This window comes from Lepus europaeus, chromosome 19, assembly GCF_033115175.1.
Source record: "Lepus europaeus isolate LE1 chromosome 19, mLepTim1.pri, whole genome shotgun sequence".
Classification (NCBI taxonomy): Eukaryota; Metazoa; Chordata; class Mammalia; order Lagomorpha; family Leporidae; genus Lepus; species Lepus europaeus.
Genome location: NC_084845.1, coordinates 38,078,753 through 38,209,247, shown reverse-complemented (window position 1 = coordinate 38,209,247; position 130,495 = coordinate 38,078,753). Strand labels below are relative to the sequence as shown.

At 56.8% G+C, this 130,495-nt stretch overlaps 1 protein-coding gene across 1 annotated transcript; it reads right to left on the bottom strand.

Annotated features, from left to right (window-relative positions):
* Positions 1–27,107: 27,107 nt before the first annotated feature.
* NKD1 (NKD inhibitor of WNT signaling pathway 1) lies at positions 27,108–100,128 on the bottom strand. Its single transcript, XM_062176826.1, has 10 exons — positions 100,045–100,128; positions 99,873–99,905; positions 99,153–99,286; positions 49,941–50,007; positions 36,667–36,773; positions 33,631–33,726; positions 29,926–30,073; positions 29,516–29,600; positions 28,261–28,388; positions 27,108–27,697 (listed from the first exon to the last, which is right to left on the bottom strand). Exons 1-10 carry the CDS (start codon positions 100,067–100,069, stop codon positions 27,108–27,110), a joined length of 1,413 nt encoding a protein of 470 aa, XP_062032810.1. The 5' UTR covers positions 100,070–100,128.
* Positions 100,129–130,495: the final 30,367 nt, after the last annotated feature.

Genomic DNA, 130,495 nt, shown 5'->3' with positions numbered 1-130,495 from the left:
CGGAGCGCCAGATTCTATCCCAGTTGCCCCTCTTCCAGCCCAGCTCTCTGCTGTGGCCCGGGAAGGCAGTGGAGGATGGCCCAAGTGCTTGGGCCCTGCACCCCATGGGAGACCAGGAGAAGCACCTGGCTCCTGGCTTTGGATCAGCGCTGTGCGCCGGCCACAGCGGCCATTGGAGGGTGAACCAGTGGTAAAGGAAGATCTTCTCCCTGTCTCTCTTTCTCACTGTCCACTCTACCTGTCAGAAAAAAAAAAAAAAAAGTCTAGCTCAGCCACCCTGTGTGCAGATTCTGGCAGAATGAATGCCCATTCCCAGGGGGTGTGTGTGCCGCCTGCAGAAGGGTAGAAGGATACAATGTCACAGAATTCGAGGACACTGGCGACTTTAACAGGACAAATTGCAAGTGTTTCCCTGGCTGGATTTTCATTAAAAGACAATGCTCCTCCTCCTACGGCTTCCCTGGGTTATATGGACATAAGGCGTGAAAGGCAGTAAAGGACACACTCAGTGTAGAACTCTGGGTAGAAGGGAGAGTGAATCCTCAGAACCGCGGTGTGGAGGGTCAGTGTTCTGGAAACTTCTGAGGCTGGCATGGGGCCTCCACCCACCCTGGGCTCTGGGCTGGGGTGCTACATGGAAGAGGGGCTGGGTGGGGAGGCAGCCAGAACAGCAGGGTGATCAAGGCACTTTCAGTCAGGTGCACACTGACCTCCAACTTGAAGACACGTGGGTAGGAATCTTGCTGAAATGGGGGTTTGGATGCAGTAGGTCCCGGGTGGGCCTGAGAGTCTGCATTTCTAGCAAGTGCCAGGCGAAGCTGATGCTGCAGGTCCCCTTCACTCAGGGCTGCCTGTGTTTGTCCCAGGCCCCGGTCTCCCAGTCCCCACACCAAGTGCCCATCCTGGCTGTCAACACCCCAGCTAGCAGGCAGGCTCCACCCCGGGCTCCACACCTACGATCAGGGAAGCACCCCAGGTGGAGGGAGCATTCTGGGTGGGTCATAGCCTGAACCTGTGCATGACCTCTGGCGGGTGTCATCGCCCGCCTGGCCGTGCCTCCCTCAGAGGCTCCATCCTCCCAGTCAGCCCCAGAAGAGGCCCCCTCGCTGGCTCTCCGTCTCAGTCCTCATTTTCCCCCTGAACAGGTGTTGGGGATGCTAGCACTTGTGAGGACACAGCAGTGGCCCTGGCCTCACAGAGGTGGTGTCAGGATCCCAGAGACAGTGGACACAGAGCCGGCAGGATGTCCCTCAGCCTGGTGGGGAGGGAGGCCTCCCCAAGGGAGGTGGCCGCTCACAGAATCACAGGGGATGCCAGGAGCCCAGCGCCAGTGTGGGAGGAGAGGATTTTAGGCAGAGAGAAAGCTGGGGCACAGCCTGAGGCAGGACCCTCCTCTGTCCCTCAGGGCCCCCAGTCTGGGTCTACACCGATAGGGCACAGGCCCAGAATGCACCTGCCCACATGTGTCTCCCAGGCCATGCTTGCAGAGAGAATGGGTTCCAGGGACCCAGAGGGAAAAATGTGGTCACACACATCCATGCCAGGGGAAAGAGCTGGAGGCTGGTGTTTGGGGCATGAAGACCCCTACGGTTACAAGGATCAAAAACCCAAGTTAACCTGAGGAGGAAGGAATTTACTATCTAGAAAGCCCTGGGGTAGACCACATCCTGCCTCTGTTTCCAATCCAGTTTCCTGCGGATGCGCCTGGGAGGCAGCAGATAACGGACAAGTGCTTGGGTTCCTGCCACCCACATGGGAGACCCAGATGGAGTTCCTGGCTCCTGGCTTCCACCTAGGCCATCCCTGGCTGTTGTGTGGATATTTGGGGAGTCAACCAGCAGATGGAAGATCTCTTGTTGCTCCCGCCCCCCGTCACTCTGCCTTTCAAAAAAAAAAAAAAACAACTTTAATAAGTAAATTAAAAATCCCAGAGGCAGACTAGCTTCAGCTGGACTGGGTCCCAGGACTCACACTTTACCATCTGGGACCGCTCTCACTTTTTCTTTCTCTCTCTCAGTTCTGCTTTCCTCTGCTTTGCCTTCTCTCTCAAAAAAATCCTTCCTCGTGGTGATAAGATGGCTGCAGCATCACCAGGATCACAAAGCTCCTTATCGGCCACCCCAGAGGACTCCCCCACCTAGCGTTCTTATAGGCTCTCATGTGCAGGGTGTGTAGGAAATGGCCCCATGGCCTTTCCTGAGGAGCCAGGGAGGGCAGCCCCCAACCCCAGTGTTCACAACTCAGGGGACTTCAAAAGTTCATGGGAAATGGAATCAAAGGTAAGTTTACTTCGGCGACAAGAGATTTTGAAATCCACACATGGTTATTTTCATAATGTGCATTTCCATGAAATGATTGAAGACCCCAACATAATATTCTTTCATATTATTTTTAATGGTTTCATTGTATGCTAATGCATAATTGTTATTCAGAGATTTGTTTTCTTATACTTGAAAGGTAGAGCAGCAGAGACAGAGAGAGAGACACAGAGAAGAGAGAGACAGAGAGAGAGCTCTCCCATTCCCTGCTTCACTCCCCAAGTGCTCCTAACAGCCAGGGCTGGGCCAGGCCAAAGCCAGGAGCCAGGAGCTCCATCTGGGTCTCCCACATCTGAGTCTCCCACACAGGTGGCAAACACTCGAGCAAAGAGCCTTCTTCCACTGCCTGCCAGGATGCATTAGCAAGAAGCTAGATTGGAGCAACCAGGACTCCAACCCAGGCACCTCTGATATGGGGTGCAGATGTCCCAAGCAGTGGCTTAACCCACTGTGCCGCCACACCTGCCCTAATGCGTAATTATTTTAACCATCCCATAATGTTGCAAATCCTCATTTCAGGCAAAACCCTGAGGCATGTCGTTTTCGTATGTCTGCACTCATGGCTATTTCTAACAGTGGTACTTCTGCAACATAAACACTTAAAATGTTCATGTTTGATTGGCAAAAATTGCAAGTATTTACGAACTCTATTTTAGTGATGGCTTAGGCTGTCTCTCCCCCAGAAAGTCTGTCCTAACTCCCCTGAGCTGATCGTGACAGGTGCCCACGTCCCGGGCGCTTGCTCGCTCGGCTCTCCAGCATCTTCGGCTGCTCTAAGTCCAGGGCTCCGCGGATCGCCTTGCTTTCCCCGGGGCCCGCCGTTTAGACATTGGCCAGCAGGTGGCGCTGCCCGCCCGGCGGCTCGCACGCCTCAGCCGCGGGGAGAAGCCGGAAGGGAAGTGCGTGTCTGAGGAAGCCGCTGGAAGGGGCGCGAAGAAGGAAGAAGGCCTTGTCGCTCCTGTCCCTCCGGCCTCGCCTCCAGCCCCGCACCCCAGGAGGCCGCCGTCTGCCAGCCTGAGCCCCTTAAAACGGGGCCGCTGGGAGCCTCGCCGCCTGTCGCCCCGCGTGGCCCGGGACGCCCCCCACCCCACCACCCACTTTGGGGCTGCAGATGGGGGTGGTCCCCTCCCATTCGAGTGCTGCCCTGGGAGACACAAGACTTTTTTTTTTTTTTTTAATGTATTTATTTCTCTGAAAAGCAGAGTCACAGAGGGAGCCTCCGTCCACTGGTTCTCTCCCCGGATGGCGGCAACGGCCAGGGCTGGGCCAGGCCAAAGCCAGCAGCCAGGAGGCCACGTGGGTCTGCCACGCGAGGGGCAGGGACCCCACCTCCCTGGGGCCCAGCACACAGACGGTCCCTGGACGGGAGAGGGAGGCTGGGAGGATGCAGAGCCGAGAAGCGTCCTGTCTTCTTGCTGTGTCACCCAGTGGTCCCCGGGCGCCATCTCCCACCGCCTGGAGGCCGCGGAGCCTGAGGAGCCACGACCTAGAATTTCAGAGCGGGACCGATCCCAGGAACGGCCCGCAAATGCAATCAGCCCAGTGCCCATCGACAGCATCCGCCATGGCGGCCCCGGCGTGGTAACCACGCGCATGCCTGGAGGGCCCACGCCAGACACCAGCACGGCCGGCCTGCAGGGTTCTGTGCCACGAGGGCCGAGCGGGACTCCGGCGGCGGCTGCTGGGGAGAGGCGCAGCCTCGCGTGGGCGTGGGCGGACAGCGCACACGCAGTGGCTTCCTCTCAGGAGCTGGGTCCCGTGGCTCGGGAGGCAGCGATGGCCCACAGGCCGGACCGGCAGGGCCGGGGGTGCACGGTTCGAAGGCCTGAGCGCGTGGCGTGCGCGCCAGTCGGGGTGTCTCGGCCCCACACTCGCACAGGGTGGCGGGTCCAGCCACCCTCTGTCCGCCACTGTTGTCCCCTCAGGGCCTCCAGCGGGCTGGGTGAGGCGCAGCGGCGCTGGGGACGGCCACCAGCCAAACGCCAATGTCTTACTACTGGCATGCCCAGAAATAGTGTCCAATCAGATAGCTGGGGATCCCGCGGCCCCGGGGGGAGTTGAGGTATAAAACATCACCCCAACTCCCCGGAGAAGGAAAAGGAGTGGCCAGGATTTTCCCACAGAAGTCGAGCCAGTAGTTACCGCGTACAGGGCAATGAGGAGCCTCCCAGGGTTCGGGGGTGCTGGTTACCAGGGTGTTTGCCTACGAATGATCTGCTAGGCAGGCCGCTCCTGTGTTATGCGCATTTTCCTGTGTGTTGTATTTCACAGTAAAAATAACTTCACAGGCCGGCGCCGCAGCTCACTAGGCTAATCCTCTGCCTTGCGGCGCCGGCACACCGGGTTCTAGTCCTGGTTGGGGCGCCGGATTCTGTCCCGGTTGCCCCTCTTCCAGGCCAGCTCTCTGCTATGGCCCGGGAAGGCAGTGGAGGATGGCCCAAGTGCTTGGGCCCTGCACCCCATGGGAGACCAGGAGGAAGCACCTGGCTCCTGGCTTCAGATGGGTGCAGCGCGCTGGCCGTGGCGGCCATTTGGGAGGTGAACCAATGGAAGGAAGACCTTTGTCTCTCTCCCTAAATCTGCCTGTCAAAAAACAACAACTTCCCAAAAGGAGGAAGGGATGCAGCAAAATATGAATTCAGGACTTCCTGGGCTCCCAGTACTGCGACAGTCAGAGCTGGAATTTGAACCTGAGGCTTCTGTCCCCTGCTTGTGCTGCCCCCTAGTGTTGGTGTAGGGAGTGACCAGACACCCATCAGGCACACCGTGGCGTGGTGTGCGGACTCCAAATGCCTGGCGGGAGTCTGCCAGGGTGCAGAGGGACGCCGGCAGGGCCTCGTTCTGTCTCCAGGCCTTCTGCCACGGAACTGCAGCTCTTCTCAGCACAACGCAGGGTTAACGTCCCCTCCCCAGGCGGCTGAGCTGCCTTGCCCCCTTGCTTTGGTAGAGGCTGACGGGATGCCGTGCCACTCCAGTCCTGAGAGTGTCGTGAGAAGACCAGCCTGAGGGAGCCCTGCTGGGGACACGCGAGGAGGTGACACAGTGCCCGGAGCAGTGGAGACAGCCGGCAGCCAGCCAACTCCCAGACACGTGGACAAACTCCGTCCAGATCAGCCGGCTCCCAGCCACGTGACCGGTGAACTCAGATCAGAAGTGCATGTTGTTTGAAGCAACTGAGTCTGTAGGAAGTCGAGGGCACGCGACAGTTTGTGGGAAAATGGAAGTCAAAGCTGAGCTGGTTGTGGTGCAGACTGAAACCCGTGCTGTTTTTTCCTAGTGTGCATTTTCCACGCGCTCTCAGAACTGCTCTCCTGGCCGGCGGAGCCTCCGTCTGGGGACTTGTTGGAAGGATCTCTGAAAAGGGGCTGCCTGGGCTGGGGCGAGACGTCAGCCAGTCCCTCACCTCCCCTGGCTTCTCTTAGAGGCCCCAGGCATCACCACCAAGGCTGCAGGGGCCTGGTGCGTAGACAGCACTGAGGCCAGGCTGTGGCTTCAGCACCCTAAGGTTCCAGCCCACTTCACCGTGGCAGCCCTAGGAGCTGGGCGTATTACCATCCCATTTCACAGATGAGGAAAGTAAGGACAAGAGCTGAGTGTGCAGCCCAGGGCACCGTGTAGGAGGTGGAGCTGTGTGTACCCCTGTGCCAGCTCAGCCCGCTGCCCTGGGCGTGTCTTCTACAAGTCAGCATGCCAGTCCCCTGGGCTCTCCGGGGCGGGCCCTCCCCTGGCTCTGTTTGCCTCCTGCTCTCCCAGGGCCACCTAGAGCCTGGCAGGGTCACGTCCAGAAGAGGATGCCTGCTCTGGGTCCCGAGGAGCCAGGCTGCAGGAGACGGGGCAGGACAGATGCCCTGCCACCCCCGGTCATGGGCGAAGGCCTTGGAGCACCAGGGGCCCTCCTGGCGCAGAAGCTGGGAGCGTTCAGGCTGGAGGGGACCCCAGGGGCTGATGTGGTTCACGTTTCAGGCTTCTTGTCATTTAAGCCGCCCTGTGCTTTCTTCACATGACATTTGGTACAGAACACAGAAGCCAAACCAAAGCCAGGCTCATCAGGGGCACCCCGGGCACCGTAGTGCACCCTCTGGGAACACTGTTGTGGCCCTGTCTGGTAATTTTATTGATGGGAAAAGAGTCTCAGCAGGGCCGGCGCTGGGCACAGAGGGTTAAAGCCCTGGTCTGCAGAGCCAGCATCCTATATGGATGCCGGTTCAAGTCCTGGCTGCTCCATTTCCAATCCAGCTCTGCTATGGCCTTGGAAAGCAGTAGAAGATGGCCCAAGAGCTTGAGCCCCTGCACCCATGTGGGAGACTGGGAAGAAGCTCTGAGCTCCTGGCTTCAGATCAGCCCAGCTCCAGCTGTTGTGGCCATTTGGGGAGTGAACCAGTGGATAGAAGACCTCTCTCTCTCTCTCTCTCTCTCTCTCTCCTCTCTCTGCCTCTCTGTAACTTTGTCTTTCAAATAAATAAATACATCTTTAAAAAAAGAAAGAAAAGAAAAAATTATTAGAATCACAGACAAGGTACAGGCATTTCTGGCCTCTGTTTCTGTCTCTCTCTCTCTCTCTCTCTCTCTCTCTCTCTGCATTTCACATAAATTAATTACATTTTTTTACAGAATGGGGATGCCCACCTTGCACATCACAGCCCTGTTGTAATCCTGGCTGCTCTGTTTCTGACACAGCTCCCTGCTAATGCGCCTGGGAAGCAGCGATGTCAGCCCACATGCTTGAGTTCCCGCCACCCATGTGGGAGACGCAGAGGTAGCTTCCAGCTCCTGGCTTCAGCCTGGCCCAGCCCTGGACGTTGCAAGCGTTTGGGGGAGTGAACCAGCAGTTCGCCCTCTCGCACTTTCTCTGCCTTTCAAGTAAATGAATAAATCTTTAGCGAAAAGCAAGTAAATAAATATTGGATGGGACCCGCACTCCTTGGAGGAAGCAGACTGCCCTTCCCAAGCCCACCCCGTCACCTTTTTGGAGGCCAGGCCAGGGCCCCACGTGGGCTAAGATGATACACAGGGAGATGCTATCGTGGGGAACAGGGCTGAACCTGAGACCCCCAGCTCCTGCCCTGTCGTCCCTCTCCTGTCTCTGTCCCTAGGTCCCCAAGGACATTCAGAAACATGGCCAGTGGAAAGGCGGCAGCAGGAGGAGCTAGGGAGTAGGGGGTGGGGGGCAGTGCACCCTGACATGGGGGAGGGGCACTGGCTACAGGGAAATCTGCCCGGCACTCTCCCACTACAAACCTGCTCTCGGCAGCAGATGACAAACTCGCACCTTCATGGGCACACCTGACCCACCAGGTACACACCTGGGCCACCAGCGCCGGAGGAGCCCTAGGCTCCTGTGGTTCAGCCTGGTGTAGCTGGGAGCTACCGCCCACCCAGCGATCCCCGGCCCCCTCAAACCGCTAAGCCCCTTCTCTCCCTGTGGCTGTGAGGAGCAAGGCTCACCTGGGCAGCCTCCTGCTGCCAATCTGCCTCCCAACAAGCGGGCGCCGGCCTGCCTCGCTGCTCTCCGTCTGCAATGTCTCCCAACAACGTCCTGGCTGCTGCTTTTCACGATGTTTCTTTCTCATGTCTGTTTCTCCCTGTCTATGGGGGCGACACAAATGTCCCTTATCAAACGAAATCAGGTCAGGCACAGGGGGTCTCCGCAAGGACCAGGCAGGTGATGGCCGATGCCGTGGAAACTGCGAAGGAGCGTCCGAGCCAAAGCAGGAGGCTCCGATGCCGCTCCGGGCCCCCTGCGGTCAAGCGAGGCTGAGGCTCAGTGGGGGGGGGCTGGGTCTGGAGCCACACGCAGGGCTGTGGGGACACCGTTCTCTGGCTCCCAATCCAGTGCTCCCTCTTCCAGCTGACTACTTCCCAGGATGCAATTCGAGACAGAGCTAAAGCTGGGCTTCTGGAATTCCACCCCCAAGGGCCTTGGGGAGCTGTTCCCCACCTCAGGGTCCCTTGTCCCATTTAGAAACCGCAGGCTTCAAGGGAGGAGCCAGCCAGGTGCCTGGAACCCAGGTTTCTGCTCTGAAAACGTCCACGTTCTGCCCTCGCCCCGTCTCTGCGTCAGCAACCTCCAAGGCTGTGTTTTAGTCACTGTTCCTCCGCTAGCTGGGATCAAAGGAATTGCTTGTTCCCCTGATAGGTGACAAAAGACATCAGAGAAATGAACGAGAGCATGGTGGCCGCCCCCTTCCTTTCGCCTGGGAGGAAGGAGAATTACAGGGTTTTATAGGGGGTAGGGGCAGGGCTGGTGGGCACAGAGCTAAGGGTGGAGGCGGCAGCAGGGAGCAGGAGGGGCCCCCAGGCAGGCTGATGAGGTGGGGCCAGGAGTCGACGCCAGCTGGCTGCATGCCCCCTTCTGCCGGGCAGAGTTTCTGGATTTTGCCTTGGGAGAACCAGGCTGCCAGGAGGTGCTGTCTGCACTCCCAGCTCCGTGACGCACACCTGGCCCCCAGGGAGCTTGTGCACGCCTGGCCACCGTCACTGGTTCTCAGGTGGCCTTGGGACCCCATCAGAGCCAGGAGAAGCAGCCCTGAGGCTCTTTGCAATTGACTGCTGTGAGACAGAACCCTGCTCCTGCTCGCTTCAAGGTAGACAGGTGAGCCTGGCACTGTCAGGGAGCTGGCCCAAAAGGAGCAAAGGAAATGGAGCCCAAAGGTGGAGTGGGAAACGGGCAGACACTGCGTCCTGGGGTCTGAAGCGCCTGGATCAAGCTGCACCGAGACGCGGGAAATAAATGCTCTTGTTTTGTGCACCTTGCTGAGTGACATGGCCACTCCATGGTCATCATCTCTCTCCAGGCACCGCAGGCCCTCGGGTGCCCTCTCGCTCCCCACAAGTTTTCTCTGTCTCACCACATTTCTAGGCGTCGTTTAGCCCCCTCCAGGCCCACACAGAAGTACTGGAAGAGTCTCTGTTAGAGGGCACAAGTCCAGACGGGGAAACTGAGGCCCACTCAAGTACCTGGGAGCCGGCTCAGCAGTCCTTGGCGCCCCGTGGCTCCCGCAGCCTGTGTCACTCTCCTCCCACATGGCAGGCTCGGGGGCAGAGGCAGCAAAGACGAGGAAGATCCCAAGCCTCGACTCTTAGCTCTTTATTGAGACAACATGTAGCCCTCCACATTCCAGCTAGGAGAGAGAGAAGCAGCGCGGAAGGCATTGCTTGTGCTCCTGGATCCAGCCATGCCTGAAGGCCCTAGAGCTAGCTGTTGGAGCTGTCAAGAGCCAATGCCTCCACGTTCAGGATTAAGGCAAGTTGAGCAAGGATTCTGTTGCTGTGACCAGAGTCCTGATTATTCAAACCTCTGAGGGCCATGCCAGGAGATAAAAGGCCTCGGGCTGGCACTGTGGCATAGTAGGCACCAGCATCCCATATGGGTGTCAGTTTGTGTCCCAGTTGTTCCACTTCCAACCCAGCTATCTGCTATGGCTTGGGAAAGCAGTGGAAGATGGCCCAAGTCCTTGGGCCCCTGAACCCACATGGGAGACCCTGAAAAAGCTCCTGGCTCCTGGCTTCAGAACGGCCCAGCTCCGACCATTGCGGCCATTTGGGAAGTGAACCAGCAGATGGAAGACCTTTCTCCCTGTCTTCTCTCTAACTCCACCTCTCAAATAAATAAATAAACTAAAAAAAAAAAAAAAAAAAAAAAAAGGCTATACTTAAGTAAAAGAAAGCACACATATCCTTTTATCTCATTTATATAAAACACCCAGAATCAGCAGAGCCCTAGAGACAGGGAGCACAGTCGTGGTTGCCAAGGCCAGGGGGAGAAGGTAACGGGAATCTATTGAGCAGTGGCTGAAGGTTCCGTGTAGAACAATGAAAACGGTTCCGGAACAGGACAGCGGCCATGGCTGCACATTACAAGTGTGGCTAACATCGCTGAATTGTGCACTTCAAAGGAGTAAACAAGAGTGTAATGTCATGTAAATGATATTTAAAGTTTTTAAAACTTCAGAGAAAATCTTCCACATTAGAGCAAGGCACATGCTGTTGGACTCGCCACCAAAGCATGATCCATAAAGGGTAAATTCTATAAACTGGATGTCACAAAGATGCAAATCTTTTCCTCTGTAAAAGACCCTGTAGGAGGAGAAGACGGCAAGTTACGGAGCGGGAGGCCACCATTTCTGAGCCCAGCATCACCAAACCTTCCTGCCTGCCAGGCTGTTTGTTTGGCTTTCAACACTCCCTGGGGGAGCCTCAGTCTTCTCGTCAGCTCAATGGGGATAAGAAGAGCCCAACAGAGGTTGTCTGATGATAACGAGAAAAGCGACTCAGACTGGGGATGCTGCCCAGCAGCCGGGCAGGGGCTCCAAGAGGCACACTCCATCCCCTGACCCCAGACCTCTCTGGCGGTCCCTCCTCTTGCTCCCCCAGGACGGGGGGTGGGGAGGACGGGCCCTTCAGTGCCTCCCTGAACCTTTTAAGCTTTCTGTAAGGAGCAGGGGGCCTGAGAGTCCTGCCGAGGTCAGCCGAGCCTGGCTTGGAGCCAACTTGGTCCCCTGAAGACGTCTTGAGCCAGCCCCACCTGATCCCCCAGGTGTCTCCTATCCCAGGAGGGCCACGGCAGCTGCCCTGCCCCGGCGCCCTGCCGTTCTCCACTCCCAGATGCCGTGAAAAAGCTAAGCAGGGCCGGGCCGGGGCCGGGGCCGGGGAGGCCACCGCGGTCACCCTTGGAAACCTGATCCCGAGTGGCTGATGAGAAGCAGGAGGGGGTTTTAATCGGCCGGGGCCATATGCTGTTTAACTGGAGATGAAAGCAAGCCTGTTGTTGAAGGCAGAGCCGAGCAGCAGTGGCATCTGTCACTGTCCCCGCAGGCCCTCGCAGGGCTCCCGAGCCGCATCTGGGCCCTGTCCATCAGGCGACACTGTCCTTGTGTCTGAGATGGCACCCGAGCCCGCACTGAACTCCTGAACACACAACGAAGGCCTGTCCATGACAGTTTTCAAATCCGCGAAAGGAGGCGTCCTTCACTAGATGGCCTCGTCCATTCTACCAGGGAATTGTCTTCTCTCTGTTCCCAATCCCTGTATCTGAAAACACCCACTTGCAGGGGGTGGGGAGAGCAGGAAATGCCCCACGTGCAGGTCTTCCTGTCCCCCATCCATCACCCTCCCCCACTTCCTCCACGAGCCTGGGTGTCCCTAAGGGCCTCAGCATAGTCCCCAGGGTGGGTGGAGCAGGCGTGAGGTCTGGGGGATGGTGAAGGGAGTGGAGCTGGGCAGCTCCTGGACCAGATGGAGGTGGAGCTGAACCAGTGCATGCCGGGAGGAGCTGTGGAGAAGAAACTGTGGTCACACGCCTTGGGGCCCTGGACGGCCGAGTGTTGGCAGCTCTGGGGCTCACGCTCCATGCCCATACGAGCAGACGGCAGATGGCGTCCTTAAACCCACAGCAGAGATGGGCAAACTAAGACTCACAAAGGGGAAAAGATTTCTTCAAGAGCGCAGAGCAGCCAATTGGCGGCCAAACCAAGTGAGAGTCCCCCAGGACAGGGCCTCTGCGGGAGTGTGCCCCGTCCCTGGCAGCATTGTTGTTCAGGGGCCTGGAGGGGGCGCCCCTGCCCTACTACTTTTGGGTTTGGCTGTGTGACTTGCTTTGGCCAATGGGTTGGAAGTAAATGTGATGCCCAACAGAACCCCTGCTTCTTGGTTGGTCAGGAGATACTGAGAGGGAGAGGGAGAGAGGTTGGCACAAGCCTTTAAACCTGATTGGATGAAACGCCTTGGGCAAAGTACATAAGCTCCCCGCCTGACCGTCCGCATCTGTGCAATGGGTGTGACAGTCCGCATCTGTGCAATGGGTGTGACAGCAAGCCTGCCTCCTTGAGCACTGTGCTGGTTAAGTGGGCTGTGCTTTTGTTGCCTAAAGGCTTGCCTTGCCTCCCGTGGACTTTTGATACTGTGGCCTCTCAGTGGGCCCAGAGCACAGACGTGGCTGCTCCCTCGATCCAACTCCACGGGTTCACAGAGCAGTCTAGACCCTGTCGATCCCGGCTCTTACCCAGGGCAAGCACCTCTATGGGTCTCACCCCTCGGCTCCAACTTCGCTTCCACAGTGGTGCAGATAGGCGAGCAGTAGTGATGGGGACGTGTGCAGGAGGCCCAGGCCCTGGGTGAGGCGGGGCTTCCTGGAGGAAGAGCCAGCAGGTGCACTGCAGAGCCACAGACACCTGCAATTGCAGACTCGCCTTCCCGCCAATTCCCAGGGCCTTCTCCAGCCCTGCAGGGAGTGAGGGGGTGTCAGCACCCCTACAGGAACCCCCAGGACATAAGCCAGGATCAGTGGACACATACACCAGCCTCTCGTCCTGCCGGGGGACCTCCCCAGGAGTGCTCTGTCCTCACCCCAGAGGGCCACCGGCTTCAGAGTGACCCCAGCAGCTCGCCCTCCTGTCGGCTTGTCACCTTCCCTGCTCTCTCTCCCTATCCCCCAAGCAACCTGCTCCAAGTCCTGGTCTCAGGCTCTGCCTTGGGGAAGGCAGACTAAAACCAGGAGTGGCTGGGTGAGGTGGGAGTGGCACGTCCCGGATAGAAGCAAGGAGAGCCCTCCGTGGTTAGAGTGTCAGGGAGCACAGGGCAGGGAGGGAAGGGGCGAAGCTGTGAGTGGCTCACGGGACACAGGCAGGGGCTTCTTACAGAAGGCCTGGTCCCAAGGGCAGCGCCTGGAAGGGGTCTACTGTGTGGTCCGTGAAGCGATCTGGGCGTGCAGCGTGAGGACCCATGGGAAGCAGCAAAACCAGAGGCGGTGCTGGCCCCAGGCTGGGGGGCAGCTGACAGGGCTCACTGCTGGGGAAGCAGCAGTGGAATGGAGAGAGCTGAAACCCAAAGGTCTCGGTGACTGGCTTGGAGCTGAGGGAGAAGGAAGAGTGAGGGCTGACCCACGGGCTTCTGCTTGGGGCTCCTTGGTGGGACGTCTTGCCCTTTGCTGGGCTGGGGACACGCTTGGGGTATGCTGACGCATTCATTTAGGGGCAGCTTGGAGACAGCCACAAAGGCTGTGTGAGCGGATGAGATCCCAGGAGAAGGTCCCTGCAGAAGGCAAGGGGCCGGGTTGAACTCTGAGCAGTGCCATCGTGGAAAACATTTTTTAAAAAATGATTTATTTGAAAATCCGAGATACAGAAAAAGAGAGACACAGAGAGTGAGATCTTCCATCCACTGGTTCACTTCCCAAGTGGTCACAACAGCCAGGGCTGGGCCAGGCAAAAGCCAGGAGCCAGGAGCTCCATTTGGATTTTGCCAAGGACTCCGGCCATCCTCCACTGCTTTCCCAAGTGCATTAGCAGGGAGCGGGATAGGAAATGGAACAGTCAGGACTCGAACCATCACCCATATGGGATGCTGGTATCACAGGTGGCAGCCTAACCAGCTGTGCCACACGCCAGCCCGAAAAGACTCACGAAGCTGCAAAGACAGCACAGAGGTCCCGCACACACTCAGGCTCAAGGCCACCATTTTTAAAGAGTTAGGGAAAGTTAAGTTCTAAGAGTGGTTGAGAGAGGCTGGAGCAAGTCCAACAGGGTTCAGCGTTAGGGAAACAATTTCACTTATGATTCCATTTGGCTGCGAGTGAGAGCGACTCAAACAAGACAGAAGCTGGTTTCTTCCTCATAGAATAGTCCAAACGCAGGTGTCCAAGTCTGGAACAGTCCTCGGGGACTCGGGCTTCCTCAGCCCCTTCACCATCTGCAGGGAATTAGCTTTGTCTCGTGGTCCAGAATGGTGGCTAGAATTCCAGCCATCACATCCACTTTCCGTGCAGAAGAATGGAAGAAGAGAAGGAGAAGAAAAGAGATGATGGCGCACATCAACAAGGTTTTTAAGGGCTATTCCCAGGAGCTGTGGCATGATACCTACTCCTACTGACCAGAATTATTTAGTCACGAATTTAGTTGGCAAAGGAGTCTGGGAACTGTAGTCGTTATTGTTTCATTCAAACCAGAGGTCCTGGTAGCAAGGAAGAGAGGGCGAGTAGACAGAGGAGCAACTAGCAGGCTGGACACGGGGGAGCGTGTGGTGACGTCACAAAGGTCGAGGAAGGCGGGCGCTGCAGTGCTGGTGGACCGGGAGGCCAGAAAGTCAGTGCCAGGACGGGCGCTGTGGCGCAGCGAGTTAAAGCGCCCACACCCCACATCAGAGTGCCGGCTCAGGCACCGGAGTGCCGGTTCAAGTCCTGGGACTACTCCATGCGTTCCATACAGCCCCCAGCTAATGCGCCTGGCAGGCAGCGGATGATGGCCCAACTACTTGGGTTCCTGTGCCACGTGGGAGATCCAGACGGAACTCCTGGCTCCTGGCTTCAGCCCGGCCCAGCCCTGGCCCAGCCCTGGCTGTTGGGAGCACTTGGGGAGTGAAGCAGAGATTGGAAGATCTCTCTTTCTGTCTCTCTCTTTGTGTCTTTCTCTGCTGCTCTTTCAAGTACAGGAGGAGGTGGCTACAGAAGAGAGAGAAATAGGAGGGCTTTGTGGGGGCAGAGGTAACAACACCACGCGAGTGGGGCGCGGGCGAGTGAGCAAAAAAATGCCCGCGAGCCTGGCAGCGTGTCAGGCAGAGTGGACTGCGGAGCCTCCTCGGTGTTCCACGGGCCCCGCCCACCTCCGGCCCCGCCCACCGCCTGGCAGCCTTGCTGCGTGTCAGGCAGAGGGGGCCGCGGAGCCTCCTGGGAGTTCCACGGACCACGCCCACCGCCAGCCACGCCCACTGCCGGCCCCGCCCCGCGGCCCGGAGAAGCCTTCCCAGCTCTCTCCTGGTCTTTTTTTTTTTTTTTTTTTTTTTTTGACAGGCAGAGTGGACAGTAGAGAGAGACAGAGAGAAAGGTCTTCCTTTTGCCGTTGGTTCACCCTCCAATGGCCGCCGCACCGCGCTGATCCGATGGCAGGAGCCAGGTGCTTCTCCTGGTCTCCCATGGGGTGCAGGGCCCAAGGACTTGGGCCATCCTCCACTGCACTCCCTGGCCACAGCAGAGAGCTGGCCTGGAAGAGGGGCAACCGGGACAGGATCGGTGCCCCGACCGGGACTAGAACCCGGTGTGCCGGCGCCGCAAGGCGGAGGATTAGCCTAGTGAGCCAAGGCGCCGGCCCATCTCTCCTGGTCTTCGTGGCACCTGCCCCAGACCTTGACAAGCTCCCCGTGGGTTCCCAGGAAAATGGCCGAACTCCTCACGGCTGTTTTTGAGGCCCCCGGCAGTGCCCTGCGTGGACCAGGATACGTCAGCCGTAAGCAGCAGAAACTCCGAGTGAGGCCCTGAACCTGTGGCAGGGGGGAGCCGCCCTCGGCCAGTGGCTGGCAAGGATGGCTGGAGGGCCGACCCATGTCTTCACTCATCCAGCAGGGGCGGACGGAGGGGTTGCTGCGCCTCTGCCCTCCGGGAGCTCACGGCTGCTTGCTGCGGGCAGGAATGGAGGTGGCAAAAGGTAGCACCAGGACTGAGTGTGCGCCAAGGGGCAGAGGCGGGACTTGCGGGTCCCCTGGGCCAGCCCTTCTCTCCCCGCCCCCAGGGGGAGTGTCCCATAAAGCCACTGTACTCCCCGAGGCCCCTCCTGACGTCTGCACCCTGCCGCGGAGCCCCCTTGTGTGTCCCAGGCCCTGATCGGCACTGCTGGCCCCCGGGGGTCCCGTGTGCTCATCGTAGGTGAGGGTCGTGTCTTCCCCACTAAGCGGGAAGCGCCATGTCTCCAGCACTGACCCACACAGCCTGGGCACAGCGGCGTGGCTCCAGTCCCGGCCCCCACACCTGCCCCACGGCCTCCTCCTCCTCCTCCTGTCTCCCCGATCGATTTCTTATTTCATAAAAATCAATTTCTGTCCCGTTTTTGCCGTGTACATAAAAGACTGTGGCATCAATTAGCCTGCGCGCTCACTCTCTCCCTCTCTCTTCCTTCCTCGTCTTTTTTGGAAACCTCTTTGTAGGGAAAATCTCATATTTCAGCAATTTGCATTATCCACACACTCAGCTTTGAAGTTCTAAGTTATGGTAAGAAAAGGACCCACTTATCTGCCCATAAAAAATGTTCAAAGCTTATAAATTCCCTGAAACAGATGTACATTATCATTGGATTTGCCTCTCTCTTTGCTAGAGCATGCCTAATAGAGCTGCGGCCGCCCCCCGGCCCCCGCGCCCGCCCCCGTGAGCATCTCGGCTCCACACAAGCCTGCTCCCCACTGGGCCACACCGACTTCAAAGGTCCCAGGCTGTCTGCGAGAAGCAAAGCACCAAGCGGGAACATCGGGCCCCTTCCATCCCCCACGCTTAAGTCAATGTCCGCGCTTAAGTCAATGTCCGCGCGCCCGCACAGTCCACGCTTCCTTCTCAGCCACACCACCCAGAGGCGGTGGAGGCCTCTTTCTCTCCCCACCACTCTCTGTCTCTGTGCCGCCCCCTCTCCAACTTTTCTTTGTGCTCAGCAGCAGGGAAGCGGCTATGGGTGCTGAGACTTTTAGGGAGAAAGTCACAAAGGACTCCCACCCATGAGCTCAGCAGTGGGACCTACACAGCGAGCATCCCCCCTCCCTGCTTCTCTTCCCAGTCCCTTCTGCACACAGTGGCCAGGGAATCGCAGCCTATCTGCCCCCACGGGCCCCCAACTTCTCAGGCCAATGAGCATCTTCTCCGTCAGGAGCCCCCAGCCCCGGGGTCCTCCCTGCTGCCGGTGTTCAGCCACACTGGCCTCCGTCCCCAACCTCAGGACCGGCTCTCCCCCCACCTCGGGTTTTCACTTGGCTGACTGCTCCTCAACCTCGGGGAGTCCCCCACAAGTCCCCCCAGAAGTCATCGGGGAGGATAGCAATGTCCCGCTTGCGTGACGGCTGCTCCCCTCTGGATACTAGGTTCCCTGGAGGCAGGCAGATGTGCGCTGCATTTCCTGGTGAGCGTGGCTCCTGACGCATTGTAGCGGATCACAAAATAGTGGCACGTTTGGCTGTGGGGAAGAGGCTGGCGCTGAGAGTGTTGCACGGGGACACGTGAGACGCCAGGAGAGGCCAGCTGGGCCTGAGAAGGACCTCTCTGGGCAGCGGGAGCCAAGTCTGAGTCACTCTTTGCTCTGCCGACTCTTGCCCCAAAGCTGGATGTGGGCAGCTCCTTGCCACTGGGGGCCATCGCACCTCAGAGACTGACTTACGGCGACTCAGCTGCACAGCAAAACTGAATGAGATACTCAGAGGCCAAACGCCTTCTCAGGAAGGGAGGCAGGGAGGGCAAGGCGAGGGAGGGAGGGAGACGGGGTCACCCGGAGCACACTGGGATCTTCTGGCCAGGAATTTCTGGGCCAAATCACAATCAGATGCTGCCTTTTGAGGACAGAGTCCGAGGAAGTGGAATCAGGTGGCCTCGGCGAACATGGCCAGGGCCCCTCTCCAGCTAGGGAGGCTCTGGCCAGGGAAGCTGAGCCCCTCAACGCCCCTGTAACCTGGACTGTGCCGGGAGCCCACGGGCCACGGCCGGCCACGCTGCCCCTGTCCTCCAAGCCACCGGACTCTCCCCAGCAGATGAATAGGTCTCTAGTCTGGCCAAATGCTGCCACGCCTCTCTAGGGACCAAGGCAACATGCTAATGAGGCTCAGCACTGGGATCCTGAGAGAGGGATGCTCCCTTGCCAATTTGCCTTCACAAATCCAATTAATGCAAGCGTGGTGAGTGCCAGCAACTGGCCATATGCTGGGGCTGGCTGCAGACCGCGGGGGAGACCAGAAATGTGCTATCCCTCAGTTGCACAACAGAGGGACAAGAGGGTCCTAGTTTTGCGGGGCCTCTGGAGTTCCAGGATGATCTTTGGTGAACAACGCAGTACTTTCAGGGGAACCGTATTATCAGAGGCATAGGCACATAGCACACAGCAGAGCTTCATCATTCGCAGATTCTGGATTTCCGGATTCACCTCTCACCAAACTTCATGCAACCCCCAATATCAGTATTTGTCATATTCGTGGTGCTTTCACATTCTTTTTTTTTTTTTTCAAAAAATTTTTATTTATTTATTCATGCATTTGTTGGAAAGGCAGAGTGGCAGACAGGAAGAGGGAAACGAGGGTGGGGGGAGAGAATCTTCCATCTGCCCAAATGCCCCCAACAGCCAGGGCTGAGTCAGGACGAAGCCAGGAGGCAGGAACTCCAACCTGGTCTCCCACATGGGTGGCCGGGACCCACGGACTTGAGTCGTTATCTGTTAAATCCCAGGTGCCTTAGCAGGAATCTGGATCAGAAGCAGAGATGGAGGTGGGACTCGGTCCTAGGCACAAAAATTTGGCAGACGGCGTCCCACCAGCAGCTTCACTTGCTATGCCACAATGCCTGTGGCTCCTGGTCATTCTTGGCAGGCAATGCACAGAGTGGCGGAAAACTCCGAGTCACCCAGCCACACGCTCCCAGCTGCTGGGTCCTAGGCACAAAAATTTGGCACACGGCGTCCCACCAGCGGCTTCACTTGCTATGCCACAATGCCTGTGGCTCCTGGTCATTCTTGGCAGGCAATGCACAGAGTGGCGGAAAACTCCAAGTCACCCAGCCACACGCTCCCAGCTGCTGCAGAACACAAGGCGGGGCTCCGTGTTCTCCTCTCAGCTCTCCATGCCCCGATGTTCCCACCGTGATCCACTGGGTTGTTCTGCATTTTTTCTTTTTGGTTGGTGATGTCACTGTTTCACATGGCCCCCAGGCACTGTGCCGACGTGCTGGGTGGTGTCCTTAAGCAGAGAAGGCTGTGCTGGACAAGCTGCATGCAGACCCAAGTCACAGGGCTATTGGCTGAGTTCCGTGTTAATGAGCCCAGCATGCAGAGCAGGTCCAAAACAGCCTCAACACAAGACTGCACACCGAGGGGCCGGTGGGGTGTCCACCGGAGGCTCCCCAGAGCCTCACCGGGTGTCTCCCCAAGGAGCAAGGGTTCAGCAGTCACCCACTCAGTGTTTGCCCATCTTCGCAGAGCACAGAGGCCACGATCGCTGGGACTAACTGTGACAACAAACGCACTCAGCTCCGTGCACGAAGGGGACCACAGGGTACCGTGAGTGCTGCGGTGCCACCTTGCCGAAGCTAGGACCTTGGCCCGACCAGCAGTCCCCTCTCCCGCTTATTTCCGGGAATTTGGCTGGGAGTGGTCTTTGTTGATCTTTGTCAAGGCCCACAGGCTCCTGGGAAGGGAGGGTCATGTTGGCCCCAAGGGCAGATGTCACGCACATGTTTAACCCTACCATGTGTTAACCAGGAAGCTGGTGAGTTTCTTCACTGGGTTCCCTCGTCAGTTTCTGTACAAGGTCATTCTGTCGGTGAATATAAGCCGAGCACATACAGTAGGTGCTCCAGAAGTGGTCAACTGGTGATTTAGACTCCCCAACAATCCTGAGACTTAAAAGTTAGGCCAGAGTCCTTGAAGGCCAGGGCAGCTGGAGGCTGGAGCTCTTTTCCAGGGTCCCCTGGACAATCATGCAGCCTCTCCAGGAGGAGTGGGGCCAAGGTCTGAGTGCAGGTCTGCAGGATTGCCCCAGAGATCCCCGTGAAAGCTGTCCCCCCAAAACACCCCCACTAGCTAATCCCCCTGCCAAAACGCTGCCTCCAACAGGCCCAGATTTTAATCGGTATAACTGACCTCAAGGGGTAGGTGCTGCAGGGCTGCACCGGGTTTGTGAGCCACAAGGCCTCGGGGCCGGCTGGGGAAAGCCTGGGGAACAGGTGCAGGCCCCCCAGCATGCAAGGCAGGTGTGCCATCTGAAGAGGCTGCTCAGCTCCAGCGATGTGAGCCGGGAGCGATCACGTTTTCTCGTTTTTACGAGAGAAAACAAGAATCCAGAGTTTCAGCTGAAACCTTCAGATTTGAAAATTCACTCAAGATCCTTGCTACCCTGGATGGATCAAGCATGACATGTTGAGGGCTGTGCTAGGGACAGTCACAATACCAGAGAGCTCTCCTGGAGGCTCTGAGTGGGCTGGGAGTAGAAAGGGAAGGGAGGGCCCGTTCCAGACCCTGCAGCTTCCTGGGGTTCTGGGCAAGTTGGGCTGGACCCCACCCTAGCCCCCCGAGACTGCACAGGGTCAACCCATGCAGGGTGGACGTAGCAGCCTCTGTAAGTCACTGACTGACCAAGACCCCAGACAGTTGCCTCCTCTGGTATCACAGACTGGCTTACCCCAGTGCCCTTTGGTAAGCAGCTGTGGCCCCCAACCCGGGCCCTGGCTTAGCTGTGGGGAGAAGTGTGGCTTGCAGCACACACACCCGGGAGCCTGGTTCTTCCCTTCTCGTCCTACTACAATGAGTTGTCCAAAAGCACAATGAATGTTGGACGGAAGCCTCAGTGGTTCCCAGGAAAACAAACAAACAAACCAACCTAAGACAACACAATGAGAGTGTTCTTCTTTTTTTAATATAAAAACAAATTGTGTCCTTGCTTTTTTCTGGCTTTTCTTTAGTAAACAGTATGAAACTGAAGTTTTTCTTTTTTTTTTTTTAACATCCTTATTTAACAAAATCAAAAGTTGGCAATGCTATGTTGCTTTTCCAAACTTGTATTTGAAATGTTACTGCTTTGTAAAATTCCAAAGTCAAGGACTCACAGGCAGGAGGATGTCATAAATCCACAGGAAAGGATGTGCACTGGCCTGCCCTCCCCTCCCACCCCCCTCGTCTCTCACCCCCTCTCTTCCATTTACTAACCACCTACTGTACGCCATGTCCTAAGGCGACAGTGACAGCTCAGGGGCCTTACACAGCAGGGGGGAAGGCAGCTCCCAGCGCCAGGATCCCCATCACCCCTGCCTCGGTCCCTCTTCCCCAGGAGCCAGCTAGGTCGGCTCCAGGAAGCGAGACCTTGCTGGAAAAGAACAGAATTAGCCAAGGTCCACTTAAGTAAACTCACTCCAAATTCTGCGATTGGAAATACAAGGGGAATCCAAAAAGCTTGTGGAAAAAATGGAATTAGAAGGTAATTTTATTTTGGCACAAAGAATTTTGAAATGCAGGCATAGTTTTTTTCCTGATATGCATTTTCTATGAACTTTTTCAAGACCCCTTATATCTAGAAGAGAGTGATTTTACGGGACGGTGAGGAGGTCAGAGCATGGGGAGGGGTGGGGATGGGGGTGCTCTCTCAGTGTTTGGGGCCCCTTCAGGCCTGGGTCTCATTCTGCTTGTCACCTTGAGTTCTTAAGCTGTGGCCCACAGGTCCTGGACTGCCCTCCTCCCCCAGTGTCCATCCTTGGGCCCTGGCCATTCCTCCAAGGCTTGCTCGTACCCCAGGCTTCCTTCCAAGCCTCAGATGCCCCCCCGGTCCCCACGTGGGCTGGGGAAGAGCTGTCTGAAGAGTGTGCCCAGACATGACCCCCAAAGCAGACCCTGGGAGGAGCCCCATGAGCTTGGAGCCAAGCCTGGGTCTGCAGTGCAGGGAAGTGAGACAGCTGCTGGTGGCAGCCTGCCCTATGCCCCAAGGCCCTTGACCACGGGCCCCAAAGCAAGCTCAAGGTTGGGAAAGGAACTTTTCTAGAAGTCTCTGGCATCTTCCTAATTCCAGGCTCCAGGGGTCGCTGGGGATGCGCCCTGGTTGGAAGATGCTCAGCGTCTCACTAAATGGGGCTCCCAATGCTGCAGGTCCACGACAGCAGGGGGAGATGGGTCGTGCAGGGGCAGTTACTGAGCTCTCCAGTCTTGCTCTGCTGTGCAATCATGGCCACTGGGGTCAGAGAGTTTTTGGGGGGTCCCTGGTGGGATGGGGGTCGGGGGCTCTCTCTGCCTCCCCTCCCACCTTAATGAGCATATCTTGAAGGCGAGGCTGCTGGCTTCCACCCTGCTGTGTCAAGGCACTGGCCATTGGGGTTCCCTAAGGATTCAGTTGCAATGGTACTTTCAGACTCCCGCACCCCACCGGCAGAGTCACCAAACACCACCCGCTCCTGGGACTGGGCCTGGGTATCTGCATTTAACACTCTCCGGGAGATTCCCACTGCCCCTGCAGTTAGGTGATCCCCACCAAGGGGCCCTCTGAGGTCATCCTGAGAAAACAGGGCTGCAGAGGAAGTCACTTGGGCCGCATCCCAGACCAGCGAGCCAGTCAGCCTCTTCCCAGGTGGGACCCACGCCCCCATGCTTTTAAAACTCTCCCCTGACAATTCTGAAATGCTCCCCCTCCTCCCACCAACAAGCCAGTCTGCGCCAAGGTCACGTCCAGAGTGTCTCGGGTGTGGGCAGGGAGCCTTTTGTCTCAGCCAGGCTCAGGGCCCAAGTGTACCAGGATCCATCTGCTTTGCAGGAAAAGGTGGAGGCAGGACGCCCACCCGATGGCCAGGCTCTGCCAGCTGCTCCCAGGGCCACTGTCTGCTATGGAGAATGAGTCCATACCCACCGCCCTCCTGGTGGGAGCCCAGGGAAGCTAGGCAGGGCCGGAGGGCGGGGCCCCAGGTGGACTGGCCAAGGGCAAGGCTGCCTTGAGGTTTCTCTGGGACGTGCAGGCCCGGCATCCGCAGCCCCGTCTTCAAGGAGCAGGAGAGGGTGGCAGGCGGGGCTGGCACTGAGCACTATCAGGTCACCTTTCAGTGCCAAGAGCGCTGACAGCTCTCACAGAAGCCGGGTCGTTAGTGGCGCCGCCTGACAGGCCCTGGGTGGAGGTACACGCAGCCTTCCCCTCCTCCTGCCACCTCTGAGCCTGCTTCCCCTCCGCCCGCCCTAATGATCTGAGATCTAAACACTGCAGAAAAAAGGGGAGGAAGCCAAAGAAAGTGCTCCTGGCTGTTTGCTTTGCCAGAACGTGTAATTGGCATGGCTGGGTGTGAAGTGCCTCAGGCCCCCAGGCTTGGGCCATACTCCCTGGGAGGACCTCCCTGGGCTCTCTGCCTCCCACACACCAGGCGTCCCCAGCACACTCAGGGACACATCGGCAGGAATAGAGCATCCTGCTATGACCAGCCGAGCGCAGGGCCTGTCTCCCTCCAGCTTCCCCAGCCCGAGGGGAGCCCTGTGCAGTAGTGACTGTCCCATGGGGTGGCTGTCAGATTTGCAAACACTGCCAAATTCTGCCTGCGGGAAAATGCATTCAAAGCCGCACAAGGTCGCCACCTTCTAGTTGGCTTTTTTCTCCTTTCTTTCCTTCTTCCCTTCCCTTGTCCCCACCCTCTCCTTCCTTCCTTCTTCTCTTTCTTCTTCTTCCTCCCATGTCTATCTGGTACAACCAGATAGCATAGTTGTTGTAATAGTATCAACACGAAAATCACACTTGCTCTTGAACTTGGAGTTTCACGGTGCCCTCTTCTGTCACTTTCTGTCCCCAGGGCTCTTGGTGGTGGGCACTGAGACGACAAGCCAGGTACAGGGACCCTCAGGGGCCAGCATTGTGGCTTAGTGGTAAAGCAGCCACCTGCAGTGCCAGCATCCCATATGGGCGCTGGTTCGAGTCCCGGCTGTTCCACTTCCAATCCAGCTCCCTGCTAATGGCCTGAGAAAGTGGTGGAAGATGGCCCAAGTGCTTGGGCCCCTGCACCCACATGGGAGACCCACAAGAAGCTCCTGGCTCCTGGCTTCAGTCTGGCTCAGCTCTGGCCATTGTGGCCATCTGGGGAGTGAACCAGTGGATGAAGACCTTTCTCTAAAAAAAAAAAAAAAAAGGACCCTCAGGGCAGTGGGCAGTGCATCTGCTGCAGCCCAGGCCAAGATGCAGGCCAGGGAACGGGGCAGGCCTGTGACAGGCCTCTAAGCAACGGGTGGCCAAGCAGCTGCTAGAGAAGAGGACGGGGCTCTGTGACTCAGGACGGAAGATCCCCAAATAGATGAGGCGGCAGGGAAAGAGGGTGTAATGTGGATACCGCACTCCTCCTGTAAAAATAAAAGGGTATGTGGCGGGAGATTAAGCTAACTGCAGGGTTTCGTGTCTTAAAAATAGGTCTGAAAGATGCCGAGTTCTGGGCGGCGAGTTCACAGTGCCTGGGGCACAATTTTGTCCCAACTCAGTGTTTCCCATAGTTTGAAACTCGACAAGGGGCCAGCGCTGTGGCGCAGTAGCTTCTGCCTCTCAACTAAATAAATAAAATCTTTTAAAAAAAATTCAACAAAGTGTAAAGGAGACAGTTTCTGGGAAGAAGCGCCAGCCAGCCTGGGACAGCGCCCCTACCACCAGGCAGCCGGTTCACAGGGCGAAGCCAAGGCACCCAATGTCACCTGAAGTCAGGGTGCTCCCAGGTATGCGGGTGCTTAAAGGCCCCAGGCCGGAAGGAAATTTACTTTGTACCAACATAAACTTATCTTTTAATTCCAACTTCCCACAAATGTTCTTACTATATTTGCACCTGTCCAAGCGCACAGCTTACCTTTTTTTTTTTTTTTTTCTTGGAAAGCGTTACACAGAGAGGGAGAAACACAGGGAGACCTCCCACCTGCTGGTTCACTCCCCAAATGCTCGTGGAGATCAGGCCGAAGCCAGGGGCCAAGAGCTTCATCCGGGTCTCCTGCCTGAGTGCAGGGGCCCAGACCGTGGGCCATCTTCCACTGCTTTTCCAGGCTATCAGCAGGGAGCCAGACAGGAAGTGGAGCAGCAGGGACTCCAATTGGCATGCTGGCGATGCAGGCAGAGGTTTACCCCGCCATGCCACAGAGCCGGCGCGTTAGTTCCCAGGAAACAACAGAATCCTGACCAGTGTGGAGACTGTGCCATTGTTCTCCGGTGCAAACCCCGCCCCATGCCGCACACAGGCATGTGACCCCAGATGGGCCATGGTGATTGGTCCAGAGATGGGCCCCTGCTCTGAGCCCAGCCAATCAGAATCCACCCATGGGCTTTGCCCCTGGGGAAGATCCATTTCCTTCAGTAGTTCGTCCTAGAGTTCCAGCCGCAGAGATCCTGACCCTAAGAAAGCATGGGATACACGTATTACTCCCGAGAGAGAGAGAGAGAGAGAGAGAGAGAGGCCCAAGGACCTTCATTCAGATCCCGGGTCCTCAGAGCCAGCCCCCTCCTGCCTTCAGCCACAACCCCAACGAGGGGGGCCCAGCCGCAGCGGCTAAGCCCCCCACCAGTGGCTAGGACCGCAGGGGACACCAGAATGCCAGCCCTGTCTCCCTGCTGTGCGGTCGCAAGCAAATCACTTCACCTCTCTGAGCCGCAGAGGGGCTCCCACCGCCTGCCAAGGTTAGGCGCGCCAATAATGAGTAGGATGAGTAACGCCGTGACAAGGAAGCCCCTTTCCCTCGGAAATAACTCCTTACCCTCACATTCAAGACTCTGGAGAAGAGGATCCCGGTCGGTCGGGAGACAAAGCAACAGAGAGAAAAGCGGTTGGAACTGCATTTCCTTCCGCAGTCCCTGCACCTCCATGCTCCACCATCCCCCATCCCCCATCCCCCCCAACAAGCTGCCCTGGCCTCTGGTGCCCAGTGCCTTCAGAATGAGGAGAGTGGAGACAAGATATACATCTCCCTACAGGGTTCCCATGGCTGGCTGCATCCCTCAAGGGTCCAGCTCCCTTTGGGGTCCTCCCCACACCCTGGCCGCACCTGCTGCAGAAACTCCCCCTTGCCCCTGAGGACCCCCACAACGCCAGCCCAGGAGTCTGCATTCCCTCTGCCCCACTTTGTCCGTACTCCTTTTATTACACTCACTTCAAAGTACCCAACGTTCACGTGCAACCCATTTTTCATGAGGACCCCAACTGTGACACAGTGGTCCCTTCCCTGGCCTCCCCAGGTTCAGGCCAGACAGAGGACACTGCACCAGGACCCCAACGCTGGCCATTGTCCCCCTTTCCCTCCAGGCTGCTCTACACCTGCCGGATCTCAGGCCTCAAGAAAGAAAGGAGCTCTGGCGAGTGGCAAGTGGCTTTTGGCCTTTGGTGACCATCTGGCCCAAGAAGAGGCCAGGAAGGAGCCAGAGCAGCGCAGCACTGATTTCTGCACACCAGAAAAGATACCTGAGAGTGTGTATTCATAGGAAGATACACAGGAATGGACAGCGGGCATCTACCTAGAGATGCAGAAAGCTGGGCGAGCACCGGATAGCTACGAATCTGACTGCCACCAGGAAAACACCAGGCTCCCCGGCCTCCATCACAACCGACACACCTCTGCCCAATGCTGCAAAAACCAAACTGCTTTATGTGGTTGCTTCTCTCTCTAGCGATTTCCCGAACGAGAAGGCTGGTTTTAGGGACACTGGAAATATGTGCGTGTGTCTTTCTAAATGGGAGCGCAGGGTGAGGATGGGGGGAAGTAGCCCCGTGTTGTGCACGGCCGAGAAGACAGGGCTGGTTCGGGCATGAGCCCACTGGAAAGGCATGAAAGATACTCCAGAAAGGACAGCGAAGGTTGCTAGGTTGGGACGTAATAAAAACACAACAGCAAGGAGGCCGCGCATCTGCAGTCCGTTGAAATCCCTTGTAGCACGTTACAATCAGGTAAGGGCAAAATAAAATCAGAATAATACTAAGAGGTAGCAGCTGTTTCTCTTCTCGGAGACTTCAAGGGTCTCTGGAAGCCGGGCCAGGTAAGGGTGTCCGGATGGGGCAGAGTTTTGGCCAGGGCTCCCGTGGTGCTGGCAGGGGTGGGAGGCGATCCGTGTGGGCACCGCAGCCTGGGGGCTTCTGCCCCCTCCAGGCCACTTCCAAGCCCAGAGTCATTTCTTGGGTGAGTTATGCAGTCCCCACGACATATAAATAAAAGTTTAGTTCTGTGTTTCCATATATCTTCTACATGAAGGCTAGCTAAATATTAGTGGAGTAACAATAATTATTAATAACAATAACCATCATAATAACAATAATTAATAGAATAATAATGCCTTGGGGGGGCGGCAGGTGCCGGGGGCGGGGTGGGGCGGGGCGGGGCTCTATGTCTGGTAGAAGTGGTGGTAGTGGTGGTGGTGTTCGTGGTGATGGTGGTGCTCGTGTCTCTGGACCGCCTGCCCGGCCTGGCTCTCATATACCAGCACAGTGGGCAGCTCCCTGGCGTGCTCCCGCCCCAGCATGGTGCTGCCTGCGGCCAGTGGGGCCTGCAGGCCCCGGCAGCCCTGCTGGCCTTCCTTGGCTCGGTGCTTGTGCTTCTTGGACCCGAGGGGCGCCAGGGTGGGGAGGAGAGCCGGGCTGGTGGCCAGGTGGGCGGAGGGGGACCCCGCGGGGACGGCAGGTCCCAGAGGGGGCTTGCTTCTCGGCCCTCTGGCCACATGGCCCACACCTACGCTCTTGCCCTGGGCCTTGGGGGACCTCACAAAGTGCTTGCTCCCGTCCTGGGCGCCCCGGAGCCGCTGCTGGAGCTCCGAGACCTTGGCGAAGGGGGTGTCAAGGAGGTGGCAGGAGCCCGGGTCTGCGCCTTGGGGCTTTCGGTGTGTGACGTGGATGGCTTCCGGCTCGTGGGAGCGTGATCGAGTGGGGTTGGAGGTGCGGGTGGGTAGTTCTGACTTCTGGGCCACTGAAGGGGAGCCTAGGAGGCAACAGACATGCAGTGAGCACCGCTTCCCAGGAACCACGCCTGCCCCTCCCCACTCGCCAGGGAGGACGGATGGCAGCCGTCGTGGGTCACAGCTACCCTCCTACCCCAGCTGCCCCTCGCTGCCTGACAGCTAAACTCTTGCAGGGAGACCTTCCCAGGTGCTAAGTGGGAAGACCTGGTCTTCGGCAGCTCCTCTGGGAGAGCTGAGAAAGGCTAAGTGGCAGGAGCTCGGCCACCTGGCTAAGGTGACTGGCAGCCCGTCAGTGGAAATCTGACCGCAGAGTCGTACCCAGGTAGAGCAGCGCTGCACCTGGTGGCACCTGGGTCCTCAGAGGACACAGTCAAGGGAGGGCCATGTGGTTGCCCTGGCAACGGGCCTGGCATGGCAGCCATAACTTCCATCCTTACAGATCATGATCAGTGGATTTCGTTTGACTTAGGGCAGGAAGAACTTTACATCTAAATGCATTTCTCCTGTCCCCTCCTCCGAGGTGGCGCTGTCCACAGAAGCCACGTGCTCCCCCAGACCCCGCCTCGCACCCTTGCATCCTTACCGGGCCCAAACTGGGACGTGCAGTTCTCTATGCCAGCGAGATCTAAGTAGTGGTTTCTTCTCTCGAGGTTCTCATCCACACAGTGGTGGTAGCAGCCGGCCTGCTCCAAGCGGCTGTCGCCCTGGAACCTGCAGCGGGCGGGCGAGGCAGGCGAGTGAGCAGGAGGCTCTGGCCACCCACCCTCCCTCTGCAGCTTGGGAAGGGGACAGCGGGATCATGATGTCATCCGTGCCCCCTCTGCTTCCTCCCTTGTAAACAGAGGCAGAGCCCAGTGCCCAGCCCCTCTGGGCATTGAGCAGGAGTGGCCCAGGACCAAAGCAAATAGGAGAGGATTCAAACCTAGGGAGGCTCCCACAGCCAGGCTTCAAACCAAGCATGCGCACTGCAGGCAGGTGGTGCCTAACTCCCGGCGCCCAGGGAGCATGGGCAGGCGGCAGAGGCGTCCCCTAAACCCTTGGCATGGAGGCTGGCAGATTCCATGACATGCCCCAAAGCCCAGCATGGGCCTCAGCAGTGTGTAGGGGTGTGCAGGTGTGTGTGTGTGTGTGTACCTGCACACGTGTGTGAATGGAGTGAAGGGTACAGCAAGCAGGCACCGTCACAGGCCTCCTTTCTCCCGTGCTCCCGTGTCGGACTCCAGCCTCCCTGGAGTTGCTCCCCTCCAAGGACCTCCCGCACACCCCAGCTCCTCCCCCATCCCAGTCCGCCGCAGATTCCCAGTCGGCACCACACTGCACCTGCTGCTCCCAGGACCTCCCCTCTCCTCCCGGTGACACCCATCCCAACTCCTTACTTGCTTACTGTTTGCACTCCAAGTGCTAACACAGCCTTGCACCTGCTGTTACTGTTATTTATCAACGTTTCTCCTTATACAGCCTCTCTGCTTCCCTCCCTCCCTCCCTCCCTTGCAGTTAAAGAAACAACAACAGGTGGAAGGTAGCTGCCGCCTTACCCACGACCCTGAACTCCAAAAAGCCTGACAACACCGGTTAGTCTGAGGCTGCCCAGGAGGTGCCGCCCGAGCCCCGCCCCCCTCCTCAGCCCCGCAGCTGCTGCCCTCCATAGCACCCCTGGCCCAAAGGGTCCTGTATAAGGGGGTGCAGGCCTCCAGCCAGCATCCGTGTCGGATGCGGAAGCTGATGCCCGAGTCTGCACACCGGGCGTCGTGGCCTCCTGCCCCAGAGAGAGCACACAGGGGAGCCTCCTGCTCCAGGCAAACATGTGGTGCTCAGCGTGTGCCCTGTGCCCCCCGTACCTGAGGGGGGCGCGCTGCTGCTTCTCCCAGCTGCGCAGCTCCTCGGCAGGCTTGGTCTCTGCTCTCGGCCTGGTGCTCTGCAGCTCTGAGAGGCACGAGAAGGCCCGGGTGAGCCGCTGGCCTCCCCCGCCCCAGCCCAGGTGGACCTCGCAGCTCTGTGAAGGCTCGGTGGAAGGAAGGGGCTGAGGAGGGGGTCGCACAGCTGCTGGCCTCCCAGGCCCAGCCCTGCCCCCCTCAGCCTTCACTGTCACCGCAGGCACACACCCCTGCCCACCACCACCACGCCCCTGCTTGGGTGCCCGCAACCCCCTTCCCTTCCCCATCTCGGGTCCGGTGCAGCTCTACTCATCCCGAAAGCCCCCAGGCTCCTGGCTCTCGCCCTGCAGCCCACCCCTCCCGCAGCCCCTCACCGGCGGGATGGAGAAGGACGCTCCTCTTGCTCTGGCTGCCGTCTGGGGCCACGGTGAGCTTCACCCGCAGCGTCTTGCTGGACGCCGGGGAGTGGTTGACGGAGGAGTCGACCACCTCGTAGATGGTGTGCAGCAAGCTGGTGATGTCCTGAGTGGGGAGGGAGGGAGGCAGCCGAAGCTCAGCTAAAGTGCACCGTACTCCCCCCACCCTAGGGTGAGGCAGGAAGCTTCGTGTCCGGGGTTGTTGGGGAGCAGAACAAGGAATCCAGATTGGGGGCACGGAGTTTGAATCCGCTGAGAGGTGCCCTAAAGATGCCACATCCCCAGTACCTGCAGGTGATCTGCAGGGGCTGAGGCAGCTCCCAGCCCCAAAGGAAGTTCTCACAGTGGGCACTGTCCCGCACTGCGACAGGAGAACTCGGGGCGGGTCCAGGGAGTGGGCTGTGGGGGCATCGGGGCAGCTGCTTCAGGTCTGAGGAGTGCCGTGTGCATGAAACCCCAACACCCTGCAGGCACTAACTGTGTGTCTGCCCATTCCCATGTTGAAGCCCCGGGCCCCAAGGTGGCTGTGTCCCGAGGAGTAAGGTTAAATAAGGTCAGAAGGGGGGGGAGGCTAATCCAGTAAGGCTGGTGCCCCTAGAAGAGGAAGAGACACCACAGCTCTCTCTGCACCACGTGAGGACACAGCGAGAAGGCGGCCGTCCACCAGCCAGGAAGAGAGCCCTCCCCAGGGACCACACAGGCTGGGACCCGGCCTGCAGCTCCGTCTCCAGAGCCCTGCCGGTATACACGGCTGCTATTTCCACCAACCCCCGGCATCATCTCAGCAGGCTGAGCCCTGAAAGAGGAGCCACCCCACCAGAGCTCAACCCGATCTCGCTTCTTGGGGGCTGCAGACACTGTGTTCTGTGAGGTCGCAAAGGCTTCTGAGTGCGGGGGGGGGGAGGCTCCCCTCACTTGGCCCCCCCTTGCTCTGAGCACCTGCTGAGGCTGTTTGTCTGACATTGGAAACCCCTGGAGAAGATGTTTTTCTATCCATCAGGTCCTACGCCTGTCCATTATCTGCCCAGCGATACGCCATGGGTACCAACAGACCCAGCGTGCTCTTCTTGCTGCCCCTAAGCCCCTTGGGCTAAGGTGGCAGGGACAGGCAGGGTGTGGAGGGGAGACCTGCAGTGGCAGGGCTGCTGTGGCCCTGGCCCTGCCCATGGGAGGTGGCGCCACCCAGCTCAGCCACCTTGCCCCTTGACAACACAGGCTGACGGCCACGCCAGTGAAGCCAGAAATCCAGCACTTTCCGTGAGACCTTCAGCATCTTTGAGGCTGGAAACTACTTTTTAACAAAATCTTCTGGAGACCCAGACCAGAAGATCTGGGGACCAGACTGGGATTGTGGGGCTGCCAGTGTGAGACCCAGCCTCCTGTCACTCACTCGCTGGCTTCCTGGGTGACCCCAGCAACACGGGCGAAGCCCACAGAGGCCACTGCTCCCTTCTTTTTGTCCCCTGCACTTCTCTGCAGAGCCCCAGTGGCTCCCAGCCTCTCAGATCCTGGGAAGCCCACAGTGAGGCTGCACAGGTGAGCCTGGGGTCCCGGACTGCTGTCCTGGTGGGAGGCAGGCTTTGACAATTGCAACCTGAAAGTCACCTCAGTGACTTCACGGGGCCAGGCTCACGGGAATGGGTGGCCACGGATGAACGTCCCACGGATGAATGGAGGCATTTTTCCAAGTCAGAAAGTCAGCTCAGGGGCCCGCTCTTGAGCTGCGGATGCACCTGGCACGCGGGAACGGGCGTGCCCATGGCCAGAAGGCATGGCGGCGAGCGGGATGTATGGCCAGATTTGAGGAGTGGCTCTGGGGCTAAGAATAGACCAGGGGAAACACAGGCTGAGTCCTCCTTCCATCCCACGCCAGCATCCTGGCTCCTGGGCAGGAGGACGACACCACCCAGGGAATACTTTGTTGGCGGCCAGGCTGGCCCCTGCCTCGCAAGCCCTCACTTCTTGTGCTCGCCCTTCCTGGCCTACCCTGGGTGGTTAAGGTGGGCACGAGGGCAGAAGCAGCAGGCAGCATCCGCTGCAGGTTTCTGGCAGGTCTCCCAGGTGACGGGCAAAGCCCTGTGTGCTCCCCAGCATCTCTGACCCAGGAAAACGGAGAAGGCAGTGAGGAGGGGGCGGGGTTTCCAGCACGGCACGTGCAGCGAGAGGGAGGCGCCAGGGCATTCCTGGGCAGCCAGGGCCTGGCCGTCCCAGCAGCCGGGGAGGTTCAGATCTGGAACTTCTGCTGGCATTCCGAATCTGTGGGGCTTGCAGGGAGGAGGCGAGAGCTGACACCAATCCCCTCGCTACTGCAAAGGGAGACCCTGCCCAGTGGAAACCTGAAGACACTGAGCATCTGGATCCAGCCATGCCTGAAGTCAGTGCCCCGTTCCGCATTGCAGGTGCGGGAGCCAAGAGCTACTCCTTTTGTTGTTGTGACTTAGAGCAGAGGGCGCCGGAATGCTGTCACTTGCCTGCCAGAGTCCGGAATGACAGAGAGGCAGTCATGGCTCCTCCCCCTGGCCTCCACCCCGGCACCAGGTGCACAAGAAACACTACCTGCCCGGAGCCAGGACAGCAAAGCACCAACGCCTCTCTGCACGTGCCCTAGAGCCCCCATCAGCTGGATGAGAGGCGGGCATGGGGCCCAGCTATGCCAAGCTTGCACCCCTGTGCAGACGCACACAGCCGTCAGCCCCTGCAGATGAGGGCCTTCTGCAAAGGGGGGAGGGGCTGGATGTCCGAGACTGACCAGGGAGGAAAAAGAGAAAGAGGCAGAAGGAGTGGCCCCAGCCCTCCATGCCCTCCCCCGAGAGTCAAATCCAGCTGCCACAGCCCCTGAAGGCCCCGCAGGACTGGCCTTCCTGGGTCCTAGATCCCAGCCACGGCTGCGTCTCTCCTGTGAAGCAGCCACCTCCTTGGTCCCCTTCAATTCCTTAAGCACCCTGAGCACTCCCATCCCCGCTGCCACTCAGATGCTCCCAGCTCTGCACACCATGCACTGCACACTGCCTCCTCCGAGAAGCCTTCCCAGATACTCCAGCCAGTCTCGTACCACCCTGTTTATTTCCTTCACCAAACACCTCCCAGCCACAGTTCTCCGACTGTATGGAGCTGCCGCCCTCATCAGACAGAGACACAAAGTGAGAACTGTCTGTTTTGTTCCAGTCATGTCCCCCAAAATAGTGCAAAGCAGGTGATCAAATGACAAAGACACAGGCACAGAGGAAGGGCAAGAGGAGCTCAGGGTGTGGGAGGGAGAGACCCACAGACAGACAGAGAGGCAGGCACGCAGACGGGGAAGGATGAGCTTGGGTGGAGGCTGCGGCCAGAGCTGTGACTGCAGTCACGGGCAGGGCCCTTGGAGCATAGCGTGCCCCGGCCTGCACCGATGGCAGGAGGCTCACGAGGCCACTGTGCAGCACCTCCCCCTCCAGGCCCCAAGCTCCTGGGTAGGGCAGCTGAGCAGGGATGTGGCCTGGGGTGGTCCCAAGCCCTTCCCCATCACCTCTCCCCATGCACTGGCAACTCCTCCAGACCTCCAGGAGGCCCACTGCCCACCCCCCCTTAGGAGCAAGACCTATGTGAGGGAGGCAGGGCCTGGCCTCCAGGCCCGGGGGCCCCGTGACAAGTGACAGGCGGCGGGACAGTGACAGCGACACTCACCTCGCGGGTGACCTTGCCATTGTTGTCGAAGTCGTACAGGGTGAAGGTCCACTCCTGCCGGCTGTCCTCCTCCACCGACACGTCGCACTGCAGCTCCTGGGCACACGTACACAGCGGGGCTGCTCACCCATCAGCTGCGCACCAGCCGCGCTTGGCGGGGCGTGGGGGGCGGCTCCAAAGGCCAGGCCCTGCCCTGGAGGAGTGCCAGGACCAGCCAGGGAGGCCTGGCCTGGGAAGAGACCCTGCAGGGGCACCAGGCACCCTCTGCTCTCCCAGGACAAAGGACACACTCACGGGGGAGGAACCTTAGAGATTCCCAAGGGCTATAAGTGACAGAAAGTGCCGCAAGGAACCTCAACCTAGGAGGCCCGGCCGGGACCCCAGGGTGGGCCGTCTGGATTGCCGGGCCGTGAGGGCTCAACTTCCAGGGTGGCCCAGGGCCCAGGCCCTGCTTGGCTCTCCATGGCTGCAGGACCCAGGGCACGTCCCTGTGTTGCTCTGTGCCTCAGTTTCCCCTTGTGTAGACAATGCAAGGTGATGGTGTCTATCTGCCCCATGAGGTTGTTGGGAAGATTAAATGCCCCACCCTAGGCGGCCTGGGCCCAGCTCGGAGTGTCCCTGCAGCCATGACAGACTATTCCCACCCTCCGTCCTCAGCACCCTCAGAACCGGCCCAGGGCCCTGAACAAGGGAGAACAGGCCTGCTGGATGCATTCCCACCCCCACTTCCTCCTCCAGGGGGGCGAATCTGAGCGCTTTCTACACAGCTGGCTCTCAGAGGACCCCAGAGGGACTGAGCCCAGCGGCCTGTGCACTCGGCCACCCTCCCCGGCCTCTCTCTTCCCTGTCTCTGGGATCACCTCCCAAACTCACTAGCTGCCCGCACACCCTTGTCTCAGGCTGCCTGGGGGAAGTGGGACGGGAGGCTCCGTCTACGCTCGGGCACTGGTGACCTGCGTGTGGAGCAGATGCCCAGGGAGTGGTCGTAGCTGCTATTCCTTCTGCTCTAGTGATTAATCCAGCAGCCTCTTCCTCATTATGCACAGTGGCCCACCGTGAATCTGAGCTGGAGGTGGCAAAGCTCCCTCCTTGGGAGGGCTTGGTCTGGTGGAAGGTTCTAGAAAGGGTGGTCATTTGGAGGAAAAGTATTTGAGAGCCGTAAGATTCTCTCACGGTGAGAACGGACGCTGGCGGGCCGTTCTGTTCTGGGATGTGTGTGCCTCACTCCATCTCTCCTCCTGCCGTGAAGACGCAGGGCCCCAGCTGGCTGGCAGAGGACGGGCTCAGAGCCCCAGACAGGGGAACGGCTGCAGCCCACGCAGGCTGGCAGGAGTGCGCCAAGCATGGCGGGCCTGCCCGCGGCTTCTGCAGCTCCAGCCACTTCCTTCCAGCAGTTCTCGGGCGGCCCACGCTGAGTTCAAAGTCAACCTTCCCTCAGTTGTGACATGCCCGTCTGATGCCTGCCAAGTGCCCACTCTGCTCTGCAAGGTGCCGTTTCGTGCGGCATGACACACACACTGCACACACGTGCACACACACACACCACGAGCGTCTGCCTGCTTCTAAGACAGCTTGGGTTTGAAGTCATCATTGCACCTGCCGGTCCCTGTCACACTGTGGGTCTGTTTGGCCTCCCACCCACCCAGGGAGTCCTAGGTGAGTCCCCTTCAGGGACCATGGCTCAGTCCCAAGGGACCAGGGCTTGGTCAGGCTGCCCCCTCCACAGAAGCAAACACACCCAAGTGTCCAGCAAAGATGGGGCCTGGGTCTGGGCTGCTCAACACCCCCAAAGGCTGTGCAGGGAGCCACGTGTTGGGCACCAGAAAGAAGCTGGCAGCCCTAGCTCCTCGGTCAGACACTATCTGCCCGTCGGCTCCTTTTCCGAGTCACCACCACGCCCATCGTCCCCACGGGAGCCTTAGTGCAGCTCGTCACTCCCACCCCTAATCTGCCAGCCCAGTGCAGCCTCCCGGCCTTTGCTCCTGCTGTTCCCTCTTTCCAAAATGCTCTTCCTGTGCCCCAGACTCCCTTACACACGGGCTCTCCCAACTCCTATCCTACACCCCCAGCCCCAGCTCAGACATCGCCTCCCTGACCTCTGTCTACGGCCACTTCTTGCTCTCCCCTGGGGCAACGCAGGGTCTGGATCGGCCACAGTGTCCCCAACCCCATGCCCCTCTGGTCTGACTCAGGCGACTCTCCCCTGCCCCTCACGCTCCCAGATCCCCGTCCCCATCTCAACACTGCCCGGTGAGGGAGGGACCGCAGCCAATCCACGCTGGGCAGAGAAGGAAAGCACACCCCCCTGTCCCAGACACCCTCCGCAGGCAAGAGCAACATCCCACGGAGGTCAGTGTCAACACTACCCCACCTTACAGGCAAGGCGAGAGAGCGGCTGAGACGTTAAGGGACGTAAGAGCCATTGAGAGGCACAGCTGGGAGGGGAACCTCAGACTGCTGACTCCGAGAGACAGCGGAGGGAAAAGTGGCCAGTGAGCTCCGCCTGGGTAGCCTGGGCCTCGCTTTGGATACCTGGTGCTGTGCCCGCTACAGCGAAGGAATTTGGTACACAGCTGGGCTTAGGTGGGCTGGGGGCAGGGTGCGGGATGGACAGTGAGCTCTCAGAGGGCACAGCTCTCATGTTGACCATGTGGGGAAACTGAGGCTTGGAGAGGGTCAGGGACTTGCCCAGGGTCCCCTGTCCTCTGGCCAGGAGGGCGTCCACCCGTCCTGTGCCCCCAAAACAGACTCAGGAGTTGGAAGGAGAAACTGACCGCAGCCACAGGGCCAGGGTCCCATCTCCCTTGGTCTATCCTGGTGCCTCGCAGCACGGCTCGATCCTCTGGCCGCCACCCCACGTGGAGGGGCCAAGGCCAGGCTGGACGAGCTGAGCAGTGGTGAGTGCTTGGGGACATGTGCAGAGCCAGGAAGCCCCAGAGGGGGGCTGTTCGCACGAGAAGCGAGGGGCCCTCCCACCTGGAAAAGCAGCCCCCACCAGTGCAGGCCCAGCCCCCAGCGCCAGTAGATGGGGCTCACCTCAAACTTGAGCTGCTTCTTGGAGCCCGGACAAGACTCGCCGGCCTTCTCCATCCTCTTCTCATCTCCACTGCCAGGCGCCTCTGTCTTCTCCGGGGGCAAGGCCACTGCGGGGAGTGAGAGGGAAAGCGGGAGGCAGGGGCTCCCATCGGAGGCTGTCAGGGCCCCGGGCCTGCCGTGGCTTTGTTCCCGGGGCCTGGCGTGTAGGACATCTCTGCCCCAGCCTTGCCTGTTGGCTGGGGTCTGCATCACTCTGCTCTCTGGTGCCTGGGGCAGCTGCAGGGGGCTCCCCACGCAGGGTGCATCCTCACCAGCCACTCTGGGCACCCACCTGGCCTCTCAGGTGTCCACCTTCTGCCTCATCTTCACGACCTGCAGCTGGTGCGTTCAAGTCCTGCACAGGAACGTGCCCCCCACCCCCACCCCCCAGGGTAATGTCCCTGGCACGGGGAGCTTAAGGAGCTAGGGGACCAGGGACGTTTCCTACAGTCTCACAGCTGACACCTGGGCCTCCTCAAAGATGCCCAAGCAGGGGAGCATGCTGCTTAGGGTGGGGTGGGGGGATCAGGAGGAGGGAGAACAGTCCAACCCAGGTGGTGAAAGGCACCCACACGCACATACATCACAGCTTCAGGGAGGAAGCTCCCCTGGGATCCCCCCTCCTCAAAGGTCACATGCCTTTGCGTGTCCTGGCAGGTGCAGTGGGAAACATGAAACCCCGTGACCCAATGACACCACTCTGCCGAACACCTCCAAGAGGTGCCAGGAGTGCAGCTCAGGGTCACACGCGAGGACCTTGACCTTAGCCCCAGAAGACAAGGCTCCATCCAACCTGGCAGGTGCCCCACCCGACCCCTTTGGCCCCTTCTGCCCATTTGGTCTCTGCTTGCGTGACAGGGCCCAGGTTTGCCCAGGGATACTTTTCTAGAATGTGTTCACAGCTCTTATCTCATTAGACTCCCTTTATCGCACTGGGGGAGCGACTCTGTTGTCCTATTTTACAGGAGAACAAACTGAGTCTGGCTCCTACTAGAGGGATCCTCCTGGGTCCCCCTGCACTGAGGGTGGCCAGGCTGCCGGGGGAGCCTCATGGGGAGCTGCGATGCCCAGCGAGAGAAAAAGGCTGGGCTTGCTAGGGAAGTCAGGAGCCTGGAGCAATGAGGCCCAGGCCAGGAAAGCAGGTGGCAGCCCCCACACCCCCAGCCCCACTACACTCACCCGGCCTGGCAGGTGTCCCTGCCGGAGACTGGTACTCAGCCCGGCAGCTTGGCTCCTGCCCCCAGGCCAGAGCTCTCAGCCCAGTGGTCAGCCAAGTCCCACCCACCGTACCCCTCACACTGTGTGTCCCTCGTCCCTTGGCGCCACTGTGCATAAATATGAGACAGCAAGCCCACCCTGCACCAGACCCCACCCACACTGCTCCCCAGCAACCCCTGGTGGCAGCTCTATTTCCCAGATGGGATAACCGAGGTACGAACAGCTCAGGGCTCTGCTGGCAGTGACTGAGCTGGGATTTGAACCCAAGCAGGGGAACGAGGACCCCACCTCGCTGACCCTGGGCAATCAGGGCAGCGGGAAGCTGAGTTTTCTCCAAGTGGAGGCTTTGGGAACATGAATGGATACACGATCGCTACATCACTGGATACATGATCACTACATCAGCACAGCCCGGAAGCCAGTTCCCGGAGCAGACACGGCCGGCACAGAAGGCCAGAGCCAGCAGCTCCATCCCCAGCTCTCCTGCCCACTGGACCTGGGGCTCTTTCCTTCCCTTCCCTCTGAGCCTATTGGAAGCCACCAGCCACAGCATTCCGCCTGTGCCACCCGGACTCTGCCATCCACACCCTGCGGTGCCAGAGCTGCCACCACCACGGGGGGGGGGGGGGGGGGGCACAGAGGACACACAGCACAGCCACTACCACCTGGCCACCAGGGGGCGGGCGCTGCTGTCATCCCGTGCGTGGCTCAGCCAGGGCGGGCACCTTCCCAGCACTGAGGACACCCGCCAGCAGCCCAGGCAGGTGCAACAGAGCTGGCCGAGAGTGCCGCAGGGAGAGGCCAGGCTCAGTCACATCTGGGCTCAGATTCGCACTCTGCCACTGACCCCTCTCTGGGGCTTGATCTCCTGGTCTGCAGAATAGGGAAACAGGAAGAGCTTACTTAGTATACAGTCAGTGCTCAATCAATGCTGGCTTTGTCAAGGATGTCAGTGAGTCATGATCCTCACGGGCATCCCAGATCCAAATGATCCCCCTTGCCCTAAAGTCGCCGCCCTGGAGAAACCAGAGACTTCACGGCCAGCAGCACCCTCCCTTCACCGCTCCCGGGTGGACAAAACAAAACAAGGCCTCAGCTCCATCTTCAAAGCCGCTGCCTCCCCCTGCAGAGGTCCTGGCTGCCGATGCCAGCTGCAAGCCGGCCAGGCTTATCGAAACCAAACTTCAAGTTCAAAGGGAAGTTATCAGAAAAGCACCTTCGGGTTCAGTGTTGCCTTTCATGTTCCACTTGATAAAACCCAAAGAAAGGGAACCTCTGTCTCTGCTCTCTCCTTCTCACTGTCCCAGCCCACGCACTGGAGAGCCTGTCTTCCCTCTGGTCCTCCCTCCCTGCCTCCTTCCTTTCTCCTTGCCTGGGAGAAGGGATGGAAAACTTCCCCTCCTCTAAGGACCAGCAGGGCCTGGACTGTCCTTTATTCACAGGTCCCTGCTCCCATCCCTGCTCAGTAAACCACCCAGTCGTCCCCAGGGCAGCCATGGTCAGAGGACAAGCCAGGGTCCTCTGGCAGCACGGGCTGGGCACACGTGGGCAGCAGGACTTCAATCCATCTTGCCCTGAGGCCTTAAGGGTGGGACAGGGACTGCCGGCACCCAGAGCCCCCATTCCCAGGGCCGGAGGAAGTGGCAGAGAAGTGGTTAGAGGTCGGGGCCGGGACTCAGGGGCCCTGTGCCTATGTTCACACGTGAAGCCTCTGGAAGCAAAGCCAGGCAACCACCACAGCCTTGGGCCATCCCTGTGCAGCCCAAACCACCCCCCCCCCACACACACACAGAGGCAGCAGGTGCAGGGTGAATTAGCACTCCTGGGGGTGGGGGGGGGGGGCGCTGCCCAGGCACAGCAACCAGGAACAAGATAATGACGCTTGGCAGAGGTGGACTTGGGCACCTGAGCCTGACGTCACCCTCTGTCTCTTATTCCTGCTGAGCTCAGAGAGCTCCTCTCTGGAGATTATCTTCCAAAGGAGGCATAATTTCAGGGAGAATCTGATTACTCTTCAATGCAAGTTCCTAACTTAAAGCAAGACAGGAAAGCAGAGGAAAAAGTAGAACAAGAGAGGAAAGAGGCAGAGGAGGGAAGAAAGCAAACCTTTCACCTCCCAGGGAAGCACTGCTGGGCGACTCACGGCTAGAGGTGGCAAACTTACCCTGTGAGCCAAGGCCCGCCCACTGTTTTTCTAAATAAAGTTTTATTGGGACGCAGCCATGCTCACACACACGCGATGTGGCTGCTTTCATTCCACAACAGCAGAGTGAAACAGTTGCAACAGAGACCGCACAGCCCTCAGAATCTAAAATATGCACCATCTGGCCTTTTACAGACAAGTTCGGAGACCACTGCTTTGGGCGAATGCAATCCTCTACTCCCTACAGACTACACTAGCCTGGAAACTTGCATAGTACACAACCTGCCCAACCATACACAGTGGCCACGGAAGGAAAACAAAAGTCATCTCTACTTTCACAAAACCAATTCTCAGCCCAAAACAGCACAGGGTGGAGGGGCGGGTAACTAGTGACGGGGCTCGTCTTTGGAAGCAGCTCCCTGTCCCGCTCACGCCGCAGCCACGAGCAGTCGGCTCGCTGTGTTTACCCAGTGATGGTTCTCTCCCACATTAGCTCCCGACCTGGCAGAACTCCACCCCCAGCAACTGCCAGATTAAATGCATTACTTGACCATCTTCACCCGGCTCCCTTTGATGTTCTCTTCTCAAGCTTCAAAATACCTTTTGGAGGGAGATCAGACAGCATTAAACAGAATTACTAATTAATTAAGCAAAGTTAAATTTTAAACACTGTTTGTTGTGTTAGCCAAAAGCCTGAACAGAACAGACTTTTTTCCTCCGCTGAGATCAAAGACAGTCTCTTCCCTTTCCCCTCCCCCAGTTTAAAGTGGGGGGGGGGGGCAGGAGGAAGAGGGAGAGAAAGAAGGGAGTGAGGAAATACCTGAAGGGTGGCAACTTTGATCCCGGGTCTGGACTCCCATCTCCCACCCCAACCCCATCCCTGGCCACGCCCCCAGGGGCCCAGAGGGAGGCCTTGAGGCTGCTTTGGGACTGCAGGCTGGGGACAGCCATGGTCACTTTCTCAGGACTGTTTATCCTGGCAAATACAGGGGCGCAGGGGGCAGGGCGGCAGAGCCCAGCGGGCAGGGCTGCTGACAGCTGGTGCCACCCAAAGAGCAGCAGCAGAAGGGCTGGGAGACGCACCAGGCCCATCCTCTCGCAGCCCCACCCTACCAGGCAGCACAGCGGGGCGGGGCGGGCATCTCCGGGCTCCTGCCCCTCCGCGTGGGATCACTTGGGGTCACACGAGACCAGCCCTGGGAAGCACCTTGTGCACAGTCCAACCCCAGGAGGCACCACCATGAGGCAGGCATCACAAATACGGGTATTGCACACGACGGCTCCAGCACAGAAGGCAGAACGGTGTCTTTTTCTAATTTGCACATGGCAGCATGGGCAGGGTCCTGGCTGGGACCCCCTGATTATTGCAAAGGAGCCTCCATACCTGCACGGCCTGGTTCTCACGGGGCCCTGCCGGCTCAATGCTCCAGGCTGGCACGTGTCTGGCGTGGCCCATGCAAGTGCAGAGAGCAAGTATTCAGCCACCGGATCCCATAGGTGGGCACAAGGAAAGCTGTCTATGGGAGCAAACACGCCATACATTCTGGCTGGATCGAAACTGGGCGCTGGCCTGGGGGAGGAGGGCGCTGAAGCTGAGGCTATCATCCAAACCCTGGATGCGAGCAGCACATGCCAGCCCCCCTGAACACAATCCAGAAAAGTCTGATACCAGGTCAGTCAACTCTGAAAGAAGGGACAAACCGGAGACACAGTTGGGACTAAAAGCAGGCCCCAGTAACGACCAGAAATGACCAACGCTGCAGGTGCCCGGTGGACACCTCGGCTGGCCCCAGCACCTGGCACGCTCTTCTCGGCTGATACAACGTTAAGACAACACCAGCCAGGGCTTCCTGGCTGCAGCTCGGACACTCGCCCTTCTCAACTGTCCTCGGCCACGTTATCTGCCGCAAGTATTTCAGTCTCAGGGTCGCCTGCCAGGATGTTTCGGAGGCCCTGACCCTCCGCCAGCAGCTGTTAGAGGGAATGCCGAAGAGTTTTAATATTAGCCTATGCCAAATATAATTAGGCGGGGGAACCTGCTGGCAGTGAGGAGGAAGGTATCGGGTGTACATTCCAGCCAAATGGTTTCTGGCACTACGTGCCTCAGGCCCTCTGGGGAGGGCGCGGCTAGAGATACACAGATCTACTTGTAAATGCCCTCACCCACGTTGGAGGGCTACCCGGGGGAGGAAGGTGGAGTTCACAGGAGCTCACCACGGCCTCTCAATAACCCCGTGCAGGACTTGACAGCAACTACATCTCGCAAAACAGGAAAGGAAGTTGAAGAGGCGCCATCAATCACGCCATCTCCCTGCTGACGGCCCCTCCCCCGCCAGGGCCTCTGTCTTCCCCGCCCTGGTACCTGGGAGGCTGGCACGCCACCTGCATCCCCGCCACACCATCAACTGTCTGAGCTCTCCTCCTGAGCGCCAGGAGACGCCGAGCAAGCCTGGCCCACAATAGGTGCATCACAGCGTCAAAATGGAGCAGGGGTTTGAACCCAGGGGGCGCACACGGAGAGCCTGGTTTCCCGGCTCCCAGCCACTCTGCCCGGTCCCACCTGCTCCTGCACGTTCAGCAGTCCTTTGTGTTCTCCTAATAAGAGGGTCTGGGGGCTCGTGTTGTGGTATAGCAGATAGAGCCGCCACCTGCAGCACCAGCATCCCATGTGGGTGCCGGTTCCAGTCCCGGCTGCTCCACTTCCGATTCAGCTCCCTGCTAATGGCCTGGGAAAGCAGCAGAAGATGGCCCAAGTGGCTGGGTCCCTGCACCCACGTGGGAGGCCCTGAAGAAGCTCCTGGCTTTGGCCTGGCCCAGCTCCAGTCGATGTGACCATCTGGGGAGTGAACCAGTGGATGGAAGTTCTCTCTTTCTTCCCCTGTCCCTGTAACTCTGACTTTCAAATAAATAACTTTTTAAAACAAAGATAAGAAAAAGGGCATCTGGTGTTCCGGGATGAACACCCCTCCCCCACCCTCCACCTCTGTGCTCTCTGGAAGGCTGATCCCAGGACAGCTCGGGGGACACCCCAGCATCCCCACACCCCCGGGCTTGTTCCATCTATGGTCTCTGTGGCTGGGCCTCGGCTAGAACCAAACAGAGGTCGCCAAGGGGCTGAGGAACCACGCATAAGGCCCCCCCCTCGCACAGGGCCCCTTCCAAGTGGGAATGGCCTTCGTGGAGTGTGCACACGGGCTGTGTTTGTGTCACATTTGCACAATTCGGCATTTTATCCTCCGCTGGTGAAGACGGCTGTCTCTCTCCATTCAGATCCCCCAGGCTGTCGGGGTCACACAGGGTTGAGGGGGCGGCTGAGCTGGCTAGCAGGGTCTCTATTTATGGATCACTGTCATGAAAGAATTCTGTATTCTTTTTCTCAAAAAAGGGCCCCCAAAACCTAAAGCCACCCTAGTCAGCAACATGAGAGCCCAGTCCGTGCGAGAAATATTGCAACTTGGGAGCCGTCCTGCCCGATGGAGAGCCTAGAGCTGGCAGGAGCCGGTGCTGCCCCCTCCAGGGGATGCCAACAGGAGGGCAGGGAGAGATGGCATGGGGGGACAGGGAGAGCAAGCTCTCCACTGGCACACGTGTGTACTGATGCCACGGTTCCAGCTCCTGGGCGCAGCCACGCCTCTTAAGGCACCATCTCCCCTGGGATTCCTCCGTTTTATGAATAAAAAACTGAAATGCATTCAAGTTCAGTTTCCACAAGAATCCAAAGAACCCTGACTTTGCAAATCTGGGGCTTTGAGTGCCACCGCCCCCAGAACAGCCGGTGACCCAGTGCAGGGCTCCCGGGGGTGGCCCCCGGGGCAGCTCCTGGCTTCTCCAGTGGGCGAGAGTGGCATGGCCACCGGGATCCTGCACTCACAGTCCCACGTCCCTGGGCGGCACGCGCCTGTCCCTGGGCTTTGCTGAGGGCAAAGAGAAAAGAAACGAGCTTTTCCGGCCCCTTTCCTCACTGCGGCTCAGGCTGCCGGCCGCTCTCCTTGGAGGTCTGAACGGGACTGAGACGAAACATCTGTTTCTGGAGGGATGGGGCGGGGGGAGGAACATGGCAGTGGGGGAGGGGTCACTACAAACATCAGGGCCCTGCCCCACCCCGCCCCCACGGCAGTGAAAACGTGTGACGCAAGGCAGCTGCTTTTACCACCTAACCCGAGCTACTTGAAGCCAGTAAAACCTCCCCGGCATCGCACCCAAGTCAGAATTTCCACCGCGCCCGCTGAGCTTTTACGGAGAGCAGACTTCAGAAAAGCCACCGCGGTCACAAAGTCCACTTGTTCTCTGTGTCACTGAGGAAACTCGGCGGAGGCCTGGCCGCTGACTCTACCCGCAGGACGGGCCCTGAGCCGTGGGGTGGGGCCTGCCTGCCCCTCTGTCGGCGGGTCCCCGCTGCGCCCCAGCAAACACCCCCTGCCCTGGTCGGGGACCCCCAGGGAAAGCCAGTAGCCAGCCCTGTGACTGCCCTGGAGTCACGTTCAGACACAAAGTCTCGACTCTCTAGCCCAGTGACCCCCGCACTCCGGCCACCACCTGCCAGGGGTCCCGCTGCCCACACAGCATCCCTACAGGGACGTCCAATAGGCATCACAACCCAGCACTCCCAAACACCGGAGGCAGGGGGGTCGCCTGCCACAGCCTCTACCTCGGAAGGGACACGGCACCTCCACGTTTCAGGTGCGCCCCCGACCCCCTCCTCCCCTCCGCCTCCCCGGCCCCACTGCTCCCTGCACCGCTCGCCTGCAGAGCTCCCTCCACGCAGGCCATGTTTACAGACGCCAGTTATCTGACTAAGTGGACGGCAGAACGGGGCAGTCCTCTCCCTAAACCTCCCCAGGCCCTGCAGCCGGTGCCACCCTCATCCCTGACACCTCCTCCTGCCACACCCGCCTCCCTCAGCCTCAGGCTCCCTCCCCTGGCTGGCACCCGCACCTTCTCACACTGCCCCCTCCTCGGGCGTTGACCTCATGGCAGAGCACCACGACCAGAAACTTGCGTGCCCGTTCTCTGGATTCATCACCTCTCTCTGCCCTGGGGATGCCCTGGCAGCACCATGTTCACGGTTGCAAACGCAGGGCCCAGCAGGCACTCAGGAAGTAGGAGCCAGAGGTCTGGATGGTGTCTCCGTCCGCTGTGTGACGTTGGACAGGTCAGTGTCCCTCTCTGGGCCTCAGGGTTGCAGCTACAAATGAAAAGGACTAAATGCCTCTCCTGGAGCCTTGTCAGTGGCTGTGACACCTCTCACCTGAGAAACAGGATGGGTGGGCCTGGGCCCCGGGAGAGCACACAGGACTGGCCTCAGCCACCCAAGGGACAGATCACTGCCTCCGCTGACTTCCTGGCACTTTCATTCTTCTCATGCTTTTTTTTTGTTTGTTATTAATGATTTATTTATTTGAAAAGCAGAATTACAGACAGAGAGAGAAAGGGAGAGACAGAGCAAGATCTTCCATTTGCTGGTTCACTCCCCAAATGGCCACAGTGGCCAGAGCTGGGCTGATCTGAAGCCAGGAGCCAGGAGCTTCATCCAGGTCACCCACATGGGTACAGGGGCCCACGCATTTGGACCATCTTCTGCTGTGGATTGGAAGTGGAGCAGTCGGGACGGTAACCAGCACCCATATGGGATACCAGCACTACCACAGCGCCGGCCCCTCTGAGTGTTCACTGAGCACTCACAGCATGTCAGAGGCTCTGCAACCCCCTGGGAGGCATTCAGGGCTCCAAACAGGATTAAAGCAACTTTGAGAGGAGACCTGTGACCTAGCCTAGGTAGATGACCGTAAGTCTAGGCCAGCCCCTGTCTGGGAAACCCGGGCCCGTGGCACAACCAGAACAGGACAGCCTGCATGGACTGGGCACTTCCTCTGGACCAGGCCTGTTCTCAGGGCTTCTCTCAATGACTGCACCAAACCCTGCAGGAGAAGTGCCATGAGGAGCCCAGCGAGGGAACTGGGGCACAGAGAAGTGAAGCGACTTGTCCAGGGTCACACAGCGAGTGGAAGGACAGCCAGGTGGGGTCGCGGTCTGCCCCGCAACTCCCAGGTCAGAATACAGGGTGCAGGACACTCCTCATGACAGAGGAGGAAGGTCAAGTCCAGGGCCAGAGCAGAGCTGAAGAGGGCCTGAGCTCTCCAGGGCTGCACAGTGCGTGGGGTCTCAGGCCCAGCATGAATGCCCTCCTTGGCAGAGCCAGCTCCCTGGGGCCACCTCCACCTCGGCTTGGGAAGGGCAGGGCCCCCGAGAGACCTTAGAGGGCGGGAGCAGCAGGCTGGACTAGAACCTGCAGGGAAGACCAGAAATGGGCACTTGCGGGTGTGGAGGACGCAGGGGCAGGGCCCAGAGGTCTTTCTCTGCCAGCGAGGGACCGGGCTGGGGCTGCAGCCAGAGACACACCTGGAGGTCGCCCTCAGACAGCGGTTCCTGGAGGTCTCGGAGGGTGACATGGGTGTGCCAAACACGCCTGGCACCGGTCTCCACCCCAGGGTGCAAGCCACAGGCTGCCGCCACCTGGTGACCTGCCCCACTGGGAGGTGGGAAGCAGCCGGGTGCTGAAGCTCACCATGGGGTCACCTCTCCCCTGTCCTGGGTCCTCGCTGGGTCAGCAGAGGGAGGGGTCTGTCTCCCCTTCTCCCCACCCCTGCCACACCCAGTGGCTCTGGGGCCTGGAACTTTTGATGTTTACTTTGTTCTTTCCCGGGTTCAAAAAGAGCTCGCAGCCCCGGCCCCGCACGGAGCCCGGCCTTAATCTCCCATCGCTCCCGCTCCCAGCTGGCCGGTTAAGGCGGTTAAGACGCTGGATTAGGGCCGGCTTTACATAACAGCGCAGGAGCTAGAGCCAGCCTCTCCTGGGATGGCTAAAAGACTTCTTTTTATCTTCACGCCTCAGATGGCCTTTTTTCTCTCCTAAAGAGCTCTCCAGCCCGCCAAGAGGCAATGAACTTGGCCAACGGGAAGACAAAGAAGAGATTGAGGACTCAGCTTGTCTTCCCTTGGCCAGGAGCACAGAGGGACACCCCGGGCCCAGGTCCAGGGCAGGTGGATGGTCCCCAGGCCACACTCAGCCTGTCCGCCATGGCCACGTCCCCATCCTGGGTGGCCAGAGACCCACAGGCAGCCATGGGCCCAGGGTTCTTTCCCAGAGGTCTCCAGGGCCCAGGAGACAGGTCCAGACATCCTCCTGGCTCAAATCAAAGCAGCCCCACTCTCTCTGCCTTATTTATTATTTGATTTCACTCTTAAATTGTTTCTTTTTTCTTTCTTTTTCAAAAAGACTTACTTATTTGAAACGCAGAGTGAGAGAGAATATCTTCCATGAACCAGAGGAGTTCACTCCCCAAATGAATACAACAGCTGGGCCTGGGTCAGGCCGAAGCCAGGAGCCAGGAACTCCATCTGGGTCTCCCACATGGGTGGCAGGGCCCCAGGGACTTGGGCCATCTTCTGCTGCTTTCCCAGCCTATGAGCAGGAAGCTGGATTAGAAGCAGAGCTGCTGGGATTCAAACCAGCACATAAGGGTTTAACCCATTGTACAACAACACCAGCTGGTTTCTAGTATCACAAGGAATCTACGATTATATTCTTGTTACAGAAGTTAAGACATGAAGTACAGATAATACTGCAACCTCCTCTGAGCACCCTTACCAAATGCAGTCCCTCCCCTGTCCAGAGGGGCCAGGTCACAGCCGTCCAGGCCCGTGTCCACAGAACAAAGTACGTGGACCCCATAAGAATACCATGGCGTGTCTGGTGCCTTCTGTTTGCGTGAACATCGTCATGCAGTGTCCACCCTTCCGGAACCCTCTGCTACATGTACACGTTGCACTTCTCTGCAGCTTTTGTTTGAAGAAAGGAGCTGCAAAGCTTGGCCACCAACAATCAATCCAGCCCAACTAGTGTCACCCAACCCCCACTGGACACCAGCAGTGACTGGTAGGATGGCCAGCTGCCCTTGAAGCCTGACACAGGGCTGATGGGCTAGGGGCTTGGACCCGGTGACACCAGCCTCACACCCTTTCCCTGACAGGAGCCAGGACCCTCAAGTGCCTCACGTGTGCCTGCCACCCTCCCACCAAGACTCCTAAGTGCCACCTCTGGCAAGGTGCGTTCCTCCCTACAGGTGCCCACATCCTGAGTGCCCACTGAGTCTGGCTCCTCTCGTGTTATAGGGAGGCAAGGGGGACCCAGAGAGGGAGGACCTGCCCGGGATCACACAGCAAGTCATTGCCAGAGCTGGGAGAAGCCAGCTCCATGGCTCATTTCCTGTCTGTCTGCAGGCAAAGAGATCTCAGTTGAAACCAATTATGTGGTTTTAGGCTGAGCCTCAATGCATGGAAATGTCCCCTGTTTCTGGCTTTAAGAAGAGACCCAGTAAATGGCGGACAGGTAGATGACCCGTGATAAACACTAATGGGTCGCCGCTGAGAGGATGGGTGAAGGATGGAGGGGAGGGCGCCCCACAGTGCACAGGTGAAGCTGGCTGGTGGATGGGGCGGTAACAGAACAAGCAGATGAATGAACAGGCAACGGTGGAGGGGTGGGTATGACAGCAGATGAGTGGATGAGTAAGAATGCTGGATGGGTGACGGACAGGTGGAGATGAGCAACACGTGGACGGGTGGGTGGAGAGAGAGCGGGTGATGGACGGAGCAGAGGTTAGGGATGGGTGGACAAGAGAACAGGCCTGACCATAAGTTCCCATGCAAACAGGCAAGGGAGGAGACACCTGGAATGAGTGGTGAGGCCCACGTCCTGGGTGCCTGGGTCACCCTGCTCCCCACACCTGCACCCTGCAGACCTCTAGGTACCAAATCCCGGCATCTCTCCGTGCAGCCAAGGATACCAGCTGCGGCTTGGGGAGCCCAAGCCCCCGTGTGCCGGCACCAGGTCCACAGGCACAAGGGAAACACGTGCACAGAGCCTTCTGTCCATACGACTCCACGCCTTTGGTTTGGGGCTGCTCCATTTGGAGCCAAGTTTGAGAGCTACCTGGATCCCCAGGCCGCCTCCGACTTCCAGGCGCCAGTGAGAATCTCTGCAAACAGTGCTGCTCCAAGTGCACCTGGGAGGTTACTGGAAGGCGCAGTGGAGTCAGCCGGCCTGGGCTGGAGCCGCAGAGCCTACAGCTAGGACAGCTCCCAGGCCAGCTGCAGCCATGGCCCTCAGGTCTGGCCCCGGCGGCCCCTGACACCCTCCAGACCCTCAAGACACCCTGGGGTCTGCAGCCTGCCCAGACATCCCCCAGGGACCCCTGCACCCCAGCCTGCCAGCCAGCTGCTGCCCTGGCTTTGGCAAAGGGGCTCTGACTCTCCTGGGGCTGCCGCATCCGGCAAAGCCTCGCCCCTAATTCCAAGTGACAAACAGAAATGCCATCCTGTCCAGCAAACACACGCTGGCTTCGCGACGCCATTCCCTCCTCGCTCTCTCCTGATTCTTGCTGCAAATCAGTGCCCATCCTTGAAGGAAGGAAGGGGTGAGCCCAGAAGAGAGAGGTGAGGGGCTGAGTGTGCGTGAGCGAGAATGTGCACACCCCACGGGCACGACACGAGTGACTACACAGGGAACCAGGACAGCTGCATTTGCAACACCTACGCTCTGCCCACCACTGTTTGGGGGCCTTCCCACAGCCCTGAGAAGCTGCCTCCATCACCCCCAGGGCAGGAGGCTGAGGTCCAACACCTGCCCCAGGGCCCACAAGTCACACAGTGCAGGGCCAGTGTGCAGGCCCGCGTGGGCCATGCGCCCCCGGCTCCTCACTCCCAGCCCACGCCCACCGTGAACCACAGTCTCTGGAGTTGGCTGGGCACATGGCGGCCCGAACACCCCATTTACCCCTCAATGCCACAGGGGAGAGCAACGGACGCCAAGTACCTTCCAGCCGGAAGTCCTCCTCTTCCTCCTCGCTGAGGGGCTCTCTGAAAACCTCGCCCACGAGCTCCTGGAGGAAGACAAAGCAGGAACAGTGAGGTAGGCTCTAGGGGAGGCGGCAGCCAGGGCCAGGCCGCGGCAGGCGGGATGGAGAGGGCCCTGTCCTGAGGCTTCTGCTGGGAATTAGCTCAGCGGGGTGGATCCTATGGCACCCGAGAAATCAACCCCCGTGACACTTTTGGGGGCCACGCTTCTCCCTCAGGAAGTCGGCCCCGCCCCACAGGTGCAAAGACGAGACCAGAAGACGGGCCTCGCGGAGCCGGCCGAACCCGCTTGATGGACACGGGAGCAACAGACCTCCCCTGCCGACCCCAAGGAGAGACCTCAATCTGGGGTCCCAGGAGGGCAGTCTCGTGGGTTTGTAAGGAAACCCACGGGGTCACCTGTGCTTTAGGGTGGGTGCCTTTCACCATACTCTTCCCACAGGTGCCGGCTCCCACTGGCTCTCCATCCTGCCTCCCAGATTGCTAACACACACACACACACACACACACAGCCCTTCCGGGAGCTGGCCGGATCCTCGCACACACTTTGCCTGCTCTCTTCCAGTGAGTTCGAGGTGTCCAGCGTCTCAGCCCACCTGGCAGGGCTCCTTCCAGCCCATGGGGCCGGGCAGCTACCCGGACGATGTTGGGTTTGTGAGATTAGTTTGGTGGATCCACAGGCTGGGAAGTTCCTGGGCTGCCAACAGAGCCCTGTCTAGCCCACCCAGGAGGACGGTGCTGGCCGCAGGGAAGGCCAGACCAAGGCTTATCAGCGCTCTGCCAAGAAGAGTTCTCTGATCAAAGGAGGTTGCTTCAAACAGAGCCAGGCAAGGTCGCTGGCCACAGGACTTATCAGAGCCTTTACTACGCTTATAAACACCGGGACTCTGCACACTAGCATACAAGGCGACTCTAAAAAGCGCATGGAGAAGTGAAATGGAAAGACAAGTTTGAACTGGTGCCAAACCGACTGAAATCCATGCATAATGTTTTTCATCATACACATTTTCCGTGGGCCTTTTGAAGTACCTTTGTATACTATATTCTGCAAATCTAAGCCACAGAGTTCTGTCTCTCAAACATGTCACACAGCACTCGTGTTCCAAGGAACCCGCTTTGGGATGCACTCCTATTTTGGGAGACAGACGAGGTTTGGGGACTTGCACCCCCTTCTCTGCTTGCACGGTGCTTCCTGACCCGCAAAATGATGAGCAGTCCAAAAGCTGAGCCGTCACCACCTCCCCTTTGTGAGAAGAATAAACGCTCTCTTCTTGAGGGGGAGGAAAAAAAAAACAAAAACAAAAAAACCTACCGCTCCGCGGCTTAAAGGCAAAACTAGTCCTCGCCCTGATGAACCCAGGGAGGCTTCACACAGCTGGTCTCCTGGCTGGACGCGGTGGGGGCAAGCACGCGGGGTTTGTGGTTTTGTTTTAGAGTCAACCGGCCCTGCAGCGCGCATCAGGGCTGTTCTGCCTTTCCCGGGCGACGCACTCTCACAGGTTGCTCAGAGGCAGCCATTCCAACTCCTGGCGCCCCATTTCCCTTCTAAAACCAGCATCAGGCAGCGTCTCTCTCCGCCTCTGCCGATTAGTATAATCACCCAACATTTCCCGGGCTTGTAAACTGGCTGTTTGTGTTAACAGAGCTGGAGTTGACAGGGGAGCTGGGAGCCAGTGACAGGAAAGGGATGTGCACAGGTGGCATCATCAGATGGCAGCGACATCCTGGCAGCCAATTAAAGCTCATCTCTCCTGCGGGAGGGAGACAGATGCCACCTGGCAGGAGCAAGCGACAGTCTTCAAGGGACTGCACAAGGGACTGCTGAAGTTTCTGTGGGCGACGGGGCAGGGGGGCGTGGCCCCGACCTCAGCCAGCATCCTGATTGCACCACATATAACAGCCTGCATCAGTGAGTTGCTGGGACTTCGCACCTTCTCATTGCCACACGTGGACATCACCGCGGACGAGGGCGTGCCGGGTGGGACCCCTCTGCCAACGCCCACATGTGCACAAGGCACCCACTCTGAGGACAGAAGCAGCGCCCCCTGCTGGGAGCAGCAGGCTGTCTGACACACTCAACTTCCGGCAAGTTCTGGGTCGGCCTCTTAGCGCTACACGGTCCCCCGCTCTGGGAACAGGATTACGGCAGAGTCACCTTGTCCACTGAGCCACACAGCCCAGGGTTCGTGATGTGCAGGGTCTGAGCTCCTTAAGCTTTGAGTCCCTAGAGCAGAGGCCGGGGGGATAAGGAGCTGGACACAGCGTCATGCGCTGGCTTCACTAGCCTCCGTTGCTCTTGGACCTCAGTCTCCTTCTCTGTAAAATGGGGCAGAGGAATAAACCACAATAATGTAACAGCAGACGCTTATTATGCACTTGCTGCATCTTGCAGGATGCTAGGCACTTTTCATATTCAATAAGCCCTTTGCATCATCACAACAGCCCTGCTCTTTGTATCTCTCAAAGAACACAACCTCTGGGGCCAGCACTGGGGCATAGTGGGTAAAGCCGCTGCCCGCAGTGCCAGCATCCCATATGGGCACCGGTTTGAGTCCAAGCTGCTCCTCTTTGGATCCAGCTCTCTACTCTGGCCTGGGAAAGCAGTGGAACATTGCCCAAGTGCTTGGACCCCTGCACCTGTGTAGGAGATGCAGAAGAAGCTCCTGGCTCCTGGCTTCAGATGGCCAACTGGGGAGTGAACCAGCAGATAGAAGATCTCTCTCTTTCTATCTCTTTTTCTCTCTGCCTCTGCCTCTCTGTAACTCCACCTTTCAACTAAATAAATAAATCTTTAAAAAAATAAAACTTCACAAAAATGAGTTGCAAATTGTCACGTGATGGGGATCCTGGTTATCACTTTTTTCCTGCAGAGTAGGACGACACCATGGGACAGGAAAAGGATGCCAATGGCAGTACCACGGGCACACAGCAGGGAGGCCGGCAGATGGGGTCCCCGCAGGCAGCACTCTGGCCAGGCCTCCCCATCGCCCTATGTTTAAATGAGGAGATGGCACCAAGAGGGCAGTGAGAGGCAGGGTCAGGACTGGAGCCAGCTCCCAGGCTGCCCGGCCCATGTTGAGGGAGAGCATGGTGACCGGGTCATGGGTTGTCTCCTCTGAGACTCTTGCTGCCAATCATCCCCACTGCGAGCTGTCATGAGGGTGTGGACTGAAGCCAACCGGGGGCTTGGGGAGTGATTAGGAGTGCATAAGGTCATTAGGGTGCAGCCCCCATGATGGAAGCCTAGGGAGAGACCTCGGGACAGATACACACTCACACGCACACAATCACACACACACTTGCTGTCTCTCCCCACCTGATATGCTGTTCCACCTCGGGACGCTGCCAGCAAGAAGGTCATGGCCAGATGTGGGCCCAGGCCTTGCACCAGAACTGTAGGCCAAGACAAACCTCCTTTCTTTATAACGTACCCAGCCTATGTCGAACCAACCAAGACACAGTGGAGTCAGGCCTCCTGGGAGCAGGGACCACTCTCAGAGAAGTGCAAGAAAACCAGCTCGGGTACCGGGGCCAGCAGCCATGTACTCCCGTCTGCCCCGCAGACAGCACCTACCCAGGGCTTGGGGACTCGCCCCCCCACACACACACCAGGCACTGGCTGGAGCCTTGCATTGCAAGCTGCAGGAGCCAGGCCCTAGTCACATCCTGCAGGAAGGCAGGTGCTGGTGGAGCTGGCTGTGAGACCCACAGCAGCCAAGAACCCCCACCACCGGGCGCCTCAGAGCAGAGAGCAGTGGACTGTGGTCTGTCAGACCTCGGTTCAAATCCCAGCTCTGCCTCACACAAGCTGCATCACTGGGGAGCCGGCCCCAGCTCAGCGGCTCCCTTTGAATAAGTCGGGGGGCGGGGGGGCTCGAGGGGCATGAGGAAGCCACTGTGTATAAAGCCCACGGCGCTGCACCTGATCCCATGAGCATCACTCCTCCTGCACCGAGGACACTGCCGGGAGCCCTCACGGACACCTGGAAACACGACCTCGTCCCGCCTAGAGCTTTGATCCTCGGGGCAGTACCCTACGCCAAAGGGCTGTTCCTATTATTCCCACTTTAGAGATGAGAAAACCGAGGCCCAGAGATGCTAAGGGACTTGTGTAAGGCCACACAGAGCCAGAACCCACATCCTCCCTTCACTGCTGCACTTCCTTTGTTGCTTCTGTTTTCCACTGGGCCATCCAGCCCGGCCCCTCGAGTCCCGGGCCTCCCCGACTCTGGCCTCCGGCACAGTGGGCCTCAGCTTCTGCTCCATGTTCTGACCAAAAGATTCTCCTGGGTCCACAGAGTCCCTCCCCACCCAACCTGGGGCCAGGCTGCCCCCTGGCTTGGTGGTCTCGGAGACCACACAGTCCAGCTGTGCCTCCCTCCTGCATCCCAGCACTGCCCCCTCCATGGGGCCCCAGGAAGAGAGGCCAGCTCCCCCGGGCACTGGGTGTGCGGCCAGGGCCAGCCCAGAACCCAGAATGCAGGCACAATGCCTTATAAGGCCTCCGGGGACTGGAAACCCACATCAAAGAGGGGCCTTGGGGAGCGGGCTGGGGTGGGGTTGGGTTGGGGCTTTTCCTCTTTGTCTCTGTGACTTCAGCCTCCGGAACTTAATATCCCCACCGCCAGCCGCCGGCCCTGGCGGGTCGCTGTCAATCTCTCTGTTCTCTGAGAGCTAACAGATGTTGGTGCCACGGCCTCAAAGCAAACTCCTGGTGCCCACAGAACACGACCCAGCTCACAGATGCCAGAAATGTGTACGGCTGGGGCATGCCGGGGGAGGACAAGCCAGGGCTGGGGACCAGGACCCGGCCGCCCCCAGAACCCTGAGATCCACACAGCCCGCCCTGGAGCTGCCCCCGGAAATTCTTGGCGAGTTCTCTTTTCCCAGCTCAGCCACGCCTCCCGAGGCCTCACTCAAAGTGAGCTCCCGCCTTCCTGTCCCTTCCTGGGAGGCAGGACGAGGTGCCTTGCTCCCCAGCACCCACAGGGACCTGGCTCTGGGCCCAGGCTCACCCACAGCAGCTGCATGGCAGCAGGCACGTGACTTAATTTTGCTGGTCCTCTTTTCTCCTCTTCCATGAAATAGGGATTTCGGGGGCCGACACCGTGGTGCAGTGGATAAAGCCACGCCCTGCAGTGCTGGCAACCCATATGGGTGCAAGTTCAAGTCCCGCCCGGCTGCTGCACTTCTGATCCAGCTCCCTGCTAATGTGCCTATGACAGCAGCAGAGGATGGCTTGAGTGTTTGGGCCCCTGCTCGCACATGGGAGACTCAGAGGAGCCTCCTGGCTCCTGGCTCCTGACTTGTTCCATCCCTGGTCGTTGTGGCCATTTAGGGAGTGAACAAGTGGATGAAAGATCTCTCTCTCTCTCTCTCTCTCTGTCCTTTCTCTAAGTCTGCCTTTCAAATAAATAAATAAAATATTTTTTAAAAAAAATCAAAGAAAAATAAAAGGGGATTTTACTTTCAAAGAGGAGTTCGCACGGAAGTGTAGACCCAACACCTGGGCTCGTGTCAGACGCAAGGCTGGGGCCAGCTTCCCTCCCACTTCAGTTGTGTCTACTTCCCTGACATACACTCTGGAACATTCTCACCTGTTCCCTTCGCTATCACCTGACGCCCAGCCATTCAACACCTAGGTCTCCCCCAGGGCAACCCTCACACGTGTGGACCAAGAGGCACAGCCAAGCTCACTGAGACGTGAATCAACAGCCGGAAACACCTGCACGCCATCAAGGGACCTGGGGGCCAGGTGCAGATTTCAAACCAAGTGGGCGCGGGCACACCTGCCAGGCCCTGCCTGTAGGGCTCCACGCCACAACACGAGACGAGCAGTGCACGGAGTCACACGGTGTGCGGCGAGACCGGCACATCACGGAAAACACCACGAGCCCATCCACGCACAGGCGAACACGTGGAGGAAGATACCGAGGGCTGCCCCAGCAGAGTGGAAAGCAGGGAGCAGGGGTCCATCAGAACAGTGCTGATGCTGGCCACAGTGGTATCGCGGGGGCCTGGCTACAGGGCCCCCCAAATCTCTTGGATAAATTGGTGTCCCCTGTGCATGGAACCTGCACACGTCCTTCTGTACTCTCCGCATCACTCCGAAGGACCTCCAACACCTGGCACCAGGCAAGTGACATGGCAATGGTGTCACACTGTGTTCAGGGAATGACGACAAGAAGTTTGGATGCACTCCAGGGAGAGGCAGGGTTTGTTTTTTTTTGTTGTTGTTGTTGTTGTTTTTTCTGAGTATCTTCCAGACACGGCTGATCTGAATGAATGCCCGGATGTAGAACCAGCAGGTATAGGTGTTACCTGGGTAACTACACTGGACCTAACAAAGTCCCAGACAAGAACGCACTTGATAAAAGAGGAAATAGATTCAGGGGCCAGGCAAAGGTGGCATGGAGAGACAGTCACAGAGTAGGCGCCAACCCGCCAGGCCTCAGGCCTCTGGTGTCCCCAAGGGGGCAGCACCAGGCCGAGATGAGGTGTGCGGCCACCTCAAGCACAGCCCTGGGGTTCCCGGCACCCAGACTTCTTCTCCAGGGCAACACCAAGGAAACGAGAGAGGAAACCAGGGCCAGCCACCAACCTGCACCTCAACCCTATGGGTCTCTGGCCCTTCTGCCCCCACCATGGTCTTACCTGCCCCCAGGTCTCGGGGGTTCTCTCTGGCCTCTGTGCACCTGCAGCCACAACAGGCAAGCCCCAGCCCAAGTACAGCAACACACAGGCCAGCGGTGCAAAGACAGCGTTGCTGGCGGCCAGGGGGCAGAGATGGGGGCGCTGGGGCGGCCCTGGCTGCAGGGACTGGAAGGGCTACAATGCCCACCCCCAGGGATGGGAGGAAAACTGGGACCCCCCTCCCAAGAAACATCATCAAAACCCAGACCTCACTTCCAAAGGCAAATGGCATCTCCTCTGGAAATCAGTAAGAGTGAGGGGCAGAGTCCCTGGCCACTCCCCTGAGTTTGCCATGGCCATGGTCACCCCCAGCGGTAGCTCCTGGTCCTGCCTGCCCAGCACAGGTCCCCAGCCGCAGCATGGCACACTGGAATCACCCCCCCCCCCCCGCCACGACCTCTGTCCCGGGAGCTAGAGAGAAGATGGCTTCTCGGGTGCCAAGGCTGCGTCCAATCTCCCTCCATCTCCTGGGACTCACACAGGGTGAGCTAGGGACAGGGGCCACCTCCCAGGGCACAGCTCTGGCCCAGCTGCTCCGCAGGGGGGCTCCTTGCGGGCAGGGTCTGTTGTGCCCTGACAGCACCTGACACAGAGTAGGTGCTCAATGACCAAGCGCTGGCTGCCCCGGGCCAGGCCCAACCCTCCCCTGCCTTCGCAGGGCGCAATGGCTGCAGAAGGCGCTCAGGGCCCTCGCTGCCTACAGCAACTCAGCTATAAGCTCTGACGCCCACAGCCCCCAGAACCCAACTGCGGCCTCCTAAAACCTGAGCCCCGGCCTCCCGGCCAAGCTAGGGAGCCACGGAAGGAAGCCCGGGCCGGAAGCCCTGGCCCTGTGCTGTGTGCAGCTGAGTGGAGGAGGGGAGGAGGGGAGGAGGCTCCCGGCCGGCCGTGCTCCAAACCAGCCCTTCTCAGCCCTCTCGGCCCTCCTCAGCCCTCCTCAGCCCTCGGACCAGGCCTCCAAGACAACAAAGATGTGGAGCTGCAATTAACATTCCTCAGATTTCTCCCAGCCCGTTTTTATCTGCTTCAGATGTAATCAAAGGCCTCCCAACCATAGAGCCCAGCAGCGGCAGCTCCCCGTGTCCTGGGGACTCCAGTCCGGCCCCCTTCCTGGGTGTGCAGGACAGCAGAGGCCAGACCTGAGCAGGCTGGCCTTCAAACCCAGGGCCTTCCCCTTCCTCTGCCCGGCAGGGTGCAAACAATCCCTGTCTGGATTTACCCCCTTCTAGAACAAGCCAGCCAAAGTCCACTGCCCAAGCTGTCACCTCAGCAAGTCACCAGCATCCATGTGCCATCGTCACAACGTCCTCCACAGCCAGGTTCCAGAACTCAATCCAGGCCTCCCACGGGGGTGGCAGTGACCCAACCACTTGAGCCATCAGCACTCCCTCCCAGGGTTTGCATGAGCAGGAAGCTGCTCCACTTCTCATCCAACTTCCCTGCCAATGGCCTGGGAAAGCACAGGAAGATGGCGCAAGTGCTCGGGCCCCTGCATCCGGGTGAGAGACCTGGAAGAGCCTCCTGGCTCCTGGCTCCTGGCTCCTGGCTCCTGGCTTCAGATCAGCCCAGCTCTGGCCGTTGCAGCCATTTGGGGAGTGGATCAGAGGATGGAAGACCTCTCTTTCTCTGTCTCTCCCTCTGTTTGTGACTCTACCTCTCAAATAAATAAATTAATTAAAAAACCACATATGATTCACATGAAAGAAATACAGAATCACTGAAATAAAAGAGTCTAGGGGCCGGCGCTGTTGCTCACTTGGTTAATCCTCCGCCTGTGGCACTGGCATCCCATAATGGGGGCCGGGTTCTAGTCCCGGTTGCTCCTCTTCCAGTCCAGCTCTCTGCTGTGGCCCGGGAGGGCAGTGGAGGATGGCCCAAGTGCTTGGGCCCTGTGCCTGCATGGGAGACCAGGAAGAAGCACCTGGCTCCTGGCTTCGAATCGGTGCAGCGCCGGCCGTAGCAGACATTTGGGGAGCAAACCAAAGGAAGGAAGATCTTTGTCTCTCTCTCCATGTCAAGTCCCCACCCCAAGAAGGTAGACCATACTTTAGGACCTCCATGATTTCAATAAAAGCTCAGAGTCGATATCCTGGCCCGCCCTGCCCCACCTGGAGCGGGGTGGGAGGCTGGTTCCAATAGGTGGGAAGGGGGCACAGGAGGAGAGGGATCAGGCCAGGCAAGTTCCAGGTGAGACCAGCGCTCTCCCCACCTGGCCTCAGGCCCTGTTCACAGCCTCCTGTTTTGTGAGTGTGATTTGAGGGTGTGGAGAAAAAAAATGGGTGATGAAAAAAATTGTTTGAAGTCAAACCCAACAGGAAATGGTAAAGCCTGGCATTCCCCAGAATGCTCTCTGGTCTCCCCTTGGTGGCATTTCAGAGCTCCTAGGAGATGACCGATGCAAAGCAGGCGGTCCAGAGCACAGCAGGGCCCGAGGCTTGGCGGCCTCACTGCTGGCCTGGCGGGGACCTCCCTACTGGACTGCCATGGTAGAAACCAGGACTCGAGGGCTGGTGGGCTGAGGGTGACTCAGTGGCATGCCCAGCACTCAGTAGGTGCACGACACCTGCCAGACCCTCTGCTGAGCATTCTGGGTGCCCTCAGAGGGGTTGAGCGATCGCCCTGGGTATCAGTCTGGTCTGGGATTGAGTCCTGGCTTTTCTGCTTTACACTGCGTGAGTTCGTACAAGTGAGTTCACCTGTCTGTGCCTCAGTTTCCCCAGCTGAGAGTGGAAAGGACAGCCCCTGGCCTGGAGGGCACCTGTGGAAGGGAAGGGAGAGAGCGTGTGTGAGGCGCTCAGCAGGCGGCCTGGCATGGTCAGCACGTGCTACACAACAGCTGGTGCTCTCTCCTCCCCCAGGGTCTTCAGGGACCCCAGAAAGCTGATCAAAGCCGGACCCAGCACGGCCTTAACCACCCCAGAAGGCCCGGAGTGGCCCCATCACTGCCCGGGCTCCTCCGTTCAGTGCTTGGCTGCATCTCTGCCATCCTGCCAGGCCGCTGTCCCCCACACCGCTGAGCCCATCACAACACTGCCTGCCACAACTGCTGACCCGCCGTGCCACTGACCCCACGCCACTGCCTGGCACTGCGCGGACCTGCCCAGCTGCGAGCGGCTGATGCTGTAGCAGGAAAGGCCGGAGGGGCTGCGGGGGCCTCCAGCTGTGGCTGCTTCTGCCAGCAAGGCCTGGCCCCGGGACAAGGCCTCAGTCTGCTGCCAGGGTCCAGCGCGCGTGCCCTGCTGAGCAGGGTGGCCCTGAGCCAGGCGCTTATGACAGATGGCACTGTCAGCTACTGACCAAAGAACGGTGTCCCTGCATCCCACGGCCACTCACTGTGGGGCAAGGCCGGGCATTCCTGCCTGGGGCAGAGGCCAGCCCTGGGGCCTGGAGACCCGAGGGAGCCTGGAGGTCCTCGCTCTCAGCCGTGCATGTACGCGGTTCCTGCTTCTTGTTTCCCTAACTTGGATACAGAGACACAATAAGAGCCTCCCCTTTGGTACAGGCTGCGAGGCCCCATCCGCTGCAGAGGACACACAGCAACAGTCTGGGACAGCTCAGGGGCCCTCCTGCTGCACACGGGCACACACATGCACATGAACACACAGGTGCAGATACACATGGTGCAGGCACGTGCACGCACGCAATATACATGAGTGCACACACACACACACACTCCCTATCACTGCAACACACCTAATGCACACACACCCATGTAATGCAGATGGTTGCACCCATGCACGTCTGTGTAGTATACACATACGTGCACAGGCACGTACTCAGTTACACGGCCTCCCTGAGCCCCACAACCCTTGCCTGTGCTGTTCCTCCACTTGGAGACTCCTTTCCCTTTTCTGGGGTGACTGCTATGCCCCCTGCGCAGAGCCACTGTGGGTACTGACTCCCCACGATGCCCACACACCGCACCTGGGCTCCCACAGGACAGCTCGTCCCGACACTCAGCAGTTATGCATCACCAGAACCGAACTCGTAAGCCGCAGTGTTCCTATCTGTAAAATGGGCGCTGATTCCACCCAGTCCCACTCCACGAACCCCTGTCCCCACCTTCGGGGGTCTCACCCAAGCACAGGAAGCCCCTTCTGAGCAGCCCCTCCCCAGGGGCCTCTCACGCGCCTCCAGGGCCTTCAGGGCTGCCATTCCCTGTCCCTTCAGGGGAGAGCCAAGGCCACCCAAAGCCCTCCATCCTTCTCACCCCAGCTTGGCCTCTGCAGTGGGCAGCAGAAGCCCAGCCCAGCACCCATTCTGCCTTCTTCAAGGAAACACTTTGTCTCCTCCACTGTGCCTCTCCCCGCATTGTTTTTATTTGAAAGGCAGAGACACACACACAGAGGTATTTCTATGAGCTGGTTGATTTCCCAAATGCCCACAAACAGCCATGGTTGGGCCAAGATGAAGCCAAGAGTCTGGAACGCCACCCAGGTCTCCCATGGGAGTGGCAGGAACCCAAGTACTTGACCAGCATCACCTGCAGCCTCCCAGGTGCACCAGCAGGCTGAAGGCCCTGGGGTAAGAAGCAGGGCCGGGACTCGAATGGTGGCACAGCGAGGTATGTTATCCTAAGCGGTGTCTTGACCACCACCCCAAACACCCACCCCTGCAGGTAACACTTGGATTTTCTTCCCTCCGTGGGCCTTCCAGACTTCACAAACAAACACAGGACGCTCAGCTAAACTTGGATCTCTATAAACAACCAATAATTGTTTACTAGGATCTCTATAAACAACCAATAATTGTTTACTAACAAAACAGTATGTATTGTCGACCTCCAACGCAAATTTAACAGGATATCCCGTGTTTGCCCTACCCCTCCACTACTCTCACCCACGTGGTGGGGGCAGAGCTGATGTCTCTCCTTAATTCTACCTAAGAAAATAGCCGACCCAGGGGAAAATGGGGCTAGGAGGTAAAAAAAAAAAAAGAGAGAGAGAATGGCTTCTGACATCATTTGAGCCCCTGGATCAAACCATGCCTGAAGCTAGTGCTTCCCGCAGACTCCCCAACGACAGGAACCTGCAAACCTCTACACCTTCCCCGCCTTTGCTCTCGCAGTTTGCGGTTGGCTGTCATGGTGAGCAGAGTGAGTCTCTCTGTCTCTCCTGCCACCCACTCGCACACAGCACGGACGCACGGCGGTGCTGGAACACTGGGGTTTCCCCTTCTCCGTGCCCCAGCGCTGTCTCGTCCTCATCCCAGGGTCTTGTGCAGCCAACGTGGGCCCCCACCAGCCCAGTTTCCTCGCCTGGGAAATGAAAACACCAATGCCTGTCTCCAGGGTGCCTGGATAACTGCACTGCTCCAACAGGACCTTGGTGGCATGGCCGGTAACCAGGATGACAGGGGCGGCAGCAACCATCCTGGGTAGCGGGGCAGTGCCCACCCTACCCCCCACCTGCCTTCACACACCCCCGCTATGGTCTGCTCACCCCTCCAGCCCGCACTCCAAGGCCGCTCTCGGCCATGCCAGGAGCCCAGGCCACGGTCCCTCCCCTGTCTCCCCACTGCAGGCCCTATGGACCTGGCGCGGGGCCTGGAACACACAAAACGGAGACCAGGAAGTCAGCGCCAGCCCTCCTCATCCTCCTCCCCATGGGCTCTGGGTTGCCTCTGTGTCTCCCTAACAGCCTCCCGGGTGAGCCGTGGGCCTCAGGAGGCCCCGCCCAGCTCAGCAGCCCACAGGAGGTGGCGGGGGTGGCAGCGACAACGCGCTGGCCCTGCGACAGCCTGCATTGATCTGGGGCCAGCGTGGACTGGATCTGAGCCGGCAGCCTGTTCCAGCCTCCAGCCCTGGCTCCTGCTCAAAACACGGGCCCGGCGTCTCCCTGCGGCCACTGCCAGCTCCAGCCCTGACGGCAGCCAAGTCACTGCCCAGAATGCAAATGGGGCAGGTGCACAGGGCCCCTCTTCCACCCACGCACGGCCCGGCGGCCCACCCCCGAGCAGACAGCGGCCGCCTCCCACACAGCTCGCTGGCCTGTGCCAGGGCAGCCTCCCTGCTGGCGTCCGTGGTCCAGCCAGGCCCACGGCCTGAGGTCAGCTCCCTGGCTCACACCCCAGCCCAGATGGCACGCTCCTCTCTGTTCACGGGCTCCCTCCCCTGCTCTGCCGACCTCAGGGGCTCCCCATTCCAACCAACTCAAAGCCCTCGGGTGCTCCCTCCCCAGCCCTGCTCACCGGAGCCGGCGGTTATGGTGTGGAGAACTGCTTTGGGAACTGGGTGCTCTAACTCAGTTTCCCCACCTGTCACAGGGAGGAGGCAGGGCAAGAGGCTGTGCTACAGCAGCCCAGGACTCCGCTCCTGACTCCAGCTTCCTGCTAACGCAAACCCTAGGAGGACCTCCATCAGGTCCCTGCCACCCACGCAGGAGACCTGGATCAAGTTTCCAGCTTCTGGTTTCGGTCTGGACCAGCCCAGGCTGTGGGCATTTGGGGAGTGAACCTACAGATAGGAGATCTCTTTCTTTCTCTCCCTCTCTCTGCCTTTCAAATATAAATCAATAAATAACCACTCCCTATATAGGAATGCATGAACGTATGTGGGTATTTTTGCTTCCTCTGTTGGCTGCATGACAATTTCTTGGTATGAGTGAATTAGCTTTTCACAACTACACCCAAATACCTGAGACAAGCTGCTTATGAGGTTCACAGACCGGAGTAGGTCAGATCCCGCTGGCTGAGCCATCAGGTGACATCAGGGGATGGGACGGCAGAGTGTGTGTGGAGGAACAATGCACGGTGACCCAGGAAGCAGAGGGAGTGGCCGGGCCCAACCCTCTCTTCAGAGGGCGCGCCCCCAGTGACCTAAGGATGCCCCGCTCAGCCCAGCTCCCAGACACCAGGACCGGATCGAGGCCCTGCCCTTCCTACACCTGCACCACCAGTCCACGGCTTTGGGGTTTCGATGTCTGCCCAAACCACAGCGAGGCGGCGTGAGTGCGCTCAAGGCTACATGATCAGTGCGGGGAGGAGAGCCTGGGCTGAGCATCCAGGAAAAGTCCGGGCCTCGTCTGAACTCGGAGGACCGGGCTGGCAGGCAGGGCCACCTGTAGCACCAAGGCCACTCAGCAAACATCTCCAACAAGACTGGCCAGCACCTGCCTTCTCAGAGGCACAGGAATCACACAGACGGGAGCCAGCACCTCTGGAGACGACCCCCTAAGGCGGCAGGACCCCCCCCCACCCCCAAGGCAGATACAGGACAGCAGCAGTGAGGCACAACCTGGAACTGCACTGGCTGCACAGAGCTCCACCACACAGCCCATGGCGGGCCTGCTGGACCAAGGGTGGGGACAGGAAACCGACAGGGAGATCATAGCAAAACTGGAGGTGAGGGGCGGGCGCTGTGGGGCGGCGGGTGAAGCTGCCACCTGGGACACCTGCATCCTGCGTCAGGGCTCCCATCTGAGTTCTGGCTAATGCACCTGGGAGCCAGCAGTGCTTGGGCCCCCGCCGCCCACTCGGGAGACCCGGATGGAGTTCCAGGTTCCTGGCTTTGGCCTGGCCCAGACCTCACTGTTGTAGGCATTTGGGGAGTGAACCAGCAGATGAAAGATCTCTCTCTATCTCTCCCTCTCTTTCTAGTGCTCTTGGTTTTGAACAAATATTTTTTAAAAAAACAAGAGAACAAGCGATGTGCCACACTGATGAGGGTCCAGTGTTCTTAACGCCTTCAACTGTCACCAGGGACATATGAGGGGACACTGCTGTTCTCCCCGTTCTACAGATGAGGAAACTGAGGCAGAGAGCAGTTAAGAAACTTGCACCAGCAGCTAAGGAGTGGCAGCTTTGAGACCCAAACTCGGCTGCCCACACGCCCGAGGCTGTGCCCTAACCATCTTGCTGCTCCATTCCAGCCCTGCAGGGCCACAGAACCAACAGAACAACAGGCTAAGGCTACAGCACCAACACCTGACTTTGCAACAGGTTTAATGGGAAGTGCTGTGATTGGCTGAGAACTACTGTACTTGCTGTTACGAGATCTTATATTGTACTTCATCCTCATCTTCAACTGTTTCTGGGACTCTAACTTGAAATCAGCATTGAAATACTTAAGACAAATCGGTTCCCCTGCCAGGTATGTATGTCGCATGACCTGAGCCACAGATAAGGCACAAAAGGGTGCAGGTTCCCTTGCCATGCCCGGGTGTTCCCTGGTTATCAGGGAACCTGAGCGCCCGCTAGGGCGGCCCATCACCCCCACAGGGCCGGCTCACTGCCCACCCTCCGGAGGCTCCTGCCTTGCAGGCTGCCCTGGGATAACACGGACTGACTCGGCTCTGGATCTAGTCACGGGAGACGGCCCAGCTCCAGGAGCAAACGGAAGCCCGAGCTCCGACCCTCGAGTGCTTGCCGGCCCGGCGAGACTTCTGCAAACTCGCAGAGCAGTTTTCCCATCTAAGTCACTGATCCAGACTCCGAATCCAAGGGGCAAAGGCTGCCCTGATACCCCGGGTAACCCCTTTTCTCCCTAAGAAATACAACGTGAGGCCACACAGAAGCATTAGATCCATATCACAGGAGGCGATGTGCTACCATCCCTGGAATGGGCCGGACTCCACCTGGAAAATGAAGTTCCACCAGGGGAAAAAAAAAAAAAAAAAAAAAAACCACAGATACCCGCGCCTTGCTGCTCATGGTGTGGACCCAGGAATCTAGGAAGTTGTCAGAAACACATGCCTAGGCCCCGCTTGACCTACTCAGATTCTGCATCTGCGCACGAGGCCCGTGCAAGTCACAGGCACCCTCGAGTGAGAGGAGCCCTGGTCTGGGGGCGGCCACGCAGCCGCCTGTGTGATTAAAGCTGATATTTAGTATTCTGACGTGTAGCAAGTCCCGTGTTCATGGCCGCAAGGACTCCACGTGTATGAACTCACGGAATCCTCACGGCCACGCCCATTAACAGATGAGGAGTGGCCATGACTTACTCCAGGGCACACAGCGGCAGAGCTGAGGGCACAGCGGTGAGGAGGCAGGGACTCTGTGGGGCGGGGGAGAGAGGGGCCCTAGGGCTTCCCAGCTGAGGGCCCTGGATGACCTGAGATGGGGAGGGCAGAAGAAGCCAGTTCTGCCCCGGCAGAGGGAGGCCTGGGCACCTGTTGAAGGCAGAGCAGGGCTCTCAGCTCAGAGAGCTGCACTCTGTTCTTCCAGCAGCCTGGGAAAGGTTACTTCAGGCACAGGAGGGACCCACGCAGGGAGGCCTTCTGCACAGGTGCACTGCACAAGGTTCCTATTGCACGAAGGGGTCAGGCAAGATGCTCCAACACCCCCTGGGAGTACCGGAAGCTGGGTGTGCTCTGCTTCCCCACCAAAAGTCAGCAGTGGGCCGCAATGGCCCCCAGGAGCCCGGGGACGCTCTGTGGCCTTGTCTGAACAGAAGGCCAGGCCTGCTTTTACCCCAGAGCCCAAGCACCTCCTGGAATGTGGCTCTCAGACACGGGGCACGTGGTGGACCTCAGACAGCTGACCCGAGCGTGCACGGAAGGTGCGGAGACGGCTTCCCCCCAGCCAGGGAGACGCCCGTGACTCAGGGAGCCCAGTTTTCTCCAACAAGGGAACCCCTGAAGGAGTTCCCCCACTTAGCCATCCTCAGGCCACGGCCTTGCCTAACCAGACAGCGCCCACGGGCATCCTTAAGCAGCTGGAATGTTCGCTCTGCCCACAGAAGAACGAGATGAAAAATGAAAACCCCCAACGGGAGCCTGTTCCGTGGAACGCCAGGGGCCGCCCTCGGCCCAGCCGACAGGACACCCATGTTCCACACGGCAGGGCCTGGCTTTGAGTCCTGGCTCCACGCATGGGGACTCCGGGAGCCAGTGGTGATGGCTCCGGATTGAGACTGGGTCCCTGACACCCATGTGCAAGACCTGGACTGAGTTCCCGGCTCCTGGCCTATTTCTCTCTCTCTCCCTCCCTCCCTCCCCACTGCTCACATAATAATTAATAAAATGTCCAGGACCAAGGACATTTTTTACAGGGACAGGGACTTGGCTTGGAAGCAACAGGGCTGGGGCCAGCAGGATTTAAACGCCAGCCTCCCTTGTGGACTGCCCACTCTGGGCCTCCGGTGCCTGTCTCCGACATGAAGGCCAGCACACTACCTGTCTCGGGACACGGACTCAGCACAGCACCTGGCCCAGGTGAGCACCACAACTGATCACGGAAGAAACACAGAAAAAAGGGGACACAGATGCACGCTTGTCACGCAAACGAAGGCACACCAGCGCTGGGTACATCTGCTAACCAGCACAGAGACCAAGGCCTGGACAGAGCGCCCGGCATGGGAGTGGGCATGGGCGTGCACCCCACTGTTCCTGCCCCCATCAGTCTTATGATTACCAAATTCTCACCAGTCCTGCCCTGGGGCCTGAGGGCTGCAGAGGGTGGGGCCGGGGCTGGGGCTGGGGGCCGCCCTGCCTTGGGGGAAGCTGGGCGGCCGGGCTCGCAGGCAGTGAGGCCCCTGGAGAGCCAGCTCCACAGCCTCAGAAGTCCAGCCAGCTCTCAGTTCCCGGCATTCCAGCGCTAGGCCCCGGTCGGGCCTGCTGCCCAGGGAGCTCGGATTCTTCCAGGCCCGGGCTGGGCTTCCAAAGCAGCCCCATCACAGACTCGGCCCGGAATTCCTTGGCCAGCAGGGTCCCTGTCTCCACGGGGCTGACAGAGCCCAGCTGCCGGGGCCCGCTCCCCAACTCCCACCAAGCCCTGGCCAGCTCCTGAGCAGAGAACTCGGAGCTGCCGGGGCCCTCGTGCCCAGTCCCAGCCACATGTTTAGTGCAAATGCTAGGGAGGGACCTCAGCCACCCTCCCGGCCATCGGTACCTGAACGGTGGCAGGTTCCCAGCCCTCTCCTTGGGGACCTTCTCTGAAATCCATGCAGACAAGTTTTCAGGTGAAAGCATCCAAAAAGAGACCCCACTGTTCAAACACGGAGGCACCCCAGCTTCTCGGGACAGCTCAGGACGATGCCACCCGTGGGCCCCCAGCAGGTGCCCTCCACCAGGAGTCTGGGCCCTGCAGTCCGGGCGCTGCGTTTGTTACCAGCTACAGGGGACAGCCCAGAGCCCTGGGGACACAGGTGCCGCAGGGGAAGGGGAGGGCCTTGCAACACCCTTGCTGTGCACAGGCGGGGGGGGGGGGGGGGGGCGGGCTCAGCAGGGGCCACCCTGGAGGGTGCCAAACCTTGTCTATCCCCAGAGGTCAAAGAAACCACACAGCCCTGGTGGTGGTTACACGAGTGCCTGTAGCCAGGGGTGATTCTCAGTCGGCTGAAACCAATCACGACGATAATGATGGTGATGCGCCAGGTGCCTGCCCCGCGCTTGACATTTCTCCTCCTTTTAAACCCTTGCAGCACCCCTTCTATCCCTGTACCCATTTATCAGATAAGAAAACTGAGGCACGGGCAAAGGCAGGGCTCCGCCCAACCCGTGAGCCTGAGAGCATGGACAAGTCCCCTCACCCCAAGGGAGGCGATGTGATTACACAAGTCGCTCCCACCTGCCCGTGGTATCCTCTCTCACAGAGTCTGGGCATGGCTGTGTGCTTGCTCTGGCCAGTGGGGCACAGGCAGAGACTGAGACCTGCCCCAGTGAAATGTCTGGGCTTGCCTGCTGGAGCAATGTCAAGTCCGTGTGAAGAGGAGGCGCCTTGTCCCAGGCAATTCTATTCTGGACCAGGTGGCCGCTGGCCAACCTGCCACCCACTCCCGGAAGCAAGAGCCAGCCCACGCCAGGTCAGCTCCGCCCGGCCCCACCAAGTCACAGGCACGGGAGGGGTAACTAGTGGCTAAGTCTCGGAGTCTAGGGGTGGGTGTCACGTACCCCTAACTGATCTACCAACTGTGCTGCCCATTCTCTTTTTAAAATTTGAGAGGCAGAGGCACAGAGAGACAGGAACAGACAGAGAGAACTTCCATCCAACAGTCAGTCCCCAAATGCCAGCCATGGCTGCAGCAGGGGCCAAGGCTAGTGCTGGGAGCTAGGAACTCAATCCAGGGGTCCCGGCAGGGGTCCGATGTCTTGAGTCATCACCGCTGCCTCCAGGTCCCCTTAGCAGACAGCTGGAGTCAGGCGTGGCGTGGGGCACGGACCCTGGGCACTCCAGCGTGGATCGGGGAACCTGAGATCCCAAGTTGATGGCTAGGCCAGACGTCCACCCCCATTCTCTTTTGACAAAGGCACAAAAGCTCTGGGGAATCCACAGGCTCAATGGGGTGACGCTTGGAAATTCTCCGTGAGACCCTGGGTTCAGGTCAGGGTTTGCATCCCAGAACTCCTGACTACACGTACAAAGGGCTGGAGTCCCCTCTGCAGTCAGAACCCTGCCCACTGTCACTCTGCGCGCGGCCTAGCGTGGTGCAGCCATGGTTTGCCATGCACCACGGACAGGGCGTCTTCCTCCCACGCCAGCCTGGCACTGGGTGACCCCCCCTGCTTCGGTGACAGAGCCCACATAAGGAACCAGACGCAATCTCAGAAGTGGAAGACCACCCCTCCACATCCCTCACGGGGCGTGCGGTGGTGGGTTGCGGCGGGCAGCTCTTCTGGCTGCACCTGAGCCTCCCATGAAGCCTGGGGCTGTGGTCATCCCAGTCGGGCCTGGGAGTGTCTGACGCCGTGGCTGGGAGGCTAGGAGCCGCTCGACCCTGGGATGCTCAGCCTCTCGCCTGCCCCCACACTGCCTCGGAGCCTCCTCTCTCCTCGGACCCTCTCCTTATGCTGTCTAGCACAGCGGCTGCACTTCCTCTTCGGCAGCTTGGGGCTCTCCGAAGCACCAGAGCACAGCCCTTCTCTCTCCAGGGCCCCCTCAGAGCCCAGGGAGGAGAAAACTCAAGATCTCGGTGAGAGGGGGGTGGCCAAGAATCCAGCCCAGCCCCCCACCTCCGACACACGCACAGCCCACCCGGCCAAACCCCCAAGCTAGCAGCCGCACGGAGCCTTAAGTGGAGCAATAATGCAATGGATCCCCAAATCCGCCGCTGGCAGCAGGCCTGGCACGGGGAGGCAGCACCTGACGCACCGAATAAGGGAATGGCGCGTTCCCACCGGAACCATGGACAGCTCAGGAGGGGCTGAGACACTAGTGGCAGCCCTGGGGCCCAGAACCACCACGGGACCTGCAGAGGACGCCTTGAGGAGCGAGTGGCTGGGATGACCAAGGCAGGGCAGCCTTCCCTCCCCGCACACCTGGCGGAACGTCGGGAGGCAGGCGCCTTCCTTGCAAAGACCTCAGTGAGCACATGGGGCAGCTGCAGGGCCCGGGAGGGATACGTTCTGTCCCAGAACAGAAATGGGTTTCATCTTGGCCGGGGCTCTGGGCACAGGCCTGAGACGGCTGCAGGGAACACAGCCCTGCGAGAGCGTTTAATCGTTTAACTAAAATCACATTCAAGGCCTAATTAGCAGACAGCTCCAAACGCACGATCTGAGGCCCGTCGGCTCTAATGGGCTAATTAGTTGAGACATCCTTGGGCGGGCAACGCACTCCGGCCTTCTCAGAAGCATCCCAGGGAGCTCGGCAGAGCAAGGCCGGCATCTGGTCCACGCGCTGCCTTACCAGGGCTGGGCAAAGAGACAGACACATCCCTGGACCAGGAACACACCTGACGGCGTGCACAGCTTGGAGGAGAGATCAACAGCAAGCTCCCCACCCCCTCAGCAACCCGCGCTGGCAACGCTCAGGTCCTGGACACTAAACCCTTCCCTCCCGGCAGTCAGCGGCAGGCTCCCTGCCTCCTGAACTCTCCGGCACTTTGCAAACCCAGGCAACAGTGCCGGAGGCATGCAGGCCTGCACACACAGTTCTGCCTCTGCACATCCCACGCCTGCAGCCCCTGAGGGTCACAGCCACTGCACAATAGCACAGCGTCCTCTAGGGTCTGAAAAGCGATGTACCTGTTCTGCGGACGCTCCGAAAGCACTGAGAGCCACACACCCACCCGAGCTGCTCCTGCACGATGGCACGAGTTCCAGATGGCAAAGAGGACCCAAGATCTCCGGGAGCCCTTTGGCAGAGGCAAAGTCTGCACCTTTGGGAAGCCCTCGATGCATCAGGCACAACTGCAGGTGCAGGCAGGGAATTCAGCTCATGTGCAGAGCGAGCGCAAGACAGCACCCGAGAGAGCGAGTGCGCTCCAGCCCCACGGTGCTGTTTCCCCGAAAGATGCCCTGGCCAGAAACCAGGCACAAGACAGGTACAGTGAAATCCACATTCTGGACTCACAGGGCTCATTAGCACAATAAAGGCTCTGAGAAGTCCCGCCGTAAGAAACATGCTTAATTGGATGCTCTAAAACCATTGCTTCCCCAAACTTACTTTTGCAAGGAATCCTTTTCCCTGCGGACTCTCTGGTGAGATAATATAATGAGGAAACACCGTGGAAAGCAAGGCTTCAGGAGAGGCCAGATGTCACCAGCTCCAGTCCTACAGGAGCCAGTTATTGGAATAAGCAAGATAGGCCAGGTCTAATAATTGCACAGGTAGGATACGGAATCTGTCTCCATCTCCAAGAAGAACTGTTCTCACTCTCCTTAAAGAACTTGCTTAGTTCAACGCCACCACCACCCCCCCCCCTTATCTTTGATACAATTACTTTCCCTATGAGAGAAATAAAATGTTAGAGGAAACATCTCTGGGGACAACATGTAACTCAGCAGGTTAAGGACGTCAGCATCCCCTATGAGTTTGGGTTCAAGTTCAGGTTCCTTGGCTTCCCATCCAGCTCACTGCTAATGTGCACCACAGAAGATGGCCCAAGTGCTTAGGCCCCTGCCACCTACGTGGGGATCAGGATGGAGTTCCAGGCTCCTGGCTTCAGCCTGGCCCAGCCCCGGCTGTTGCGGCCATCCGGGGAGTGAACCAGTGGATGGAAGATTCTTCTCCCATCATGACTCTACCTTTCAGATAAATAAATAAATCTTGGCAAAGAAAAGCAACATCTCTATAAGGAAAAATGCAACAGGGAGAGAGATGCGAAGCACTGGGCCTCTCCCCTCCTTGGGCTGCCCTGACACCTGTGGGAACGGCACAGTGAGAGGCTGGAGTGGCCAGTCCAACGAGCCAACTTGTCACATACAGTGTCATGATGACACTCCCTTAAGGTCCCTTTCAGAAATGACTCATTGTCAAGCCAAAAATAATACAAAGCAAAACTCCCTGGTGAGATCAACCACGGAAGACAGTCCACAGGACAGAGGGAACGAGGGCGCAGCAGGTTAGACCACAGGAGCACGGACACAGCCACAGACTTCCCAGCTCCTCCCGTGGGACACGCAGCCAGGGCTTGCCTCAAATCTTTATGGAAAGATTTGTAACACCCACATTCCCCAGCCACCACACATCCGTCTGTCCAGGGCTTGCTCCAGGCCAGTGAGGACACATTAGCATACAGACCCAACCCTGCACAGAGGGCATGAAGACACCAAGAAGCTAGTCTCGGACATTCAGAATCTTCTAGAATATTCTGAATCCCAAGCAGTGGGCTTGGTGCTTCTGGGCCTTGGTACTGCTGAGCTAGGGCCAGGTCATGCTTTGTGGTAGGGGCTAGATGCCGGCAGGATGCCGGCAGCCCCCATGGTCTCGGCCCACTGGATGCCAGGAGCGCAATGAAGAAAGTACCTGGACCACGCAAGTGCCCTGGGCCCAGTGAGAAGCCCTGCTCTAGTGGGTGCAAACACGGCGGCCGCGCCACACTTTCTGATCTTCCTGTCTAAAATTTTCAGATCTTTCCTTTCTGGATTTAGATAGATGTGATGTCTCTCTCTCTCTTTTTTTTTTTTTTTTTTTTTTTTAGGATTTATTTTTATTTATTTGCAAGGCAGAGGTACAGATAAAGGAGAGACAGAGAGATCGTCTGCCCGCTGGCTCAGGGCAGTGGAGCAGCCAGGACTAGAACCAGCGCCCACAGGGGAGGCCGGCGACGCAGGCAGCTGCTTAACCCACTACGCCACAGCGCCCTCCCTCATGTCTCCATTTTTAAGTGTTGGCAGCAGATTACATTCTTTGAGGCTGTGAGCGCCACAAAACACGCATGCGGGTCACCAGACACAGCCCCAGCGAACCCTCTGCTGGGTTCAGGTGGAAAAAGCCGCAGGGCCGGAACCTGCCTCTCAAGGATCAGGCCCCTGAGCTCCAGCAGAGCCGCACTCAGACGCCACGACCCTAGAAGGAGCCCTGGGCTGTGAGAGGGACAAGGACAAGGACTCCAAGGACTCCAAGTCACTTCCAGGGACACACTGTCACCACCCAGGCCGACAGCCCCGGAGCTGGGGACCATGCTCCCTGGGCGGCCCCCACTCCCACTCCACCCCAGTCCGCAAGACCACCGCCTGCCGGCTGATGGCCCCAAAGCCCAGGCCATGCGCCATGTGGGGTTACGAAACACAAGCTGGGGGCCTCACCGCCCAAGTGCATGGGTCAGCGCCCGCCGGGACCGGCCTTGCTCTCCCTCCCAGCCGCGGGTGGAGGAACTCATTCTGAGCAAGTTTCCTTTACTTGGAGCGAAAATCTGGGTTACTAGGGGGAGGCGGTGGCGATTTAACAAATCTTAGAATATACTTCTTGGCTCAAGGGTGGAAAAAAAAAAAGCCACCTACTTACTGGTGTCACGAAACAACTTTGCAGCTGTGTCTGAAGCCAGCGGCTCAGAAGTCGCTATTGTGCTCGGGCGGCATTAAATCAAGCAGCAAGAAGCACCGGGGTTAGGCTGCTAAAGAATGCCCCGAGCCAGTTCTGCCGGGGAGAGGGGAAAGCGCTTCCGAGGAGAGGAAGTGTCGAGCCTGGGTGTTCGCAGCCCCTGGCCCCCGCCCGCACAGCGCCGGGTTTCATGTATTTGGTTTTCCTGTTCAGACTTCAGGGTCTTTTAACTTTGTATTTTCACAGGGCTCAGAAGAAAAGGGCGAAGGAGCCATTTGCTCACCCAGTGCCAAAGAAAACCCCGGCGCCTCCCTCCGAGGCCTCTGCCTGGGCCGGCGGGAGGCAGGGAGGGTACCCCCGGGCTCCCGGCACACTCCGGCACAGCCCCTCCTGCCTGGCCAGCCGCCGAGGAGCCCCAAGCAGGCCACGTCCGGCCAGGGCCCGCACCAGTGGAAGACAGGCAGGGCTGGCCCTCGATGGGGAGGGGGCTTCAGACAACGGCAGCAGGAGGAACAAAATGCACACTTTCCAGAAACAAGACGAGGTTCAGCCAAGATCCAACAGATCCTAAATGTAGTCCCCGGGGAAAGACGGCTGGGTCTGCCCAGCCAGGGCACCGGAGAGGCCCCGTGTCCCTTGGAAATGTCACCCAAACCAAGCAAGCCCTCCTGGACACTTGAGCCCTAAGCAGTGACTTCAAGAGTAGGCTCAGGAGGGCGGGGTGACCCCCACACGCTAGCGGCCACGCTCCAAGTGCTGTGCTCCCAGGAGCTGATCAAGAATGCCCACCGGACAGGCAAGGACACTGAGCTCCCACAGAGGTGGTGGCGAGGCAGACTGCACACAGGCAGGGAACTGGCATGCCACAGGAGCACCCCGTCTCAGCCACAGGTTCAAGTCCCAGCTGCTCCACTTCCGATCCAGCTCCCTGCTAATGCGCCGAGGAAAGCAGTGGAAAATGACACAAGTCTCTGGGCCCCTGACCCATGTGGGAGATGTGGACGGAGTTCCCTGCTGCTGGCTTTGGCCTGGATCAGCCCTGGCTGTTGCAGCCACTTGGGGAGTGAACCAGTAGATGGCAGATCTTTATCTCCTTCTCTCCCTCCCTCTCTCTGTCACTCTGTCTTTCAAATTCATAAGTCTTAAAAAAAAAATGTGCATGCACGGGTGGTCCTGAGTTTGGATCTCATAGGGAGTTCTCTCACGCGGTCTCCCTGTGGTCTGGGAGAAGGTCCTTAGTCACGGGCAGCCTCGGTCTTATCATGTGTGAAATGGAAGTGAGAATTCCCACTCCAAAAAGTCTTGAAAAGGCACACGTAAAATTCTAACATGTGTATGTGCGCATGCACATGTACTACACGTGCACACATACATGTGAGATCTATGTGCCTGCGCTAAAAAAAGAACACTCCCCCACTGCCGCCCCACCCCGGACACTTATAGTTGGCAGCTGTCGTCCGTGTGTGTCAGCCTGGCACCCTTCCCCCTCGGGATCAGGGAGCGAGACCCTGCTATGCCTTGGGTCCCCACCCCTCCCCAGGGCTGAGGCTGACCTGACCCTGTCCCCTGGAGCTCCCCCAGGAGACCCCAGCATATGCATTTATTTAAGCTCCCCAGCTCCGTCTGGGGCACCTGGGGCGGCCTTAGGAACAGCAGACACTGTACCTTTGCCCTGCCCTGCCCTCCCAGGGGAGTCCTGATGGGGAGAGAACAGACAGAACCCCAACAGACCCTGGGGGGGACACTCACTGCTTCCCCCCTGCAGTGCATCAGGTGGCCTTCTGGCAGCTCAAGGGCACAAGGAAGGAGCCCAGGTCTCCAACCAAGGCTCCCCTCAGCCACACAGCAGGGGTAGGGGTGCACGGGGGATGTCCACCAGCCCATAGGGCAGCCTCAGCACGGAGGTCTCCACACAACCCTCACCCAACCAGGGGAACGCATGCGTTCAGGGTGCAGGGTGGACAACGGGGCGGGGGGAAGAGACGCTTGAGGGTGGGAGTGGGGCTTTCTCAGCGGGAAGGAAAGAACAAAGCCTCGTCCACGGGGAAAGGTGTCAGAGAGACTGTCCCTTCCCGGCGGAAACGCTAATCCGCCACCTGAAGCGCAGCCTGACCCAGTTCCACGGCCACACCAGCCCTGCTGAATTCCTACACCCACCCCCAGAGGGAGGGGTGGCTGATCGTCCCTTTTCACAGATGGGGAGACCGAGGCCTCAGAAACATTAGGAAAGGGGCAGGCGTGGCGCACTGGCTCCTCTTCCTATTTGGGATGCCTGCATCCCACATCAGAGTGCCTGGCTTGAGCCCCCGTTCCTTTACCCCTAATCCAGCTCCCTATTAATGCATATCCAGGGAGGTGGGGGATGATGGTTCAAGTCCTTGGGTCCCTACCAGCCACATGGGAGACCCATGAGGATTGGCTGGCTCCTGGCTTTAACCTGGCCCAGCCCTGGCTGCGTGGACATCTAGGAAATAAACCAGTAAATTTCCAGTCTGTTTCGGTCTCTCTCCCTGTCCCTGTCCCTCTCTCTCTCAAATAAAATAAAAATATTAGCAATCTCCGTAGGAAAGTGGCCCATGCGGTGTGGCTGGGGAGAAGCAGCCCCTCCGACTGCAGCCCCATCTCCCCGCCTCTCCTGCACATGGCAAGCAGCGGCCGTATAGGCTCAGCGATCGGGCTTTGGTTCCATCTTTCTCTGACTCTTGAGAGGCTGCCCCGAGTCTACACGGCTTAACAAGGGGAGTCACGGGGTGGGGGGACCCCATTGTTAGGGATAGATGAGTTGGTGACAGAGGACACTCCTGTTCCCAGGGTCCCACGGCAGAGCCCCTGAGCCCTCTGGGGAGCCCCACTACTCTGAGCACTCCAGCCAGCCCCAAGTCAGACACCGCCCATTCCAAAGCTCGCTCCACGGCAGCCACTCAGGAGGCCCGAGGACCACTGGCCCCAGCCCTGTGTTCCAGACAGGACGTGGAAGCCCAGAAAGGGGAAGAGACTTGTCCAAAGCAAAGGGAAAGCCCTTCTGTTTCCCAAGTGCCAGGCCTGGGGCTGGACCACGGAGCTCCAGGGGTTAAAGACAAGGGCCCTGCCCCTGGCACCTGTCCTGTGGGAGGCGAGCAACAAGTCTAACCTCCCAACAACACGCAGGACATGACAAGAAGGAGCCGGCTCTGGGGTGGCCATGGAAGCTGGGTCCAGGAGGGAGGGCAGGAGATGGGTAGGGAAACAGGTCTGGGAGGCGTCTCCAGCAGAGGGGACAGCAGGTGCAGAGGCCCTGAGGGCGGACAGTGATGGGGACAGGAAATGAAGGGGAAGGGTGGTCCGTGCTGAGAGGGGGGCTCGCGGCAGCTAGAGCCTGGGCCTGCAGACTCTGGGGAGGGGTCTGCATGTTCCTCCAAGGGTCGCGGGAAGTCGCAGCAGAGAGCGAAGGGGGACAGCCACGAGGTCTCTCCGTGCACTGGCAAATCTGCCTGGCTCCAACACAGAAGAGAGGTTCAGAGGCTGCCAGGTGTGACAGGTGCTGGCTTACACCAGGATGGGGCCAGGGGCAGCGGCCAGCAGCTGTGGAACGCCCAAAGGTGTCCAGCTGTCAGCTCCTCAGCGGAAGGAGGGGAAGGGTTAGGAGCGGCCCCCAGGTTCCTGTCCGGGTAAAGGACAGCCCTGGGGGTGGGGTGGGGGGTGCATGAGCAACACCAGGTACATGCAGGCATCACGCAGTGGGGACCTGGGGCTCCAGGCTGCCAGGAGCTGCCCAGGTCACCAGCCATGCCCCAAGCCACCACGCACATACGGCCTGGTCCTGTGCTCGTCCCGCAGCAGCGCCACCTCCCTGTCCCAGTCACCTCGCCCCAGGGAAGGCCAAGCCCGGGCCTCGCTGGCTCTCACACTGGACAACCAGAACACACACTCGGGTGTGTCGCCGATGGCTACATCTTCTCCTCCCAGGCCTCAGCAGGGCCTTTAATCTAATTGTCCCTGTCTGTCATCAACAGGTGGCTCCTCCTCACCCCCTACCACTGCCCCCATTCTCCCTCTGGAACAGCCCCGGGCCTGGCAGCCAGCATTGGCACAGCCAGGAGGGCGCCATGAGTCCAGCCAAGGCCACAGGCAGACAGCTCTCAGCACAGAGACTGTACCACACCACTGCCTAGGGCTGGCGCAGCACCGCTGGGGTTGGGGTGGGGATGGGGAGGTACCACATCCCCCAAACCTCCTCTGGCCACATGTCCGGCCCAGCACAGATGTCCAGAATAACAGTCCTGATCCAAGTGTCACCTGCACTCTGTGAGCTACACGTACACAGCCAATATCACCTAATCCACACGATGGCCCCCTCGGATTCCCATTCGACAGGTGAGCAGCTGGAGGCTTAGCGAGGTTAACGCACCTGCTCAAAAGTCACATGGACAGGGCGGGGCCTCAGGCTTCATTACCCCGCCCCAGACAAGGCCCAGGTAGACATGCACTTTTTCCCACCTGTCCACCAGGTGGGAAAGTCTCACTCCACACCTGTGCTGTAGCTCTGTTTATGTAAACAAGAAGGCATCTTTGTCCCCCATGAAGCAGCTTTCTCCTCCTTGAGAACGGTCTGGAGTCGAGACCAGGGCTGTTCAGTCAGAGAATACACTCTTACACGTCCTGTGAGATTTCCTTGGGGCCAGCGCTGTGGCGCAGCAGGGTTAAACCACTGCCTTTGATGCCGGCATCCCACATGAGCACTGGTTCAAGACCCGGCTGCTCCACTTCCAATCCAGCTCCCTGCTAATGTGACTGGGAAGGCAGTAAGTGGTGGCCCAGGTGCTCGGGCCCCTGCACCCATGTGGGAGATCTGGAAGGAGTTCCAGGCTCCTGGCTTCAGCCCAGCCCAGCCCTGGCCATTGCAGCCATTTGTGGGGTAAACCAGGGGATGGGAGCTCTCTCTCTCTCTGTCACTCTGCCTTTCAAATAAATAAATAAGTATATTTTTAAAAAATAAAAATAAATTTTCTAGTAGTCACTGTAAAGAACTTGAAATTAACTGTAGTGTTATTTGAGCCAATAGGTCTAAAAATGTAAAAAAAATACAAAAAAGTCACTGATAAGCAGCTCTGTACAATTTCCCTGCTTGGACTCTGGACTCCCCATGCACTCATATTCCAGTGCTCAGGAGCCACGTGTGGGCAGAGCTCAGGCGCCCAGCACGGATGGCACCCATAGGGCCCCCACTCCCTGCCAAAGCAACACTGCTCCTCTCCCCGGAGCTCTGGCGAGTTAGGTTCTGAGGGGCTACCCATCCAAGGACCCCGCGGAGTCCCCACCTCCCCTGACCAGTGGGTGCCATTTCATGGGTTCTCAGGACCTGCTCCAGACGAGGCACCGGGCAGAGAGACGACTCTGGGAGACACAAGGACGAGAAGGAGTGGCCTCTGCTCTTAGGCATCATCCCATCCAAAGGCAAAGGGGGCAACGGCCAGCCGGCCGGCCCTCTGCACAACTGCAAAGCCGCGCAGCCTCAGCCACAACCAACCGAGGGAGGACGAGACTCCGGAAGAAACCAGGGCTCTGCACGGGACATATGCAGCTGGCTTTCTCCTGTCATTATTCCCTAAACAATACAGTAAAACAAGTATTTACAGAGCCTTTACGTGGCATCAGGTGTTAGAAGTAACCCCCGGAGCCGGCACTATGGCATAGCGGGCAAAGCCGCCACCTGCCATGCCAGCATCCCATATGGGCGCCCATTCGAGTCCCAGCTGCTCCACTTCCGATTCAGCTCTGTGCTATGGCCTGGGAAAGCAGCGGAAGATGGTCCAAGTCCTTGGGCCCCTGCCCCAGCTCCTGGCTCCTGGCTTCAGATCGGCACAGCTCTGGCTATTGCAGCCATTTGTTGAGTGAACCAGCAGAAGGAAGACCTCTCTCTCTCTCTCTCTCTCTCTCTCTCTCTCTCTCTCTCTCTGCCTCTCTGTAACTCTACCTTTCAAATAAATAAAAATGAAAATAAAAAGTAACCCAGAGATGACTTTAAGTGGATGGGAAGATGAGCGGAGGCCCTGTACAAATGCTGCACCGTTTTAGCTAAGGGACTTGAGCGTCTGCGGATTTCAGACTCTAAGGGGTCACGACTGCATTCACCAACCCTACTGTGTGCCTGGCCCAGAGGACTCCCACGCCTTATCTTTCAATCCTTATACTCACTCTAGGACACGGGTTCTGCTAGCAATCCCATTGTACTGATGAGAAGACTGATGCCTGAAAGACCACAGATCTTGCCCAGGGCCCACGTACGTGACCCAGCCAACCCCAGACAAAACAAAGGCGATGCCAGCAAAGCCAAGCGAGGCCGTGGGAATCAGCGGGGCAGCCTTCAGGGAGGGGTGAGCAGACATGAAGGTGGCAGGCGCAGGAGGGAGGCAGGGATCCAAGGGCGAAGAAGCAGTGTGTGCACCTGCAGGGAGTGAAGAAGCAATGGGCAGAGTCCTGATGGACGGGGCCTTGGAGCCAAGCAGAGAGGCAGGCAGCGGCAGCCCACGCTCAGGGCATTGGATGAGAAGAGTCCAAGTTCAATCCCCCAGTCACGGAAAAGCACCCGCCGCCCAGCCCACGGGCCATCATGCCTGCGGAATCCGACTTCCCAAAATATTTACCCGATGGCTCTGGGCACCAGACTCCATTCTGTAAACTTGGATGCCACTGCAGAGCCGACACCATAGATCTCCCGGGAACAAGATAAACTCTCTCTCACACTCTAAATAACCCAGAGGGTGGGGGCACAAGGAAATAAATCAACCCCTGCAGCCACCCAACTTAAAAGGGATTACAGCCACGGGAGAAGGCAGCCATGCTGCCGCGCCCTCACCGAACAAGCCAGGCACAAACAGGACTGCGGGCAGGCGTCCTTCCTCCATGCTGGGGGAGGGGCGTCAAGGCTGAATCCTCAAAGGGCCACCCCAGCCCCCTCGACTATAACAGGGCCAAGATTGCCTCTCAGTTTCCAGGAAAGAGCAATGCCTCCTGGGAACACGGGTCCCAGGTGGAGTGCAGGGGAGGGACCCACACATCTCTGGCCTGCTAACACAGTCTAGCAGTCAAGTGTCGCAGCACATAGGCACAGGTGGACACAGGGACGAGGAAGCCCTGCACGTTAAGCCCAGGCACTTGGCACTGCTGGGATCCCCAACTTACAGATAGAAAGCCAGAGCCATGTGCTGGTGACAGGCATCGTGGCACAATGAGCTACGCCGCCACCTGCGACGCCTGCCTCCCATATCAGAGCACCAGTTTGAGTCTCAGCTGCTCCACTTCTGATCCAGCTCCCTGCTAATGTGCCTAGGAGGGTAGCAGAGAATGGCCCAAGTGCTTGGGCCCCTGCATCCACATGGGAGACCTGGAAGAAGCTCCTGGCTCCTGGCTTCAGATCGGCCCAGCTCCAGCTGTTGCAGCCTTTGGGGAATAAACCAGAGAATCAGAAAATCTCTCTCTGCCCCCCACATCACTCTGCCTCTCAAATAAATGTGAAATAAAGTGAAAAATAAATCTTTTTCAAACAAACAAACAAAAAGCAGGGCCAGAACTGAGCCAAACTTCCCGTCCCTCCAGCTGGGGGCCTCACATGCTGGTGGGACAGCCGGACCACCGGGTTCTTCCTCTCCCCGTCACGCACCCTCAGGTTAAAGCCCAGCTCTGACCAGCCCCCTCCCCTGCCCAGCACCCTTGGGCTCCCCGATGCCTGCAAAGCCAGCCCCCAGTCCCCAGGGAGGTGAAGACAGGGTGGGTGCAGGCTCAGGCCTTCCCAGGCCATCTCATGTCTCCCACTCTCAGCTCCAGAAATGTGGCCCAGCCTGTCCAACAGCCCATGCAAGATGGAGGCTTTCCGGCACGAGTTTTTCCTCCCCCAGAACGTGAGAATAAAGGGTTCTTTGCTTGTCTCCTGAAATAACTGCACCCCCCCCCACCCCCCGCGCCCTGTACAGCAATCTTCTGCCCAGTACAAATATTTCTGTAGAACTTGGTAACTCTATCTGTGGTTCCTTTTCTGAAAGTCAAAAATCTTGGAGAGTGAAATACGGCAGGGGCCGGCTCTATGACAAGCTCATGAAGTCATGTCTCCCCGAGACAATCCCTCCTTCGCGCTGTGATTAATGTGCTGTTAACCAGAGGACTTTGTGTCTTAACACACGCGCAGCAAAGCACCAGCTCACATTGCTGCCAGAACAATTCCCACCCCTCTGGACCTGCTCGCCGGCCCGACAAGGCAGGCATTGGAGCCACGCTGGGCTCAGGGGCCAGGGAGGACCCAGTGGAGTTGGTGGAACTCCAGGTGGCCACGAGGCACAGGTGAGCCATCACCCTGTCCCTGGCCAGGGAAGGAGTCCTAAGATCAGAATGCCAAAGCTCATGACTGAACCAGGCCAGCTTCACGACACCTGGAGGAGCCACTGAACCCTGCCTAGGCCTCGGTTTCCCTAGCTGTAAACGCAAAAGCAGACAGGAGAGCTCCTGAGCCCCATAGGTCATGTCCTCTCTGAACCTCTCCATCCACCAAGGCATAGTTGAGCCCCAAAGGTTTAAAGGCAGACTTAACAGGAATCTTCCAGAAACATATCAGAATGGGCAACCCAAAAAGGCTGAAAGAAGCCAGCTGGCCCAAAAGGTCCTCCTACTTGAGCACAAGCCCCCACACAGGCTGCCCCCCAGTGTCTGCTGAAGACAGCAGCCACGCGGAGAAACTGGCTTTGGCAGAAGAAAGACTAGGAGAGCCACATCTGGAGGTCACATCAGGGTGTGCAGTGCATGTGCTGGGCACGCAGACAGGTGCAAAAGCACAGTCACAAAAACCCGAAGCACAGATCTAAAGCAACTTGGCTCGCACAGAGCCCAGCAGTTAAGATGTTGGTTGGGGGGCCGCTGTGGCATAGAAGGTAAAGCCGCCGCCTACAGTGCCGGCATCCCATATGGGCGCCAGTTTGAGTCTCAGCTGCTCCACTTCTGATCCAGCTCTCTGCTATAGCCTGGGAAAGCAGTGGAAGATGGCCCAAGTCCTTGGGCCCCTGCACCTGCATGGGAGATCTGGAAGAAGCTCCTGGCTCCTGGCTTCGGATCGGCACAGCTCCGGCTGTTGCGGCCAACTGGGGGAGTGAACCAGGGAATGGAAGATCTCTCTCTCTCTCTCTCTCTCTCTCTCTCTATTTATTTATTTATTTGAAAGTCAAAGTTACACAGAGAGAGAAGAAGCAGAGAAAGAGAGAGGTCTTCCATCTGCTGGTTCACTCCCCAATTGGCCACAATGGCCAGAGCTGCGCCAATCTGAAGCCAGGAGCCAGGAGCTTCTTCTGGTTCTCCGTTGGGTGCAGGGGCCCAAGGACTTGGGCCATCTTCCACTGCTTTCCCAGGCCACAGCAGAGAGCTGGATCGGAAGAGGAGCAGCCAGACTCAAACCGGCGCCCACATGGGATGCCAGCACTTCAGACCAGGGCGTTAACTCACTGCGCCACAGCGCTGGCCCCTCTGCTCTATCTTTCTGCCTCTCCTTCTCTCTGTGTAACTCTTTCAAGTAAAATAAATAAATCTTTAAAAAAAAAACAAGATGCTGGTTAGGACACCAGCATCCTAAGTCCTACATTTTTTTAAAAAAAAAGATGCATTTATTTACTTATTTGAAAGGCAGTTACAGAGACAGAGAGATCTTCCATCCACTGGTTCACTCTCCAAAAGGCCACAATGTCTGGAGCTGGACCAGGCAGAAGCCTGGAGCCTGGAACTCCATCGAGGTCTCCCTTGTGGGTGGCAGGGACCCAAGCACTTGCATCATCTCCTGCTGCTTTGCCAGATGCACTCGCAGGGAGCTAGCTCGGCAGCAGAGCCACTGAGACTCGAACCGGTGTCCATATGGGATGCTGGTATAGCAGGCAGTGGCTTAATTCATTGTGCCACAATGCTGGCCCCTTGTCCTACATCACTGTACCTAGATTCAATTCCCAGCTCCAGCTCCTAATTCCAGCTTGCTGCTAATGCGGACACTGGGAGGCAGTGGCGATGGCTCAAGTGGTTGGGTTGCTGGCACCCATATGGGAGACCCAGATTGAGTTTCTCGCTCTTGGTTTCAGCTCCCTGGCTGTTGCAGGTATGTAAGGAGTGTCTTTCTCTAGCTCTCAAATAAACAAGCCAACTATAGGCAAAAGCCCATAAATGACCTAAATGTCCAACAACAGAGGATCAGTGCAACAGAGCAGGGTCCATTCTTAGAATAGAAGGCTTAATAGCCATGAAGACAGTAAGACTATATTATATACTGACATGGACTGACTTCCAAAATACAGCGTTAAAACAGCGAAGTGCAGAGCCAGATGTGCAATATGCATCTGGTTAAAGAAAATGCTTAAGATCTGCAGCACTGTGTGTGTGCATGTGTGTGTGTGTGTGTGTGTGAGATTCCTTAAGTGAATTTTTCAATTGACCTGCAAGTGCCAGGGCTCTCCAGTCTCGTTGGCCAAGACGGCCGCTCCTGGTCTGGGCAGGGACAATCGTGCACGGTCACAGGCAGGGCTAGACGCACCTTTAGGAACTCAAAACAGCAGACACCTGGGCAGAGGGGAGCTGGGACGGGAGCTTCCTGTGTGTGCGAACTCTTCCGTATAATTTAGCACTGTCTTTTTGTTTGGTTTTACCAGGTTTAGGACTTAATTTACCAAAAGGTGAAGAACCTTTTTAGAGGGCAGGGGAGAGGCAAACAGGGGCTCTCCTCAAAGCTGTAGAGCAGCAAGGCACTGTAAGGCTTGCGGGGGTGGGTCTGGAGGGGCAGAACCTGACTCCCTAGCCCATGTTGGCTCTGTCCTCTAGCTAAGCTTCTGCCCCTCACCCCTTGAACTTGATCCACCTGGAGATGACCCTTTAGTGCCTGTCATGTGCCAAGCAGTGCAAAAGGCCCCTAGAACACAAGGGAGAGACACGAGGAACCCACCCCCTGCACTTGGCAGTCTGGCCTCAGTTTCCCCACAGTCCTAATACTGATTCAGGCCAGGTCTCTGCAAAGATTAAATCCCGGACAAGTCTTGCAAGGAAGGTGCTGGAAACCATAAAGCCCAGGGCAAGCACTGGCTGGAGAGAAGCCCACCCCACTCCTCACCCAGCAAAGCCAGAGCGTGACCAAGTGGGATGCCCAAGGTCAGGAGGCTAAGACAACCCCCAGCGGCAGCATGCAGAGCAGGTGCCACCATCCACTCGTCTACAAGGAAGCTCACGCCCACGGCAGTGACCTGCAGCCCCACGGCTCCTGGTCTTCTCCATCGGCCCAGAGCTGCACTGTCCAACGCAGCGGTCACCAGCCTCCTGGGGCTGTGACATTTACACTTGAACTCCTACACCAGCGCCTCAAGCGCCACATTCCCTGCTCAACAGCCACGGGCAGCTGATGGCTCCCCTGTCGGAGGGCACCCACATGGATCACTTCCAGCACCAGAACATTCTGGCGGGCTGCATGGTCCAGAGGTCCTTTAACGTCTCCTTCTTCCTTCCAGTTCAGGAAGGAGCTACCTGAACCCTTGGAAGAGAGGCCCGGTGTCAACAACTGTCAGGGAAGTCCCAAATCAAATCCCTTTGTGGGTTCCAGGAGCCACAGCCACGGGCACGTGGGAGGGCAGACAGAGCCACCAACTGGGAGCTTATCAGAGCCAGGAGCTGTGACAGCCACCCACTGGGTCCTTATAGTTCTACAAATGGGGGGCACCAGCACCTCCTCGGCCCCGCCCACTCCTGCACCATGCCACTGCTGATCCTCCAGGCTCCAGCAGGCACAGCAGTCACCAAAGGCAGTGAGGTTCTGGCTCCAAAGGCTCACACGGGTTGGGGGGACCCAAGGACTCTACATTTTAAGCAGCAGCCAGGAAGCTGAGAGCAGGTGTGCCTCGGGCCATCCCTGAGTCCCTCCAACTCCGGCTGCTGTCTTCTCTCTGAAGTCCTGGCCACGAAGCTCCCTCCAGCTGCCTGCACACACCCCGCCTACTTCCTCATTTCTCTTCCCAAATCCAAGGACTTCTGGAAAAATACAAAAGAGCAGTGCTCAGGTTTTTTTTTTTTTTTTTTTTTTTAAGAAAAAAAAAATCAAACAATGTAAAAATGGATCACGAGAGAAGTGGAATTCCTCACTCTCTTCAGGCAAAGAATCTGACAGTGTAGCCTTCCAGAGCTTTCTCTGTGCACCTGCACATACAGAGAGACTCAGGCCTGAGCAAGACACAGGAGCAGGGTCCACTTCTGTTTCGTCCCTGCCTGGCTCATCTGGCAGCATTTCAAGGCCTCCTTCTGGTCAGCATGCAAGGCCCTAACTCATCCTGCTCTTACCTGCTGCAGGGGGCACCGTGCGATGGCTGTCACCGTACCAGGGTCCCTGAAAGCATCTGCTCACAGGCAAGTGTTTCTCAGGCCCTGTATAACCCACCAGAGTCTCCCCTCTGCTGTCACTGTGCCCACCCAGCTCCTGCCAAACCCCACCGTCACCACCAGGAGCGTGGATCCGCTGACCGCCTCTCAGTCCTGTCTCTGTGCCCTAGCTCTGAGCAGCTCTCTCTAATCCACACCCTTTCAGCTACACCACACTGATAGCCCCCAGAGATTCTCAGTTGCCAGTATTCATGCCTCTGGCTAGGCCTTCCTTACCCCTAAACCTATGCTGGACCTGTGACCTGCTGACCAAAAGAAAGTGGCATTGCCAACTCCAGACCTAGGGGCTGGTATTGGGGTGGAGTGGCTTAAGCCTCTGTCTACAACACCAGCACGCCATGTGGGAGCTGGTTCAATTCCTGGCTGCTCCACTTCCGATCTGGCTCCCTGCTGATACACCTGGGAAAGCAGCGGAAGATGGCCCAGGTACTTGGGCCCCTGCACCCACGTGGGAGACCCAGAGGAGGCTCCTGGCTCCTGGCTTCAGATCAGCCCAGCTCCAGCTGTTGTGGCCATTTGGGGAGCAAACATAGCAGATAGAAGACTTTTTTCTCTGTAACCCTCCCTCTCTCAAATCCTTTAAGAAAGGAAAAAATTTTATTTTGGTGCAAAAAACCTTTTGAAATCTACGCATCCTCTTCTCATAACACACCTTTTCCAGGAACTTTTTGAAGCGCCCATAAGAACAGTGCTGAGCTCAGGGCCTGGCATCGGCAGGCACCCAGCAAGCAGGGCCGTGTTCCTGCCCCAGGTGCAGCACAGGCCTGTGCACACAGCGGGCAGCACATGGGCGCCCTGAACCTGCAGGCGTGGAGCACTGAGGATACAGGCACACACATGCCCAGAACGGACCGAGCCCGCGTGTGCCTCTGAGTGTCCCCGAGCGGGGCGCAGGGAGAACACCCCCAGGGCCCACTGAAAAGGTCTGTTTGCTGTGGTGGTGGTGGTCTTCCAGATCACTGCCGGGGTGGGGAGGGGGGTGCAGGGTGGGGGAACAACCAAGTCAGGATCTCTGGAAGCCAGGCGGGGAGGGGGCGTGGCCTCTGAGTGAGGGACCGCCAGCCCATGCGGCCTCCCCCAGCCCTCACCCAGGGTGCATCCTGCCAGCAGGGGTCTTTACGCTCTGCCCCACCCTTTCCAGGATCCCAGCTCCATCCTCCAGGACAGGGGGCGTGAGCAGCAGCACGCGGCAGCCCCAGGATGACAGATTTCTCCCGCTACCTCTCCCACCTGGCCAGAAGCGAGAGAAGCTGAAGCGCACAAGATCTGCAGCGGGTAGACAGGCCCACTGCGGGCTGCAACAGCACCCACCCCACTGCCAGCCCACGGACTTCTGTGGCCCTAAGTCACACACGGGCTGAGATACCCTCTGCACACCAACCACGCATGCCTCCTGGCCTTGGCTCGTCCCATGCTTTTTCGGCCTTTCCTCCTTTGGCTATCTCCTAGTTACTCTCTGGGACTCAATCATTGTCGCTGCCTGATACACAACAGAGCCTCTCCTCCCTTACTCCCCTTCAACACAGCCTGTCCCTCGTCACACTTAGCACACATCCGAGTGATCAGTAATAGGACGCGGCAGGACGACACCTGCTGTGTTCTCTCGTCTGCTGAAACAAACTCATTTCACCCTGAAACACAACTCCACAAGGGACAGAACAGAAAACTGAGGAGCAGTAACACATGCACCAACACCGAGCCCAAAGCCACCCAGCTGGGGACAGGTGCACCCAGGCCGGGCATCCAGAAAGTCTGATTCCGTGAGCTCTGACACACTCTGGCAACTCCGACGTGCAGGTGCTGGTCCCCAGGATGCAGAGGCCCGACCCACCTCCTTGCTGCCCTGTCCCACATGCACCCCCCATGCTGCTCTCCTGTCCAATAGAACACGAGCCAGGGCCGCCCAGCGCTTTGCTCCGGCCGCACCTTCTGCCCTCCCTGGCTGCGCTAGTGACTTCCACTTGCTGAGCCTGACTCCTGCTCTAGGCGACAGGGGTGTGATACACAGGACAGTGGCAAGAGTTTAACAAGAGGGTGCCTGTAAAGCTTCAGGAGCAACAGCACACGTAGGACTCCCGCTAGGACCCTTCCAGACAGTTGTGGAGGGACAGGTGTTTGGCACAGTGTTAAAACACCACCTGGGGTGCCGGCATCCCTTATCGAATACCTGGCTTCAGGGCCCAGCTCTGCTCCCCATCCCAGCTTCCTGCTAATGTAGACACCTAGGAAGCAGCAGGTGATGGTTCAAGTACTTGGGTCCCTGCCACCCACATGGGCGACCCAGACTGAGAGCCCAGCTCCCAGTTTCAGCCTGGCCCAGCCGTGGCTGTTGTGGGCATTTGGACAACAAATCAGTGGATGGGAGATCTCTAGCTCTCTCTTGTCTCTCTGCCTTGACAATAAATAAAACTTTAAAATAAACAAAAGTTTGTGGAAAATGGATTAAAAGCTAAGCTCTTTTGGTTCAAAAAATTCTGAAAACTCATGTGTAGATTTTTATTATACGCATTTTTAAAGATTTATTTTATTTGAAAGAGTTATAGAGAGAAAAAGAGAGAGAGGTCATCCATCCACAGGTTCACTCCCTAAATGGCCACAACAGCCACCATAGCCATCAACCTCTAAGCAAGCCCTGGCCAGGGTATGACAGGCCACACCCGACTGTCTGGATGACCCGAAGAAGTATTTTCTAAAAATTTCAATTGACTGGGGCCGGCGCTGTGACATAATGGCTAAAGCCACTGCCTGTAGTGCCTGCATCCCATATGAGTGCCAGTTCAAGTCCCAGCTGCTCCACTTCCCAACCAGCTCTCTGCTATGGCCTGGGAACAGTGGAAGATGGCCCAAGTGCTTGGGCCCCTGCATTCACGTGGGAGACCTGGGGGAAGCTCCTTGCTCCTGGCTTTAGATCGGCGCAGCTCTGGCTGTTGCAGCCATCTGGGGAGTGAACCAGCGAATGGAAGACCTCTCTCTCGACCTCTCTCTCTGTCTCTGCCTCTCCTCTCCCTGTATAAATCTGATTTTCAAATAAATAAATAAATTTAAAAAAAAATTCAATTGATTGATGATAAGTGTTTAAATTGGAACGTTCCACGTGAAATGCAGACTGCGCAATTCTCTTAATGACCAGGTAATACGACAACACCAGGACTGTGCTGAGCAGCACTGCCCCTCAAAACAGGGTCTGTGTCCCCTAGGGCACCCCAGTCCCCACCCCTCCCAGATGTCTCCCAGCCAGCCTGCTGCATTCACTAATGCAACCTCTCTGGCCCTCAATCTCAGTCTCACCACCCTCGGAGCCCTACTCACCTGCCGCCTCCTTCAAAAAGTCCTGTCCCCAACTCCACAGCCCCAGGCCTCTCCTGCAGTTTTACAACTTTAACAGCTTGTGCTGAGCGCTGGCTTCCCGCCAGGCAGTTACAAGCCTCTTATGCTTCGGGTCCTCACAGCCACCCCAGGAAGCAGGCACCCGCATCAGCCCCGCTCCCCACCGCAGGCACGGGGCAGAGCCAGTTGTTCCGGTGCCTCCGCTCGCCGCCGCTTCCCTTCTCTGCACTACTCTTTCCCCAGAAGCTGACCCGCGGACCACGCATTCCGGGAGGCCTGCAGGCCCTGGAAGAAACTTGTGGACAGGAAGAGAGAGGGGTCACGGTGTGCCGCCCCAGCAGCTCCCTGCTTCTGCAGCGCCTCTCAGACTGAGCTCAGTCTTCCCCGCTACGGCTTCTGCCTGGTGCTTCCCGAGTCTCCCCGGCTCCTGTGAGGGCCTCCCCAGCCCCCCACTCTGGCCAAGCCCAGCTGCCCCCAACACCCCATGAGGGCTCCCTTAACTTGCAAGTCCATGCTTCAGAAACACTGCCGCCAGGCCCGCCTGCCCTTCAGCCTTGCCTCCTGGCTCCCTGCCCTGCTGTGGCCCCCGCAGGGTCCCCTGGATGATCCCCAAGCTCCTCTGAGCCCCCAGAGCTCAGCCTGTCACTGACTCCCCCTAATCTCACCAAGCATTTCTTCCACTGAGCTCTCACCCCAATGTCCCCCCGCCCCCCGCCCCCCGCACCAGCTCCCCTGCCACTCACACAGGGCCTCCCCTCTGGATACAGCAGAAGTTCCAGAACGCCCAGCTCCTCGCACCTTCCACGCGCGCTGGGGGGGGGGGGGGGGGGGGGGGCTCCCAGCTGTTGCCATGACCCCGCCTCTGACCCTGCCAGGCCCCACCTCCCTCCCTCCCTGCTGCTCGCTTGGCTCTCAGCTTCAATCTCTGGTCCTGGATGCGGGCAAAGACGGGGCCTCCCTGCTCACCGCTCAGAGCCTGGACAGTGCTACAACATTTTCTTGGTTGCTCAGGCTCTATCTTCCCGAACTCTGCACCAATCTAACTTGCAAATATCCACGCCAGGATCCAGAGTGCAGCACCTCCAGAGCAAAGACAGCCGCAGCTGGAAGGGGCCCAGTCCCACCACTGCACCTGCCGTGGATGGTTCCAGAACTCCCTGCAGAGGCTTCCGCCCCCCGTACAGAACTGCACACAGGCTCCTACACACTTTACATCATCTCTAGGTGACTCACAATACCTAATATTGGTTAGCAGGTAATAACAAGAAAAATCGTACTGTTTGGTGCATACGCACTTTTTCTTCCTGCAGTTGCAAGTTTTGATCTGCGGTGTCTAGAAGCCACACGTTAAGAGGGACTGACTGCCACTGACCTGACAAAGAAGGATCCGGTTGGGAGTGCAGAGGGGGATGAACACTAGGAGATCCAGCCATGGCAATCGGGCACACAGAACCCCTCCGCTATGGCTCAAATCCAATCATGGCTCCTGACTTGTCAAATCTTAGCCAGCCAGGAACAGAAGAGAGCTGTCTTACTCAAACAACAGATGCCACATTTAGTGGTGACCAAAGAGAGTAGAGGAGAATCTAACCAATGCAATCAGAGAAGACAGACGAGGCAAAGAGGGGTGTTTCGTGTCTTTAACTCTAAGGTTTGTGAGGCAACAACTCTGGGCTGCTCCTTATGGTTTCCACAACCCCAGGCTCCGTGCTCAGGATACAGATGTGGTCAATGCCAAGGAGTGACCAACCACCCAGGTGAGGCCTGGTTCCTATTTATGTTCTCAAAGCACCTAGAAGTTTTCTGAGGCACATATCACAGCTTAAAATTAAAAAAAAAAATTTTTTTTTATGTTCCCAACTAGTTTGCAAGTCCCCTGAAAGCAAGGACAGTGCTGTTGCACAGAGCTAGGATGCTCCCGGCCTCCAGTGGCCACCTGGTGTGGACTGCAGGAGCAGGGATGGTTCGACCTGAACACATTCAAGATAGATGCTGGGGCCAGCGCTGAGGCAGAGCGGGTTAAGCCACCACCTGCAGCACTGACATCCCATGCTAGCATCCCATCTGGGTGCTGGTTCCGGCCCCAGCTGCTCCACTTCCGATCCAGCTCCCTGCTAATGCGCCTGGGAAAGCGGTGGAGAATGGCCTGAGTGCTAGGGTCCTTGTACTCATGTGGGAGTCTCAGAAGAAGCTCCTGGCTTTGGCCTGGCCCAGCCCTGGTCATCAAAGCAGAGTGAATCCGCATATAGAAGATCTCTCTCTCTCTCTCTCTCTCTCTGTAACTGCCTTTCAAATAAAATAAATTTAAAAAAAAAAAAAAAGCTGCTCTACTCTGATGATGTTACCCTACTTCTGGGCCAGAGAGGGGAACGGACCCTGCAGCAGGTGTCACTCCACTGTGAAGCCACTCCTTCCAGTACCCTGGGATCCTCTGAAAGGTGCTGGGTGCACACGAGGCCACACACATGTGCCACAGCGACAAGGAGGGAGAGCGATGCCCAGACCAATTTCTCAGAGCCCCCTAAACACCCACACCCAGGACCCACCCCGGCAGGCAGAGCAGCGCTGGTGAGTGCCCACGTGTGCGGCCAGCCCAAGGATGACTTCAGTGGAGGGGGCCCCGCGACCCTGCCCACATGGACCCTGCCCACTCCGCTGGCCCGGGGAAGCTATCAAAGAATTACTCATGCCTCTGAGAGCGCTTGTTTGGAAAAGGTTCCCCGCCCGCCCGCCCTTGGCAGACTGGGGCGGCCCTGGGGGAGGTTCAGGCTCTCCCTCCAGGCCATTCTTCCCGCCCCCGTAAAGAGGCAGGCAGCCTCCCAGGATAAACGGAGCCAGTGACATCAAAGCGCTACTTCCAGATTCAACAACTGAAGCCTTCAGCCCAAGCTGGCCTGGCTTCCAGGATATTCTGGGCGCCTGCCTCAGTTCTCCCGCAGATAGAATGGCAAAGATTCTGTTTGCGAGAGTCAGAATTTTTTCCTTCCTCGGGGATGGGGGGCAGGGGGAGGAAGAGAAAGAATGTCTGTGAGAGACAAGAGCCACAGAAAGAACATGTGTGAGGGAGCAAGCAAGAGAGAGGGAAGTCGGGAAGGCAGCCGGAAGTGCTGGCTTTGGAATCCAACAGGCGACCTCAAAATTCCAGAAGTTTCTAAACCAAAGCATGTTGTGAATCCACAACCACTGAGCGAGCCTGCAGAAGCCCTGGAGATGGGAGGATCCTGGGGTCCTCACCCATGAACGGGGACCACCGGCCCCTGGCCTCTTTGGGGACAGACAAGAAGCCTCCTCCCGTGGGCGCTGCTGGGGCAGGATAGGTTCCCTCTAGGGTTGGCCGGCACTGCCTCTTGTCGCACAACTCCCTGAGATGCCACCCTCTGCCCATGAGCAGGTAGTCCCACCGCTCGGCCCCCCACAACCACCTGGGCTCAGCCTCTGGGCCTTAGAACGGGCCTCCTCCCTAGCACAGCAGCAGGTGCCACCAACCCTGCACCAACACTGCAGGTTCATCAGCTCCACAGAGCGCTCCCATAGCCCAAGCCACGCAAGAACTGGCCAGCCTGCTCTGCCCCGCACACTGGCCCGGAGGGGCAGGTAGCTCACAGGTGCCAGGAGCCACTGGCTTTCAGTGCTTTGCAGGAAGACTGACTCCCAGGAAGGGTTTCCAGGCCTCACAGGCTGCAAAGCCACAATCCCTACCCAACCTCTCAGCCTGGTTCCCACACAGCAAAGTCCACCTTCTAAGGACAGTAGCAAGCCTGGGGCCTGGGGAGCAGGGGGTACTCACCTGCACAGGTGCTCCCTTGGGCCCATGCCTTGCCTGGCTGCAGGCTGCTGCTCCAGCATTTAGACAGGAATCCCCAGGAGGGCAGGCACCATACCCCTTCTACCCACCACCCTAGCCTCAGGGTTTGCCTTAGGGGATTGTCATGCTAATGACTGACAATTCATTCCCAAGAATAATCAGTCCAGGAGGGCCTGAAAGGAAAGGCCTGGCTGAGACCAGGACTCCACTCCCGCAGGTGGCACCTGAGATTCAGAAGCCAGGATAAAAGGGGAGAACTGGCCAGAGGTGGAGGAGGCAAGCATGGAGACCACTGAGTCTATCTTCATGTATTCATTCAACAGAAGCTGCGCGCCGACCACGCACCCTGGCGACAGCACAGGGCAGAAGCTTCATCCCAAAAGTGAGTCTGGCGGCTGCCAGTTCAGCCTTGACTTCTGAAGACCTCCAGGGCACAGTCTGGTCCCTGGGACAGATGGAACCGCCCCCCCTGCACCCACCTCACTTTCCCAACAGCCACGCTGGGTGAGGGGAGGACACATCCTCCAAGTTCTAGGTCCCAGCAGGACCATGACATTGGAGGTCTCTTGGGTTACATTTTTCCCTGGGTTTCCAACAAAACACAAGTTCAGGGGCCGGCGCTGTGGCATAGCTGGTAAAGCTGCTGCCTGCAGTGCCAGCATCCCAAATGGGCACCGGTTCAAGTCCCCGCTGCTCCACTTCTGATCCAGCTCCCTGCTAATGTGCCTGGGAAAGCAATGGAAGATGGCCCAAGTGTTTGTGCCCCTGTACCCACATGGGAGACCTGGAAGCAGCTCCTGGCTGCTAGCTTTGACCTGGCCCAATCCTGGCCATTGTGGCCATCTGGGGAGTGAACCAGTGGATGGAAGACACCCCCCCCCCTTTCTCTGCCCCTCCTTCTCTGTAACCCTGACTTTCCAATAAAATAAATAAATCTTAAAAAAAAAAAAAAAAAAAAAAAACCTGAGCACAGAGGGCACATCACTGAATTCCAGGGAAGAGGACACACCTGCGGCCTGGTGCGGCGGATCCAGCCTCCTCAGAGAGAAAGTTTCTGCGGGAGGGCGAGACACCCCTCAAAGCCTGCACCAGAGACCAGCAAGGTGCATGAAAGCACCCAGAACCCGACACCCTCACCCACCACCCACCTTTCCAGAGGGACCCAGACCCTCTGAAACACGAGTGCCCCACCTGGCACCTTACCCAGCTCCAGCTGCCTGGCCTCTCGGCCCCATCCCACAGGGGTAAAGCATGGGGGTGGGGGGTGCCAGCAGGCAGGTGACCCTCCACAGAAAACTCACAGACACAGCGAGTGGAGGCTCAAAGGCCTACACCCCGAGTCCTCCACCAGCCTCAAAGCAAATCATCTTTTAATTCTGAAACACCAAATATTTAATTTATGCTCTACCTCAAATGTCAAGTCCACCTCCCGGCACATAGCTTTGAAACCACGTAAGAAGGCCTAACACTTTCCATATGGTGAAGACATGGGGCCTTTTAATTGTGCCAACTGGTATCATTCAAGGGCAATTCCCCTGGAATCCGGCACTTGGGCAACCTCATCGCCTGGCCCGGTCCGCCCCCACGGGCTCCAACTGGGCCTGCACCCTCCGGCTCTCCCCCCAATATCAGAATGCACTGGGTGCCCCCTAATCAAATCCCCCACCGCCTGGCAGCTGCCTTTGATCCAGGCAGACTGGCCTGCACCACGCTCACAGCCTATTTCTTCAGGCAGCCCTGCTACAAGAGAACAAAAGGGTCAACGCACAGGGTGGTGAGCGGGCTCTGAATCTGGTGGTGCACCTCCACATGCATGCACACGCACACACACACGCACGCACACCCGTGCCACACGAGCAGGGACATGGGCACCAGCAGCTGCTTCTGCCAGGCTTCCCACCTGAGGCCTGGCTGCGTCCCGTTCCCTGATCTAAGAGTTCAGTGTTTTCGGCCACCCCCCTACTGCCCATGCCCAGTCCTTCCGACGGGTCCTGCTGTGAGTCCAGCTGCCACGCGTCATCTCACGATGCCGACAGGACTCTCCCTCTGTGGAGCGCACTGCCCTCGGACCGGGCACTGCTCAGCCCACCCTTCTTCTCGCATGGGACTCGTGCCCCTACTGTTTCGCATGACTTTTCTCCAACAAGCTCACGTTCCCTTGGACTTCATCAAGGACCCATGGTATGACCAGAAGCCCAGGCCTCAGCCTGTGTCAGTGCCGGCAGTGGAAGCGTGGCAGGCAGGAGAGAGACAGCCTGGGCCCTGCCACTCCCAGCCTACCGGGTCACATCTCCCCTACTCCAAACTGGCTTCCAGGTTCCACTTTTTTTTTTTTTTAAGATTTACTTATTTCTTTGGGAAACAGAGTTACAGAAAGAGAAGGAGAGGCAGGTCAATCTTCCATACACTGATTCACTCCCCTAATGACCACAATGACCAGCACTGGGCCAGAACAAACCCAGGTGCCAGGAGCTTCTTCCAGGTCTCCCATGTGGGTGCAGGGGCCCAAGCACTTGGTCCTTCCTTTGCTGCTTTCCCAGGCAGATTAGCAGGAAGCTGGGTTAGAAGTGGAGCAGCCAAGACTTGAACTGGCACCCATATGGGATGCTGGTGCTGCAAGCCGTGGCTTTAACCTGCTGTGCCACAGTGCCAGCCCCAGTTCTACTCTTTCTGAATGGTTATCTACCATAACCTTGCCAAGGATGAGAATATTATTATACCCATTTTGCAGATGGGTTAATTAAGGTATACTTGAATACTTTAAAATTTCATGAAAAATGTTTAAAAGTTAAATTAAAATTAAATTATGGGCTGGTGTCATGGCATAGCAGGTTGGGCCTCTGTCTCTGGCTCCAGCAGCCCATGTGGGTGCCGGCTCGGGACCTGGCTGTTCCACTTCTGATCCAGCTCCCAGCTAATGCACCTGGGAAAGCAGCAGAAGATGGTCCACATGCTTAGGCTCCTACACTCAGGTAGGAGACCTGGAAGAAGCTCCTGGCTCCTGGCTTTGGCCTAGCCCAGCCCAGGCCATTGTGGCCATCTGGGGGAATGAACCAGCGGGTGGAAGCCCTCTCTCTCTGTCTCTCCCCCTCTCTCTCTGTAAGTTAGCCGTTTAAACAAATAAATCTTTAAAAAAAAAAAAAAAAAGTACGTTTTGGCACAATCCATGCACAGTTTTTTCATAATACACATTTTCCATGAACTTTTTCAAGACTCCTCATATGCATGAATTTCAATTCTTTTGGGCCAAAATAAACTTATAAATCCACTTTCCATGAACTTTTCGAAGCAGCCCTCTACACAGGTAAAGTGGCTCGCATGAAGCGACAAGCAGGTATGGCAGAGCCTGGCCCCCTTCCCATCTGCACCAGGAGGGCAGGCTTGTCCCACACCAGTGTGGTCGCCGTAACTCCCCAGAGGACCTCGCACATAGCTTGGCCCATGCTGAACATTGACCGAGCTCCTGAGGCCCTGTCCTGAAGGCAGAGGACCCACAGGGGCCTCTCCTGCCTCTGCCTGCCCCACAGCCAGCTCATCTCAAACCGCTCAGTGGGGTGCATGCAGCCACTGCACCCCGCTCCAGGGATGCGCAAACATAGTACCCTCCAGGCAGCCGCTGAGGCCCAGGACTGCACCACACTCAACTTCCTTCTCCAGGAAGGAGGAAAACCCCAGCCAGTCCACACTAGCTGGCCGGCAACTGCAGAAGGCTTTGGGGAGGATTAAGATAATGTAAGCAAGGTGCTAGACACACACAGGCACGTCATAAGCAGTCCTTATCGCAGTGATAAGGATACCGCTAGTGGGACAAGCCTCTGGGGACAGGCTTCCCAGGGGAACGGGCCTGGGCCTGGGCCTGGTTGGAGGACCTCTGCCAGTCCAGGAACCCAGCAGACCTTGGAGCCCACAGCAACCTGATGATGATAGCCGGGAAGGAGCTGCCGGCCAGCCCGGGCCGCCCACTGCCTCCTGCTCAGCATCCCAGCATCAAACTGTGAGTGTTCACATCACAGACTCTGTACTTCCCAGACCTTCCTCTGCATCGACTTTAAGCTCTTTCAACTTAGCATCTTCCTAACCAATAATACACACAGAGTCTGCGGTTTAATGCCCTACTTGCTTTTCGTCTAGTCAAACACATAGATAACGACGAAGACATAAAAGAACCCTCCGTACCCCCACCGGAAGTCGCCTCCCAGGACCCACCAGCGCTGCCCCACACCTGGGCACACTCTAACCACCTCCTAGGGCGAACCTGCCACCCCCCCACCGCTGCTGGGCCATCTGGGGCATCTCAGGCATCCAGGTCCCCGTCACCAGGAGCAACACCCAAAGAGGCAGACCGCTCCCCTCCCCCCCACCCTGACACACACACACACACACACACACTCTTAACATCTTTGATGCCTCAGCCCACCCTCCACGCACCCGCCACATGTCACGCCGATGGCTCTATGCCTCACATCTTCAAACGTACTTTGAACAAATATTAATGACTCCTCAGTGTTTCTCCGAGAGAGGGGGTGGCGGGGGAGGGGGCTCCCATCGTCCCATGCTGTCCTCAGCTGGGGGAAGAAAGCAGGCAACAGAATTCCGTGACTTCACCAAAGCCACAGACTTGAGCTGGGCCCCCTCCCCATCCGCCCGCCTTTCCCCCAATGGCAACTTTTACTGGCTTGCACTCCTCCTGCTGGGAACACTACTACTTAATTAAAAACGACAGACTTTTGTTTTCCTCTCCTTCTTTCCTCCTCCCTCCCATCCTCCCAGCCTGGATGCCAAGGAGACACACCAAAAACATGCGCGGAACATTTGTTATGGCTTTGAAGATAAAAGTCAATTGAAGTAAGCCCTCGCTGTATTTCAAGTCTCCCCTCTAGCATGGAGCAAAAGCCGCCTGGCAGTTTACGAAAGAAAGAAAGAAAAGGGGGGAAAAAAGGAACTGCAAATAAATGTCATTCTGCAGGAATACTTTGTAAAAATAAACAGGCTGAAAAAACCCAAAACTTGATTAATGGAAATCCACTCCATGGGCCTCTGTCTTGAGCTGCAAATGCATTTGTTCATATGGCTAAATTGCATCATTTTCACTGCCCTTTAAATAAATAAGTAGGATCAAAAACTAGAGACGGTGGGGGAAGAAAGGGAAGTTTGTAGTCCTGTTTTTAAAGGGCGCCGGCTGCAGTGCCCCCCACCCACCAAGTTCTGATCTTTACTAGGGCTTAGCAGCTCCAATTCCAACCCAGCCAACAGATGAAGAGAAATGGAGAAAAGAAAGCACCCAGCTAAGCCCTGGCGGGGGAGGGGGAGGGGGGCTTCTCCCAGACCCAGAGGTTATTTCATCCCCGAACAGGAGTCAAACGCGAGTCCCAGGCCCACCGCCCCACACTGGCCCCTGCTGCGGAGCTACCCAGTCCCCAAGACACACACACACACACACACATCTGAAGACTCCACCGGCTTCGCCCCAGCCCACAGTCCAGACCAAAGAACTAACCAGACCTGAGACTTCAGTCTGTTCCCCCTCTAAGTTAAAAAAAAAAAAAATTAAATGTCACATCAAAAAGTTGATTCATCCTTTGATCCTCAGCTTGCCAGAGTTCCACGCAGACCGCCTGAAAGCCCCGTGCCGAGTTCTGGAGCTCACAGGACATCTGTGAACAGCAGTCCCAGGCCAAGAGCTGCGGCTGGCCTCACTCAGTGCCCTGTCATCCCTACTGCTCCTCCGGGAACAACTCCACCCTCAGCAGCCCACGGAGCCGAGGCCCCAGGGTGGGCCTGGGGGCCACAGCCAAAGGAGGCCCTTGCTCCTGAGGCCCAAGCTAGGGGGTCTGCGGGGTCCCTGGGCCCCCAGCTCTGGCCCCCAGCCCTCCTGGGGTCTCTGGGCAGATGGCACCGAGGACTGCCGCAAACACTCAGACACATAAGAGGATGCCTGCAGTCACCCCCAGTGCCCTCTCTCTCTCTCCCCAGCCCCACCTCAACTCCACCTTGGAACAGCAGCCAGACAGGGGGAGAAGTCAGAGAAAGGCCCTCAGACTACTCCAGCACACACAAGCTCAGCCATCAACTGGGCCCACACCGCCTGGGCACCTAGGACCTTCCTCCCAGGGAGCCCTTTCCTGCAAGGCACTGCCTAGCCTGACCTAAAGCCCCCCAAAACATAGGCGCCCAGGGTCGCCGAGAGGAGACGGGCGGCAGCTCCAAAGGGATTCTGGGATGATGGAGCGGTACCAGAAGGGTGCTAAAAGTTGGGGTGAGCGGGGCGAGAGGGTGGGGCAGGGATCGTACCCGAGTGCCTCGGCCAACGGTGCCGGCCAACCGCAGCTGTCGGGGTGCAGAGACGCCGCCTGGGCAGCGCTGCCTCCCGATCCACTCCTCGATGCCTTTCCGAGCCCAGGCGGCGCTCACGGCGAAGCTGTCACCTGGGGCGGGGACGACAGGAAACCCCTGAGTCTGGCCCGGGAGCAGAAAGTCAGCCCAGAGCAGAGGGTAGGGAGCCAAGGCACTGCGGGCCACGGCAGAGCCCGAGAGAGGGGTGCAGGTCATCAGGGGATGTTTCAGTGGGACCCCAAGAACCAGGACCCCTAAGAGGAAAGAGGGGTGTGACCTGTACCCCGGGAGGAGGAGCTGGAATGAGAAGATGGAGCGCGCGCCCGCCAGAGCCCAGGACTGAAGGATGGGGTCCGGAGAGGGGGCGCAGCGGGCGCAGGAGCCAAGATCTCGGGAGAGGGGGTTAGGGGCCAGCGAGGCCGGGAGTCAGGATTTGGGGGGAGGCACTTGGGGGTCTGAAGAGGAGGCTGTGAGCACAGAGGGCGGAGGAGGGGGAGGGGATGGGGGGTTCAAAGAGGCGCGCAGGACGGCTGGGAGGGGGTCCGAGGGACAGAAGACGGGGCACGCAGGCTGCTCGGGGGCGGGTCTGGGGGCCCTGGTCGCAAGCCCCGCGGGCTGGGCCCTCCGGCCGCCGCGCTGCCCCCTCCGTCCCCCGAGCGGAGCCCCGCGCGCCCCTACCTTCCGGGCTCTCCCTGCGCTTGCACACGGCGGCTGCAGCACATCGCGCGCGGCGGCGGCGGCGGCGAGGGGGGCGGCGGCGGGAGCCGGAAAGAAAGGAGAGGGAGAGAGTTAGCGACGGCGGCGGCGGGGCCGGGGCCGGGGCCGGCGCGCGGCGGGCGGGGACACTGACCCGGCTTGGAGTGAAGTTTCCCCATGCTGGGGGCGCGGCGGCCCGGGCTGTCCTAAGCCATGCGCCCGGCCCGCCGGCCCTGCGCCTCTCGCCTCGCCTCGCCCGCTCCCTCCTCCCGGAGCAGCCCCGAGGCGGCGCCGGGACGCGTTCCTGCCGCCGTCGCCGCGGCCCGACTGACGCCCGGGCGCCGAGCCCCCCAGCCCGCCGCCGCGGCCCCGCGCCTCCCCGCGTGCCCATTGGCCGGGCGCGGCGCATCAAAGGCGAGGCGGGCGGCGGCGGGGGCGGGCGGGGCGGAGCCTGCGGCGGGGGCGGGGCGCGCGCGGGTCTGCGGTCTCCAGCCAGGGGCCGCGGGCTGGGGACCCGGGCGGGGCGGCTCGGGCCAGGGGGCGCCCTGGGGCAGATCCTCGGTTAGGGGGCTGCGCGCCGTGGAGCCGCCGCCGCCCTCGCTGGCCGTGCTCCGCCTTCCTCGCCCTGGGTTTCCTCTAAGCGGGCAGGGCGGGACTTGATGGCTCCAGTGTGCAGGTGGGGAAACTGAGGTCGGGCCGAAAGCCGGGCTGCAGCGGGGCCCCTTCCTGGACGTCCCACCGCTGCCTCCTGCCAGTGTTGGCTTCTCGCTTGCCAGTGGCCCTCCTGAGACCCTTCTGGGTTTTCTGGTTTAGAAGAAGCTCCCCGCCGCCTCCCGAGCCACCCTCGGCGGCCACAGGCGTCCCCGGGCCGGTGGGTGCCCACCCCAGCGGCGCGGCCCGGAAGGGGTCACCGCTGGGCTTTCATCTTCGCGGGTCCTCCAGACCCGGGGTTCGGTTTGTTTTGTCTGGAGAGGGCCCGCGGAGGGGTCAGAGGGGCTCCACAACACCCTTGTGGCTCTCCGGGTGGGTGCCTGCCCTGCTGGGGACACGGGGGCTGTGTGACGCTCACCCTGAGCTCAGAGGAGGAGGCGACCAGCTCGGCTCCCAGGGCTGAAATTCGCTGTGTGCGCCTCAGTTTTGTGATCTGTACAATAGAAATAGAGACACGTTTGTAATTAGGAAGTTTCTAGTAGCCACGTTTTTATTTAAAAAAAAACAAAAAAAACAAGAAATTGGTGTGAGGGGCGGGAGCTGTTGACGTCCTGGGTAAAGCCGCCGCCTGCAGTGCAGGCATCCCAAATGGGCGCCGGTTCGGCTGTTCCACTTCCGACCCAGCTCTCTGCTGTGGTCCAGGGAAGCAGTGGAGGATGGCCCGAGTCCTTGGGCTTCTGCACCCGCGTGGGAGACCTGGAAGAAGCTCCTGGCTTCTGGCTTCGGATCAGTGCAGCTCCAGTCTTTGCGGCCATCTGGGGAGTGAATAAGCGGATGGAGGACCTCTCTCTCTCTCTCTCTCTCTCTCTCTCTCTCTCTCTCTGCCTCTCCTCTCTCTGTGTAGCTCTGACTTTCAAGTAAATAAATAAATCTCTTTTTTTAAGATCTTATTTATTTATTTGAGAGGTAGAGTTACAGACAGTGAGACGCAGAGAGACAAAGAGAGGTCTTCCATCCACTGCTTCACTCCCCAAATGGCCACACCGGCCGGAGCTGCGCCCATCCGAAGCCAGGAGCCAGGAGCTTCCTCCAGGTCTCCCAAAAGGGCACAGGGGCCCAAGGACTTGGGCCATCCTCCACTGCTTTCCCAGGCTAGAGCAGAGAGCTGAATCAGAAGTGGAACAGCCAGAACTCGAACTGGCGCCCATATGGGATGCTGGCACTGCAGGCAGCGGCTTTACCCACTACCCCATAGCGCCAGCCCTGAAATTTCATGAATTTCATATATACAGATTTAGGAGCATAGTGATACTTCCCACTCACAGTCCTACCCTCCCACCTCCTTCCTTGTTCTCTTTTAATCTTTACAGTAATCTACTCATAAGCTTAACCCTACTCCAAGCGAAGAAGTCAACCAATAGTAGGAAGAAAAAAAAAAATTGTTCCTCAGTGGTAGATACAAGGGCTGTAAATAATCATTGGATTTCAAAACGTCACTTCAATGCCCACACATTACATTTTTTGGTACCCTATTAGTTACCACAGATTAGGATCTCTTCCTGGGACGGGCTTATTTCACTAAGTATAATGGTTTCCAGTTGCATCCATTTTGTTTCAAGACAAGATTTCATTCATTTTTATGGCTGCGTAGTAGTATATGGTATATGCGCCACATTTTCTTTATCCAGTCCTCAGTTGATGGGCACCTGGGTTGATTCCGTACCTTAGCTATTGCAAGTTGAGCTGCACACACCGTTTTTGCACTGTTCTTAAAAGGCAGTGTGAATTTTGCTCTCAGACACGGCCCCTGGCAGACTGGCCACATGGTGGGCAGTCATTGCAGCTGGCGGCTGGTGCACTGGACGGCTCAGCTCTGGAGCATCCACGCATTTCAGGGGATGTGGGGGGCTTCATGGCCCTCCAGAGCCATACAGCTTTCCTTTAGCAGAGTCTTCATCCTCCATCCCACAAGCTTGCTTTCTTGCCCACCCTATTCGGTAGACATGAGGGCTGCAGGTGCACTGGTGCTGTCATTCCAGGAGTGCTGGCCACAGTACCATCACTGTTGTCACTTTCTTTTAAAAAAAGGCAGTTACAGAGAGAGAAGTCGTCCATCTGCTGGTTTACTCCCCACATGGCTGCAGCAGCCAGGGCTGGGCCAGGCTGAAGCCAGGAGCCAGGAACCAGGAGCTTCTTCCAGGTCTCCCATGTGGGTGCAGGGGCCCAAGCACTTGGGCCATCTTCTATTGCTTTCCAGGCCATTAGCAGGGAGCTGGATCAGAAGTGGAGCAGCCAGGACTTGAACCAGCACTTTTATGGGATGCTGGGCATTGCAGGCAACAGCAGCTTCAACCCGTTGTGCCACAACGTCAACCCTTTTGGTCATTTTCACATAGCCGTTCCTTATCCAGTACCTATCCTGTGTCCCCGCCATTGTTCAAGGTCACACCCACTCTCAGATGCAGACCTGTACTCGTTCTGGAGTAGTGGAAGCCTGGCAGGTTCAGAGAGGTGAGGTTACATGTCCAAGATCACACAGCTAGTCAGCGACCTGATTAGGAGCTGAGCCCAAGCCTGTTAACTGCACTGCTCTTGGTTAATCTCAGGATGTCAGGTGGACCCAGCAGTCCAAACCCAATACCCCACCGCTAGAGAGTGTCCCGTCTGGAAACGAGTAGGAAGCGCCAGCCACGTGACAGGCATTGTTTCAGGTGTGACGATCTTGGAGCTCACCCTCTCCCAGGGGGGTGGAGGAAGGAAGACAGGCCAGAAACAATCAACGTAATGAATGAGCGAACAGTACGGTCCCTTACAAGCAACACCAGCCATGCCAGGCAGCTCTGTCCCCAAGGAGACACTTGGCCAGGGTTGCTGCTCAGCCTCCCATGTGTAGGACAGCACCTCGCGCACTGGGACCACCTAGCCCCAGATGTCAGTAGTGACAAACGAGGACCCCTGAGCTACAGGAAAATGCGAGCGCAGAGTGAGGGGTGGGCAGGGGTCTGCGTCTCTGGAACAGAGCAGGAGCCTTCCTGCAGACCCCGGGCAAAGGAAGCGGAATTCGCCGGGGCTCGCTGTGTGTCCGGCTCGTCCCGACCCCCCGCCGGTGCCAGCGTGCCTGTAAATCAAAGCAGAGCGCCGAGGGTTCTTTCTCACACTGCTTAGAACCTCGGTTACTTCCTTCAACTGGTCCCGGCTTTCTTCTTTCGTGAGAAAAAAAGGATCCCTTCTTCCCCCTTGGGAATTTCTTTTTACAGTTCAAAAAAGAGATAAAAGCAAGAACTAAAACTGCAGTTACTGGTTTGAGTCTTGGGGGGAAGTCAATCCCAAATGTGCAGACACAAAGGCCCCCTGGCAGCGGGCGCCTGGGACGTGGCTGCTCCCGGGATGGGATAGTGACACCACCCTCCTCCTCCCCACCAGCTTGCCCTGGGGTGAGGAGTGGGGGTGTGGGGGTGCGGGCAGCCAGGCCACGACTCTAAGAAGGGACTCACTCCCCAGAGCCCTCCACACTGTCCACCTGGGGTGCTGGGGTGGCGGCTCAGCCTGCGAGGGCTTCCCGCCCGCCACTGGGTGTCTTTTCATGTGTTTTAATAATTTATCTGGCCCATTTCTTGGGCTGTGTCCTTACAGTGACACATCTTTTGCTTTGAAGATTTCCCATCCTTTGGGGGAGGAGAATGGGAAGGGAAGGCAAGGGAGAGATAAGAGAGAGAGATTATAACAGCAACGGGTTTCGTGGGGCTTGAGATTTAGCGGGGCTGGTTTAGGTGAAATCTCTCACACGGAGCACGCTGGGAGATTTTTTTTTTTTTTTAACTACATCTCTCCGGTTGGCTGCCCCTATGCTTGTCCCCAGCTTAAGCCGTCTGATTTGGCCCCCTTCAAACGCCGCTTCCTATGGGAAGCCCTGTGTGACCTTCCAGCCTGGAGAGCTGTGTGCTGGGAGCAGCCAAGCCCCCTCCCCAGCCCATCTCCTGAATGAGGAAGCCAAGCCAGGGTCCCACCTGGCTTGCATCTCTGGACCTGGTCACAGCCTGGCGGCCCGCTGCAGCACCCCACCCACCCCCACCCTGGGCTGTGTTGTGCTGAGCAGGAGGGTGAGAGGGCTGGGTGAGCATGGACATAACAAGGAACACACTCACTTCTGAGTCTCTGCGGGTCCCTCGTGGGTCCCTACAGTGGCTTCATCTCAGTTTCCTGCACTGAGGGGCCTGGAAGTCTGGTTTGGGTGAGGAGGGGAGAACTTGGGGGAGGAGAGACAGGGAAGAGACATGTGTCAGGGAAGCACGGAGTATGGGAAAAGATGGTTAACCAGGCTCAAAGAAGGGGAGCCAGTGGTTAACTCTCCAGACAGTGGGTAACAAGCGGTGGCACCTGTCACCTGCTCAGTGCTGGGCTACGAGCCCCTCAGTGCTTCACACCCTCGGCCACGTCCTAACCACAACCCTTGGTTAGCGGCCCTGGCCAGATGGAGGTGTCGGGATCACAGCTTGGAACCGGTGGGCCACGGAGCCCAGGCAGTGCTCGGAGCCAGGCTGTTCAGGAGGAGGCAAGATGGGAGCGAGGGGCAGCGGGAGACAAGTGAGGGAGGCTGGCCTTCCCCGGGACGCAGGACGGGGCTCCAGACCCTTCCATTCGGTGTTAAAGGAAAGAGGCCCCCGCTGTCAGAGGCACCCTGAGTGCTGGATGCATTGAACTTCCTGTGCGGCCAACTCTTCCCAGGGTAGCAGCATTCCAGCAAGTTCCAAGCAGGGGCTTCCAGGTGAGGCTAGGGGAGGGGGACAGCCTCTGCTCTCCGCCCCAGCCCGCCTCTCTGCTCTTCTCTGGCCCAGTTGAGAAGGCCTTGCAGGCATGATACCAGACTATTTCCAGACTTCTTTCCCAAGATGGAAGTCGACAGCTGTCTCTCTGTGCCGTTGTTTTCCAGTGTGCATATGGCCAGACCTAAGCCTGAGCCCACCTTCGACCTCATCAATAATATCGAAGGAAGGCTCGGGCAGGTCAGCATTTCCCAGTCCCTTCCCCCAGCACTGGCTTTGTGAGACGTTATCATGTGAAGGAAAGACTCCGTGAGCAACTCTGGGCAGCCCTGGCTTGGCCAAAGGGAGACAGGTTCCTTTCCTGCAGGACTTGTCAGAGCCTTCCGCGAGCGGCCCAGCTTTGTGGTTCTCTAAGAGGAGGCATCATAATCGGGGTTTCTTAAACTCACCTCATCAGGGAACACTTTGGGGGGAATTTCCATGACCGTGGCCCACGCTTTAGACAACGCTGGGCTGGGTGACCTCGAGGGTTCCTTCCACTGCGGTTCCAGGTGCTGACTCCGGGGGCCCAGACTAAGAGCACAGAGGGAAGGAGAGCTTGGTGAGCACGGGGCCCCCAAAGGACACCCCCACCACGTGTGTCTAGGGTGTAGGTGTCCGCCTCTATGCCTCTGAGTGATTGGCCATTTATTTATTCATTTCAAAGGCACAGTGACAGAGAGAGAAGGAGAGACAGAGGAGGAATGATCTTCCATCTGCTGGTTCACTCCCCAAGTGCCTGCAACAGCTGTGATGGGGCCAGGCTAAAGCCAGGAGCCAGGAATTCTATCTGGGTCTCCCACGTGAGAGACAGGGGCCCAGCTGCTTGGACCATCATCTGCTGCCTTCCCAGGTGCACATTAGCAGGAACACTGGGCTGGAAGTGGAGTAGCCTGGACTTGAACCAGTGCTCCAATATCAGATGTGGGCATCCCAAGTGGTGGCTTCGCCCTCTGTGCCACAATGCCCACCCCTTGGTCACTGTCTTGTTCTGTTACTATAGCGAAGAACCCGAGGCCGGGTATTTTATAAAGAAACAAGGTCTGCATAGCACACAGTTCTGGAGTCTCCAAAGCGTGGTACTGGCATCTGCTCGGCTTTGGTGAACATGGTGGAGAGCACAGCACCATGGTAGGAGTGCGTGCTACAGGAAAAGAGCAGCTTGTGGCAAAACAGGAAGTCAGAGAGATCCAGGCTCTTCCTCTCCATCATCTGCTCTCATGGGACCTAGATCTGACGTCACCTAATCACCCAGGCTCCCCCAGTTCCTCAACAGTGCCACTCTGGGGCCCAGGCTTCCAGCCCCGGAACTTTGGGGGCACCCTCAAGCCAGATCCAAACCATCGCAGATACGTACTGTGCCCGAGGTTCTGTGCTGGTGCCTGGGGCTGCCTAAGGTCACAGCTCCAAAAGGGAGGGAAGGGAAAAGTCATCTCAGCAGCAGGGTTCAGGGTGGATTCGGTTGTGTCTCCCACCTTCCCAGCCAGCTCACTTCCTCCTCCGCCACCGCCTCCTCCTCCTCCTCCTCCTCCCCCACCCTCCACCTCTTCCTCCTCTTTGCATCCCACAGATCTCAGTATCATGGCAGCCCTGGCTGTCCTGTGGGTACCATATGACCCCTTCAGTCCTTGGCCACAGCTGATTGGATGTCCAGTCTATGAGCCTGACCAATCAGGATCTCTCGGCAGAATTTGAATAAAGAGACCGAGGGCCTGAGGTCCACTGGCTGGCAGCCCCTACAGCTGAAGGACCCCATAGTCCCAGGGGCTGAGTCCACACGGGCTAACGAACAACGCAGGAGAAGCAGAAGGAGCGAGGCCAGTGGAAAGAGACACACACAGATTGTCTTGGTCCCTGGTGCTACTGGATCTGTGGCAGACCCTTGGTCTTCCTTTCTTTGGGGGCCCAATGGCCTAGGAAAAAGTACTCTGGAATATTCTGTGCGGGAGCTTGTTAAAGTGCCATGACTGGGGCCTGGGAGTCTGCATTCCTAGCAAGCTCTTGGTACTGCCGATGTTGCACACTCTGGACTAAAACTAAGCTTTCTCAGTGGCTACTAGGATGACATCACTTGCCCAGGTGAAGCCACTGCCTGCAATGCCGACATCCCATATGGGTACCGGTTAGTGTCCTGGCTGTTCCACTTCTGATCCAGTGCCCTGCAAATGGCCTGGGAAAAGCAGCAGAAGGTGGCCCAGGTGTGTGGGCCCCTGCCACCTACATGGGAGACCCAGATGAAGCTCTTGGCTTCAGGCTGGCCCAGCCCTGGCAGTTGTAGCCACTTGTAGAATAAACCAACCAATGGAAGATCTCTCTCTCTCTCTCTCTCTCTCTCTGTAACTCTTTCAAATAAATAAAAATAAATGGGAAAAATTAAGTAAGGAACAGGACAAAGAACTAGCAGGGCAGGAGGCTACCATTTTAGATAGACGAGTCAGAGAGGGCAAGCTCTGAGCACATGAGGAAGGGAGCCACAGGATGTCAGGGAAATGTGCATCTGGGCAGAGGGAAGAGCGAGTACAAAGGCCCTGAGGCCACAGGCTCTGAAGCAAGGCGAGCGATGGGTTGGGGGGCAGGGTGGAGAAGGTGAGGTTGGAGGTGAGAAGGTCGGTCAGATCATAAGCCTCCTGTGGACCTTGGCCAGGGCTTTAGTTGAACCAGAGATAGGAGCCCTTGGGTGGGAGGGTTGTGACCTGGAGCAACTGGACTGCTATGAGGAGAATGGTGAGCACCAGGGCGATAGCGGGGTGGGCATGGGATGACGCTAGCTTAGACTGCAGTGGAGGGGGCAGTAGGGGTGGACACTGAGTGTATTTTGAAGTTAGAGACAACCGGGTCAGCTGATACACCACTGGACTTGAGCTGGAGAAGAAAGAAATGGCGCCAAGGCTTGGGCCCTGAGCAGTCACTCGCTGAGGCAGGGGACAGGCAGCTCTGCTGGGGACAAGTCTCTGGGAGAGGCCTGTCGAGTGCCCGAGTGGTGGGATCCAGTGCACAGTCTGTGAGCTCAGAGCGGGGATGCGGGCTGCAGGCTGTGAGCAGGTGTGACAAGCTCAGAGGCCCAGGGGGAAGTGAGCGTGAACAGGGAACAGGACAGGGTCAAGGGCAGAGCCGGCAGGATGAGCAGCTGTTCCTCACGGACACCCCACACCACAGCCCCACAGCATCCCCTAAGCTCCACCCAGGGCCCGTGAGACCCCCCCCCCCCCCCCAGAGAAGACCCTTCTCCAGACCTGCCCGTGCCCCGCCCCACCTCCCCATGGCAGGCAGAGCTCCTGGCTTTGTTCCGCCTGGCCCCAGAGATAAATGAGACAAAGTGTGCGAGGCGCTCGGGACCCCCACCCCGTGTGGGCTGACCCCAGGCGAATCCTCTCTCTCTTCACACAGTGGGTGCTTTCCAATGTTCCCTGGGGGCCAGAATGGCTGAGCGAACAGGCCCGCACCTCCTGGCCTTCCCCAAGCTCCCCATGCCCAATGTCACGTTGCTTCTTCCGACTCTGTGCCCAAGAGAAGGTCACTGCCACCAGGTGGCCGTTGCCAATGTCTCAGGCTGGGCAGGGGGGCCGCCGTCAGCTTCCTCCCATGACGCCGCAGTGACGAGTGTTTACTTGGCCTGGACGGACCTGGGGCAGCTCCGTGGGCGCGTCCTCCAGCAGCGAGCCAGGCTCCGTCCTCCACCTGGCGCCTCTTTGAACATCATCTTCTGCAGACTTGTGCGGGTGACAAGTATCTTTGTCCCGGGCCCCTCCTGCCCAGCCCCTCCCTCTCCCCCTGGACTCTCACTCCCTCGCCAGCTTCCGTCTGCACAAAGGGACCATTGAGCGGCTGCCCGTAGGATGCCGCCTTTGATCTGGGCTTCTAATGTGTATGTTTGCGTCCCCAAACAAGACAGCAGCCTCACTGGCTCTGTGGAGGCCGGCAGAGGAGGAGGGAGTTAGGAGATGCCACACAGGGGCTTGGTCCGGAGCCTGGGCACATTTCAGCCCATCGCTGGCTGCTGTGGCACAGGCAGACCCTGAGTGGTCAGAGCCAGAGGCCACAGGCTCCCACACACCGCGGAACAGCAGGAAGCAGGAGGAAAGGACTTGTGCCAGAGAGACCTGGTGGTCACTGGACAGTGTCTGCCCAGCTGCTCGCCCACACCTGCCACCAGCTGAGGGCCCACCGTTGCTCAATCTTTTGATTTTTCTAGAGTGGCTGGAAGTCCAGTTTTCTAAGCGATCTCTCCAAATTCTAAGGATTGGCAGGGAGTTTAAAAGTGTGGGGTCGTGGTCTCGGCCAAACGAAACACGTGTTCCTGCCTTTCAAATAAATAAATAAACCTTAAAAAAATCTTTCCCTTAATGGCCTTCCTTAACCTGGATCTCTCTGACTGTCCTTTTTGACGATGTGATATAAGATTGCTTTATTTCTTTCCCATGTAAAGTATTTGAGTGTTTTTCAAGGTAATGCAGAATAAAGTACCAGGTGGTCTGATTAGGTAAGAAGTTACCTGATGGGGCCGGCGCTGTGGTTTAGTGGGCTTAGCTTCCACCTGAAGCACCAGCACTGGTTCGAGTCCTGGATGCTCCACTCCTGATCCAGCTCCTTGTTAGTAGCCTGGGAAAGCAGTGGAAGATGGCCCAAGTGCTTGGGCCCCTGCGCCTACGTGGGAGACCCAAAAAAAGGCTCCTAGCTCCGGATGGGCTCAACTCTGGCCATTGCGAACGTTTCTCTCTGTCTCTCTCTCTCTGTAACTTTACCCAACAAATAAATAAATAAAATCTTAAAAGAAGAAGGAGGAGGAGGAGGAGGAGGAGGTTACCTGATAGCAGGGAATGGACCTGGAGTACGGGACAGCTGGGTCCTAGTCCCAGCTCTGACTCTGATTCATGCTGTGTGTCATCAGGCAGGAGTCTCCCCCCTCCACCACCCCCTGGAGCTCAGATGCCTCCTTTATAGGGTGAGGGAGGATTTCTCTAGGGCCCCTTCCTAATCAACCATGCTCAGATGTTTGGGACAATGTGAAGACCCACGGCCCAGATCACACGTACAGATGGACGAGATGAGAAGAGGAAGCAGTGCCAGGGTGCTGAGTCTGTGTTGACCCGTCTAGCCTTCCACCTGAGCAGCCCTTTGAGAATGGAGGTGAAGATAAGGAAATGGACGTGCTAATTACCTGGTTGGATCCAATTATGCTGCAGACATTATTGAAATATTTCACTGAACTCCATAAAAACATTCAAGTCCTATGTGCTAACTTTTTTTTTTTTTTAAAGAATGTGAAGATCTCCAGGAAAGGAAAAAAGGAGGTATCGCCTTTTTGCTCTTCCCGCGTTGTCCTCTTCCAATCCCACGCCATGGTCGTTGTAGCCCCAACTAGTATCTTCCCCCCATCATCCATTCTCCCTTATTCTCTGCAGTTATCGAATGGTGACACAGCAAGGGACCGTACCTCCCAGCCTCCGTGGCTAAGCATGGCCACGTGTGAAGGGCAGGCGAGCAGGTGGGACGTGTGCTAGCCCCTCACATCGTTTCCTGCCCCCCAGGCTGGGACACAGACACGGTGCAGAGACCTGACTTCAACCCGGGCAAGGCAGAGAACAAGAAGAGAGCCCCCTGAGTCCCTGCCCCATTCGGGACTTTATGTGACAGAAACCCCTGTCTGCCTGTTTCAGCTGCTGCACGTGGGGGCCAGTTCTTACAGCAGCTTCCCCCGCGCCTCTCACCGGTGCCTCCTCCCCATCTCCCACCCAGCTCTTAACACCTTGGCAGCCAGGGGCCAGGAAGCTCATCCTGACCATGAGAAAAGGGGAGGAAGGGGAGATGGGGCGGGGAGCGGAGGACAGCGTTTACTGGACCCCCCCTCTATGCCAAGCATTTTTCTCCAGCAGCTTGAAAGCTGGAATTTCATCACCCACAGCAACGACGGCCCATTATTGCCCGTGAAGAGAGAGGCTCACTCCATTCATTTTCAAGAGAATATCTGCCAATACTCAAGTCTAAATAGCCATCATTTCTCCCTCTCTCCCTCTCTCACTCTCTCTCTCTCTCTCTCTCTCTCTCTCTCTCTCTCTCTTTCCTCTCTAACTAACTAAAATGATGTTCAGCTAGGTCAGCTCACGACTCAATTGCACCAGCGCTTTTCCCTAAGACGGCTGTTGTGCTTTGGGCTATGGGAGAAATGCTTTATGTCCACTTCCGCTTGACCGCAGAGAGTATTAAAACGGCTCTATTAAGGGTTGAGAAATGAACCAGTTAATAAAGTCCCCTCTTCAAGGACCTTCTTGAGTGATACTGTCTCTGTGTCTGTCTTTCTTTCGGATTTGTTTTACTGTAAGGGTACCATAGCCGGCTTCCCACCCTGGCTCCTGCAGGTTCTTCACCAACCATGCAAAAGTCAGCACAGTGCAGTTGGAGGGGGCAAATGGCATCCTCATATTATTATGATAAAGTCGTCTTGACCTTATAGACCCCCTGAGAGGGTCCTGGAGACCAGCAGGTACCCTCCAGACCACACTGTGATAAGCACTGTCTTTCCAAAGCATACAAACGTGTGCACACACATAAGCACACACACAGTTCCTATCATTTGATTTTGAAAAAGGCTTTTGAATATCAAAAAGAGGAAGGACGTCATCTCCGAAGAAAGCAACTGAATGCATTTCGCTCTAGGAACAGCTCACTGCATTGTCCTCGCTTGGCAGGCCAGGGGCAGATGTTGGCATGGAAGCCCCGAGTGTGGAAACCGCCTCCAGCCCGACACGCCCCTTCCTGGACAGATGAGCAGGGCTGGGCGCTGGCAGGGGAAGGGAGTCAGCTGAGCTGGACCCTGGGGTCGCCTCAGCTTCCAGCAGCAACTGGCAGCAGGCTGAGGCTCCGGGTGGACACTCACATCTCCCGGCAGAGCCAGGGCCACACCTGCCCTCTGGCAGCCCCCATGAGGTCCACAGAGCAGCATGATGAGCTGGAAGGGTGGGCAGCTCGGTCACCTGCTGGGGCTCCTGGGGAATCGGTTTCATTCACTAAGGGGTTGGCATTGCTGGGTCCCTGCCCCTGGCCTCAATCCAGAATCCATAGCCTGGCTGCCTGTGTAGAAGCCACATGGGATCACCTATGTACACACGTGTACACTGCTCCTATGTACATACGTGTACGTATATGTGCAGTGCCCCTATGCATATATGTATGCAATGCACCTATGTACACATGTGTGTCCTGCACATAACATGTGTGTGCCCTGCACCTATGTACATATGTGTGGCCTGCACCCATACCTGCCGCACACCCAGTTCACACGCATGTACCCTCTCACCCGATTCCTAACCACGTCACTCACATCCTCTCTACCCATCATGCCCTCGGTCCTCCATTCACCATCTCCACTGCACCCCAGGATACACACGAACACCAGCGGCCACCCAGACGAGTCCCTGGCCCTCTCTGAGCCCCCCGCGGCGGCCGTAAGGAAGGAGAGGATGCTCGGTCTCCAGCGCCCCTGCCAGCTCCAACAGCCAATGGGTCTGCTGTGAGAGGAGACCGTCCTGAAGGCCATCCCGGCTGCCCAGGGGGATGAGGACAGGGTGACCTCCAGGAGGCAGGAGGCAGCACGCTGTCAGCCGGGAGGTTTGCAATGGGATTGGATGTGAGGGTGAGGGGCAAATCTGGAGGTGAGAGGCATGGTGTGGCGCGGCATGGCGTGGCGTGGCGTGGCGTGGCATGGGGAGAGAACAGAGCTCAGGGGTTCCGGGTGCGGGTGGCAGTGAGGGCGTGCCCAGGGCTCAGCAGCAAGGATGGGAAAGTGCAGCTGCTCGCGCATGTCCGGGGAGGGGACTCTCCCAGGGACCCACAGGGGGCACCTGCGAGACCACTCACGGGTCCAAGGGCAGAGCACCACCTCTTCTAGAAGGAGCTAGCTCTGGCGGGAGGCTGTGCCGTGAGCTTCATGTGTCCTCCAGGCTGGGCCATGGTGTGCCCCGACATGTGGTCACGTGACATGGGCATGTCTGGGCCAGGTGGGCCCGGGAATCAGCCACTGAGCACTGGAGTGCCCTTGCTGAAGTGCGGGGCTCAGCCGACCTGTTGAAGACCTGCATAGAATGAAAAGGCGGAGTCGGAGGGGGCTTCGGCCTGGCGGCATTGAGCTGGGCCCGGGTGGCCTCTCTCCCTCAGCCGGGACCCCAACTTCAGCGCTTCCTGCAGCGCCGGCTTTCAAACCGCGACCTGCACCCTTGTCTCTCCAGGCTCTCAGCTCCTCCGGGTTGTTTTTCTTTCCTTCCTTTCTTTTCTTTTCTTTCTTTCTTTCTTTCTTTCTTTCTTTCTTTCTTTCTTTCTCTCTTTCTCTCTTTCTCTCTTTCTCTCTTTCTTTTTAAAATATGTGTGTATTTGAAAGGCAGAGAGAAAGAAAGAGAGATCCTCCTTTTGCTGGTTCACTCTCCAGATCTCCATAACATCCAGGACTGGGCCAGGCCAAAGCCAAGAGCCCGGAACCCCATGTGGCTCTCTCACATGCATGGCAGGAACCTAAGTACAGGGGTTGTCCTCCACTGCTTCCCAGGCACGTTAGCCGGAAGTCGGATGGGAAGCATGCGGTAGCAGGGACTCCAACCAGGCACTCGGATATGGGGCGCAGGTGTTCCAAGCAGTGGCCTAACCCGTTGTGCCACTACCCCTGCCCTGGTCCTCAGGTTTGGCCTGGAGATGCCCATCAGCCCCTTGGGCTTCCGGCTCACAGACTACCAGCTCCATATTTGCATGAGACAGTGCCTTATAGAACTCTCTTTCTTGACATGCGTACTTGCGCATAGCCGATAGCTGGGTTTCTCTGGTGAGCCCAGACTGACACAGAGGCCATGTGACATGAGACATGAGAACCATACCCAGGCAGGGGCCACTCTCACGGGAGGAGAGGCCATGAGCATTGGCCATCTTCTCTAGTCTCCCCCTTGTCTTCCTCCTCCCTCCGGGTCACCGTCCGTCTCTGTCCCGTTACCATGGGCAAACACCCAAGAGCCAGGCCCTAGCAGGGCACTGTTCTCCGTTATTGGCCAGGAACTTCCTGAGAAGGGTGTGTCCTCGGCTGGAAAGCTGGGCGGAGACGGAACGGCCGGGGGCTGCTGGCCGCTCTCCCTGCAGGTGCGTGACAGGGCTTTCCTTAAAGGGTTATTTAAGGGGAGCGTCTTCATGGCTGCCACTTTGTGCATGCGTGTGCATGTGCACGCGTGCCTGTGTGTGCACACATGTGTGTGCTTCACTTCTTTCCTTTGAGTCACACATGTACGGCTGAGTTAAATGCACGTACAAGGAGTCTTCAGAAAATTCATAGAACATGCACGTTACAGGGCAGGAGGCCGGCCTAGGGGCTTCAATTCTGAGGACCTCAGTCGTCCTCCCGGCTCAGGCTCTCAGTCCCTGCTGCCTGGAAATGCAGATCCCGGGAGGCAGCCATGATGGCTCCAGTGCTGGAGTCTCTACGCCCCGTGTGGGAGACCTGGACAGAATCCAGGCTTCTGGCTTCGACCTGCCCAGCCTTGGCTGTTGTGACTATGCTGGGAGTGAACCAGCAGATCGAAGATTCCCCCACCCCTCCCCACCTTGGCTTTCAAATAAATAAAAAATAAATCTTTTTTTAAAAAAAGAAATTGCATGTTATGAACAAAACTATGGGTAGACTTTAAAACTTTACACCAAAATAAACTTGTCCTTTCGTGTCATCTCCCAGTAACTTTCTGAAGCGCCCGTGGAAAGTGTCTCCATGATAGCATGGGTAACACGGATGTTAGCAGGTGCGGTCAGTGTGTGCTCCCAGGATGTCAGCCCGCTGATCCTCCACCTGCATTATCACACAGAATCACGACATGCAGCCTGCACAGTGGGCACCATCTCCCCTTTTCACATCAGGAGCAGAAGTTCAGAGAGGCCACGTGGGTTGCTCAGGTCCTCCTAGGGAGTTGGGGCTGAACCCATTGGACCCATTGGATCTGGCACCTGAGCTCTTGCAATCGCTACACTGAGAAAGCAGTAGATGCTTCAGCTGTGGCTGCTCCTGGGCGGGGCTCCCGCAGACGCTCCCAGAGCCCCGGGAGAGGAGTGCCAACTGGAATTTTAAAAAAAAAAAAAAAGAGTCTTAACGGGGTTTGGCACTGTGGCGTAGCAGGTTAAGTCACCGTCTGCAACACCAGCATCCCACATGAGCACCGGTTTGAGTCGCAGCTGCTCCACTTCCGAGCCAGCTCCCTGCTAATGCACTGGGAAAGCAGTGGAAGATGGCCAAGTGCTTGGGCCCCTGCTCCAGCATGGGAGACCAGGATGGAGTTCTGGGCTCCTGACTTTGGCCTGGCCCAAGTCATTGCAGCTATTTAAAGAGTAAACAAGCAGCTGGAAGGTCGCTCTCTGTCTTGTCTCTGTCACTCTGCCTTTCAAATTAGAAAAATCTTTTTTTTAAGGAGCCTTAACCACCCCTAGAGGGCTGGAAAGGGCAGGACCCTCACACATCTAACTCCAAGGCATGAGATGACCAATGAGAAGAGAACTACATGCGTGTGTCTGCAGTTGCCTCCAGGATGGCCTCCTGGATTTGCAGATCCTTGCTCAGAGGAGAACCGGCTCAGCCTCCCAGGCTCTGCTGCGTTTCAAGAACTAAATCTGATTCTTAGCTCCAGAACTCCCTTAGGAACATGGAAGACGGTCAGGTCCTTGGGATTGCCTCTCGTGTCACTGAGCACGAAGGAACGTGGCTAACGTTCCAGCAGCACCTACTTGCTGGTACTGGCACAGCGGTGGCAGCGAATCCACACCAGAGGTGTGGAAGCCAAGAATGGGAAACGGAAACACAACAGAGAAGGATCTCCCGGCGCGGGAAGGGCCGCCTTCCGGCTTCCATGTTACAGGTAGATCCAGACGGGAAGCAGGACCCCTCGTGGGCAGGGCCTGGGAAGCTTCCGGCTGCTTCCGGAACAGGCCCATCTGCAGGCGGCTCCCAGGGGAGCCGTGTGGAATGACTCGGATGCTGCGAGGGAGGGAGTTCCCGTTGTGTCCCGGGTGCCCACCGAGGGGTCTCAGCCCCCACGGAAGGCACAGCAGCATCTACAGGGAACGAATCCCCACCCCGGGGCTTCCTCCTCTGGCTCACAGAGCCACTGAGTTAAAGGGCGGCAATCAGCAGAAGGAGCTGTTGCGGGATGGGGCGGGGGCGAGGGCGGGGGTGGGGCAGGCACAGCACAGGGGCTGGCACCCCGGGCTCTGGGGGCCCCAGGGCCTGAATGCAAATCGTCAGAAGTACGACCTGTGGGCACAGTACTTCCAGTCTACGCGGCCTCCGTCTCCCCATCTGTGAAATGGAAATGATAAGCACTGGAGCCAGTGCATCAGGCTGGACAGAGCTCAGCAGCGAGCAGGTGCAGGTGAGTATGCACGCAGGCCTCCGAGGGGTCTGCTAATCCGCGTGCCTGCTCAGTGTTGCAGCCTGGCCTGGCGCACGAGAGCCCCCGGCTCCAGCAGACTCCACCATCCCAGATGCACCTTCTTGTCTGGGGGCTGTCATTCACCACTCCTGCCCCCTGCGCCTCAGTCTCCTCCTGAGAGCCAGGGTGGCTGCCTTGCAGCATGACCAGGAAGAAAACGGGACTTCTGCGGATTCTTTCCTGAGGCTGTATGCGGCACGCCCGAGGGCTGAGCGGTGCAGACCAGAGCGGTCAGCACGAGGGCCACCCCTCTGGGCATGCGCATCACATCACGTCAAGGCACAAACTTGAACTCCTTCTCTCCTGAGCACCGCGGATGCAAAAGCTGCGGCAGAACACAAGTTTCTAGCAGGAAACAACAGCCGGAGCCCGGCTCTAGGGCAGGAGGGACGCCATGACCCCGCGGGACAAGGAGTCTTGCCTTCCCCGAGACCAGCATAGGAGGGTGGCCGCTCTGGACAGAAGTGGCCGTGTCTGCACAGGTGGAGGCCATGTTCCAGGAAAGAGGGTCACACGCCCTCATGCCTGCCTTCTGTGTGCACCCAGGGGTGCCCGCCCCTCCCTCGCCCCCTCCCCTGCTCCATTGGGACATCCGCTCCAAATGGGGCGAGCCGGAGAGCACGCTGAGTGACACCGTTTGTCTGTTACCCTTCACTGCAGCCACTTAGATCTCTGATTTTATTGCACACGTCCTCCATCCCAGTCACGGGCTGATCTCTTAATTGGAGCTGTGGCCTCCGCCCCCACCCAGATCAAAGCCGCCCTGTTTGCTTGCAGAGGACGGAGGATGAACTGTCTTCCCAGCCTTTGAACATGAAGACCCCTTTGTCTTCCTGCTGAAGTCATCCCTGGCACCAGGCGGGGACGAGGCTGGTGGGGGGTGTGGGGGGAGGTGGCGGGAATCCTGGACCCTGGTCAGGGCTTGGACCAGACCTGGGGGGAAGGGGGAGGTGATGGCATTCAAAGCCAGGCCCCAAACCTCCCTGTGGGGTCTCAAGTTGCTGGCCCCAGGGTATCTCCTCTGACACTCATGATGACTTTTATCTCAGTACTAGCTCAAATATCAAGACAGAAAAAAATAGACCAGACCCATAAATATTTCCTCAAGAAATAGACAATTTCCTTTCTAAATATATATTTTTAAAATATTTATTTATTTGAAAGGCAGAGTTACAGAGAGACAAGGATAGACAGAGAGAGAGAGAGATCTTCCATCTGCTGGTTCACTCCCCAAATGACCACAAAGGCCAGGGCTGGGCCAGGCTGAAACCAGGAGCCAGGAACTCTAGGTCTTCCACATGCGTGGCAGGAGCCCAAGCACTTGGGCCATCATCTGCTGCCTCCCCAGGTGCATTAGCAGGGAGCTGGATCAGAAGCAGAGCAGGCAGGACTAGAACAGGTGCTCAGATGGGATGCCGGCGTCACAGGTGCCCGCTTAGCTCACTGCGCCACGACACCAGCCTCAGACTACTTCCTGTCCAATTTCTTTCTTCAGATCTGAGTATGCCCATACTGAAGCTCTGTAGAGAGAATGCGCTAACCAGCTTTGCCTAGTCCTTGGAGCATTTGAGTTTTCCACCCTAATTCAGCCATTGCTGAATTACCTGTTGCTGTAAAATATCGCCTTCCTTGGAGCTCCTGCTCTTATAGCCCTGAGCCCACCACCAGCACCTCACTGCTACCCTTGGAGATGGTGGGGGGGAATGAGGAGATGACTGCCCCCATTTTACAGATGGGAAAATTGAGGCTCTGTGGTATTCAAATAGCTAGCCTGAGGTCACACAGGAGTTAGTGATGATCTCAAGAAGCCCAGCACAGAAGGAATGAGCACTTATTTGTCCCCTCTCTTTTTGATATTATGGTCATTAAGGGGGAGCCCAGTGAAGCTGCCTGCTCATGGTGAGAGAGGGGCCTGATGCACCAGGGCCCCCTGATGTGTGAGGGCAGAGTAGGCATCGTCTCCTTGACACGACAGCCCCCCGGGACATGGTCTATTGGGCTATCCTGTCCCCATTTGTGGGCCCCGCCTTGTGGTGCACAGATTAAGCCAATGCTTGCAACGCTGGCATCTCATATCTGAGCACTGGTTTGAGCCCCCACTGCTCCACTTCCAATCCAGTTCCCAGCTAATGCTCCTGGGAAAAGCAGCAGAAGCTGACCCAAGTATTTAGGCCCCCTGGACCCCTACCACCAACATGGGAGAACTGGATGGAATTCTAGTCTCCTGGCTTCAGCCTGGATCAGCCCTGGCCATTGAAACCATTTGGGGAATGAACAAGCAGGTAGAAGACCTCCCTCCCTCCCTCTTTCTCTTGCTCTCGCTCTCGCTCTCTCTTTCTCTCTTGCTCTGCCTGTCAAATACATAAGCAAATCTTACAAATATGTATGTATGTATTTTTTCCACGTGGCGATGGAGAGGGGACAGGTGCTGTGGCGTAGCAGGTAGGACCACTACCTGCAATGCAGGCATCCCATATGGACGCAGGTTCAATACTGGCTGCTCCACTTCTGATCCCGCTCTCTGCTGGTGGCTTGGGAAAGGCAGCAGAGACTTGCCTGGGTGTTTGGGCTCCTTTGCCCACATGCAAGACCCGGATGAAGCTCCTGGCTCCTGGCTTCAGCCTGACCCAGTCCTGGCTGTTAGAATCATCTGGAGAGTAAACCAGTGGATGGAAGATCTCTTTCTCTGATTCTCCCTCTCTGTCTCTGTAATCCTGGCTTTCGAATAAATGAGTCTTTAAAAAAAAAAAAAAAAAAAGACAATGGCCAAAGCAAAGGCTTGGAGGTCAAGGACTTGCCCAAGGTTGCACAACAGGGCCAAGGTGTAGATCCAGGTCTTCCTGGATTAACACCCCAGGCAGGTGGCTCTGTTTGGGGTGCATTGTGAGCTGGGGGACTTCTCAGAGCCTCAGGCCGTGGTACCCAGCAGGGAGCTGCCTGCTCTGAGGACACACCTTCTGGGCAGGCTGGCGCTCCTCAGCCTCCCTCAGCCTCCTCCAGAGTCCCTGACCCCAACCACCGGGACAGGCCACGCACGTGAATTTGGGCTAGGGTGGCCTAAATGGGCCATAGGCAGGGAGAGGATGAACCATCTGAAAAAGGAAAGAAAGACGAAGCTGCTATGAGAGCAGAGAGTCTGAGGCCAGAGGACCCCCGACAGCGGCGGGAGAAGCCCCAACAACTGGACGCCCAGTTTCACCTGCAGCCCTTGCCCTTGGACACCACCCGTGTCTGGTCTCTGCAGCACCATTCTCTGTGTGGCGTGAGAGGGTCTGCCTTCAGCTGGATAATCCCCCAGGTGGACATGAGGCACAGGACTACCTTCACCCCTGCTGTGAGCTTTAAGGCATTATTAAATCTCAGTTTCCCCCAGTTAAAAAGTGGGATTAAATTCCTACCTCATAAGACTTTGGGGAATTGAGAAAAAAATAATAATACTGCCATTGGAGACCATTGCACACAGCATCCGACACACTAGGCCGTCAGCTTGCCTAGCGCTTTGTCAGCACTGTCACTTAGAAGCCTCGGTCATGGGTACAACCAGCAGCTCTTGCTGATTCCACTTTGCAGGTCGTCCACAAACCAGTTTTTAATCACCCACTGACCTTTCCATCACCAGTTTCTGCACCTTCGAGAAAGACAGGACTATTTTATTGGCTAAACTCCAGCAATTGTGAAGATAGAAATGTTTACCGATGAAATCACAGAGAACTGGGATGGATTTTGCTCCATGGGCTTTTGAGAAGTCACTGTTGTATTTTCTAAACCAAATTAGGGATGGAGAGTGATGAGCATAGAATCGCAGAACAGGAATTTCAGCCCTCCTCCTGGGGAGAAACGACTCTCCGTGCACACAGGTACCTTCTCAGGAGCTGAGGGGTCACGTGAGGGATGGCGGCATTTGAGTGGAGCACAGAGAGAAACGCGTTGAGGAGTGGAAGAAGGGCAGGTTCATATTCCCACATCACCTCTCCCACACCTAGGAAGCACAGCACAAACAGAGGCACCATCATGTGAGGGAGCATGTCACATGTCACTTAATCGCAGGCCCCAAAACCAAGTCCACCCCAGTAAACCATGGTCCCAAACCAGCCCATGTCTCCAGGCTAGGCCCTAGGGTTCCAGGTTCCAGACCCACCCCAGCACAAGGCTGGTCTCAAAGGCATTGGCACTGGATTCACCTCTCCTACCCAACCTCCAGACCCACTGTGGCACCAGGCCTGACCCTGTGGCCAAGCCTCCAGGCCAAGGCCAGTGCCAGGCCAGTGTCTGTGGTTGCAGGCTCCAACAGACCCAGGGATTATGCCAACCTCAGTAGATTCTGGCTCTGGGATGGCTCATTCAGATGCAGACTTCAGGCCCACATCCAGGGATCCAGGACCCAGGCCTGCTGACCCAAACTCAGGATCAGGTAAAGCTAGCCCTACAGGTCCAGGATCCAGGCCTATCCCTGTGGACCCAAGTTCTAGAGCCCACTGCAGTAGATGTTGGCACCCAGCTCGCTTCTGAAGACTTGGGTCCAGGCCCATCCTCCTAGACCCAGGCACTGCACCTACCCTAGTACCAGGCTAGTCCCATGGATTCTGGTCAAGACTTGGCCACTCCAGCCTGCCCATAGGACTCCAGCCTGCCCATAGACCCCATCCAAGGGCCTGCACAGAATGTAGATGGGCTGAGTGATGAACCAATCTGTAAAGAGTACAAAAGATGCCTACTTCTTCAAGTATGCAGATACAAGTGCAAGGCTACAAGGATCTCAAATAATCAGGGAAAACATGACATCACCAAAGAAACTGTAGTGACCAACTCTCAAGAAATGAATATCTGCAACCTTCCAGACAAAGAATTCAAAAATAACTAGGGGCCGGCGCCATGGCGCAGCGAGTTTATCGCCCTGGCCTGAAGCGCCGGCATCCCATATGGGCACTGGTTCGAGTCCCAACTGCTCCTCTTCTGATCCAGCTCTCTGCTGTGGCCTGGGATAGCAGTAGAAGATAGCCCAAGTCCTTGGGCCACTGCACCTATGTGGAATTACCAGAGGAAGCTCCTTGCTCCTGGCTTCGGATCGGCGCAGCTCTGGCCATTGCGGCCATCTAGGGAGTGAACCATCAGATGGAAGACCTTTCTCTCTGTCTCTACCTTTCTCTGTAATTCTGCCTTTCAAATAAATAAAATAAATCTTAAAAAAAATTCAAAATAACTGTCCTTCAGAAACCCAGTGAGCTATAAGAGGGCACAAATAGACAACTAAACAATATCAGGAAAACAACATAAGAGCAAATGAGAAATTCACAAAAGAGATGGAAGTCATAATAAAAAACCCAGCACATTCTGGAGCTGAAGAACACATGACTGAACAGAAAAATTCCATAGAAGACTTCAACAGTAGACTTCACTGAGCAGAAGAACCCGTGAATTCAAACACAGGTCACTTGAAATTATCTAGTCAGAGGGAAAGCATGAAAAAAATAGAGGAAGAATACAGGATTTGTGGGGCAATATCAAACTAACGAATTTTCACCTCATGGGATTCCCAGGTATCGCACTGAGAGGTAAAGGATCGGAAAGCATACTTAGAGAAATATTTACTGGGGCAGGAGTTGTGGTGCCAAGGGTTAAGCCACAGTTTGGAATGCTTGCCTCCCATATCAGCCGTTTGGAGTCCTAGCTATTCTGCTGCTGATCCAGCTCCCTGCTGATGAACCTGGGAAGCAGCAGAAGATGGATCAAGTACTTGAGTGCTTGCTACCCGTGTGGGAGACCAGGATGGAGTTCTTGGCTCCTGGCTTCAGCCTAAGCTGCCCTGGCTGTGGCAGCCATATGGAAAGTAAACCAGCACGTGGAAGATTTCCTCTCTCTCTCTCTCTGCCTTTCAAATAAAAATAATCTCTTAAAAAAAAGGGAAATAGTTACTTACTAAATTCGAAGATGATATGTACCTTCCCGACTTATGAAATTCAAAGAATTCAAAATAGTTTAAATAATTTTTTGCCAAAACACATTATAACCAAATTTTGAAAAGACAAGGCATAGAGCAAATTTTGAAAGCAGAACAGGAAAAGTGACTCATGGCAAATGAGGGAACATTCATCAACAGCTTTTGCAACAGAACCCTCTCAGGCTAAGAGAATGAGCTGATACGTTCAAAGTACAGAAAGAAAAAACTGCCAGCCAATACTATGCCCAGCCACACTGTCCTTCAGAAATCAAGAGAGAAAAAGTCTTTGCTAGACACAAAAGCTGTGGGAGTTCATCACCACTAGACCTGCCTCACAAGAAAGGCTGGAGGGAGTTATTCAAGTTGAAGTAACAGGGTGCCACTAGTCTCAGTTGATTTTGTGTTGCTCCAACAGATTACCCAAGGCTGGGTCCTTAAGTTGAAAAAGAGGCTTTTTGGCTCACAATTCTGATGGCTAGGGTTATCAGCTTCAATTAGAATGTTATGTTTTATGCAAGCCTCATGTAATCACAAAGAGAAATCTGAAGTACATACACAAAGGAAAAGTGGAAAGAAATCACAGGATACCACCATTAAAAAAAAGTCCTCAGATCACAAAGGAAGACAGCAAGGGAGACAGGAAGGAAGTAAACAACAGAAAACAATAAAATGGCAATAGTAAGCCTCTCTCTATCAATAATTACCTTAAATGTAAATGGATTAAATTCCCAAATCAAAAGAGAGAATGTCTGATTGGATAAAAAAAATAATAACCAATTTTATGTTGTCTGTAAGAAACTCACTGTAGCTTTGTGGGCATACATTGGCTGAAAGAAAAGAGATGAAAAAATATACTCCCTGTGAATGGTTACAAAAATAAAACAGCAGTGGTTATACTTGGATCAGACAAAATAGACTTTAAGTTGATAACTGTCACAAGAGACAAACATCATTATATAATGACAAAAGGGTCAATTCATCAGAAGGATATACTTGTAAATAAATTATATCCAACACTTCAATATATAAAGAGAATATTAGTAGAACCAAAAGGAGAACTAAACAGCAAAACAACAATAGTAGGAACTTCAACATCCCACTTTCAACAATGCACAGATTGTCCGGACAGAAAATCAATGAGAAAACTGAAGTCATCTCAGACTTACATGATTTGACTTAGGCATTTCCAACTTTACAATGGCGTGTAATCAATACACATATGGTAGGAATTATACTTTTGGTTTTGAATTTGATATTTTCCTGTACTGGTGACTTGTGATACAACACTCACACAGCTCCCTGCCAACCATGTGATCACAGTGGTAAACAACCAATACTCTGCAGTCCACCGCGCTGCCAAGCTACGGTGTTCAGTTGGTTAGTGGTGTATTAAAGGTATTTTCTGACTTACTGTATTTCCAATTTTTAATGGGCCTATTGGGACATAATTTTATCGTCAATCAAGTACAAACCAGATGGACTTAACGGAGACATACAGAACATTCTACCCAGCAGTCACAGAACACATATTTCTTTCAAATACAGAACATTGATTTCCAGGAGAGAGTATATATTAGGGCACAAAACAAGTCGTCACAAATTGAAGCTCACACTCTTATCAAACATCTTTTCCAATCACAGTGCTATGAAACTAGCAATCACTACTAAGAGGAAATTGGAAAACTCACAAATACGGGAAAATTAAACACCATGCTCCCGAACAACCAATGGTCAAAGAAGAAATCAAAAAGTATCTTGAGACAAATGAAAATGCAAGCACCACACACTAAAACTTAAGTGATAGACCAAAAGCAATTCAAAGGGGGAAGTTTATAATAACAATTGCCTACATTAAGCAAAAAGGAAGATCCCACATAAACAACCTAACCTTATATCTCAAGGAACCAGAGAAAGAAAAACAAACTAATCCCAAAGTTAGCAGAAGGAAGGAAGCAAAAATCAAAGCAGAAGTAAATGAAATAGAAAAACAATAAAAAGATCAATTAAACTAGAGTGGCTTTTTAAAAAAAGAATTTACAAAGTAGGTTAACTAAAAAAGAGGGAGAATAATAAAAATAAACGTATAGATGAAAGAGAAGACATAACAACTCATACCACAGACATGTAAAGGGTCGTAAGAGACTACGATGAATAATTGTAACAACAAATTGGGAAAGCTGGAAGAAATGGACAGATTCCTAGACACATAAAGCCTACCAATACTGAATCACAAAAAAATAGAAAATTTGAACAGATCAGTAAAAAGAAAAGCAATTGAATTAGTAATCAAAAAACTCCCAAAGGAAAAAAAAATCTGATGATTTCACTGGTGAAGTGTACCAAACATTTAAAGAGCTAATATTTATCCTTTTAAAATTATTCTGAGCGGCCGGCGCCATGGCTGAACAGGCTAATCCTCCGCCTTGCGGCGCCGGCACACCGGGTTCTAGTCCCGGTTGGGGCGCCAGATTCTGTCCCGGTTGCCCCTCTTCCAGGCCAGCTCTCTGCTGTGGCCAGGGAGTGCAGTGGAGGATGGCCCAAGTGCTTGGGCCCTGCACCCCATGGGAGACCAGGAGAAGCACCTGGCTCCTGCCTTCGGATCAGTGCAGTGCACCGGCTGCAGCGCGCTGGCCACGACAGCCATTGGAGGGTAAACCAACAGCAAAGGAAGACCTTTCTCTCCGTCTCTCTCTCTCTCACTGTCCACTCTGCCTGTCAAAAAAAAAAAAAAAATTATTCTGATAAACTAAAGTGGAGGGAACACTTCCAAACCAATCTTACAAGGCCAACATCATCTGGATACCAAAGCCAGACAAGGGTACAGTAAGGAAAGAAATTACAGATCAATAATCCTGCTGAATATAGATGGGAAAATCTTCAACACAATGCTAGCAAAGAGAATGCAACAACACATTAAAAGGATTGTATACCATCATTGTATAGGATCATCATCATAATTGAGTGAAATTCTATGCCTGAGCTGCGAGGATGGTTAAACACACACAAGTCAATAAACGTGATGCCCATCCCATGAACAGAGCAAAGGATAAACACCATATGATTGGGGCCAGCGCACGTAGCAGGTAGAGCCACCGCCTGCAGTGCCAGCATCCCATGTGGGCGCCACTTCAAGACCCGGCTGTTCCACTTCCAATCCAGCTCTCTGCTATGGCCTGGGAAAGCAGCAGAAGATGGCCCAAGTCCTTGGCCCCCTGCACCCACATGGGAGACCTAGAAAAAGCTCCTGGCTCCTGGCTTCGGATCAGTGCAGCTCTGGCCGTTGCAGCCATATGGGGATTGAACTAGAGGATGGAAGACTTTTCTCTCTCTCTCTCTGTCTCTGCCTCTCTGTAACTCTGGCTTTCAAATAATAAATAAATAAATAAATCTTTTTTAAAAACCCATATGACAGAGTCATTATTAGAGGAGCTAAGAAAGGTGCTGTCTAAGCTACAATTAAGTTTTCTGATTGAGAGGCAAATAGAACCTGATAGAAGGGGCTTGATAATAATCTGGTGGGCTTTAGGCCTTGTAAATTCAGAGGCCCAGACCTATCTATCTCTTCACATGGGGTATATCCTAAGGGAGGTGTGAACCTCCTAGGGGAAGGCACTCTGTTGACTTTCATTACTTGGCTGGCCTGGGAGGAGAGCTGGCCAGGTAAAGGCAGGGGGCATCTCTAACAAGAAATTTACAGTTCTGCCTGCAATGTTGCTGACCCTACTTGACCATCCCCTCAGCTGCAGTGGTCACTTTGGAAGTTGGGCTGAGTGAAGGGCTTTTCAGCTTAGAGCCAATAAGATCTGTGGCTCTGACCTGGGGATCCTTCGACTCCAGGGCAGGTCCATTTCCAGTGATCCAACTCTTGGCAGAGCTGCCAGGGCTCTTCACAAGCTGACTTCTGCTGAAGCCCAGGCTTACCACATTGAAAGCCACTGCAGTGGACTGGCCTGTTGGGTCTCCTTGAGGGCAGATCACTGTACAGATCAGCCATTAATAGGCCTGCCACCCATTGCTTCTGATGCCTAGCTTTCTTTTCCTCCTGGTTTGTGTTAAAGCAGACCAGAGGATGCAAGTCAAGGGAGTGCCCATTTCCCATCTCTAATCTTCAGTGGCCTGAACTACAAGTCTATAGTCACAGGCATGTTCTGTAGTAGTTTTTCTAAGGTAGACAATGCCCATGAGGAAAATTATATTCTCACTTTAAAACTTTCTTTCTCTTTGGTCTGAAAGGGAGGTTTTTTCTACTTACTGTATACTTGGCTGATGGCGAAGTGAATCTAGCTATGAGATTATTATTTGAGTTCTTATTTTGGCTATGCTATTGCAGAAAAATGTTAGCCATCTCTTTTATAAGGTCTAAAGATTAAATTGTGCATCCTACAGATTCCTTCATAATAGAATTAGTTTCCTACCTTGAAGAGAATTGAGAAATGAAAGAACAAGTTGGGCTTAGAATAGAGAAATGAGGGAGCAAGTCCTAGATCGCTTGCTGACAATAGCAATATCACATGAATACTTAGCAAACTGTTTCAACCATTAGATAACAACTTAAGAAAACACTTACCAGAAGGTCCAATGCCTTCTATAAATTTTAAGAATCATGTATTTGAAAACACCTCTTAAATATCTAACATGGTGTAGTCTGTCCTTTGTTCTAGGCCCTGTCTAGTGCACTTGGGCCTCATTCCTTTGTAATCATAACCTCTACTCTACCACTAATGGCTCTACTCCCAACATGTGTGTACTGATGGTCCTCTTCCCCACTTAATGCTGTATAATTGTTCAAACCTGGTAAATGCCACTCTTAGGATCATTGGTTACTATCCTCACTCTGTCTTTTATGACCTTGTCTAAATATGATCAGAGTCGGCAAACTTGGAAGGCTTCCATAGCCTTGGCAACTCATGACGACAGCCTGGGATGGTTACTGGCGCCATAAACTAGAGTGTCAATTTGTTGGGTCAACAACAGGAGCCACTGTGCACTTGCTCCTCATGTGGGATCTCTGTCCTTAATGTGCTGTGCATTGTGATTTAATGCTGGAACTAGTACTCAAACAGTATGTTTCACTTTGTGTTTCTATGTGGGTGCAAACTGTTGAAATCTTTATACTAAATTGACCTTCTGTATATAAAGAGAATTGAAAATGAATCTTGATGCAAATGGAAGGGGAGAGGGAGCGGGAGAGGGGAGGGTTGCGGGTGGGAGGGAAGTTATGGGGGGGGGGGAAGCCATTGTAATCCATAAGCTGTACACTGGAAATTTATATTCATTAAATAAAAGTTTAAAAAAAAAAAAAGAATGACAAAAAAAAAAAAACCCATATGACTATCTCCATAGATGCAGAAAAAGCAATTTTAAAAATTCTTTATCCTTTCACGATTTAAAAATAAAGTGTCAACAAATCAGGTGTAGAAGGAATATATCTTAAGACAAGAAAGGCCACACATGACAAGTGTGCAGCTAATATCACATCAATGGTGAAAAGCTGAAAGCTCCTGTAAGGTCGGGAAGAAGACAAGGATGCCCACTCCTACCCCTTTGCTCAGTATAATGTATTGGAAGTCCTAGTCAGAGACGCCACGCAAGAAAAGGCAAATCCATCCAAATTAGAAGGCAGGAAGTAAAATATCTCTGCAGGTGACTTGATCTTATATATAGAAAGTTCTAGATGCCACCAAAAAAACCCTGTTAGAATAAACAAATTCTGTGAAGTTGCCACATGCAAAAATCAGTTGCTTTTCAGTTTACACAAACAAACTACCAGAACAAGAAACTAAGAAAACATTCTCATGTAGAACAGCACTAGTAAAATAAATGAAAAACTATGGAATAAATTTAGTCAAGAGGGTGAAAGATCTGTATGTTGAAAAATACAAAACATTGGTAAAAGCAATGAAAGAAGACACAAATAAATGGAAAGATGTTCCACGTTCTTAGATTGAAAGAATTAATCTTTTTTAAAATTTTTTATTTATTTATTTATTTATTTATGTATTTGACAAGCAGAGTTAGACATTGAGAGAGACAGAGAGAGAGAAAGATCTTCCTTTCATTGGTTCACCCCCCAAATGGCCGCTACGGCCAGGAGCACTGCGCCGATCCTAAGCCAGGAGCCAGGTGCTTCCTCCTGGTCTCCCATGCGGGTGCAGGGCCCAAGCACTTGGGCCATCCTCCACTGCACTCCCAGGCCACAGCAGAGAGCTGGACTGGAAGAGGAGCAACCGGGACAGAATCCAGCGCCCCAACCGGGACTAGAACCCCGGGGTGCTGGTGCCGCAAGCAGAGGATGAGCCAAGTAAGCCGCAGTGCCAGCCAAAAGAATTAATCTTAAAATGTCTGTGCTACCAAAAGAAAACTACAGATTCAACACAATCCCTATCAAAGTTCCAATGGCGTTATTCACTGAAATAGGAAAAAAAAAATCTTAAAATTCCTGTGTAACCACAAAAGACTCTGAATAGCCAAAACAACCTTGAGCAAGATGAACAAGCTACAGCCTTTACACTACCTGATTTTAAAATACACTACAAAGCTATAGTAATCAAACAGCATGACTCCAGCATACAAATTGATATATAGGGGGCTGATGCTGTGGCATAGTAGATAAAGCCACCGCCTGCAGTGCCAGCATCCCATATGGGCGCCTGTTTGAGTCCTGGCTGCTCCATTTCTGATCCAGCTCTCTGCTATGGAAAGCAGTAGAAGATGGCCCAAGTCCTTAGGCCCGTGCACCCATGTGGGAGACCAAGAAGACACTCCTGGCTCCTGTCTTTGGATCAGCGCAACTCTGGCTGGCACGGCCAATTGGAGAGTGAACCAGCGGATGAAAGATGTCTCTCTCTCTCTCTCTCTCTCTCTCTCTCTCTGCCTTTCATCTCTCTGTGTAACTCTGACTTTCAAATAAATAAATAAATCTTTAAAAAACCAAATTGATATATAGATCAATGGAAATTTATCTGTAGATCAATAGAACAGAACAGAGTTCTGGAGCGTCCCAGAAAATTAAAGATTTTTAAAGATATATTTATTTTATTTATTTGAAAGGCAGAGGTGCAGAAAGAGAAGGAGAGACAGAAAAGGAGAGAGAGAGAGACATCTTCCAACTACTGGTTCACTTCCCAAATGACCACAATGGCCAGAGCTGCGCCAGGCTAACTACCAAGGCCTGGCCCTCCATCCATGGAGGTCTCTCACATGGGTGGCAGGGGCCCAAGCACTTGAGCCATCTTCTGCTTTTCTCAGGCCACTGGCAGGGAGCTAGATGGAAAGTGAAGCAGCCGGCCGGCGGCGTCGCTCATTAGGCTCACTAGGCTAATCCTCTGCCTGTGTCGCCGTAGCGGCCATTTGGGGGGTGAACCAACAGAAGGAAGACCTTTCTCTCTGTCTCTCTCTCTCTCTCACTGTCTAACTCTGTCTGTCCAAAAAAAAAAAAAAAGAAAGAAAGAAAGAAAGAAAAAGAAAAAGAAAAGAAAAGAAAAGAAAGAGAAAATGGAGCAGCCATATGGATGCTGGCAGCACAGAGGGAGACTTAACCCGCGTGCCACAATGCCAGCCCCAGAAAAGTAAACATTGAACACCCTATGACACTTAAGCACAATGTATGCCTCTGAGTGTATAGATGAAGGAGACGAAGTCAGTATCTCAAGGAGGTGTCTGTGCCCCCACGTTCATCACAGCAGAGCATCCCAAAGATACGGAACCAGCCTAAGAGCACATCTACAGCTGGATGCAAACACAGACACGCACACATTCAGTGCAACGCCACTC

Coding starts and splice junctions, on each gene's coding strand:
- NKD1 (XM_062176826.1), bottom strand. CDS start 100,069: ATGGGGAAACTTCACTCCAAGCCGG. Junction 99,287..99,872: donor GCGCAGGGAGAGCCCGGAAG/GTAGGGGCGCGC, acceptor TCCCCGCCCCAG/GTGACAGCTTCGCCGTGAGC. Junction 28,389..29,515: donor CAGCAGCGCGCCCCCCTCAG/GTACGGGGGGCA, acceptor CGCCCGCTGCAG/GTTCCAGGGCGACAGCCGCT.